The sequence below is a fragment of the Bombyx mandarina genome, chromosome 04, assembly GCF_030267445.1.
Source record: "Bombyx mandarina strain Sakado chromosome 04, ASM3026744v2".
In the NCBI taxonomy this organism is placed as follows: domain Eukaryota; kingdom Metazoa; phylum Arthropoda; class Insecta; order Lepidoptera; family Bombycidae; genus Bombyx; species Bombyx mandarina.
In genome coordinates, this window is record NC_143211.1 from 7,253,782 (window position 1) to 7,397,505 (window position 143,724).

The 143,724-nt window shown below is 34.5% G+C and overlaps 14 protein-coding genes and 1 long non-coding RNA gene across 21 annotated transcripts in view; 8 read left to right on the forward strand and 7 right to left on the reverse strand.

Moving 5' to 3' along the window:
- Window positions 1-2,832: 2,832 nt before the first annotated feature.
- DnaJ-1 (DnaJ (Hsp40) homolog 1) lies at window positions 2,833-4,832 on the forward strand. Its single transcript, XM_028180439.2, has 2 exons — window positions 2,833-3,011; window positions 3,122-4,832. The coding sequence occupies exons 1-2, from the start codon at window positions 2,943-2,945 to the stop codon at window positions 4,277-4,279; spliced, it is 1,227 nt and encodes a 408-aa protein (XP_028036240.1). The 5' UTR covers window positions 2,833-2,942; the 3' UTR covers window positions 4,280-4,832.
- A 4,636-nt stretch (window positions 4,833-9,468) lies between these two features.
- mTTF (mitochondrial transcription termination factor) lies at window positions 9,469-11,988 on the reverse strand. 2 transcript variants are annotated; one of them, XM_089740253.1, is made up of 6 exons: window positions 11,709-11,988; window positions 11,443-11,567; window positions 11,192-11,288; window positions 10,545-10,698; window positions 9,853-10,003; window positions 9,469-9,745 (listed from the first exon to the last, which is right to left on the reverse strand). In XM_089740253.1, exons 1-6 carry the CDS (start codon window positions 11,869-11,871, stop codon window positions 9,521-9,523), a joined length of 915 nt encoding a protein of 304 aa, XP_089596379.1. In that variant the 5' UTR covers window positions 11,872-11,988; the 3' UTR covers window positions 9,469-9,520. The 2 variants fall into 2 exon arrangements, with proteins under 2 accessions (XP_089596379.1, XP_028033479.2); XM_028177678.2 differs by having other exon boundaries at window positions 11,443-11,630; window positions 11,709-11,985.
- A 3,379-nt stretch (window positions 11,989-15,367) lies between these two features.
- On the forward strand, window positions 15,368-21,518 carry LOC114245448 (uncharacterized). Its single transcript, XM_028177613.2, has 8 exons — window positions 15,368-15,530; window positions 15,656-15,794; window positions 17,152-17,329; window positions 18,223-18,319; window positions 18,871-18,967; window positions 19,741-19,875; window positions 20,209-20,310; window positions 21,343-21,518. Exons 1-8 carry the CDS (start codon window positions 15,394-15,396, stop codon window positions 21,403-21,405), a joined length of 948 nt encoding a protein of 315 aa, XP_028033414.2. The 5' UTR covers window positions 15,368-15,393; the 3' UTR covers window positions 21,406-21,518.
- Window positions 21,519-21,746: 228 nt separating this feature from the next.
- On the reverse strand, window positions 21,747-24,967 carry LOC114245512 (uncharacterized). Its single transcript, XM_028177699.2, has 4 exons — window positions 24,625-24,967; window positions 24,087-24,284; window positions 23,427-23,740; window positions 21,747-22,575 (listed from the first exon to the last, which is right to left on the reverse strand). The coding sequence occupies exons 1-4, from the start codon at window positions 24,821-24,823 to the stop codon at window positions 22,423-22,425; spliced, it is 864 nt and encodes a 287-aa protein (XP_028033500.2). The 5' UTR covers window positions 24,824-24,967; the 3' UTR covers window positions 21,747-22,422.
- Window positions 24,968-26,609: 1,642 nt separating this feature from the next.
- On the forward strand, window positions 26,610-31,518 carry LOC114245489 (U2 small nuclear ribonucleoprotein auxiliary factor 35 kDa subunit-related protein 2-like). Of its 2 annotated transcripts, none has more exons than XM_028177669.2 (8): window positions 26,610-27,218; window positions 28,163-28,236; window positions 28,450-28,655; window positions 29,027-29,290; window positions 29,391-29,570; window positions 30,851-31,016; window positions 31,109-31,229; window positions 31,329-31,518. In XM_028177669.2, the coding sequence occupies exons 1-8, from the start codon at window positions 27,211-27,213 to the stop codon at window positions 31,474-31,476; spliced, it is 1,167 nt and encodes a 388-aa protein (XP_028033470.2). In that variant the 5' UTR covers window positions 26,610-27,210; the 3' UTR covers window positions 31,477-31,518. The 2 variants fall into 2 exon arrangements, with proteins under 2 accessions (XP_028033470.2, XP_028033471.2); XM_028177670.2 differs by having other exon boundaries at window positions 26,642-26,778.
- A 791-nt stretch (window positions 31,519-32,309) lies between these two features.
- cnn (phosphodiesterase 4D interacting protein centrosomin) lies at window positions 32,310-55,855 on the reverse strand. 3 transcript variants are annotated; one of them, XM_089740255.1, is made up of 13 exons: window positions 55,578-55,855; window positions 52,009-52,074; window positions 45,323-45,375; window positions 44,995-45,134; window positions 43,241-43,360; window positions 41,585-41,665; window positions 40,424-40,479; window positions 38,360-38,396; window positions 37,408-37,515; window positions 35,191-35,345; window positions 34,660-34,731; window positions 33,238-34,313; window positions 32,310-32,909 (listed from the first exon to the last, which is right to left on the reverse strand). In XM_089740255.1, the coding sequence occupies exons 2-13, from the start codon at window positions 52,035-52,037 to the stop codon at window positions 32,710-32,712; spliced, it is 2,127 nt and encodes a 708-aa protein (XP_089596381.1). In that variant the 5' UTR covers window positions 52,038-52,074; window positions 55,578-55,855; the 3' UTR covers window positions 32,310-32,709. The 3 variants fall into 3 exon arrangements, with proteins under 3 accessions (XP_089596381.1, XP_089596382.1, XP_089596380.1); XM_089740256.1 differs by lacking the exon at window positions 52,009-52,074 and having other exon boundaries at window positions 55,578-55,780; XM_089740254.1 differs by lacking the exons at window positions 52,009-52,074; window positions 55,578-55,855 and adding an exon at window positions 48,701-49,140.
- A 7,324-nt stretch (window positions 55,856-63,179) lies between these two features.
- Window positions 63,180-64,604, forward strand: mRpS18B (mitochondrial ribosomal protein S18B). The gene is made up of 2 exons (XM_028177671.2): window positions 63,180-63,746; window positions 64,386-64,604. The coding sequence occupies exons 1-2, from the start codon at window positions 63,339-63,341 to the stop codon at window positions 64,545-64,547; spliced, it is 570 nt and encodes a 189-aa protein (XP_028033472.1). The 5' UTR covers window positions 63,180-63,338; the 3' UTR covers window positions 64,548-64,604.
- A 30-nt stretch (window positions 64,605-64,634) lies between these two features.
- Window positions 64,635-68,947, reverse strand: LOC114245522 (suppressor APC domain-containing protein 2). Its single transcript, XM_028177709.2, has 3 exons — window positions 67,577-68,947; window positions 66,400-66,615; window positions 64,635-66,163 (listed from the first exon to the last, which is right to left on the reverse strand). The coding sequence occupies exons 1-3, from the start codon at window positions 68,546-68,548 to the stop codon at window positions 66,050-66,052; spliced, it is 1,302 nt and encodes a 433-aa protein (XP_028033510.2). The 5' UTR covers window positions 68,549-68,947; the 3' UTR covers window positions 64,635-66,049.
- A 2,229-nt stretch (window positions 68,948-71,176) lies between these two features.
- Window positions 71,177-78,250, forward strand: LOC114245523 (uncharacterized). 2 transcript variants are annotated; one of them, XM_089740258.1, is made up of 5 exons: window positions 71,177-72,302; window positions 72,390-72,505; window positions 72,579-73,091; window positions 73,730-73,992; window positions 74,228-78,250. In XM_089740258.1, the coding sequence occupies exons 1-4, from the start codon at window positions 71,978-71,980 to the stop codon at window positions 73,967-73,969; spliced, it is 1,194 nt and encodes a 397-aa protein (XP_089596384.1). In that variant the 5' UTR covers window positions 71,177-71,977; the 3' UTR covers window positions 73,970-73,992; window positions 74,228-78,250. The 2 variants fall into 2 exon arrangements, with proteins under 2 accessions (XP_089596384.1, XP_089596385.1); XM_089740259.1 differs by lacking the exon at window positions 73,730-73,992.
- Window positions 77,268-96,301, reverse strand: LOC114245519 (glycerophosphocholine phosphodiesterase GPCPD1). Of its 2 annotated transcripts, none has more exons than XM_089740257.1 (7): window positions 95,044-96,301; window positions 94,428-94,653; window positions 93,454-93,663; window positions 92,683-92,805; window positions 91,595-91,729; window positions 83,288-83,434; window positions 77,268-78,390 (listed from the first exon to the last, which is right to left on the reverse strand). In XM_089740257.1, exons 1-7 carry the CDS (start codon window positions 96,111-96,113, stop codon window positions 78,343-78,345), a joined length of 1,959 nt encoding a protein of 652 aa, XP_089596383.1. In that variant the 5' UTR covers window positions 96,114-96,301; the 3' UTR covers window positions 77,268-78,342. The 2 variants fall into 2 exon arrangements, with proteins under 2 accessions (XP_089596383.1, XP_028033507.2); XM_028177706.2 differs by lacking the exon at window positions 77,268-78,390 and adding an exon at window positions 80,807-82,155.
- Window positions 96,302-100,585: 4,284 nt separating this feature from the next.
- On the reverse strand, window positions 100,586-116,347 carry LOC114245518 (uncharacterized). The gene is made up of 5 exons (XM_028177705.2): window positions 115,845-116,347; window positions 111,703-111,800; window positions 111,352-111,626; window positions 108,967-110,130; window positions 100,586-102,267 (listed from the first exon to the last, which is right to left on the reverse strand). The coding sequence occupies exons 1-5, from the start codon at window positions 115,845-115,847 to the stop codon at window positions 100,769-100,771; spliced, it is 3,039 nt and encodes a 1,012-aa protein (XP_028033506.2). The 5' UTR covers window positions 115,848-116,347; the 3' UTR covers window positions 100,586-100,768.
- Window positions 116,348-117,406: 1,059 nt separating this feature from the next.
- On the forward strand, window positions 117,407-122,817 carry LOC114245524 (calcium load-activated calcium channel). Its single transcript, XM_028177712.2, has 5 exons — window positions 117,407-117,584; window positions 117,900-117,977; window positions 118,075-118,249; window positions 118,354-118,494; window positions 122,658-122,817. Exons 1-5 carry the CDS (start codon window positions 117,524-117,526, stop codon window positions 122,752-122,754), a joined length of 552 nt encoding a protein of 183 aa, XP_028033513.1. The 5' UTR covers window positions 117,407-117,523; the 3' UTR covers window positions 122,755-122,817.
- l(2)37Bb (FAD-dependent oxidoreductase domain containing lethal (2) 37Bb) lies at window positions 120,490-128,815 on the reverse strand. The gene is made up of 6 exons (XM_028177708.2): window positions 128,320-128,815; window positions 127,160-127,463; window positions 126,739-127,075; window positions 125,922-126,156; window positions 124,296-124,410; window positions 120,490-122,971 (listed from the first exon to the last, which is right to left on the reverse strand). The coding sequence occupies exons 1-6, from the start codon at window positions 128,575-128,577 to the stop codon at window positions 122,832-122,834; spliced, it is 1,389 nt and encodes a 462-aa protein (XP_028033509.2). The 5' UTR covers window positions 128,578-128,815; the 3' UTR covers window positions 120,490-122,831.
- A 919-nt stretch (window positions 128,816-129,734) lies between these two features.
- Window positions 129,735-132,699, forward strand: LOC149503095 (uncharacterized). Its single transcript, XR_016325766.1, has 4 exons — window positions 129,735-130,276; window positions 130,453-130,524; window positions 130,981-131,101; window positions 131,193-132,699. It is a non-coding gene; the product is annotated as an uncharacterized LOC149503095 (long non-coding RNA).
- An 8,129-nt stretch (window positions 132,700-140,828) lies between these two features.
- ath (ATP-dependent RNA helicase DHX33) overlaps window positions 140,829-143,724 on the forward strand; it is an 11,055-nt gene continuing 8,159 nt past the window's right edge. The window contains exons 1-3 of the mRNA XM_089727025.1: window positions 140,829-141,502; window positions 142,908-143,117; window positions 143,195-143,417. Coding sequence (XP_089583151.1) covers window positions 141,264-141,502; window positions 142,908-143,117; window positions 143,195-143,417 — 672 coding nt within the window. The 5' untranslated portion in view covers window positions 140,829-141,263. The remainder of the gene's footprint in view (window positions 141,503-142,907; window positions 143,118-143,194; window positions 143,418-143,724) is intronic.

The following is a 143,724-nucleotide window of genomic DNA, read 5'->3' on the forward strand; positions in this document are numbered from 1 at the left end:
CTGGTGTTAAAAGTAAATCCGATCTAATTGGCACCACCAGTTTCAATTATATTTCATAAATAAAATTCTAAATTTACAACTATAAAAAGGCAGTGAACAATCGGCGCTCGGCTCACACGTCATTACGGATCCTCCCGATCCATTAACGGTGTTTCCACGTACCTCAAGCACCGGTCACCGTCCTCGCCGAACCCTTGTGACGAAGGGCTCGGCGAGTAAATGAACCCATAGACATAGCCCAGTGAGTTTCTCGCCGGATCATCTCAGTGGGTCGCGTATCCGATCCGGTGGAAAATTCTGCGAAGCACTGCCTTTGCTAGGGCCAGTGTTAGCAACACTCCGGTTTGAACCCCATGAGCTCACCTACACGTCAAGGAGAAGCTGAAATAGGCTCTTAAGGCTATCAGCATAGGTAGGGAAAAAAAGGCGCTCGGCATTTATATTGTTAATATTAAACGACTTCAAAAAAGGAAGTTACAATTTTATTGTATTTTTCGTGTTACCTCAAAACTTTTCTTAGGCACACCGATTTTGATTATTCTTTGTGAGCTGGGGCTTGTCATGTGGTCCCATTTAAATTTTATAGAAATCTGGACAGTACCTAGTTTTTGAGTTATCCTTAGTAATGCATAAACATTTAATTGACTTTGACTTTGATTTCATTTTTGTTTGTTAAATTTTGTATTGTTTCATCATCATGACGCTCTTGCAGACCACAATATGATTGATATATTTTTAGATCATTTATAAATTACCTATAAATCTGCTTAGAAAATTACGATATACCAACTATCTAAAGCACATGATCGTCGCTGAAAACACAAAGTCTACGTAGGTAGGTACATTTTTTTACATTTCAAAAATTGCTAACATACACTGCCGGCATAAAGCTTAAGATCGCACTTAAACAACATAATAATCTAACAATTGCAATAAAATCCCATATTTAAATAAAAGTATTACCCATCTGCATATTCTATTTTTAATTTAATAAAATAATTAAAGAAGTAATTATTTTGTTTACTTTCAAGTTATTGGACAATAAACATCTATTTTTCATAAAATCGACAAACGCTGCGCTAGAGACATGTGTGTGTAGAGTCATAATAATATTATCATGATGTGGTCATTACTAATTAGTTTGCCTTTATTGGAATTGGTCAATAATTAAGATTATTTAGATTCTGAAAACACGTGTGTCCGACTAACTATAGCCTTTTTTAGCATGGACTGTTAATATTTCTTTACGCTTTTAAAGTATATTGTTTGTTACTCAGTGTTTTATTAGATGATTAAACAGGTTAATTATACATTTAATATTTTATTTGAGTTTTATTTTATTTTCCTAGCTTAATTAAATTGGTCTTAAACTTTAGGCCTGTAGTGTACCTATATATACATATATCACTATAGATTGTATAGATGAATGAATTATTTTGATGACTGTAAGGATCCAATCTAGTGAATGTTGTAGACCTTGTCTGTCATCAACGTATCCCAGTTACTTTGAGATTTCAAACATCGTATAGTAGGGATGGTTTGTACTACGTTCAATGTCCGACTTTCATCACTATCAAGAACAGAGTAAAATGTAGACACGATAACCAGTTTATTTAGGTAAACAATATTTAAAATAAATTAAGTTAGGTTTAGAAAGATTAGCCTCATAAAAATAAATATTAAATAAAATAAAAAAACGTGCGGTGAACAGTTAAGGAAAAGTCTTGCAAACAAGTTCTCGAGATAATTTCCATTAACCTCGAAAAGGCGTTCGACCGAGATCTGCGACACTTTATCTGTGAGCTTAGCTTAGCTTAGCTCCATAAATACATGTATTTTTATATTTCAACAACGTAAATGCCTTTACTAGTGGTAGGACCTCTTGTGAGTCCGCACGGGTAGGTACCACCACCCTGCCTATTTCTGCCGTGAAGCAGTAATGCGTTTCGGTTTGTGGACACTTAACACCATGTGGGCTGTAAGCTCGTCCATCCAGCTAAGCAATAAAAAAAAAAAAAAAGCCGCCACCCACCTAGAGTTCTAAGTCTAAATGTAAGTAGTATCAGTTAGTTATTCTCCCAGTGGGTAGTGGCATTGATTGAGATTATATTTATTAAAATAATTATTGCACTACGAATATTTTAATATAATTTCTATATTATTCTTTAATATTCTTAACTGCTTCCTATGCCAACTTTCTCAGATGTACAACATAAGAATTTGGATGGCTTATTTTATGATAATGTGTCTTGGATAACCTCAGAGGAAGTTAAGAGAATATCTGTTTTATTAATTTCATTTAATTATTCTTTTCGCATATCAGGCACGGCTATGCCTTTAGTTAGAAAATATTGGCTGTATAGGGTATATTTCTTGTGCTTTTCCAGATGGATGTGAAATCACGTTTACAGAATCCAACAACTAAGGTCTAAAGATATTTATTAGGCACAATAGCATTATATTTTCACAATTATTGAAACTTTTAAAATTTTTTGGTTGGTGCTTCGGTTTTTTCTCTAAGGTAAAATAAATTTTATGTATTCACTTATATGTTAGTGTATTCGTTAACATTACAAGTGAAAGTAAAAGAATGTAAACAATTTTATTTTATACCGACAAATTTTTTCATTGAATATTTCTCGATTTGTGTGTTCGTATTTTGATTTTGAAATTTTTTATTTTTATCATAAGGATTTTGTAGTGGCGACATGTTGGGTTTAGTGCTACTACAGGCAGTCATGAGCGATAAACCAAACATTTGACGAATTCGAAATACATATTAAAATTTATTCTGTTTGGACCATGGACAAAATATCGATTTTATGCTATGATTCGAATTGTCAAAACGGCACAGCGCGCCTCTCTAAAACAAACCACCTTTTTCTAGTTGTCATTTAGCTAGGATTTCAGAATTCTTTTAATCCTCTACATCACGGGAAAAAATGGCTGATAACAAATTATACGAGATTTTGGGCGTTTCTAAAAATGCCAGCGAATCCGAAATTAAACGAGTAAGTTTAAATTCGTATTATTTAAATATGTAAACCATCACACACCGATTTCGTTACAAATTAATGCATGGTTACGTTTATTCCATTGTCTCGTTTTAATATTTTTTCAGAATTACCACAAACTTGCTAAAGAGTTCCACCCGGACAAAAATCCTGCAGCTGGTGATAAATTTAAAGAAATAAGTTACGCATATGAAGTGTTATCCGATCCTAAGAAAAGACAAGTGTATGACTTATACGGGCTCAAAGGACTACAGGAAGGCGGCCAAGGAGGAGGGTTTCCGGCTGATGAAATTTTTGGTAATTTCTTTGGTAACCTCTTTGGAATGGGTGGGAGTAGAGGATGTGGTCAAGGTCGTGGTCCAGTCCGTGGCGAAGATACCATGCATCCCCTTGCAGTGACATTAGAAGATTTGTATGCTGGGAAAACTACAAAATTGCAGCTCAGCAAAAACGTAATTTGTGCCCACTGTAAAGGTGTGGGAGGAAAACCAGGTTCTCTTATATCTTGTAAAGATTGCCGTGGACAAGGAATTAAAGTGTCATATCAACAAATTGCACCACACATGACTCGGCAATTTCATTCACGCTGTCCATCCTGTCTTGGTCAAGGTGAAACATTTAATGAAAAAGACAAATGCTCTAAATGCAAAGGAAAGAAAGTTTTGAATGAAACAAAGATTTTAGAGGTGCACATTGAAAAAGGTATGAGAGACAATCAAAAAATCTACTTCAGAGGTGAAGGAGACCAGCAGCCTGATACTGAACCTGGTGATGTGATTATTGTGTTACAACAAAAACCTCATGAAAAGTTTAAGAGGAACGGAGATAACTTAATAATGAAGCATGAAATCACACTTACTGAAGCATTGTGTGGTTTTGAATTTGTTGCTAAACATTTAGATGGAAGAGATTTGCTCATCAGACATTTACCTGGTGAAGTTATTAAGCCCGGTGATGTTAAATGTGTACAAGGTGAAGGAATGCCTATCTATAAAAATCTTTTTGAAAAGGGAAATTTCTATGTCAAATTTGATGTTGTTTTTCCTGAAAATCATTTTGCTAATGAGGAACAGTTAAAACAAATAGAAACTATTCTGCCCCCACGTCCTGCTTTTGTTATGCCTACAGGTGAAGATGTAGAAGAGGTTAATCTAATGGATTATTTCACACCTAGTGAAAGTAGCAGAGGCAGAGAAGAAGCCTATGCTAGTGATGATGAAGAACACATGCACGCTGGCCCTGGCGTTCAATGTGCTCATCAATAGTAAAATTTGTTTTATGTGCAATTCAAATTTACAGCAATTTATTATAGGTAGTGTAATATAATTTTACAGCACTTACATTTCACAGATATTTAAAAAAAAATACTGTGCTAACAAGGGCTGAATTGTAATTCTTGCAACTTTATCCTTTTTATTTTTTGCAATTTTTCTGATTCTTGCTTTTGTCAGATGACCAACAAAATTTAGATAAATAGTTGGATTTATAAAAATATTTACCTTATGTAATAAATTTAATCATTTTTCGGTTTTGCATTTTCATCAAATCTAACTCTCATTTTTTTATTGACTAGAAATAAAATCTAAAAAAGGAATTGGTACTATTAATAAATGAAAAAGACAAAACAAGGATGTTATATATTGTGTACAAAATAATTGTTAAATATCAATAATTATGGACAGTGAAGAGCTCTCACATACATTATTTTAATTTTTCTGTTCTCAAAACATGACAGCGCTGAAATGCAAGTGTTTTATGTAATTCATTCCAGGGACATTGTATGGCTGAGGCTAATTATAATTAAAAAAGTAAATAATACTTGTGTAAATTTCTTTCGCACTCAAATTAAAAACATTTACAAGATCAACTGGTTTCACAGATACAATTCCATTACCTTAATACTACGAGACAGTTCAAATTTGTGGCATCTAGTAATCATTATTTCAATCAACCTCTTTTTTTATAATTGCCTTTGTAGGCAGATGAGCATATTGCCCACCTAATGCTAAGTGGTGACCGTCCCTCATGGACGTCAGCATTCCCTGCCAATCCAAGTCTGCCTACCATGGAGTACTCTCCGCAGGCCTCGTTTGTAGGACATGTCATAGCGCTCAGGAAAACTGGGAAACACGAATAATTCCTCAGAGCTCTCCCCATGGAAGATACGGTAAAAAGACAGAGAGAACCGAAGTCCCTCCGCAGAGTCCAGAAGTTCCAAGCGATCCCCGAGAACGGGACTATTGACAATCCGAATGGCCCGTCTCTGTATGGAGTCAAATGGAAATAGCTGGTATTTGGGAGCAGAGGTAGGATCCATCTGAAGCCGGACCTGTGCTTTGTTGTAAAGTGCAAGTCTGCCCAGGCGTGAAATACCGCTTCGCTGTGTTGAGCATTCCCAACATTTTAGAAGCCAATTTGGCATTACGTTCAATACGGCTTCGTTACTGAACACCGTTCGATCTTACGATACCCAGAATCGTTATACTCGCACGAGGAGGCAGAGGCTCGGGACCCTATACGGGAACTATACTGAGACCTTAGAACTTATATCACAAGATGGGTGGCGCATTTTCGTTGTAGTTGTTTATGGGCTCCAGTAACCACTTAACACCAGGTCGGCTGTAAGCTCGTCCACCCATCTAAGCAATAAAAAAAAAAAAGAAAAAAAATACAGTTCGGCCCACTAGACTAGACAACGAGAAGCCGAAGCTCCTGCCTGACCGCACGCTGTGTGATGCGAATCTCAGGCAAAATAGGTATTATTTTTAATTAAAAGAATACAGTGAATAATTATTATTTCTGTATTTGTTTTTGTGGGCAAATATTAGTAGCATATACATCCTCAGTACTACTACTACTACTACAGTTGAGACGAAGCTAATAACACCTCTAATATTCAAATCTGCTGAAAGGTTTATACTAGAGTATGACAAGGAATAATACATAAACGAACTCGAAAAACATTACCCTCCTTTGTTACTCATCCTTTTTTACTGGTGGTAGGACCTCATGTGAGTCCGCACGGGTAGGTACAGAAAAGTCGTCAGTTCGTCGTATTCGAAGAGCTCAGCGACGATGGTGACCAGTGCTTAAAGAGCCCAAAAGCACCGAGAGCGAATCTCGTGGATCCGACAAGACATGCTTAGGGCGACGGCGGCTTTGCATTGCCCCGTCGCGCAGTCTGGGTCGGTTAATTAGCCGGTATAATTAGCGGTGGCCACGATTAAGGGGTTATCGTGGCGCCGCTTTATCAAAGTAGCGTTCTGACGCTTTGTTAAGATACTTAAGTATCAGTTCTACATTTACATCGTCGTAAAGATTGACATTCTTCACGTACCACGGTGCTCCGACGGCTAACCTGCACAAACGGGATTGGATGACTTGTGGTCTTAGTGCGAGTTTTTAAAGCCTAATTCTGGACGATAGCAGTAGCGCCAGGAAGGCTACCCTTTTAGAGAACGGCCGTACTTTTCATAGGGTCGACGTCGATGCGCCACTTCCGAAACCACTCTCCTAAATTGGTGGCCGCAATTTTGAGTTTACTGTGGATGAGCTGACTTAGAGGGCTGACAACCGCGGTGTGTCGTTAATGTATAGGCTAAAAAGTAGCAGGGAGAGAACAGAGCCTTGCAGGACTGCGGTCAAGATTTGACGCAGAAAAGAGCGAGTTCCCCCAACTCAATACCAAAACGAACGGTTCGACAAGAAATATCGAACACGAGACTATTTGGCACTCCCATGCTGTACAGTTTGTAAATTAAACCGTTGTGACAGACTTTGTCGAACGCCTTCACGATATCGAAGAAGAGGGCTCCCGTGGGAACGGATCTGCGTCTATTTAACCCTACTAAGATGTGCTCTGTGAAATGATACATTTGTTGGATACACAAGACAAGTGTTTGGCAAGGACTCCAAGCTGTTCATCGACCAGGATGCCTTTCGAAGTGATAAAGTCCTAGAGGCGTTTAGGAATTAGTCATTTGTACAGTTTGCCTATCGTTGGGAGGTGCCTAATCATGCCGTAGCTCGCGCTCGTCTTTGGGTTTACCAAGTTTGTGTATGCCGCGGGAAAGATGCAGTCTGCAAAATTGAAGATAACATAATTAGGTATCACTTGGGCAGGTAACATTTTTAATACGCGGTTGTGGATGACATATCCTTAGTTTGCAACAAAGGTGTATTTTAAACAGGTGCCTGGACTAATTTTGTAAAGTTGTAATTTAAATGAATCTACATCATGGATACATTTTGCGTGTAGGTGGTTTACCTTTTTAAAGTTTTATTTTACATAATATTCTTAAGTTTTTTACAGTTATTTATTTTTAAGATTTTCATTAGTGTCATGAAGAATCTATAAAAATATTTCAAAACTAGCGACTCGCCGGCGCTTCGCTTCGGGAACTGTAATTTATTATTGGTCTTATTGAATTTTCTATCTTCATCTTTCATGACATCGAGCACTCGGTTGTTTATAGTCATAACTATTCAAATATTTGTCCAAAAGACAAAGTTTGTATACTTTAATTACCTACCAGATGCGATAAAAGTATTTATTTTCATATATGGATCAATTTGTGACTACCAAATGTGCGTTTATAAGTAATTTATCATTTTTTATTGCATTTTTTGTTCACTATTTTGGCGATAATGATTTACACATAAAAGAGATATATTATATGCTGTCGCGGGCTATTTGTAGCAATATTTAAGATAATCATTTCTATAATACATAAATTGTAACAGCTTTTGCAGCGTCCCTACGCTACGCTAGAATAATTCGCAGATGGTAGATTTTTTCCTACTTACTTGACACTTATCGTTACATTTTGGGTAAATCACACTATTTCCTTATAAATTATAGCCTATGTGTTATTCTGATGGGTAGCTAGCTATATTATTGTAAAATTTCATCAGAAAACTACTTAATGGAAGTAGTTTTTGCGTAAAAGAGTAACAAACATAAATCCATACATTCTTTAAAACTTTCACATTTATAATATTAGTAGGATAAGTTTTATTACAGATTTTTGAAATACTTACTTACTTAGGTTATTTATTCATTCATCTGTATGTATAAAACTAATTGTCCTTTAACTGACATTAATTCTCAAATCAAACCAACGAATCTATAAAGCTGTGTGCTTAGTGCGAGTTTTTTAACTTTCTCGATAGCTTAAAATTAAGCCAATTTTGTATGCAGTTGGAACAGCGCCCCTAGTGGCAAATGTAGGAAAACGATCCCATTCCATACAAATATGAGCTTTTTATGAACTTTTACGCTATCGAGAACGTTAAAAAACTCGCACTAAGCATACTAGAATGACTATGATATTATACATATACCGGTAGCAACTAAGAAATATTCTCGTTATTCCAGTAAAAGCGCTTGTATGGAAAATCCTATTCCTTGTTCATACAATAAGCCTCTGCAATAGGGATTTTTTTAATAAACGCTTTTGTAAATCTTTCTTTTTATATTGTCCATATTTTAGAAACCTTTATCTATAGTATACTTCGAAAAAAGACAAATAATAAAAAAATACAAACTTCACGTCTACTAGTGTTTGTTCATATGAACAGCGCGGGTGCCGTACTCTTGGGGAGTTTTTGATCACTTAAGCCCATGATACGTTTGCCTGATGCTCGCGTCTAATGATAACTTCAAACTGATTGAACTTAAACGGGCCGTGTGTAAATGGTACATTCTGCAGATAGTTCAAGGTAAACAAAAACGAACAATTTTATACCATTTTTAATGTCCAGAGTTGTCATCGTGACTGCTTCTAACACCGCCTTTGTAACATACCACCTTTGGAATTTCGCAAACCGCGCTCGTGAATAAATAAGAGAAATAGGTGACATCAGCGGTTCTATGTAATAATAATTACGTAAATATAATATCTCACGGCAACTATTTGATGAATTTCAAATTTATATAACACTAGCGGACCCGGCAGACGTTGTCCTGCAAAAATTCATTAGTCGATTTTTTTTATTGCCCTTGTAGGCAGACGACATACGGCCCACTTGATGGTGAGTGGTTACCGTCGCCCATGGACTTCAGCAATGCCAGGGTCAGAGCCAAGTCGCTGCCTACCGCTTAATACTCTCCACATGCCTCGTTTGAAGAAAGACATTTAGGATCCAGCCGTTTAGTTGTAGTATAGATAAATAACCTAGATACCGACTGCAGCGCCAACTGCCGGGCTGATTTGTGAATCTAAATTATCCAGAGCGCCACCCAAACGCATACAAAAAAAACATTCAAATCGGTCCTGCCGTTTAGGAGTTTAGTGACAAACACACGCGCAGAAGAAATATATTACGAAGATTGAAACCATGATGGAAATCTAAACGCAGAATATGTTCATATATATATATATTTAAATTTTATATTTTATTATTATTAGTAACTTCGAATCACACTCTCTATTTTATAATTAAAATTAAACTATTAAACACAATTTATTTAATTATTCTTTAATATGCAAGTATTAATAGAGCAACTATTTATCCTTTTTAGCAAGTAATTGTAAGGTATCACAATACTTTTTAAAATCTCTTCTACTTCTACAAAGAACATTCAAATTTATGTCATTGACACCCAAATCACGTAACATTTCGAGTCTATGCTGTACAGTTTTTTGAGAAGCTGATAACACTCTTGATTTATTAGCGATGTCTTCAACAGTAAATCCTTCATTAATAAGAAAATCTAGGAAATTTTTTGCCTGAAAACATTTATTAAAAATCAAATCAAGTATTACTTGGATGTTATATTCATCTAAGATGTAAAAAAATATAACGTCACTATAATTAATTAATCTACCATAATTACTTTGGTCACTCTGATTGTTTTTAATGCAGGTGTTTTTGAGTACAGCTCTTCCACAGAATCAAGTGATGTATTCAGACGATTAGCTAAATAAATCTGTGTCGACTTTGTTTCTCCTAGAATATTTTTAGTTTCTTGGCTTAATCTAATTGACCTGAAATTAAAGAGAATAAAATAATCTTAAATTTACTTAAAATATTAATTGTTGAGAAGTAAAAACACAATATAAATAAAATTTTGATTATTTACTGTGTAATAAAAATACCATAGACAACATAGCATAAATACAGCTACCGCCTTGACACATACGAAGTTACAAATTGAGTGGGTTTTGTGTATATACATTGCTGTACAAGTACTATTGCAGTAATTTGGGTCCTAATTTGTATGGGTATTTGGTCAGTATTCCTAATTTTAGAACTTAAAACATTCTTGCAGATAGGCATCCATAATAAGTGTCAGGTCAGCAATTATTTTTATTTCTACAGTTAAGTAGTTAATATTATAGTAGTAAAGTATAGTTAATTTGTGATAAAATCAAACCTATATATTGTAATTATTATTATTACTTAGCATAGCAAAATTAGTAACAGTTATTATTAGAGATTAGACTGAATGAACCACCATGCGTTTGTGCACTGTCCTACATGCATTGGTCTAGTTTTTTAGTATATTAGTATTTTCTGTTAACCCACCTATTTAGTACCTCCTCAGGGCATCTAACCATCCAAGGATATAAGTTGTCAATACCCTTATCTTTGACTTGTTGAAGTCTTAGGCGTATTGTGTCATGATGATATTTTAATATCCATAAATCCCGAATTATTCTGTCTTCAGACACACCCATTTCTAAAATTTCAAAAAAATTAATCATTCATTACTACTTCAAAAAAATTCAAAACTAAGCATAAAAGAACAGTAACATTCACATCAATTTTTGTTTCACATATTTTAGTATTATTTTTACTGTGACTCTCTACTTCAAGATAGTTGGATAAACAATAACAATTTATGTAAAAGGATTTAAAATGCCATAGAGGGGAGAAAGGCTATTTGGTTTAAGGGACATGTTTGCAACATAACAGGAGAGTCATTTGAAGTTTAAAATTTGGAAAAAATATCCTAACAAAAAATTATTCAGCTATTTCAATGGAGTAAGTTTAATTGAAGTTATATTAAAAACATCGAACTGTTGATGCTAACACCAAATAAAACAGACCTTTAATTACAAAGATAAATGTTGCCTATTAAACAAAATGTCGCATAAACCAAATATCCTTTCACCCCTCAACATAATTTAAAATTTTTGTACTGATTCATATTAAAACATTGATATACTAACCTAACAAAATATCTAAGGCATTTTTCAACCAATCAAATGATAGGGAGTAAACAAAGATTCTTTTAGTTAATTTTTCACATAAGCCAGTTGGTGAACACTGTAACAAAACGCATCAAGTTCCAATTTTATTTGTCTTAAATTTACTCTATCTAATTTAAAGTATTTTATAGTCCAATAAAAATATATGGTAACTCAATCAATAGTGCAGAAATTGAGATTTTTAATTAAATAACTGTACAGCCTGTACAAACCTTTAATCGAGATGCCAAATAATAAAGCCGGTTTTCACAGAAACCATTTTCAACATCATTCATAGTGACCTTGTATATGTGAAGCAATGTTTTCATTGGTAGCTTGTAGAATGGCACAGCATCCTCTGGAGATTTCAAGTTTAATAGTAAAACTATTTTTGCTTTTGGTTCATTGTAGCAATTTATCTCTAAAGAGAGAGCAAACAATTGAATTTATTCAGTAATACAACTAAAGGTCCTAATCTGTTAATGGTTATTATACTTACCATCTTTTGTATTCGATTTTAGAGTTTGTACAGGTATATAAATCTGGTTATAGATAATTTTGTTTTTGCAAACATTATTGACGTTTACCCACAAAATATTCCAAAAACTATTATAAGAATGAGGCCGTACGAGAAACGAAGAAATCATAAGCCGTCCAATCATTCTAATTTAAATATTTAAGCATAAATGGCAGAAGCAATTTACTTTTTTACTTTCTACTTATTTGAAGATTATTTTAGGCAATACGCTAGTAACAGTATAAATACGTTATTTAATTTCCAAGATATTGAATAATAGAATCCAGGAGTAAATTAACTAAATGAGGATTTATAGGTATTTCATTTTAAATCAATATTGCGTGCGTGAAATAATATGACTAGATTGTAAAATAAAAATTTTGAAAACTTCATTAATTCAACAAGAAATTATTACAGAATAATTCTACAAAACAATCTCAAAGTAAACAAACAAAAATTCACAATATGTATGTAGTAGTAGTTTTATTTTTCCAAATGGAAAGGCAAAGGTATCACACCATACAGCCTAATCTTTTACATATATTTTTTTTATGAAATATGATATGTATTGATATGATATGATATGATATGATATGAAATTAAATGAAATGAAATGATATGGAATGAAATATAATCTCAGTAAAATAGTGGTCATTTACTGAGATTTTTTCAGTGGACTTTGGAGGATCCCGAGAAGTTACGTCCAACGGCTTTGTTTCATTTTTCCACATTTGTGCACTTTTACAGATACTAAACAGTTAATAAACCACCGTTATTACACATTTCAATCTGAAGAAACACTAAATAGACAAAATAAAACAAATCGCTCAACTTCACACCTCACGTTCCCGCCAAAAAAATTAAATTCGAGTTCATCACCATAGATAATAAACTTATTTTTTTAAGGGATTTTATGACCTGGTAACTAAGACTTTTAGGTCATGTCTCATTTAATTTTATATTCCTTTTATGAAAAACGATAATATAGAGTGAAATGAAATGAAGATGATTAATTTGAATTAATAAAGATGAACCATATATACCTTAATCTGACGCGCTTGAGTATTTCAAAATGGAGAATTTTTTTTTCATAATAAAATAATAGCCATGAGTTTGCGTCACATCGAAATCGTCAGATTATTGCATGAGAGCTTTATTTAAGGTTCACGGACCCCCTAAGAAAATCTGACGCGCTCGATTACTTTTTTTTTTCATTTTAACCCTTACCTACCATCATCATGCATACGATCAGATTAACATACATACATTATTAAAAATACGTAGGACATTTATGTTATCAATATCTGACGCGCTCGCAATGGCGGATCCAGGGGGGGGTCATGGGGGTCATGACCACCCCCTGAGCTGATTTTATTTATATATTTTGTCAACATACAGATTTTATGTAACTACATACCTTCAATATTTAATTAATTTAATATAATATAATAACTTTGTATAATGGCAAACGTTTGGGAACGAACGCATCTAAATTTGACTATTTGACCCCCTCCTGGCGCCAAAGCTGGATCCGCCCTTGCGCGCTCGGCTGTGTCAATTCAACAGTTTTGTTTACAAATTTGAAAATCTATACCCGCTTCCCCCACCAATGAAAAGGTATATATTATATAACATTATGTAATGTAATGTAATGCGTTTCCGTTTTGCAAGGCGGGGCAGCCGTTGTACTGTTAAAAATGAGAATTTACAACTCATGTCTCAAGGTGGGTGCCGGCATTTATGTTGTAGATATCTATGGGCTCCGGTAACTACTTAACATCAGGTGGGCCGTGAGCTCGTACACCCCAGTAAGCAATAAAAAAAATCGCTTCTTTCAACAAATTTCAAACAATGAATACGACAAAAAATGCAATCTTATGAGAATTTATTACGGTTCATAAACTATTGCAAAGGACAATGCTCAAAAGTGGGCCAACTTTATGTCAAAACTATTTGTACTTGAAAAACTATGCCTTATTTTTTCATGTTGTTTAGTTTATGTATCAACATTTCTTTCATCCTGGCATTGTTTTACAAAAAAATTAATTATTTATTTGATAACATCCCAAAACGGAGTGCCATACTTTTTAAATTCGCCAATAGGCAAAGGGCTTAGCCCATACAACTTATAGTAAACCTATATGCTGCCAAACGAGAGAGTTGTCTGAGACTTGAACAACAAATAAAAAAAAATAGCCAATGGTTATAATTCACAGACTTTTTAGTTTATTTTTGTTCAATTCAATATTTATATATTGTAATAATAATTATTACTTAAAACCATGAATTATTTAATATTTTTAGATATTAATGATTCCATTAGTAAAAATCTCAATGGCCTACCATTATTCTATTCTTATTATATATGATCAGAGAGTTTTGGCAGCAACCCGAGTGAAGCATCACTTGAAGTTTTATTTTAATGTTTTTTTAATATTTTATTGTGTTGTATAATATATAAATTGGGTGTTGTTTTGTGTACTAAACATCAATAATCGTTGTTCACGATTATTGAGGCATTGGAATAAAACTGTGGCTAACATAGCAGTGACTCTTTTTTTTTCAAGATAAAAGGTCTGCGGAAATTCACGCTCATTCAATGTGCTATTCATCGAGTTGACGTCAAAACTCCCAAAAAGCAATAAAAAGAGATACACCGGCTTTTTATTGACATAAAAAAAAAATTTACTACGACAGACTAGGCTGTATAGGCTACGCTCTTTGTCTGCCTATTGGCGAATTTAAAAACAACAACAACAATATTGTTGCTGGCTTCCGGATTTTCATTTCATTTTATTATTATTATGAGGATATAATAATAATAAAATGTACGTAAGGGCTTATTTCTAGCAACATTAACCACAATTAACTTATTTAATTCTGTAAATAAAGATGAGAGCGATTATTGATTTTGAACAAAACAATTAACAACTTAATTTTAGCTGCAGAAAAAAACAGATTTCTCTTAAACCTGGTTGAGAATATAAAAATCGTTTTCTGAATATGAAACGATATTTCTTTGTCTATCAAATTAAGTTAAAACCATCATGACATGACAACTTTTTTTAGGGGCCCAAACGTCTATAGAAAATGGGCATTGTCCTTTATTACAGAAGTTGCTAAAATTCACTTTTATTGCAATAACAAAATAAACTATTTGATGATATCCTAATAGGCTTTTAATACACCCACGGGAAGAGAAGGGGTACTTACCCAACACATACAGTGCTGCCTCATCCACTCCAATTTTATTTTATATTTTAATTTTCATTTCATTTAAATTTTCACACAACAATTTTGGCTCAGTATATTATGTTTTCCTTGCTTATCAAATAGACGAAACAAATAGAAAATAAAGATTTAATTATTTTGGGGCTTTTTGGCGGGAACGCGAGGAGTGAAGTTGTGTGATTTGTTTTATTTTGTCTATTTAGTGTTTTTTCAGGTTTAAATGCGTAATAGCTCTGGTTTATTAACTGTTTAGTATCTGTGAAACTGCACAAGTGCACATTCATATTAATAAAAATATAAAAGATTAGGCTATATGGTATGACCCCTATGCCTTTCCAGTTGGAAAAATAAAACTACTACTACTTAATTATTTTGGCGCCAATTTCTAAATTTACAGAAATACACACGTAAAGGACAGAAAATATATTTACGAAACATGGACCATAATTACAAATATTCATTGAAAAACCCAAATTTTTTAAACATTGGTTATATTAATGCAGTTGCAAACTTAAACGATAAACGTGACAGATCAGCCCCATCATCATACCATTGGAAAATATTAAAATGCAGGTGAGATTACCTAAGCCAAATTAAATATGTATGAATTTTATTTTTTTGATTTATTCACAAATATGTGAATAAATCAAAAAAATAAAATTAATTTAATTAATAAATTAAGTTTTTTTTTCAAACAGAATGTTAATTTTTTCCAATTCGTCCATATTGGCATGTCCCGACAAAACTGATGTCAAACAAATTCATGTAATATTTAATAAAGTTGGTGATGACTATGATATGCTAAACTCAATGTTTTTACGATTTTCACTTATTCAAGTAAGTAATTATTATTTTAACTGTGGGTGTAATGAATGTATTAACACAATTAGACCAAGATTTTATCATTAGCAATAAAAACTAAGTTAAGATATCTCATAATTATTCTTCGAAAAATTAAGCTATCCAAAATTGAAATAATGTACGTTAGATTATTTTAAAATTTACGGCTGCTGAGTCAAACCTACACTCACACCATTATGGCTCAGTGTTTTCTCACAGACGTGAAAATGGGAGTGATAAACGGGCAGCCGTTGTTCTGTGTTAACATCATCCATTTGACAATTATTTAAGGGCCGTCTGGTGTAGTGGTAAGTGACATGGTCACTACACAAGGGGGTCGCGGGTTCGAATCCCGCCAAGGGAAGATAGTTGTATGATAAATATAAATGTCTTTTCTAGGGTTATGGATGTATATCAAATATATGTATGTGTATAATAAAAATCTTACATTTATTTCCGTTATCTGGTACCTGTAACACAAGTTCTTTACGAACTTATCACGGGACCAGTTAACGTGGCGTGATTGTTAGTAAATCTTTATTTATTTATTTAAATTGGTTTCTGGTTGGGTAGCGGCGTTGGTGAATGTAGCACCGGTGCGGCAGAACGGTGTGCTTACTTGCTTAGTGCGAGTTTTTTAACGTTCTCGATAGCGTAAAAGTTAACACTTTGTATAGAGTTGGAACATTTGCCTACGTTGCCGCTAAGGGCGCTGTTCCAATTGCATATAAATTTGAGTTAACTTTTACGATATCGAGAACGTTAAAAAACTCGCACTAAGTACTCAGAGGTGAAGACGAATGCTTTTTTAGCATACCTATTTTAAGTAACCTCGAAGGGTTGTGCTAGCTTCACCGAAAGTGTAGGCGAACTCGCCTATAGTTTAGTTTGGAAGGACTGGGCTTCTTTGTTCCTTTCTACGGTAGTAACACACTACGTGACTACACTACCGGTCGCTGCATTATGGTGTTTGTACCTCGCCGCACGCCGCCGCTACTGATGAGCAGTTCGATACCTAAGGCGTCCTAATAGTCCATCACTTTACGTCAGTTTCAATAATGTTTTCACAAATGATATTTTAAACGGTATTTACTTTTGCGTATCATCATCATAGTCGGTTGCTCTTGGAACAGCAGTCGTGGTCATGTGGAATTCTTGCTTATTAAAGCCTTTACAGATGTTTTCCATAGTTTGCGAACCGAGGCCTAGCGCACGCACTCGTTTAATTAGCGGGGTTTCAGTAAGGTCTGTATAATGTACAAAAAGCATACTTTTTAATATTTTTTTATAGTTAATTATATTTCCATTTCCATATCTCTTAAAAAATACAATATCAAAATAATTGTGATTTTAGCAAGGTCCAATAAAAAATGCCACCCCAGAGTTATTTGAACTGTGTTTTCATTATACAATGACCGCCAAACTGGCTCCAGTTTGGAATGTTCTTGGATATAATTTTATGATAAATAATAGAGATTTTTTGACAAGTACAAAGTCAGAAGACGGCATCAAATATTCCATTCGAAGTAGTGGTGAGACATTTGCAATTTCCATAAAATATGTAACTTTAGATTTAGTATTTAAACTATCAGACCTGTAGGGAGTACTTCCTGGCAGTACTGACTGGTGCTAGCACGTCTTGTTTTGAATAAAGCGTCATATTGTTACAAAGGATACCTGTCTGCGGGATCACAACGACGTGATAGTTCCATTACAATTGGACATTAAAAAAGTCACCATCATTTACTGGTTTTTCGAATTTTCTTTTTAAAATTAGATGTCAGAAATTATATACCAAATAATATTATAAAAACAAAAGTAACATGATTCTGATTAACGATTATACTATTAAATTACATTATACGATTATAACATTATATTAAATACAGAATTTTTACTGGTGGTAGGACCTCTTGTGAGTCCGCGCGGGTAGGTACCACCGCCCTGCCTATTTCTGCCGTGAAGCAGTAATGCGTTTCGGTTTGAAGGGTGGGGTGGCCGTTGTATTGTAAAAACTGAAAACTTACAATTCATGTCTCAAAATGAGTGGCAGCATTTACGTTGTTGATGTCTATGGGATCCGATTTCTTGGATATATGGGATCCATTTAACACTAGAAGTACAGTGAGCTCGTCCACCCATCTAAGCAATGAAAATAAAGTATAAACAAAGGTTGACAGAAGAATAATTGATTCGTTGTGCTCGAGTACTCTTGATTCCGAAAGTATATTTAATTTTCATTTGAGAACTTTTTTCCTCGAATCAATTATTCTATTAATTACACTTATATTTTCTACTTAATTACTTAATTTCTACTTAATTACACTATCTACTACACTACTTTTCAGCTTGGTATATCATAAACCCTTTGTGGGACAACCTAATACCTATAGATAAGTTTTTCTAAGTGCAAAAAATATTTCAGAGCTCGTTACTGCTATAGAACTGAAACCAGTAAAGATACATTTAATTAGATCGAAGGAAGAGTTTTTAGTTGGTGAAACAATAAGAGTTTTGCCAAGGTATTTATTTTTTCAATAGGTATACAGTCAAACCTGGATAAGCGAGAGTTCAAGGGAGCACAATCTTATTCTCGCTTATAAAGGTTTCTCACTAACCCGAGTTTCTCGCTAATGCTCCCTCTGAATTTCATTCCACGAAATAGAATAGGTTCAATATTGACGAGAAAACAATTCAAAAACAATAGAAGGAAGTTCCACTAAAGTTAAGAATGAGTCATAAAATAGCAGATGTTAAATTTGTAATTTGTTTTTTCATTTGTTCCTCCTAAATAATATAAATAAATAAAGCTCGACTGTCGCTTATAGAGGTATAGATAAGTAGCAGTCTCACTTACAGAGGTCGATGAGGGAAAAACGACTCTCTCTTACAGAGGTTTCTGTTTCTCTCTAATAGAGGTTTTGGGAGCTTAAAATGACGGGTCCTGGCTATTACTCTCACTTATAGAGTTTTCTCACTTATCCAGTTCTCGCTTACCCAGGTTTGACTGTATAATTGTTTTACATAGGCATTTCATTTTATGAAAACAAAATATTATTATCATTCTTAACAGTTTGAACAAAGCTTGCATCGATGACTTCTGTAATAGTTTATCTGAATCGAATAATTTTAAATGCTACAAGGATCTGCGTCGGCATTGGAAAAATATTGTAAGTAGCACTATGTCGCATGTTTTATTACGGCAATAAATCACTTGCAACATAAAAAAATTATACAAATACTAAAATTATTACAGTCATCTCAAAAATAAACGAACATCGGTCTAGTATTTTTACGAGCTGAGTTCTGAATAAGATTTCTATCAATAACAGCTTTTTTTTCCTATCTATGCTGATAGCCTTGAGAGACTATTTCAGCTTCTCCTTGAAGTGTAGGTGAGCTCATGGCGCTCTAACCGGTAGTGTTGCTAACATTGGCCCTAGCAAGAGCAGTGATTCGCAGAATCCATCACCGGATCGGAAACGCGACCCACTGAAAAGATCCAGTGGGAAACTCAGTGGGCTGTGTCTGTGGGTTAATTTACTCGTCGAGCCCTTCGTCGCAATCGACGGGTTCGGCGAGGACGGTGACTGGAAAAGAACCGCATTAATTGTTCTCACCTTCAGAATTGTGCACACACACACACAAGCGTTCTCACACACACGTACGCAAGACATTGTTTTACACTCACGCACTAATAACTTCACTATACACAACATTAAAGTCCTCAATAGAGTTTATGAATGTTTTTTATTTTATCACCTCGGATCGTTTTTTACCGCTTCGATTCCCGGAAGGTGATTTGCCGCGTTATGTTATTACACTCGTCTGCCTCTTCTACACGTAAAAACTTTGCAACATGTTTTCATCATGAGAATATAACATTTTATATCAAATTAGAACTAGTAAATTTTACTTAATTTGTGTAACTATTTGTTACCAGCATGGTTATAGGCTACCAAACGATGAATGCCCATATTACAAAGTACGTTTTTGGCGAGGGGAACCACTGACCTACCCGAAAATATGTATTCTTAAAGACTTTCCTATTGTGACTCCAGTACAAAGACCGAGAGAAGTATATCTTGTGTTATAAACTAATCTCTTAGTGGTAAATAATAAACAGTAGACAGATCGAATTAAAAGCGATTTAATAAGTTTGACTTAATTCTGCGCTGAGCCGTTAACAGAATTACTAATACTTAATGCTTCGTTAAAAGTTTTTTAATACGCTTTTATTAGCTTCAGACGTATGTATGTTTGTAACGGAATCTTTGAACATGATTTTGACCCCCTTCAAAACGTCGGATTAGCTCAAAATTTGGTACACTTATTAAGGACCGATGAAAATTAAATATTTTATTTATTTACAAAAAAAATATTTAATAAGTAATTGTTTTATTTTCAATAGAATATTATACTGGCAAATTTTTTGGACTGCCTCAAAAGTAAAATGTCTCATTTTCTCGGAATGACTTTAATAATTGAAGGTGTGGATAACGTAAGACACCAAGTAAGTGTAGTTGTTATTATTAATAGTGAATTATGTTTGTACTTGTATAATAATGCATTCTTTAGTAGGTACTTAATTTGCAAAATAATGCAAAATCGTCCTCATTACCGATTTTGCGGACCAAATGGTAAACAGTCGACGTCGCCCAAAACAGGTCATATCGGATCCTCCCGATCCACTAACGGTGCTATTAGGTACCTCAAGCACCGGTCATCGTTCTCGTCGAACCCGTCGATTGCGACGAAGGGCTCGGCGACTTAATTAACCCACAGACACAGCACACTAAGTTTCTCGCCGTATCTTCTCAGTGGGTCGCGTTTCCGAACCGGTGGTAGATTCTGCGAAGCACTGCTCTTGCTAGGGTCAGTATTAGCAACTTCGTCAGGTTTGAGCTCCGTGAGCTCACCTACTCGTCCGGTAACGCTGATATAATCTCTCAAGGCTATCAGCATAGGTAGGAGAAAAAAAAACGTCTTATGTGTAAATATGTAACACAAATATTTAGGTATCGTTTCAATCAAACGTTTTTCGTTACAATACAGTATTTCAAAATAATTTTCGTGCTCTTCTCGATTATGGGCATCAGTTTCTAGAATGTGACGATTAAACTGCGAAACGATGCGAAAGTAAATAAATCATTCGTGATGCCAAAATTAGTCCTTTTTACGCACGGTAGAGGCGGCTACTTTATAGAGCTTTAAAGAGATTATTTGAATCAAATAATATTTTCTCGATAGCGATACGAATATGTAGTTTTTCATTAGTCTTTCGTGCTCGCCCCTCTGATCTCTAAGTATGGCTGGATCGACATAGATTTTTTTTTATATGCTCCTAGTACTTAGTTCGTACGAGGTTTTTAGGACAAAAGAAATAGGAATGTTTGTCGGAATAATAATAATTGAATATTAAAAAAATGTATTATAATCAGTTTCATTTAAATATACAATCACTGTCGACTCAAAAAATAAAATCAGCGTCTTTATAACTATAAAATACCACATTCCAAAATATAACATTAACGATTTATTTCAGAGTATCGTAAACATGTCTGAAACGCAAGCAGTTAGTTTATGCACTCCGACACAGGAACTATAATCGGAAGTGGATGAAGCGTTGTAGGTACAGCTAATTCACTATGGTTTTTATAGGGACTAGTATTAACTACAACGTAATTAGCCTCTACTTAATTTTCTTTTTAAGCAATTGATACGCCGCTGTTGGATTCCTAAATTGTAAGAAATACGTTTCGAATAGCTCAGTGTATAGATAGATAAATTTAGAGAAACGCAACACAAATATCAAAAATACTTTCTGTATTTGTAATTAACGTGCGTACTTCAAAGAGCATTACATATTTTTTTAATACTTCTGGCGTTTTATTTCAACATGTATATTGTTATGCCCAACCGATATTAAAATTAAAATAAAACAAACAATTTTAAAATTGTGTAATGTCATTATTATTTTCAATTATATTTATAATTATATTTATTTATAGACGAATCAAGAATTAAAACTATTTTTATTGGTCTGTGGTAGCAAGATTTTCGGCCAAGTTGGTATTAAGCGGTTAATAGGCCCATAGACACCCAAAACATGAAAGATGGCGCCAATCTCAAGACAATGCAGTTTATTAATCCTCTCGACGATCCTATTCATTCAAACCTTAACGCTTGGCTGTTTGCGAAATAGAACAGGACCGCGGCGTCGACCTATGCGGGCTCACAAAACGGCCTACCAAACAAAGTACGAACAATTTTGGCGGTCTGTGTGCTTAGTGCGAGTTTTTTAACGTTCTCGATAACGTAAAAGTTAGCTCATTTTGTATGGACTGGGATCGTTTGCGTACGTTTGCCGTTAGGGACGCTGTTTTAACAGCATACAAAATTGGGCTAACTTTTACGCTATCGATAACGTTAAAAAACTCGCACTAAGCACGCGGATTTTCATTTTACGAAGGAAATATACCTTCACCGTATGTATCATAATTTCTAATTCTTGCGTTTTATCAGTTTATTTATTAATTAAAATAATAGCTATCATAACCATGTCATACTTTAGTTTTATAAAATACTCCTCTCCCAATTTCTTTATGTGAACTGAATTTTAAAATCAATGGCGCAGCGTTTCGTTGCACGTTGGTGAGGAAACCCTAACTATATTTTGTCTTGGAGTCAGCGACGACTGTCCTACGGACTGATTGAAGAATCTCACTACGGATGGTGATAAATTACGATCAGTGTAGTGAGATGATGATCTCATGCTCTGAAACAAAGTAAGTATTGATTATTACATTAATAAAAACTTGATAACATTAAGAATATGATACACGAGCAATGGCGGATCCAGGGGGTGGGTCATGGGGGTCATGACCACCCCCTGAGCTGGTTCCAGGACTTAGGTGGACCACTAATTGAATATAATGATTTTATTTATATATTTTGTCACCATACAGATTTTATGTAACTACATACCTTCAATATTTAATTAATTTAATATAATATAATAACTTTGTATAATGGCAAACGCTTGGGAACGAACGCATCTAAATTTGACTATGTGACCCCCTCCTGGCGCCAAAGCTGGATCCGCCCTTGTACACGAGTACATAACATGTACATACGTACATGTCAGAAATTAAGCTAAGGTGGGCTATATTATTGTTGGCATCTCCTTTGTGGTTATCCAAACAGACTCAAAAATCAAGTGGCTACATGAGTTTATTTCTCGAAATAATTTGGTAGGACATTATATTGTACGATTTGTTACAACGAAACAAAAATTCAGATTTTTATGAGTAGGTGCTAGCTTTAAGATCGTAACATGATTATTTACACTACCTAATCATACTATCGAAAATTTCAAAATTTTACATGAGTTTGAACGCGGGACACAGCTAGATCAGATCATTAATATACTAATTTCTCATAGATATAATTTCACAAAGTAATGAATGAATGTTAGTCATCCGTGAGCTTAGGTTTCGGCATTCGCGGTGCGGTGCGGTGTCTATTGATAGGTTGTCGTATAGGCTCCAATAATCACTACGCAAATGGCTGTGTAGATTCTTGTCTAAGCTAGATAATTGCTTGAGAACTCTAATGATTTTTGCGTACCGGTCTACTAGTTCTTGAAGTGGTACTAGGTGAAATTGTATTCAAGGTAGGTTCTTGCTGTAATATGTTTCTTGGAGAATTCGGAACTGCAATATTGGTATTTGTCGAGGATCTCTGCAAGCTAAGTGAAGCGTCACGACCCGCTGAATTGATACTGCACGTGTTATTTTGTTGTGAAGTGTTCCTCGAGGTTATTGGACGCGTAGTAATTATTAGTGGTCTATTAGCTTCATTTTCGGGAAAATGACTTGATCCCGGTGCCTCTAACCAATTCGATACTTTATAGCCTTTTGCCAATTGGTCAAGGGTTTTTCCTGTAATAGAGTTAATTTTTTTTATTTTTTTATTTTTTATTTTTTATTGCTTAGATGGGTGGACGAGCTCACAGCCCACCCGGTGTTAAGTGGTTACTGGAGCCCATAGACATCTACAATGTAAATGCGCCACCCACCTTGAGATATAAGTTCTAAGGTCTCAAGTATAGTTACAACGGTTGCCCCACCCTTCAAACCGAAACGCATTATTGCTTCACGGCAGAAATAAGCAGGGTGGTGGTACTTACCCGCGTGGACTCACAAGAGGTCCTACCACCAGTAGTTGCGTTGGTTGTGTAATGAATGTGAATGTTGAAAAATCAGGATAAAATTTAAACTTATTCACCTGTTAGAGACGTCGGTACATGTACGTTACATCGTCCCGTAGCCAATATTTTTTTTAATGCTACAACATTTTTAAACACAATTGCTACTGCAGCTCCGTCTGCTAGTTGTGAAGAATCACAATATGAAAGTAAAAATATCCAATTATCAGTATTCCAGTGCTTTCCAGAAAATACAGCAAGCTGTAACGTAGAAGCCCCTGAAAAAAAATTATATTAGGTTGTGAGGTAACCACAAATGTCATAGAAATAATACCCTTGAAATGTTGTCTTGAAAAACCGTGTATGTACGTATCAATCTATACGTATAATTGATACTTAAATCTGTTTTATACCTATCTGCTTTCATAATTCTTAAGTTTTGCATTTATTGAAAACCATATTAAATTCAACTATAAGAAATCAGTTATAGATTTTCAAAGCACAGCTATAAAAATATAACCCATATTATCTAGAATAACACCAACAAATTTAATTTAAAAATGCATTTCAAGTTTGTTTATAGTAAGTTATTTTATTTTGTTGATAAAAAAAACTGACCTGTTCCACTCAATAAATGAGGATCTGCACCAAATTGAATAAACAATTTTACCACAGCAAACAATCCATGTCGAGCAGCCAACCTTATTGGCCACCCACCTTCGTAGTTTGGATTTAAGCCAGATCGGAGAAATTCAATTATGCCGTCAATATTATCATGTATTATTAGGTCTCTTATTGTACTACTACACACGTCCATGTTTCAGGGGGCTTCTTAAAAAAGGGTTAAATTCAACTTTTAGACAAAATATAATTTCATTTTATTCGTTAAAATGGCCTACGAGAAAAACAATATATTTTATAAGTACCTACAAAATTTAAAAAATTCTTTAATCTACTTAATAACATATAAATATTACTATTAATATAGATAGGTATCCCAGAATGAAGTCGTCGTGGCCTAAAGGATAAGACGTCCGGTGCAGCGGTCTAGCGATGCAACGGTGTTCGAATCCCGCAGGCTGGTACCAACTTTTCTAAAGAAATACGTACTTAGCAAACGTTCACGATTGACTTCCACGGTGAAGAAATAATATCGTGTAATAAAAAACTAATCCGCAAAATTATAATTTGCGTAATTACTGGTGATAGGACGTTTTGTGAGTCCGCAGGGGTTGGTACTACCAACTTGCCTATTTCTGCCGTGAAGCAGTAATGCGTTTCGGTTTGAAGGTTAGGGCAGCCTTTGTACTGTAAAAACGGAGACCTTAGAATTCTTGTCTCAAGGTACCTATATTAAATATATTGGTTCCGGTAACCACTTAACACCAGGTGGGCCGTGAGCTCGTCTACCCACCTAAGCACTAAAAAAAATGCAGAAGAAAAATAAAAGTTTTTGAACTAGGTATGAGATGTTTAATTTTCCACAGTCTGTCTTAGAGATTTGTTCTAGAAGATGGAATAATGTTGCTGCAACAACAAGACCGTCGAGGCAGTTTTTTTGGTCTTCACGCCATCCCGCCATAGATAATTCACTTACTATTCATTGACGCCGCGTTGTTATTTGGCGTCCATACGTCATGCTTACTGGATGCCGTACTATCAGGTCACCTCACCTCTATTTTCTTGTACTGTCCAAAACGGGTTCTGCCATTTGGGTTTTATTTTTATGTTGCTAGGTATGTATAACAAGCTCACCTTGTGTTAAATGTTTTTTTTTATTGGCCTTGTAGACAGACGAGCATATGATCCACCTGACGGTGAGTGGTTACTGTCGTCCATGGACTTCAGTAATGCCAGGGGCAGAGCTAAGCCGCTGCCTACCATTAAGTACTCTCCACAAGCCTCGTTTGATCAAAGACATGTGACTCTAAGTATCCCAATACCTGTGGAACGTTGCATGGATACGTCTTGGAATTGCGGTACCATAACAAAGGTGTCCTTCTTCGCAGTAAACGCGCAAACTTGTGTCTTCAACGGGTTAAACTGAACCAAGTCCAATTCACTTCGAACACAAGTTTTGATCGTCTCTCTTATACCACAATCCGAGAGAAACTCTGATGACCCATATATCGCGCATCCTCCGTGCTGTCATCCGCATAGCAATGCATGCCATCAATATACAGCATGTCATTGATATACAGGATGAAAAGCGTGGGGAGAGCATCGAACCGTGTACCAGCCATGCCATGTACCATCGAACCAGCGTTAATGGTCATGGTATCGGAGTAGTCACCGCCTAGAACGACCATGATGCTCCGCCCATTCAGTGGAACCATCCATTGGATCCAAGTGGATGGATCTCTCAAATTGTGTGAATTGTTACATTTAATTTGTTTCTTCACGTTTAAGCTTGTAATAACAGTAGCCTATGGACAGTTGGCATCTGGGAAAGTGCATAAGTGTGAGAAAATTGAATAAAAGTGACGTGGTATGGTTTCTCAATGCTACCGAAAATACATTGAAAATACACTTCTCATTAAATGCTCACTATTTTACTAAAACGTTATTTCATTTCAGGCAACACCTCCGGTATTGTCTATTCTCAACAGTCGTTTATTTCTATTTCACTTCATTTCATTTTTTAAACAATTATTTCGTTTTATTTTCTTCCATTTCTGCGTTCATACATCCTATAAGACCTACGTAAAAAATATTAATAGTGTGAGCTACTTTCCCTTTGCCTAAATTGATCAAAGAATTAAATAAATAAAGGTAAACAAACAATAAATGTCAACACTTGTATACAATCATCTGTGTGTATTAAACAGTAATAAACTGTATTCGTATTAACTTGTATTATTGTTTCGCAATAATAAATTGTTAATATTCGTCTTAATCATACACCATTACCGCTACAATTAGGAAAAAAAATCACGAATAAAAATCACTACTGCGCCTTCGTCGGATTATTTGATTGGTGCTATTTGTAATTTGTTTTCTTCTCATCGCAAGCTAATGGAATTATAATTGACGATGATCACGATACTTAGAATGCTGAGCACTAGCAACTATAGTTATTGCCTAGTTGCTTGCTAGATGCTAGGGTTAACTGCACCAACGAAACAGCACAGTGAAACGCAGTGTTTGTTTTATTTCTCTCTAAGAGTTTCTTTGCACTAAAGCTGCCGACAACACGTCACAATAATGGGAAGGTAATTTCATAATTAATTTAATTATAACAAATAGTTTTATTAGATAGAAACGAATATTTAGAATTCTATATCCATATCATTTAGAATTATATTTTCCTTCTGAACAATGTCAATCGAAATTCATGATTGAATAATAAATTATAAAATTTCGAATTGAGAACAATTCTCGATCTCGTGCGAGGATTACAGAAATTCGTAATATTTCGGAAACACCTACTTAAATAAATCATGCATCTCAAGATAGTTGATGCTATATACTTTGGAAAGTAATACTTCAGTAAGAACAGGACATCCGATTAGATGAACTAATCTGCTTATCCAGAGCAATAAAAAGAAATGCACAAATAGAATCTATTAGAATATCTTATCTTAGAATACATATCTAAGAAGATCAAAATTTTTACTCATTGTAATATTTCATAGGTTGTTGTATTTGTATCAAGTAATCAGGCTATACTGGTGTTCAAATCTCACATTCAGGTACCAATTTTTCAAATGTCATACTTAACTTATGTTCATGAATGACTCATGAAAAAAGAATATTATCATAATTATAATAAAAATCAAAGCAGCCAAAAACTTCTTTGGAATGATTTTTCCATGATTACTGGAGATATAGACCTGCAGTCTCAAAATGGATGGCAGTAATTACGTTTTGGTGTCTATGGGCTCCAGTAACTATGTAACACCAGGTGGAGAACGAGTTCATTCAATCATCTATGTAATAAAAAATAAATTTAGACTGAAAAATTTAATAACGTTTGTTTAAAGAATGTTGTTAGATTGTAAATACCCATTCCTTTCACTCGTCTGGGCATCATCTAATGGCCTCATAGTCAAATATTAAGATAAGAATAAAGAAAGTCAATTGCTCAATGAATGCTTTTACATTCTTCAGCAATTTTACAGACAATGCAAATGTAGTAAATGAATTTTCTTTCTAGGCATTCAGAGTGGAGAAGAATTGCAAAGCGTCAAAGAAGACGTAAAATAAGAGTACAACAAGCACAATTAAGAGGTAATAAATTTAAAAAAAATATATGTTAGTCATAAAACAACAGTGCATAAATACATGTATACACCCCTACAAGGCTTACTTTAATACTCTAAAATATATATTTTTCATTTTTTACCACACTACAACAGGCTTCATTTTGCTAGACAAACATTAAATTTCATTGTTATTAAATAGTAATTGTATTAGTAATAAAAACAACATTTGTTTCTCCAGACTCAATTATGGAGGATTCTGATTTACAAGCACAGCAACAAATATTAGATAACCTAATAGAAGAACAAATAATTTTATCAAATAAGATTGAGAACGAGAAATGGTTACAAGCAGAAAAAAATTACATGGATAATTGGGAAAAACTTCAGCAATATAAAGAAAGATTGTTGCAGGAAAAAATGGAACAAAAAATCAAATTAACACTTGTAAGTATAAGAAAACCATGTTTCATGTTACTTCGAAGTAAGACTTTAGAAATTGTCGTGGCCTATAGAATAATGAACGATATTAGTATGTTGGTATTTGAATATCACAGATGGGTATCAATTTACTGGTAGGACGTCTTGTGAGCGCGCTGATAAGTAATTATACACAATATATTATATTATTACAACCAGGATGGTAAGCACAAGTTGACATCACAATCTGCCGATTTCTACCGCTAGCAGTCAGTAGTCACACGTTCCAATTGTAACATATTTGGTAACCTAGCTCTGTTTACAATTTAACATTAGATAGGCTATAATGTATATGAGCAAAAAAACTATAATAAACATTGCTATATTTGAAACAATAGGAATGGGAAGCAGAAAAAGAGAGACGGAAAATAGAAGAAGAAAAATTAAAACAAATTAAAGAAGAAAATATGAAGAAACATCAAGAATTTCTGGAGAATTTACAAAAGTTTATGGCGGGTGATTCGTGTGAACCTCCTAAAGAGTTGAATTATGTGTGTGATACGCGACCTGGTACCGAAATGTGCACATTTTTTTCTAAAACTGCGACATGTCGGTTTGGGGACCAGTGTTCAAGAAATCATCAATATCCAAGTATAAGCAACGTGCGTATAAGTACTAGTACTGCTAGTACTACTACTACTAGTAGCGATATTTTGCTAACTCAAATAATTCCATTTTATTACATTGAAAGTTATTTTTCAGGTTTTGTTGGCCAAAAATTTTTACGCTCATTTCGGTCTCGACAATATGTTTGAAAATAATGAATATGACGCTGATATTATGTTAGAATATGATGAAAATGAAACTTACAAGGAATTTGAAGAATTCTTCTGTGATGTTTTGACAGAATTCGAAAAATTTGGAAAAATAGTGCAATTTAAGGTAGGTACGGCAATGTGATCAGTGTATAACTTTACTCCCGCCGCTCTCCTATGGATAGTTGTTAGCGTAAAGCTATTCATCGAATTAATAGCATTATCAACGTTATAAAACATCTTAAGGAATCATTTTTTTTATTGCTTAGATTGGTGGACGAGCTCACAGCCCACCTGGTGTTAAGTGGTTACTGGAGCCCATAGACATCTACAACGTAAATGCGCCACCCACCTTGAGATATAAGGTTTGAGTTTTAAGGTCTTAGTATGGTTACAAGGGCTACCCCACCCTTCAAATCGAAACGCATTACTGCTTTACGGCAGAAATAGGCAGGGTGGCGATACCTACCCGTGCATACTCACAAGAGGTCCTACCAACCAAATTATAATTTGCGCAATTACTGGTGGTAGGTGGCGCGGGTTCACCGTGGAAGTCAGTCATGAACATTTGCTAAGTACATATTTTATTAGAAAAGTTGGTACCCGCCTGCGGGATTCGAGCACCGGTACATCGCTAGACCGCTGCACCGGACTTCTTATCCTTTAGGCCACGACGACTTCATAAACAAGTCGATCATAAAATTTTTCTCGATTGAAGATATCTGTTTACAAGCTAAAATCTCGTAATTTGCCGAGGTGTTGATGTATCTCTATAGTTAACTTAAATCTGAGCCTGAGGTTCCTCTTGTGCTCCCTGACACTTATGGTGAAACTGTTGGTAGTGAAAGAACTTGTTATTGGTTTAATAGCAAAAGATTTGAAAATACCGTTTATCCAAAGAAACATTTTAAAATGTAAAATAATTGTAATTTGTGTTCATTTAATTTTTAAAAAATAATTATTTTTTAATTATTATAATTCGAAAGAGTTGGGTCGTTCTAAGATACTGACCACTTAAAAGGTTTGAAAAAATATAGGTACTATACTGAAATATAAAAAATACAATTTATTTTCAATTAATTGGGCTTCGATTCCCATGCCTATTAAATGAGTCGTCTATTATCAAAGGCGGCAATCTGTACATTTGGACAAAAAAAATTTATTGATATGTCAATACAGATTTATTTGAATATAATCGTCTCCTTCAAAGAATACGGTTCAAAACCTGCATTAAATAAAGGTTAATAGTTAACCTGTTATTTATCTAAGATGTCGTTCCGAAGAGTTTTGTGACTGCCAAAGGAATACAAAGTCAATAATTCGTTTTTCTGATTTACCAATCATTGTCCAAAAGTCAGATTGCCGCCTTTGATAATAGTCGACTCATATATAGTTAATATTTTGCAGGTTTGTAAAAATTACGAAAAACATCTTCGTGGTAATACGTACATAGAATATGCAGATTTACGATGTGCGGTGGCTGCATATAGGTTTCTGAATTCACGATGGTACGGCGGTAGGCAACTCTCCTTACAGTTCTGCAATATTCGTTCATGGAGAAATGCTATATGCGGTAATAATCACATGTCTTTTCTAAAACACACTATTAAACTACCTACTTTGGTTTCGGAATCGTTAATTTAATTAATATTATTGCATTTTCAGGTCTCCAGGCGAAACAGCGATGTCATAAAGGCCGCTCATGTAACTTCTTACACATATTCAGAAATCCCAATAACTTATTTTCTTTACAAAAATTACCTGAAGAAAACTATATTCCTAGAAGGTATTTATTTTGACATCCTCGTTTGGGTTCTTTATTGCAATTTGATATGATAGCTTTAATATTTTCATACAATTTTATTGAATATTTGTTTTATTTTAGACGAACTCCTCCCCGTTCATGGAGGTGGTCAGAATCCCCAGAAACTGAAATACCGAAACACACCAAATCTTCAAGAGAATCAAACGATGAAGAAAAAAAGAATAGAGAAAGGCGTCGAAGTCATAAAAGAAAACTCAGAAAAGACTAAATTATGTTTATTTTTTTAATAAAAGAAAATTCAATTTAAAAATTGTGTTTCAGTATAATCGTGAATCAGAATGAAGTTACTTTCGTGTTGATAATATTATTTACTATTTAATTTCTGACATCTAATTTTAAAAAGAAAATCCAAAAATCTTTGAATAATGGTGACTTTTTTAATGTCAGATTGTAATGAACTATGCCGTCGTTGTAATACCGCAGACAGGTATCCTTCGTAACAATATGACGCCTTATTCAAAACTTGCATACGTTCCGCCATGACCTATGTAAGTGTAGTGTCGGCTAACGCGGACAGCATGCAGTGGAGGTCTCTCCAGGTCATCCAATCCCGTTTCTGCACGAGAACCGTCGGAGCACCGTGGTACGTAAGGAATATCGAGGAATGTTCACGACGATCTAAATTTAAATCCGATACGTATCCTAAAGTAGCGTCCGAACGCTACTTCGACAAAGCGGCGAGACACAATAACAATCCTATCGTGACAGCGGCTAATTCCATATCTGACCCAGGCCACAGGACAATGCAATGCCGCGCCGTCCGATACATGTCGAATCCCGGATTCACTCTCATCGATTACGACAAAGAGTTCGACGAGTGAACTAACTCATAGACACAGCCCACTGAGTAACTCTCCGAATCTTCTCAGTGGGTCGCGATTCCGATCCGGTGGTAGATTCTGCGAAGCACTGCTCTTGCTAGGGCTGGTGTTAGCAAATTTTCTCAGGTTGAGCCCGTCTGCGCGAAGTTGGAATAGCCCTTAGGGTACCAGCGAATAGGTAGATAAAAAAAGGAAATATTTTAAGAAATAAAAGTTCCAATCGAAATTATGTATTTTATTAAAATTATTTTTACAAAGTAAAACCTTGTGTAATAACTAGAGTCAGCTAGATAGCACAAATTATGTATTTGCAGACTTCGTAGATTGTTGAATCCTGTTAAAGATAAATTTGCCACCAGCTTGGCGTATTAAATCACAGATATTAGTACAAAATAAGGAATTTATATTATACACGCTTATTAAAGTAATTTATGACAGATCAAAGTCAACAACTACCATTTTGATTTAATTTACAAAAATGGACCACGTTTTTATTTTAAATTTAACATTAAAATGAGCAGACCAAAGTAATATTTAAAATTAGGTTTGTCCATAATTTAACGATGAATAACATGTTATTGATAGCAAAGTTACCATATTACGATAAACTGAAATAATCGTTACATATTACTATGAGTTTCGAACTGATCTCTAGCCTTCCGTAGAACACCTTGAGTTTTGTGTATCTCTCTACAAATTGCGCGCTGAACACTCCTCTTCCGTAAGTTTGCGGCGTTTAACTGTGTGAGAGTTTCAGCTAGTGTAGCCTTGGTTCTTGCTAGTTTTTGTTTGAGAGTAATATTTTCCTCATACAAGGAACCTGAAAAATTAATATTCATATATACTAGTTGTAAAATAAACATCCCTTAACATGCTTGGCCGTCTGGTGTGGGGGTAAGTGACATGGTCACTACACAAGGGGGTCGCGGGTTCGAATCCCGCCATAAACATAAAATGTCTTTTCCAGGACTATGGATGTATATTAAATATATGTATGTGTATAATAAAAATCTTAAATTTATTTGCATTATCTGGTAACTGTTCTTTACGAACTTAGCACAGGACCAGTTAACATGGCGTGATTGTTAGTAAATATTTATTAGTAAAAATATTTATTTATGCTTGATATATTACAATTAATTACTTACGTGGAGATAAAGCTATAGCGTCATTCTGTTCGAGACTGGATAATCTGTCGCTATCTATTCCTTGATCAGGAGACGTTGGTCTGTCTTCTAAATGAATTTCGTGAGGCATAATGGGGACCTCTTCTTCGACTTCTAAGGCTGCTTTGCGTGCAACTTCAATTTCCAACCGAGAATTAGTTTCCATGGCTGTTACCAATTTTTCTCTCGTTTCATCTAACTCTCTCTCGATACGTAATCTATCGTGTTGGGCTCTAGCACGTTCCAGTGCGGCTTGTGAGGCTTGGACCGCGGCCTCATCGGCAGCTCTTCTCAGAGATCGTTCTGTCTCCATAAACGTCTCCTCTAGTTCATGGCGTTCGCTTCGTAATCTCTCAGTCATTTGCAAGGCCTCGGCGAGTTTTTGTTCGACTTCCTTCGTCTGTAGCTCTAAGCCTACAAGTGTTTTTTTCAAAGCCTGTTCATTGTCGTTTGCCTCCAATAATTTAAAACGTTCAGATGATAAATTCGATTTTAATTCGTCGTTTTCTGAAGTTAGGTCTTCAATTTGCTTTTTAAGTGATTCAAGTTTTCCGCGCAGGTCAATGTTGTCTTCTTCCAATTTTTCGTTGTATTTAGTGAGCTGAGCGATTTCTTCGATGACGGCGACGTCATTGGTCTTCGTGTCCTCGGAGCGAGATCCGTGAGAGATTCTAGCTCTCCGGTAGCGAGCTCTGTTGAGTTCACAGGATGAGTGTACGAGAGCGACGCCGGTGTCGCAGAGACCGACTCTAGCGAGAGATACTTTTCTGTCAGGCTCTGACCAGCATTCCGACTCGGATACCATGTCTGCTGGGGGGAACCTTTTCAGCATCTTTGTCGACGTGAAGTTCTTGTTGTCTTCGCTGCACATTACGTGGTGTCCGAACATCATGGTCAAATCTTCAATTCTCATCGATTGCGACATGTCCAGGTTACTCTCGTCCATTGTTAGTTCATCTGGAGCCATAGACTCGTCTAGCTCTAGTCCCACAGGTAGAGCTAAACTTTGCTCAAGAATACTTTCGGCTAATTTCTTCTTGTCTTCACCTAACACGCATCTGCAAGAAACACGTTAATGTATATAAGTTTAAGTTTATTCACGAACTCATTAAAGCCAGACGCCTGCCGTTTTCCAGAACTTGTAAATATTTTTTTTCTTAATCTAACAAAATGTTAGGAAAATGAATCGTACGACAGATTTCACAAAATATGATATTCTGTCAGCTGTCAGATCGCAAACTAAAAGCAATGCTTGTATAAATTATTTTTAGAATAACAAAATAATATAAACAAGCTAAGGTATAGATGGATTACAAACGTTTGATAGATCAGCTCGGGAGCTCCCAAAAATACAATTTCAATCGCGAGCGTGTACCTCCTACATAAAAATATCTTACGACTTACTTGTGTGACAGTAATTTGTCCAAGAAATAAGCAAGTCCTTGTAGTCGTCGGGTCAATAATTGTTGAAGATTCCTGCAAAGTAAATTGTCTGGATTATAAATTACTGATTGTCGAAGGCAAAAAACCATGGGCTTACGATCGACTGGTTTGCCTTTTTGTGAAGGAAAGATTACTGGTTCCACTAGGTCGGGGGGGCTAGCAAAAGCTCATTCAGGAGGGGTGGGATTTGCTAACAACTGCCCGAGCGCTTCCTGAGGAGACCAAACAACACAAGGGCAGCTGCTTCGCGAATGAATCTATTCTTGGTTGCTGTAGCTCGTAGGCAATAACGTGATTTTCCATCTACACAAGTTAGGTCACAGCCTCTTGAAGAAAGATATCTATTTACTTCAGTACTTATTATAAGATTTCCAGCCAAAATAGCATTATTCGTTGAGTAAACTGGTCGTTTTACTTATTGTAACTATTGCATCAACTACACGAATTACACAACATCGCTTTCTGGCCATTTAATTCACAATGAATATTTACCCTGAATTTTCAAAGTGTTGCGTTGTGTCAAAGTTCTTCTGCAAATCTTTAATCTTGATTTCCAAATCTCTGATGTGTTCATCTTTACACTTTAATATCTCTTCATACTTCTCCAGCTGCGAGTCACTTATGTGGGCATATGCCAATTCCTTATCCTAAAATATGATTAGAATATAGTAAAAGTTAGTTTTTTAGCCTTCTCATCGACTACAACGATTATTATACGTCAGTAACATGAAATGAAAAAAAAAAGTATTTTAAAATATCCCTCATATATTGAATAAAACTGTTATTTCTATATCATTCAAAGACTAATTAATACAAGTCCTGTCTGAAGTGATGAGTGGTCACCATCGCTTATTAACATCAGCAATGCCAGCGAGACGGCCAAACTGCTGCATTACGCTAAAATATTCTATATTCTTTGTAGAAGTACATGACACAGGGCTCAGAAAAGTCGTCAGAGAAAGTTCTCAGCCAAGCCGGACGGTGCTTGGCAAAAATGACCTGTTACAGTAGGAATTAACTCTGCCCCGGTATCTTATAACAGCGAGCTTTAGGCTAAGCTAATTATCGTATTGTCATAGGTCCTTGATACGTCAATAAATTTACTAATGTAATCGGATATCTTGAAGTTGCGGAAAATTATATTGCCACTATGTTTTATTACTCGTGCTAGGACATCTTGTGAGTCCGCACGGGTAGTTACCACCACCCTGCCTATTTCTGCCGTGAAGCAGTAATACGTTTCGGTTCGAAGAGTGGGGCAGCCGTTGTAACTATACTGAGACATTTACGTGGTAGATGTCTATGGGCTCCAGTAACCACTTAACACAAGGTGGACTGTGAGCGCTGAAAACAAAAAAATGTATACAGTTCAAGCTAATAAAGTCATGCTAAAAATAAAATGACATAATCGTCTATTATTCTCAGACTCATATAGCATTTAGAACAAAATACAGCTCGCATGAAATTCGGCCGGCCTTCATCTATATATCGCACGTCATACGCACGGAGTCACAACAAGAGTGTGGGCAACGCCAGTGCTACTTCTTTTTTTGGATTGAAGGATAACTGTTGGCCCGGAGACCTTCCCAGTTTCACCAGGACTGGTAGGCGAGCAACTGCTAGTGCCGTGGCATCAATTCATTTCCCATCATAGACTTGGTGAATGTGTAAGTACTTTTAATAAGAAGTTTATGCATTTTGAGCAAGCAAAAAGGTTAGAATTTCGAAGAACTTTTTTTTTTTTATTGCTTAGATGTGTGGACGAGCTCACAGCCCACCTGGTGTTAAGTGGTTACTGGAGCCCATAGACATCTACAACGTAAATGCGCCACACACCTTGAGATTAAGTTATAAGGTCTCAGTATAGTCACAACGGCCGCCCCACCCTTCAAACCGAAACGCATTACTGCTTCACGGCAGAAATAGACGGGGCGGTGGTACCTACCCGTGCGGACTCACAAGAGGTCCTACCACCAGTAATTACGCAAATTATAATTTTGCGGGTTTGATTTTCATTACATGATGTTATTCCTTCACCGTGGAAGTCGATCGTGAACATTTGTTAAGTACGTATTTCATTAGAAAAATTAGTACCCGCCTGCGGGATTCGAACACTGGTGCATCGCTAGATACAAATGCACCGGACGTCTTATTCTTTAGGCCACGACGACCTTTAAATTATTTTATCCTTTTCGATTCATCTTCATAATTAGACAACTTTAGTACACATAACTGAAATACGCTATGTAGGTATGTTTCCCACAACGTGACCCTTTTTTTTCCTACCTAAGCTGATGATCTTCAGAGATCATTACAGCGTCATCGGACGAGTAGGTGAGCTCACGGGGCTCAAAGTTGACGTTGTTGCTAACACGAACCCTAGCAAGAGTCGTGCTTCGTAGAATCTACCACCGGATCGGAAACAGGACCCACTGAGAAGATCCGGCGAGAAACTCAGTGGGCTGTGTCTATGGGTTAATTTACTCGTCGAGCCCTTCGTCGCAACCGACGGGTTCGACGAGAACGATGACCGGTGCTTGGGGTACCTAAAAGCACCGTTAGGGGCCACGATGTGAGTGTTTTCGTGTCGTGCCACTTTATCGCAATGAATGTGATCCAATGACCTGTTGAAGGTCGCGGGAATCCGCTAGCGAACCTTGAGGCAAGTCTACGTCTAATAGTGGACTGATCATGAATATAGATACTAACCAATTTAATCTTCTTAATCTCTTTATCCTGCTGCTGTATTTTTTTCATACATCCTTTAATCATCTGTAAAGCTTTACGGTTTTCGCGTCTCAATTTCATGAGCTCGTCCTGTAAAAGGAAAATATTATATTATAATATATATTTTCTTTTTTTTTCTTAATTATAGTGCTTTTTTTATCGGTGCAAATATTTCGCTGGGTACCTTAAATGTATTGCAAAATTCAACCTATCGATGTTTCATCTTTCAACAGATTCAGAAACAAATTTTCAATGTCAATTTTTCAATTACGAACGAGAATCAAACCTAATCAACGATAGTTTTCGGCGAAAACTCATCGCATTTAATCTCATTTTACATAGTTTTTAGTACTAGTGATATTATTCGACATAGCTTAATGGAAATATTTTTTCGATATTTTGTTTTCATTTTTTTTATTTATAACTTATCAAACAATCAAACCAAATGCCAGGAACTGAGGATTTCCTAACTATTATAATTTAATGAAGACGTTAAAAAAATCCGTCCTTTAGGCTTGGTGTTAGAGTTTGTGTGACGCGGGAGAACTGTCTAAGCTCGAAATATAAAAATTGACAAAACTTTAAAGTATTCACATAATATATAACTTTACAAACGTTTATATTATGTATTCACATATTTGTTTTAAGTCCGTAATCAGAGGACACATCGTACATTCGGACGTTGACCTCGTCTGGAAACAATATCACGCGTTCTTAATGGATATTCGGCGTGAAAAAAATATTAGCTCCTCGGCTTCGGAAATAGCATGGGGACCAATTACCTCAAAACCGTATATATTAATTATCGTATCAAGTAATCGTGGCTAGATTTTATAACTAGGTACCTCAAGAAACAATTGTCATGACACGTCTTTTTTTTAAAAGTTTATTTAAATATGTCTCAAAACATACGACAATTGAATGCAACACTCACCAAATCCTCATTGTTCACTGTGACCGCTAAGTAATCACTGAAACAAAAAAAAATATATATATATGGGGGTTATATATATAATTTTCTAGCGAATGGTTTTATAGCACACTAAGTATAATTATTTGAAATAAAGTCATTCGACGCAATGAACAATAAACGACACGAGCACCATCTACAGGACTTTGATGGAATTTTGCCAGAAACTTCCACTGAAGTTCTTACAACTTGATATGTTTTATTCAAATCTACTTTTTTTTTCTACCTATTCGCTGGTAGCCTAAAGGGCTATTCAAGCTACGCGCAGACGGTCAAGTGAACTAACGGACTCACCCCGAGAGAATTAGCTAACATTAGCCCTAGCAAGAACGGTGCTTCGATGAATCTACCACCGGATTGGAATCGCGACCCACTGAGAAGATACAGCGAGAAAAAACAATGTGCTTGAATTATTAATTTACAAAAACAACATATAATATTATAATCCTATAAAACTCGATATGTTTTATTCAAATCTACTTTTTTTTCCTACCTATTCGCTGGTAGCCTAAGAGGCTATTCAAACTACGCGCAGACGGTCAAGTGAGCTAACGGACTCAACTTGGGAGAATTGGCTGACACTAGCTCAAGTAAGAACAGTGCTTCGATGAATCTACCACTGGATTGGAATCGGGATCCACTGAGAAGATCCGGCGAGAAAAAACAATGTGTTTGCATTATTAATTTACAAAAACAACATATCATAATATCCGAATGTCTCGCACCTATATAACGAACTGGCAAAATCGTCAGCTGATTTGGACATTTTTACTTGGATGCTAGTGACGTTAATAAAAATCTTCAAGGGAATCCTCCATGTTAGTGTTAATAGTAGATTAAGTATGTAGTCTAATTGTTTAATGTAGGTATATTGTGAGTGAAATTATTTCCTTATATTATCAGTTAGATTAGTTCTAGTTATCGTAATTGTAAGGAACTTTGTATTCACACTCAGCCACATTTGTCTTGTTTGGTCGTGCGCACGTGGATTATTTTTAAAGCCAGATTTTTTACTTATTCTTAATATGGTGTATTTTTTTAGCTTGTAATGTGTATTGTTCGCTTAATAAACAACTAAACTAAACAAAACTCAGTGGGCCAAATCTTCTAATATTTGCGTACACATATAATATACCTGGTTCCTTCGTGGCTGATGACTAAATAGTTTATCAATGCTCAGGACAAACCATTGGAGCTGTCGTGTTACGTTTTTGACAGTGCAATTCAATTTTGATCCCGTACTCTAAGGAGCCGAACGGGCTTTTTTTATTGCTTAGGTAGGTGGAAGAGCTCAAGGCCCACCTGGTGTTAAGTGGTTACTGGAGCCCATAGACATCTACAGCGTAAATGCCGCCACCTACCTTGAGATATGAGTTCTATAGTTAGATCCAGTATAGTTACAACGGCTGCCCTACCCTTCAAACCGAAACGTATTACTGCATCACGGCAGAAATAGGCAGGCGGTGGTACCTACCCGCACGGACTCACAAGAGGTCCTACCATCAGTAATTACGCAAATTATAATTTAGCGGGTTGATTTTTATTACACAATGTTATTCCTTCACCGTGGAAGTCAATCGTGAACATTTGATAAGTACGGATTTCATTAGAATAATTTGGTACCCGCCTGCGGGATTTGAACACCGGTGCATCGCTAGATACGAATTCACCGGACGTTTTATCCTTTAGGCCACGACGACTTAATATGTTAAAAATGTGATAAACGAGTGTATACACGAGCAGTGGCAGGAATATTCGCGGCATACCTTCATGGGTCTCAATAAGTACTTTCTCAACACTTTAATTCCATAATACCAAACACTTTATAAATACTAAGCATTTCACGTTACAAACTATACTTGAAGTAATGATTTCCTATTAAAATACACTCACACATGCTTTTTTATGTCCAACATGTAGACTCTGTACATTATAATCAAAAAAATAAAATTACATTCGAACTTCATAGGTTAAACTAATGCTCTATTTATCACACATTATAGAAAAAATAGTTCAAACTATATTTACCCTGCAGACTCCGATTCCGCGCACGTATCGTCCACAGCATCCCGCTTCTCTGTTGTCTAATAATTTAAAACAAATTCGTTAAAATATATAACAATTCGATTTTCCTAAATCAAAATAATTCTACTCCTAATAATCATAAAACTAAATAAAAAAATCAATATAATCAAATTTAACAGAACACCCCAGTAGATGTAGCATTAAAAACCATTGTACCCGATAAGAATCACAGCAGCTACATCGGCTTTACTTTGTTCGAACATGTCTAGGAGAACGATGTTTACGCGATAAATTAAATTAAATTCGAATATAATAGCAAAATAGCGATAAATTCCTCGCGGTCCAAGATAAAACGGTTGATGGGTGCGGATGGACTATGAAGGGTAGAGGTAAGGAGAACCGTCTCATACGGGTGAAGCTTGAAAAAGTGTCCCACTTTCAGTACTAAATAAAAGTTCAAAAATCCTCCAGAATGGCGCTAGCACAGACACAGGGTATGATATGAACTGAGCAGTTGTTTTTTTTTTTATTGCTAGATGGGTTGACAAGCTCACAGCCCACCTGGTGTTAAGTGGTTACTGGAGCCCATAGACATCTACGACATAAATGCGCCACCCACCTTGAGTTGTTAACTGATTGAAGTATGCTGAGTTAGGAAATTAAATATATTTAATGACTAGAGTAGTTAGTGACAGTGCAATATACAAGACCTCACATGTTTACATAGTCCAAACTAATTTCGTCAATATAACCTAAAATTCTTTCTGTGGTAAAACGTGGAGACATCGATTCAATTTTCTTATCAGCTTTAAATAAGATACTTTTTGAGATTTTATAGTGCTTACAGTTCTTTCATCCTCTTTTATTTCTTCTAATAACTTTCAGCGCCTTTTTTTTAAATATACCCGGTTGTTACTGTAGCGCCACCCTTATTTAGCAGATTTTAACGGACACTTTTTCACACACAGACGGTCCTCCTTACCTCTACTCTCCATAGGATGGACGGAGCCATTAAAGTCCTAATCGATTATTGCCGCTCCGAACTCTACGCTATCTATTAATGGCACATATTGCTATTATGAATGACGGATTTATGTTTAAATATATCGTTTTCAAAAGCTAAAAAGTAAACTTTGAGGCTAGAGTAAGTGTATTAAGGAATACCTCGTCATGTGGATCGGCGGCCTTTTTCATCGAAGCGCTATTGTTCATGGAGACCTCCATACTGTCGGTCGAGACTGAACCCTACAAAATTAAAAAAAATTACAGTAATAGTTACAACTTTTTTACAGTAAAAACACAGTGCTCGTTTTTTCCCTCCTACCTACTCGCTGATAGCCTAAAGGGCTATTCTTCGCGCGGACGGGTCAGTGCTCACGTGTAACCTGCTAACATTTTGTTACTATTGCCAAAGGTATTCAGACTTTAAGCTTCTATCTTTTAAACTTTATCAGGCGGCAAATTAACGATTGCAAATAATCGAAACATCTCATTCGTCTAATGGGTAAGACGTCCGGTGAGCTTATGTCGAACGATACGACTATACTGGGGCTCCACACGTAATTACCATGTTTTCACGGACAACTTCCATTATGTAGGAATAACGCTAAATTTATAATATTGTTACGCCGGTAAGAGTAACGCCATCTATCGCTGAACAGCCGAAACGAATATCAAAGGAACTCGTAACTTCGATAAAGCTCGATAAGTACAACGCCATCTATTGACAGACATCGGAAACACACATCGAAGCTACTCGACTTGCCCAGAATGTTCCCGATAAATCTAGGGATGTCGTCGCGGCTATAAAAGCGTTGCAGAGATGGCACGAAGTTAGTTAGTAATCGGAACTACTCGAAGCGAAACAGCGAACGGATCACCTGAAGCGAAGCGGAAGAAGCGAATTGAGAATTTTAAAGTGTTTGTGAAGTGTTTTAAGTGTTCTAAGCTTTAAATAACGTTTTAATTTATACTTCGGTAGAATTTGTATTTATTCCGAACCCCAGCGCCTAACAATATTGCTTAGTTACTAACGCCGTGTGTTGTGAGCCCGCAGTACAAATACGTTCCATTCTTCAAGCGCCACCAAAATTTTGAATGGTTCCAAAAATTGACAAGATTATTGTCGATGCCACCCATACGAGATAACAACACGAAGACTGATATTTTAAAGCGATAAGATGAAATATTTAGATGAGTCTTGTATAGATGAAACAACAGATTTGTATGGAGTTGGAAATGCTTCCCTTCGTTTGCCGCTAGGGGCGCTGTTTCAACTTCATACAAATTTGAGTTAAATTTTACGCAATCGAGAAGTTAAAAAACTTGCACTAAGCAAATATTTTATATCATCATCATCATCATCATCATCATCATCATCAACAGCCCACAGTCGTCCACTGCTGGACATAGGCCTCTCCCAATCTACACCACTGATATATGATATATATATAATATTTTATATGTAAATTGCTTATTCTTATTTATGTGTAAAGAAGCAAAATTTTTAATAATTATTATTATATTACATTGTGCATAGATTGTATGTATATTTAGGGATATATGTATGTACCTATATTTATGTGTATGTATGTATGTTTCACTGGATTGGTACACCGCGCGTAATTCGTTTCCAAATGATTCTTATCCACCTGATGGTTGTCTGGAAGAGATCGCTCTTAGCGATAAGATCGCCAATTGTATTTTTTTTTGTATTTAATGTATCACACTGTTTATTTGTTTTTTGGTGTACAGTAAACAATACTCTCTCTCTCTCTCTCTCTCTCTTTCTCTCTCAAACAGGACAGAGAACAAACTCACCTGCTGCTCTAGAACGTCGATGGCTTCAGCTGCGGCCGCGAGCAGCTCCTGCTTGTCAGTTAATTGCCGTCGTAACTCTTCCACTTCTACTTGTAATCGAACGTTGTGCTCTAAGAGACCCTGTAACATAGATGTAAGTGTTTTCAAGCTTTTCCAAGGCTTTTCCAATTGGTTTGTTCTGGTACGACGGATAACACTTACACACAATTAATTTCGAAAAATTTCTAAATGCACTCACCGTAGAGCGTGCGGTGCAAAATATAAATAATTGAAGTGCCTTCGTTGATCTAGTTCTAGAGGATACAATCGATCTATGAGACCACGACTATCGACACTAAGGAAGGCCATTCACTTTCACGATTTAACCATTACAATAATATAACTAGTCAGGTCATAAGTATTGTCACACAGTAAAAACTTTTCTTTTAGAATGCTGGCCACAAAAAAGTTTATTGAATTCGAATTTCGAATTGTTCATGAAAATAAAAATGTATACTTTTAGAATTTTACTCATTTTTAAATATGGAGTGGACGCTTAAAGAAGACCGTGTTGCAGTTATTGCGTTGCATCGTTGCGGTTACGCGCCAATTCAAATTTTTAACATACTGAAAAATTTGAATATAACCAAAAGATTCGTTTATCGTACCATCAAACGATACAATGAAGACTCTAGTGTAGATGACAGGTCAAGAAGTGGTCGCCCTCGGTCTGTTAGGACTCCAGCAGTGATAAAAGCTGTGAAGGCGCGAATTCAAAGAAATCCCAAACGTAAGCAGAAACTGTTGGTCCTTCGGATGGGGTTAAGCAGAACCACGGTGAAAAGGGTGTTAAATGAAGACTTACGGCTTCGGGCATATCGAAGAAAAACAGGACATCGTTTGAATGCTCGTCTAATGGACCTGAGACTGAAGAGATGCCGCGCTTTGTTGAAGCGGTACGCGGGAAAAAAATATCGGGAAATTCTTTTTTCGGATGAAAAAAATTTTACCGTAGAAGAGAGCTACAACAAACAAAATGATAAGGTGTATGCACACAGTAGTGAAGAAGCGAGCAACCGTATTCCGCGTGTCCAACGAGGTCATTTTCCATCCTCGCTCATGGTATGGTTGGGAGTTTCTTATTGGGGCTTAACAGAGGTACATTTTTGTGAGAAAGGTGTAAAAACGAATGCAGTTGTGTATCAAAATACAGTCCTGACGAACCTTGTGGAACCTGTTTCTCATACCATGTTCAATAACAGGCACTGGGTATTCCAACATGATTCGGCGCCAGCTCATAGAGCGAAGAGCACACAAGACTGGCTGGCGGCGCGTGAAATCGACTTCATCCGGCACGAAGACTGGCCCTCCTCCAGTCCAGATTTGAATCCGTTAGATTACAAGATATGGCAACACTTGGAGGAAAAGGCGTGCTCAAAGCCTCATCCCAATTTGGAGTCACTCAGGACATCCTTGATTAAGGCAGCCGCCGATATTGACATGGACCTCGTTCGTGCTGCGATAGACGACTGGCCGCGCAGATTGAAGGCCTGTATTCAAAATCACGGAGGTCATTTTGAATAAACTTTAGTGTCATAAGAATCTATGTTTTGTTGAGTTCATTTTGGTATATGAATGGTTACATAATGAATAAACTTGTTTCAATTATTTTACATTAAACATGTGACAGAATTTATGACCTGACTAGGTATATATTTTTTTAAGAAACGAATTGTTGTGTAGGATCTTATATTTTAAAACAACTGATTACTCACTTGTACCGCGGGCGGGGATCCGTTGCCGAGTTTTTCTTCTAAAAAATAAATCCTCAATTTCAAGTGAAAATTCTCCTTCCGCAATCCGTTTAACTGTTCTTCATACTGCTTCATGCTGATTCCACTGATATTTGTAACATCTAAAATTTAAAAGAATTGATTTAAACTAAAAAAAGAGAACCAAGTCAGTTTGATAGGCTTTTGTTTTCCCTAATGAATTGACTAGGGTAAGGCATGTGATGATATAAAATATAACTTAGTAGATATCCAGAAAGCCCATATAAAGGGTAATTTTATTAAAGATTTGTGTACGTGAAGAGAAACTCACCGTGACCTTCAGTTGACGGCATCGCCATTTCTTGCAACTTCCGAGGACTTGTACTGCAAAGAAAAACAATATTGCAAATGTGTTTCTAAGTACTAACACCAGTAATTACGCAAGTTATAATTTTGCGGGTTTGATTTTTATTACACGATGTCATTCCTTCACCGTGGAAGTCAATCGTGAACATTTGTTAAGTACGCATTTCATTAGAAAAATTTATACCCGCCTACGGGATTCGAACACCGTTGCATCGCTAGATATGAATGCACCGGACGTCTTATTCTTTAGGCCACGACTTCTGATCTGATTATTTATGTAATTACTACGAACGACTTCCACGATAATGGAACAATATCCTGAAATAATATATCAAATTGCGGTGATTATAGTATCAGTCCTGTTGTCAGCCTATACAGTATAAATGTCCTATCTATTTTTGCCACGATCAGTCTTATTACTTACTGGTTTGCTGTGTTTCCTGACAGGATATATAACAAACACAGATTTCGTACTATTCGTGACAATTAATTTACATGTCGAGTTCAGTCCCGTATAGCCAGCTCCGTATACTATACATCTGTCTCACGATAACTTACGCGAAATTTGCTTAGATTATGGTTAATAGCATTGCTTTCTGTGTACTTAATGCGAGTTTTTTTAACGTTCTCGATGGCGTAAAAGTTAACTAAAATTTGTATGGAGTTGGAACGTTTGTCTACGCTTGCCGGTAGGGGGTGCTTTTTTTTTGGGCCGGGGCCAAACCTCCTACGAGGTCCCCGCGCCAAGGGGGCGCGCGAGGTATGTGGTACTTGACGATCTGCAAGGTCTTTGGAGCAGACCGCGAGCCCAAGGAAGTTTAGGACCAGACCGACGTCGGTCTCCGCGGTACGGCGGCCCTACCAGGCCGCCCGGGCGATGCCGCTGGTGTTCCGGGATACCACGCTGGGCCAGAACTCCAGACCAGCCTGCCGGGTCGGAACGCGATACACCGTCGTCCGAAATGTTATTTCACAGTATGTTCGGCGACGACAGCGACGACGACAATGCAAACCGCATCGCGGGCCGCAGCCAACGCGACGCGTCGTCCCGTCCTCTTTGTGCCAGCGCGCTAGAGCGACGGTAGCGTGTGGCGCAGCCTCAACCCCGGTTGGGGTCGAGCAGTAGTGCCAAATTTCCGACGTAGTCATGTGGCTTCCTTTTTACGTGACTATACCATGTCAGCCTACTCTCCTGCATCTTGTCGGCGATGTCCCGTACACCGACCATCAAGTTAAATTTCAAGAACGTTGCCCACAAAATGTCATTAAAAGTGAAAAACAAAATATTTTATATAAAAATCGAATTAGCATGATATCCAATGCCATTGGCTGTGTGCCCTAAAAACGCACAATCCCATCGCGTTCCGTCGGTGTCCTAAAAGGCGACTATGGGATTCATCATTCTTTGAGTACTATACGAGCGTAGTGCGATCGCCAACCGACATTTATTGGTGGTAAGGCGTGTTATAACAAGTAACGCACGGGTAAGTACAATTATCCCGCCTATTTATGTCGCGAAGTTGTTATGTTTTCCGATTTAGAGGGTAAGCTGAGGGACAGCTGAGATTGACCTTGTGCCTTAGCGCGGTGGCGGCATTCACTCTGTGAGATTTATGGGCCCCGGCAACAACTTTACACCAGCTAAGCCGTGGTGGTGGCTTGTTCACTCTTCAAATTTTTTATTTATTGCTTAGATGTGTGGACGAGCTCACCGCCCACCTGGTGATGAGTGGTTACCGGAGCCCATAGACATCTACAACGTAAATGCCGCCACCCACCTTGAGAAATGAGTTCTAAGGTCTCAGTTAACGGCTGCCCCACCCTTCAAACCGACACGCCTTACTGCTTAACGGCAGAAATAGGCAGGGTGGTGGTACCTACTCATGCGGACTCACAAGAGGTCCTACCAACAGTAAAGTATACGCAATAAATAAAAACTAAAAAGAAAATTTTGTTGTTTAATTCAGTATTTGTAGGATTTGCCTTGGTGGCGTGACTTGTAATATACTGTAGATAGACACCCAGTGTGAGGTTTTAGCCAATTGTCTTCGCCTTAGATATATCTACCCAGCTGGAAAAAGATCACTGCCCTCCTTATATCCAGGTAATATTACTACAGCCAACAGACATTGGACCATTTTATTATACCTCTCTTTGTTTATTTGTATAGTTTATTCATTCTGGTATCACACACAAACTATAAAACACTTTTTGTCGAAGCCTTTTGTTTAATTCTTTATAATTATCTACGAGCTTCCTAGTTTTTTGGTCAATTATATTATCGGGGCAATACTGACGGAATATCTGCTATGATATAAAATGTATTTTGGCTGTTTCGTGATTTTAGATAAGTAAAAATTTACTAGTAGGTGTCCAGACAGTGCTACATGACACTTTATCCCGGGAAAATCCAACGGTTTTCGTCAATTCTAGATTACTGTAATAATTTAACCGCGTGGTACGTTTTATCTATGTATTAATATATAAATAGGTAAAGACTAAACAATTCAATACATTTTACTCTTCTGTTTCTCATCCGATATTCTTTTTTATATATTTTGACTATTGACGAGATTTTGACGAGAAAAAAAAATGACAATGACAAAACGAAGAAAAAATGTAAATAAATGTAAGCATAGAACCGTGGTCAATAAAATTACTAAAAATAGAACAGTACTTAGTTGATTTTAAATCGAATTCGGACTTTGTTCATCCATCAACTAAATCATCTATCAACTCAGCAAATAATTACAATATTACTTTCAAATGGTTCATTTAACAGTCCATATCAACAATTTATCGCGATTAATTTCAATATATTCATTGGCATCTATTTGTAACGACTTAAAATCAAAAGAGCACGGTATCAATTCGGAGCCTATTTCTATTTTACCTATTTCATAGCCGTAGGCCCTTTTGAGTATGAATAAAATAAATAAGATACGGTGAGAATGATGAGCTATAAGCAATGTATTATTTTTTTCATTCCTTAGTTGGCTGAACTAGCTCAAAGCTCACCTGGTGGAAAGTGGTTACCGGAGCTCATATACATCAACGTGGATACCCACACTCGCTTTGAGACATGAGGTCGAAGTGTTGTAAAATGACTACATCTCGACAGAAATAGACGGAATGGTTGAATACCTACATAAAAATTGAAAATAACAAAGGTTATTTAAAATTATTAATATACATAGATTAATGTCATTGGTACTGATTAGCAAAATAACAAAGGTTATGTTTTTCTTTTTTACTGTGGACTAAACTTGATATTAATTTAGCGGTTGGCTACTAAAGAAAAGTGATTTAATCCTTAATTACGTCTTGTTGGATCTGAACTTACCTAAACGGTGATGGTATACTCGAAGCATGTTTAGAACTGTGCGTTCTAGGTAATGTGGCCATTTTTCCTCAAATGATTGTCATAAATCAACAGTTTTTAATTTTATTGCACTCTGAACTTTAAAGCGATAGCAATTATTGCTAATGATAGTTCCACTGCACACATCACAGAAAACATTTATAATAATTCGAAATTACAGTCCATGTCCGTAACTCGCTGCTCTTAAATCCATTTTATAAACAAATAACGCACGAAAAACAACATAATGTGTTATAGTACGCGACGACTGGGGATGAAATTAGGACGGGCCGCAGACGACGCGATTTGGGACATTCAATATTATCGTCATCGTGTCGTGTCCCTCTAGCTCTACCGACTACAAACGCATGCAAAACGAAACATATTGACGGGAGAATAGGGAGCCGACAGATAAACAGCGCGTTGCAGGAGAGGGATAGAAATACAGACGGATGCTGTTAGCTCCAGTCCACAATGCATAAAAATAGACGAGATGGCGCCATTAAGCTCTACGCCGCTCAACATTTTCGATAAACTACTTCCTGAATTTAATTTACCAAATCATATTATCGAGTATTGTTTCGTAGTACAACACTATGGATAAAGCAATAAATCACCCATAAGAGACGCCCTGCATTTATCTGTCGACGCAGAACGAAATAGATAATGAAAAAAATAATAGGCCTATGTCCAGCAGTGGACGACTGTGGGCTGTTGATGATGATGATGATGATGAAAACACTAAAAATGAATGAAAAAACGTTTTTAGGCTCTAGGAACTTTGCATCTACAATTGCATGTACTTCAATTGTGTTTATAGGGTTTAATTTCGTGATTTTGTTTCATTAGTATAGGTATACATACAAGCTCTTTTACTGTAGTATCTTTGCTGCTCTTGTTCTGATTTCGAGAAAATGGCGCTAAAATTATTTTTTACAAAATATGCTTTTGTTTATATCATATTGATACAAAACTAATAAAGTCATTGTAATACATAGCTAAAATAATTTACAGAAAATTTCCGACGCATATTGATATCTCTTTTTTCACATTTAAGCAAAACCTTGCTAAACATTTATGTGAACGATCATTTTACAGCAGGTTGCAGAATTAAAAAAAAAACAAAAACAAAACATAATAATACAAGAATGACCTCTCTTTTATGACCATAGAATACGTAGGTATCGTTTACATATTATTATGAATATAAATTTTACTGATGCATGCAAGCTAGCTGCGAGCTATTTCTGAACTTATCCACAAATCAAGGAGATTGTAATAGGGGTTAAAGTATGAAATTGCTGTTCTATTGTAATAGGTACTTCGAATTGACATAGAACCTTCATGGTTTGAGATTTTTGAGTAAAACTTTCTTCAAATGGTATGAGGTTCTTCTTTTAAAAAATGTGCAACATGCGATTATCGACTTTCAGTTGTTTTTTTTTTGTTAGCCTAGACAAGAAAGATAGATAGATAGATACTTCGAAAATCCGAGTGATTTTTAAATACGAGTTCCGACGGGAAACGAACGTTGCAGAAACAGCTCGCAATATCAATGTTGCGTTTGCAAAGGGGACTGCTAATGAACGCACCGTGTCATTTTGGTTTAGACGCTTTCGTGATGAATATTTTAATTTGAAGAACGAACCACATGGAAGACCTCCCACACATATGCATAACAATGAATTGAAAGAGATGGTGGAAGCCGATTCGACCTAAACTACCCAGGAATTAGCGGCATGGTGTAACGTAACGTTACACCATGCCGCTAATTCCATTACCAAAAATATTGACTCATTTACGTCAAAGCAATAAAATAAAAGAATATGAAAAATAGGTGCTTCATGATTTGACTGATCTGCAGAAAGAAATGCGTGTTGAAACTTGTGTTGCCTTCTTGAATCGATACAAAAATGAAGGAATACTGGATCGAATTGTGACATGTGATGAAAAGTGGATTCTTTACGATAGCCGTAAGCGAAAAATGCATTTTTTTTTTTTTTTTGCTTAGTTTGGTGGACTGGCTCACAACCCACCTGCTGTTAAGTGGTTACTGGAGCACATCTACAACGTCTAAGGTCTCAGTATAGTTACAACGGCTACCCCACCCTTCAAACCGAAACGCATTACTGCTTTACGGCAGAAATAGGCAGGGCGGTGGTACCTACCCGTGCGGACTCACAGGAGGTCCTACCACCAGTGAAAGTCAAACGCCGCAACAGTGTCCTAAAGCAAAGCTTACCAATAAAAAGATAACGGAAACTGTTTGGTGGTCTTGGCATGGTGTTATTCACTAAAGCTTTCTCCGATCTTGTCAAGCAATAACGGCAGATGTCTACTGCGCCGAACTCCGAACAATGATAGCAAAACTTGCAGTGAAACAGCCCCGACTCATGAATCGATCTTCACCATTACTGCTCCACGATAACGCGAGACCTCATACAGCTCGAGAAACCGTTTTAACTTACTAACTTTAATACTCAAGTCAAATAAGTTCTCGCAAATAGCTACAAAATCGGTTTAACCGTTATCCTGTATGGAACACGGTTAAACTTATTATTAACCTCTCCATAGTGTCATGTCAAATCATTAACCTTAAGGTTTTTTATTGTTATTTATTTATTGCATAGAGGTTAAATGAGCTCAAGGCCTACCTAGTGGTGGTTACTCAATTTTATAGTATAAAGACTGTTCCATCCTTCAAACCACAACATATTACTAATTCGCTGCGGATTTTTTTTCCTCCCTGAGCTGATGGTCTAGAGAGACCATATCAGCGCAACCTTAACTAGTAGGTGAGCTCACGGGGCTCAAACCTGACGATAATGCTAACACGCAAGCCTAGCACGCCCTAGCAAGAGCCGTGCTTCGCAGGATCTACCACCGGATCGGAAACGTGACCCACTGAGAAGATCCGGCGAGAAACTCAGTGGGCTGTGTCTGTGGGTTAATTTATTCGCCGAGCCCTTCGTCTCAAGCGACGGGACGCTGCTGCGAAAATAAGCATGAGATGTACTAGAAGTAACTTTTCACGTGTGATATTATTCAAACAAAAAATGTCATCGGTTATTAATTAATAGTGAAAATAAACAGATTGATTTAATGGAAAATAATCATTAAGTTTTAAATTTTCTTTAAATGATCATATTTAAATCAACACACACTCTTTTTATACATTTAAATAAAATTTTTGCTGATACAATAAATACGAGTATTTTACGACAAGTTTTTGCTTATATGAGTGAGTGCCGTAGGTTCCATAAAATAGAAATATGTAGTTACAAACTTACATTAACATTTCAGCTGTTATCTCCGCCATAGTGAGGACGTATTCTTTATTTCTATTCTATATTTGCCTGAAAACATTAAGAAACGTATTTTTTTATTAGCTTTGACAAATTATACGAGCATAAAATCTATGCTCAATACTATTAGGCGGCGTGCGTGACTTCGAGCGCCTGCCTTGAAATATGACTTCAAACCCTCATTTCCATAAAGGCCGTTGAATAATTTCAAATCCGAACGCATTAATTAATCATTTCGCGGTAGAAATAGTCAGGACGGTTATTTATTACGACAAACCTCCAGAAATTTAAGCCTTCGTGGCTTGAGAACGCTCCATATAATTGTATCGTAGTAGCAGTGGTAATAGCAGCAATAGATTGTGCTATTTAGTTCACCGACCTGAACGTAAAATTTGAAAATAGCATTACGATGGTACATCATTTGTTTTTTTTTTTTACTAAAACAATCATAATTTACAAAAAAATTGAATGGTTTAAATCTTGATTATTTAATTTTACGTTAATTAAATCCGCAGAAAAATGTTCCCTTGGTAGACGTAAGTATAAAGCGTCGCGTTTAAATTTTTTGTGTAAGCTTTGAGGGTGACGTCTCGAAATCGAGAAAACCCTCTTTATAAAAAAAAAAGAAAAAAAAAAAAATGTTCTCAGTATCTATTTTGAGAATATTTTGAATTCTATTAGGTTCATAGTACTATTCTTCTTCTTTTCTACCTTTCTATTTTTCTGTATTTAATTATGCTATTTCATCACATAGATCTACGCAGTCTGTAATTCATTCAAGAATTCGACGAAAACGGTAACCGGTACATGGAATGCCTAAATGCACCCACCATAAGTGGGTTGGAAGTGTTCGAGAAGGCAAGCTTAGAGCGACGGTGCCTATGCGTTGCTCCGACGTCAAGGTCGGGTAATTTGGGGCGGTCACGATACATAGGGTTATCGTGTCGCATCGTTTTTTCGAAAAATATTTATCAAACAATTACTTTAGCCACAACGAGTGGCTGAATTTCACTAGTATTTAATAAATAGTTTATGTATTTCATAAAATTACACATGTTATGTTTGTGTGGAAATTATTAATATTTTATTTCACGATAAACTTCTGTATTTATCTATTTTAATGTACTAGATATAAAAATGGAGGTAGTTCTCAATTTGGGGCGTTTGTTAACAAATCACATAATATGGCTGGCTCCAAACTAAGATTTACATACACATGTTTAAATCTATACAAATTTACATTTGCAATTACATTTATTAAGGGCCCAACATTAACGGCACGGTTTTACGGTAGGTAGCAGCTTGATTCTGCCCCGGCATTGCTGAAGTCCATAGGCGGCGGTACCCATTCACCATCAGGTGCGCTCGTCTGTCTACTAGGGCAATAAAAAAATAAAAAATCAAACAAACATGTTTATGAAACAAATATTTCCTGAAGTGAAATCGAACTTACAACCATTTTCAGTCAAGCAATTAAATTTTCTAACCACTGTGCCACTAGGTCAGTTTAACTTTTTGTTGTATTTTCTAAACTTTTGGCAAAGTCATAAACTTAACTATAATAATAATAATAAATATTTTATTCATAGATATTGCTGCAATAACTTTAAAGCATTTGAAATGTCCGAAATATAACATAAAATGATAAACATGAAAAATATTTTGAATGAAATTTTATATTTTAATTGGGAGTGTATTTTAATTGGGAGTATATTTGAAAAAATACAATCTTTTGGACTACAGAGGCCCTATAATTGCAAATTAATAAAGGGCACAGTTTAGAACAAAGACAAAACAAAAAGATAAAAGAAGTTTTATTACTTTTACATGTGAAGATTTTATAAAAAAAAAATTGTGAAAGTGGGCATACTTAGTGGTATCTCTGGTATTGCTAATATCCATAAATAATAATGCCCACAAACAGCTATAGACATACACAAAAACTTAGAATAAGGTATACTGAATAAGGTAACTTGATAGTATCTAGCCTATCTAGCCTATCACTAAGTTAGTGCATACTGATGGGGATTCTTTTTTAATACATTTAAGAAGGAAAGGTTATAAAGATCAGAGCACACTATAAAGGTAAACTCAATATAGAGCTAGGTGGTCTATAGCAATGCACTGTGATGATTAACACAAAGATTTGAGGTAGTAGAGTTTACAAAATAAAAAATGTGTAAATTTTTTAAATGGTCATGTATGCGAAAATGATATGTTTAATATTTAATGAAAATCCTTGCTTGAGTTTGTGCCAAAACTGAGCAAATGTGCTCATTTTTATCATTTTTTATAAAGCATATTTGCTCAGTTTATAGAAATAATAAGGGGTGACTACTATGAAACTTAATAAAAAATTTGAAAGAACTTTTCAAGGTTTTATTGTATTGTAAGCTGTATGAAAATCTTCAATTTGGTCAAATAATTTCATTGCAATGCATTAAAACAGAGCTTATCGACATTGACAGCTTGTATTATTAGAAATGGTCTGTTGGCACTAAGCGAGCGCAAATTTATTATGACTTCTTCTTCTTCTTTTAGATAATTTGGCTCCAACGCCTTTGGCATTGATTTTGCCAATGTCAAAGTATTTACAAAAATGACAGGTGCTTAGAGAGGGAAAAAATTACTAAATCTAAATACAAATAAATTTGGTTGGTTTTTCCATAGGCGAATCTGTGGTTTTAAGAACAGCACAAACAAATATATGTTAGACTAACTACTTTAGTATTATGACTTAAAGAAACGTCAAGGGTCGGCGCAAGCCTCTGGTTTAATGCATCAATTGTTATTTTATGTACCTATGTATAAAAAAATTTTTATTTTTATTTCCTAAGTGGGTGGGATGGGTTTCCACAGCCCACTTGGTGTTAAGTGGTTACTGGAGCCCATAGACATCCACAACGTAAATGCGCCACCCACCTTGAGATATAAGTTCTAAAGTCTCAAGTAAGTTACAACGGCTGCCCCAAGATATGTTCTAAGGTCTCAAGTAAGTTACAACAACTGCCCCACCCTTCAAACCGAAACGCATTATTGCTTCACGGCAGAAACAGGTGGGGTGGTAGTACCCACCCGCGCGGACTCACAAGAGATCCTACCACCAGTAATTACGCAAATTATAATTTTGCGGGTTTCCATTTTTATTACACGATGTTATTCCTTCACCGTGGAAATCAATCGTGAACATTTGTTGAGTACGTATTTCATTAGAAAAATTGGTACCCGCCTGAGATTCGAACACCGGTGCATCGCTCAACCGGACGTCTTATCTGTTTGGCCACGACGACTTCATTTCATTCATTTCATATTTCATTACATTGTTCAGAGAATTAAAAACCATACATACTACGGGTATTTAAACGGTTATAAATAAACAAGTTAAGCGCGATTTTAACAATGAAAAGCTTTATTTAAACGAAACTGCCTCCTTTAAATAAACTGCAAACTCTAAATTCGAGTATAAAATATATTTTTTGTTTCAAGTTTAATTCATTCAAAACTAACACAGCTTTTACTTATGAAACTATAAACATAACACTTTCTCAACATACCCTAGTTTTGAAGGATGCTGACGAAAATAATTAATAACAATTGTTTTTAATATTGTCTTTTATTGATGTCACCGTGCTTATTTGGGATTAATTGTATTTATTCTGTATACTAGAAAATTATTTCTCTTTAATAATGTGTCAAGAAACAAGTCACTATATATAATTCACTATTTAATTACAACCAACAAATCACCATCATTTTCAAATTTTAAACTGAAGTTTGAAAATAAACGTTTGTGTTTGAAACATAGACTTTTCTTGTATTTTCTTTCCAAACAGATAGGCATAGGAGATGTATGTAGAGAGACTAACGACAAATGAGTAAATAAAGGCCGTGTCACTAGACCTATTTTCTTACTTCATTGTCGTAGCCATATAATTAATTATAAATAAATAGTTCTGTCCCCTGAAGCACAACCTCGTGTTTGGTTTAATCTGAAAACTTTGCTTGTTTTATTTTGTTAATTTACTGCTTTTTGAAGCTTTTTTTTTTATTGCTTGGATGTTTGGACGAGCTCACAGCTCACCTGGTCCCCCTTCTGGCTGAGCCTTTGCTCGCCCACCTGTCCTGGTGAAACTGGAAAGGCCTCCGGGCCACCAGTAATGATTCAATCATAAAAAAAAGCTCACCTGGTGTTAAGTGGTTACTGGAGCCCATAGACATCTACAAAGTAAATGTGCTACACACCATGAGATATAAGTTGTAAGGTCTTAAGTATAGTTACAACGGCTGCCCCACCCTTCAAACCGAAACGCATTACTGCTTCACGGCAGAAATAGGCAGGGTGGTGGTACCTACCCGTGCGGACTCACAAGAGGTCCTACCACAAGTAATTACGCAAGTTATAATTTTGCGAGTTTGATTTTTATTACACGATGTTATTCCTTCACCGTGGAAGTCAATCGTGAACATTTGTTAAGTACGTATTTCATTAGAAAAATTGGTACCCGCCTGCGGGATTCGAACACCGTTGCATCGCTAGTTACGAATGCACCGAACGTCTTATCCTTTAGGCCACGACGACTTCAAAATTTAATTATACTGTTTTTAGTTTCTGCAAAAATGTACAAATTTTGATTAATGGAACAAAAATGAAAGACCTTTGGGCTTAAAAATAGTGGAATTATCAGTAATTCACTACCATTTCACTAACATACCTACTGTGTAGAGAAAACGGACCTTCGACCTTGTATTACAGAAGACTCAATTGGAAAAGCCACATTAATTTGCATTTCTGACAGGAAAAAACGGTACTGTAAACAGTAAATACCAATTAATCTCTAAAATAATGGTTATTTAGAACGTTATTACTGGAACGTGAGGTGACATGTATTTCTATCAATTTATTGCCATTTGCGTGGTTTCTCTACGCGTAGTAATAGTAGGGAATTAATTGTTATGTAATTTTCAAAAAGCATAAGGGTCGAAAAAGTAATCTAAATTATTATGCTATTAATTAGACACGATATCTCGGGTTTTTCCCAAAAGTCCATTAAATATTTTATCTCATTTAAAACGTCACTTTTTTTTTTTCATTTCATTTAATTCTTTAATCAATAGTATTTTATTCCGGCTTTAATGTTGGGTGCCCGACTGGCATGAGACTCTCGGGTTGTCAGTCCCGGTATCCGCCGGGGACGCGTATTTGTCGCTTCAAAGTCTGGCGCGCGCACTAATTGGGGGTGCGATAGATGATGACAGATGCGCGGGTGCGGGTAGCGTGGGTGGGTCGTCGCGGCACGGACCCGAGTCACAATCCCTTTGGCTACTGTTGCCCCGCGAAACGGAACGCTGCGTTACACGGCCTATTTTACTTTTCATACAACTGGACTTATAGGATTCTTTTCTTTTGCTTCTTCTCTACGTGTATTTACGACGACATTAATACATTTATTGTCTATGAAATCTAATTTAAAAAATAGAACCCTATACCTGAGAAAAAGCGCGGGAACCTCGGATAAGGCGGGAGTTTTTTGGCTTTTAAATTTTTTAATTTAATTAATAGGGAAAGATTAGTGAAGTATTGTATTAATTAATATAATTATTGTATATATTTTATTTATTAGTATACGTTTTCATCTTTGGCGACTCCCTGGTAAGTTGTTTAACATCTTCCTATGAACGAGCCGCCTGATCCTGGGGGCACTGGCCCTCAGGACGTAGCATTTAATATGATTTTGAGTACTGAAAGTGACATGGACACAGATGGTTCAGTAATATCCAGTAATAGTCGCAAACGACGAGTAATAAAACAATCGAAAATCTGTAAGCACTGTAATAAAAAAAGAAAGAAGAAAAGTCATAACAATTTAGATGATGCAAATGGAGATAAGAACTCAGACTGTCTCTGCAACGGTATTAAGTCTTTAATCGCTCATAATAAGATTCCTGAACAAATATCAGAAAAAAGTGCTGATATTAATAATGTTTCAATTCCTCCTCGCCCGCCTCAAGTAAGCAGATTATTTTATGAGTCTTCGGATATTTCACCTTATCTTATCCATGTTCAGAAAAATCAAACCGCTCTCAATGATGGCACCACTCTTCATCCAGTCTCTTTTGGGAAATTTCTAAAAAAATATAATTTTTTCAATATTATCAACGGAAGTGTTAAAAAAATAGGAAGAAACCGGATCACACTGTCTTTCTCTAATTATTTAGATGCTAATGCGTTTATAAAAAATGATTTATTAGGAAAAAATAATTATAAAGCGTTTATTCCATCTTTTCATTTAACGAGAATAGGACTAGTTCGTGGGGTTCCCATTGAGTGGTCACCAGATGAGATTAAAGAAAATATAAGTGTACCAGTAGGATGTGGGGAGGTTATTAAAGCTAGAAGATTAAATTATAAAAGTACAATAGAGGGCAAGACTGTCTGGAAGCCATCACAGTCTTTAGTTATTACATTCGATGGACAGGTATTACCAAAAAGAATATTTGTTTGTTACAACGCTCTAACTGTAGACTTATATACATTCCCGACTATTCAGTGCTACAATTGCTGTCGCTTTGGACATACCAAAGTACAGTGTAGGTCCAAACCACAGTGCTACAGGTGTGGCCATAATCATAGCGGAGAGTCTTGTAATGTAGAAGAAGAGCATATATCATGTTGTTTATGCAAGGGGAGTCATATGGCCACAAGTAAATCTTGTCCAGAGTTTTTAAGACAAAAACAAATAAAGTTATCAATGGCCCAAAAATGCATTTCATACGCAGAAGCATCTAAACTGCACCCGACCAGTTCAAGGTCATATGCAGATATATTAATTTCAGATCCCATCCCTACACAGTCTCATACTTTCAATAATAATATAGACATACAAAGATCTCCTACTCATCATACTCAAAATTCTTATAAGAAAACATTTTTTCTTAAACCACGCAACATACCTCAAAAGCCATTAACAAAAACATATGATAAAGCAGCACACGATGCTATCATAAAAGATCCCCACATTCAATCCGCAAATGGTTGTGCATTCACCTCGAAAGAGGACGAAACTCTGTCAATTTCAGATTTAATTATTAAGTTATTATCTTACCTATTCTCATATAAAAATTCACCATCCTTACCGAACAACGCTGCTATTCTATTGAATTTACTAAATCAAATTAATAATAATAATCAAAATAACTATGGACAAGGTACACAAAATACTACAGTGGAACTGTAGAAGTGTGAATAGTAAAAAAAGTGATTTAATATATCTTATAAATAAATATGATCCATATATTATAGCTCTTTCAGAAACATGGCTTAAGCCAAATTCTTTTTTTAGGATTTCTGGCTATACTTGTATTAGAGATGATCAATGCACTGGTTACAAAGGAACTGCAATTCTCATTAAAAATCCCCTCCCATATGTTACTTACTCTCTCCCATCTCATTCAAATGATTTTTCTACTACTGCTATCATTTCTAATAATATTTGCTTAATTTCTATATATATACCCTATCCTACTTCAGATATTATGTCTAGCATTGATAGTATTATAGATAATATTCCAAAACCATTCATAATTTTGGGCGACTTAAATTCTCATCATCCCTCTTGGGGCTGTTCTTTAAATAAAAATTATGGAGAAACTCTTTTAGATATAATCGATAAACACAATCTTTGTATTTTGAATACTGGTGTCCCAACAAGACGAACAAAACCTGAACAAAATATAAGTGCAATAGATCTTTCTATTTGCACTTCCAGTCTAGCACTTAAGTTATCCTGGGAAACTCTTCCTTCAACATATGGAAGTGATCATTTCCCTATATTAATTTCATCACCCTCTATACTTCCTATACCTAATAGGCCAAAATCAACATTGAAATACAGAACTAATAATGGTGATTGGAAAGGTTTTAAATATTTAGCTGAACAAAAAATAAATTTATTGAAAGATATACAACGGGGTAATGAACAGGTTGCTTCAATAGCTCTGACAGAAGCATTAACAGAAGCAGCAGATCAGGTGTTTCCTTTTAAACACAACAACCTAAAAGGAATACCATCACCACCGTGGTGGGATAATGAGTGCAGTATTGCTATTAAAAAAAGAAAAGATGCAGAAAAACAGTATAGTACCTCAATGACCAATGAAAATTATTTAAATCTCATTAATATTTCTAAAGAAACAAAAAAATTGTTAAGAAAAAAAAAATTGGATGGATGGAAAAACTTCTGTCTATCCATAGACCCTAATACTAAAAGTCATACAGTTTGGAACAATATAAAACGGTTTAGATCAGCTATAGCAAATCCCACAAATAAATATATTCCCCTTTCTTTATCAGAACAGTTCCTTGACAATCTCGCACCTCCTTATGTACCAGAACAAATGAATTTATCTAGCTGCATTGATATTCATGATAACATGCATGAAAACCTAAATGAACCATTTTCTCTCTTGGAATTAAAAGCTGTGCTATCTAGGCTTAAAGACTCTACACCTGGACAAGATAGCATACCATACTCTTTTCTAGTCAATTTGTCAGATATATCACTGGTATATTATTTAAATCTGATCAACTCCATTGTACTTTCTGGTAATATTCCCATAGAATGGAAAACTCAGTTAATCTTACCAATACTGAAACCTGGTAAGCCTTCATCAGACGCATCATCATATCGGGCTATTATTTTATCTTCAGTCTTTGGAAAGATTGCTGAGAATTTAATTAAGAATAGATTAGAGTGGTTTGTTGAAAGTAATAATTTATTATCCCCCAATCAGTATGGTTTTCGAAAAGGAAAGGGCACTTTAGATAACTTATCAATCTTTATTACTGATATTCGTCTATCTTTTTCAGATAATAAAGTTATTACAGCAGCTTTTCTAGATATATCATCAGCATACGATAAAGTCATTATACTTCACAGAAAAATGGTCCAATTAAAAGTTCCAAAATTATTAACAAATTTCATAATTAAATTATTTTCTGAAAGAAATATTAAATTAAACATAGATGTAGTGGAATCTAACAAAATACAAAGAACAACCTGGAGAGGATTACCTCAAGGTTCTGTACTCAGCCCACTTTTGTATAACATTTATACTGCAGATCTGGAAACAGCTCTTGGTAGTACAGTCAAAGTGCTTCAGTACGCCGATGACCTATTAATATATTCTGCAAGCACTGCAGCTAAAGATGCAGCTTCCCATTTAAATATGGCACTAAAGTCACTTAAAAATTGGCTAGATAAAAATGGATTTGAAATATCTATCTCCAAAAGCTCTGTAGTTCTGTTCTCGCGCATGCGAATTCCTCCTAATTTCGATGTTAATTTTGAGGGATTACCTATACCTATAAAAAACCAAGTTAAATTTTTAGGACTCATATTGGATGAGAAGTTGACAGGTTTGCCACACTGTGAGTTCATAATAAATAAGTGTGAGAAACTTTTAAATATTATCAGGTGTTTGACAGGCGTCTGGTGGGGTGCCCATCCCTATAATTTAAAAATATTATATAATGCTATAATAAGAATTGTCATAGATTACGCATCATTTCTTTTAGAACCCGGTTATAAGGCGGGCTTTAAAAAATTAGATAATATTCAATCTAAAGCACTCAGAATTATTACTGGTGCAATGAAATCAAGTCCCATAAATGCTCTGCAAGTAGAATGCACAGATCCTCCCTTAAATCTTAGACGTCAGTATCTAGCAGATAAATTTTTCTTTCGTTGTTTACAATTTTCGCAACATCCACTTATAAATAAAATTCAATTGCTTAATGAAAAGGTTAAAAAATCAAAATATTGGTCCAATAAACGTAGTCCGTGCATAGTACTAAGTTACCAAAAGTACCTTTTGATAAATGCACCAACACATAGAACCAAGGTATTTCCTCTTTTCGACAGTGTATTCAATGCTCTAATCCAACCACCAGAAGTAGTAACAACCCTTAACATTACAAAAAATCACCCATATGCAAAATCGATATTTAAATTTAATACAGACACCAACTGGAGAAATTGGAATTATATATATAGTGATGCATCTAAACTGACACGTTTAGGATGCGTTGGGATAGGCGTATATCATGAACAATATGAAATAGTTCAGAAAATCAAACTTCCCCCAGATACATCAGTATTTACTGGAGAATGCTTTGGCCTCTTAAGAGCGGTGGAGTACATACTCCTGATGAGATTAAAAGAAACAGTAATATTTGCTGATTCTCTAAGTGCTTTACAAGCTATTGAAAAATGCCCATTTAATTCAAAACAACAATATCCAGTTATCATTAAAATAAGAAATTTATTATTAAAATGCCGAGGTTTAAATTTATCTGTTGTATTTGCCTGGATTCCTAGTCATTCAGGTATTAAAGGAAATGAAAAAGCTGATCTTCTTGCTAAAGAGGCGGTGAATTGTGGAGATATAGTACCTTACACCAATTTTTGCCATGATCTAGCTAATATACCTAAGAGAAGCCTATATGAGGATTGGAATAAACTATGGTCGGAAAGCCAAAAGACAAAAGGCAAATATTATTCAGAGCTAGTACCTAATATTAGGCGTAAACCATGGTTCTTTAAAATAAAAATAAGTAAATTGTGTTGTAGTATAATAATTAGGATGAGACTGGGGCATCATTGTACACCTGTCCACCTTGCTAAGCTTAAAATTATAGACTCTGACGCCTGTTCTTGTGATACTGGTGTGGGGGATTTGAATCATATATTTTTTACCTGCCCTCTATATGACAGATCTTCTTTTTTGAGCAGTTTAATTTTCCTCAAAATACCATTTCCTACCTCTGTTAAATGTTTACTTTATGATGAAAAGCAAAATGTTTATAAATTATTATCCAAATTTATAATTGAAAATAATATTAAAATTTAATAAAAATATATTCTATTCATACATGATTTAGTTTAATAATTTCATTATATATTCCATAATAAAAATATATTCTATTTATACATGATTTAGTTTAATAATTTATATATATATATATATATTCCATATTTTCCTTTACTTCCTAATCCTCTTTCCAAATTTCCTTTACCTAATTCTTACAATTTTATCATGCTTTGGTTCCCGAGTTTTATTACTGTCAGTGGCTAAATACATCAATATGTAAAAGCCAAAAAGAAGGAAAAAAAAAAAACCCTATACCTACCTACCTACAATATTTAATCCCTTATTTATAATTCACTGTTCAAAAAAAATTTACAGATGAAGTAATAAAGAAGGAAATGAGTTTAAAATAAGTCAACATTAAGACATAGTTTCTGAAATTGAAGAAAATGGCACTGTTCAGTGTGCTTCGTTTGAGGTTAAATAAAACTCTACCTGATTTAAGATCATCTGTTCGATTCTATTGTTCATCAACAGATAATGGACCCAATGAATCCGATGAGCAACCAGCGGTTGATCCTACTAAGGACAGGACCAAAGTTATTCCAGTCGAACAAAGTCTAAGATATTTGGCAAGTAAAGCGTATATGCATACCTACGGTGAAAATCCAGTGTGGCTATTATATCGGCGTAATCATAAAGGTGGTATACCTCCTAGAAAAACAAGGAAATCTTGTGTTAGAAACGGGATGATTTCAACAGGAAATCCTTGTCCTATTTGTAGAGATGAATATCTGGTACTAGATCACAGAAACACTAAGTTACTTCAACAATTCATTTCAAATTATACTGGACAGGTAAATACCTAATAAAATTAATAACATGTCCTAAATGTATAGTATTATCTAGTTAAATTTGTGGATCATAATGAAGACTATGAGAATAAAAACATAAGTATTAAATGGCTGACCTGAATTTGATAACTAGATATAGATTTACAATGCTACAAGTGTTTTTTTTATTGCTTAGATGGATGGACAAGCTCACAGCCCACCTGGTGTTAAGTGGTTATTGGAGCCCATAGACATCTACAATGTAAATGCTGCCGCCCACTGAAATACAAGTTCTAAGCTCTCAGTATACTTACAACGGCTGCCCCACCCTTCAAACCAAAATGCATTACTGCTGTTAGAGCTTTTTGTGCGCTCACATAGACAGCCATCACCCATATAATTAAATAATAGTCTGAAGTGTGCCATTCTATATAATTGATACTTAGACCTTGTGTCTCAAGGTGGATTACCATATTCAAATTGTGTTCTAGTAACCACCTAAAAACAGGAGGGCCTTGAGTGGGTTTACTTATCTAAGCAATATATAGAAAAATTGATAAAGTAAGCAATCAAATTCTAAATTTTAAATTTTTTGGTTGGGTTGTTTTGTCAGAATGAAATAAGTGGCTGTTGCAAAATAAACATTTGTTTTTATGATTACAGATTTTACAACCTTCAAAGACAGGCTTATGCCAGAAAAAACACAAAGAACTCTTGGTTGCTATTGAAAGAGCTTGGGACCAAGGTTTGCTTACATATGATGTACCATTCAGAGTATATGATTATTCAGTTTATAACAAAAGTACTGCATCCCACCAGAATTGATGTAATTAGAATAGTACTGTTTGAGTTTTGAGTAGTAATAAACGGACAGCATCCTAACACATGTGTATTTTTGTAAAACAAATATGATTCACAAATCAATAAATATTTTATTAAGAATTTAATACATTAGAAGTATGTTATTATGGCTATTATCACACAATTGCATCATAAATACAATATTAAAGTATTGAAATAACATTTAAAAAAAACCTTAAATGGCACATATATTTTATCTTTCTATAACTTTTTTTTTTTTGCTCTAGATAAGCTCGCTATTTTGGGTTCATCTGGTATTGAGGATTTATTGGAATCCATAGATATCACCAGTGAATGCTATTGCACCATGAGATCTGAAATGAATCTCAATTATGTAATAAATCTCATTTTTCAAGTGTGTTTAGAAAATTCTACAATGGAGGTAGAAAATCATTAGGTCTATTAATTCTTAGATATTTCTTTATTTCCATAGTAGACTAAAAGATAAATATTAATAAATGTTTGATTTGTGTATTAAAATACCTAACACCATAAAAAAAGTTTGCGTAAGAGAATATTATGTAAATACTAATTACCATCCTATAAAATGGAAGATCTAGAAGCAATTACCATTGAAAATATTTAAACAGTAATTTTAATCAAACTATTATCCATTATGTATTAAGAATTGTTTCAGAACAAACATAATTTTTTTTTAGAAATTGGTAGATATTTTTAAATTAAAATTTATCAATTTAATACCACCTTACTGTCCACAATGGGCACACAATTGTGTATTTAACGTAAGACTGTCACCCTCCATAAAATAAAAGGGTGTGCAAATGTATTACAAATATAAACAAACTGGTTTCTACCTACAATATATGGCTACGACAGATCTTTTACTGTGGATCTTTTAAGTAAACATTGATTAGTACATTATTTTACATAAGAGATTTGAATGTATTATCTATGGTCTTTTTGTGTTGTATTAAGGTCTGATTCGTTTGAATTTTCATCATTGTGTGGAGTGTGAACTTACTTAAACATTACTAAATGTCAGTAACACAAAAACGACTAATTGTACGAAATACTATAAATAATAATAATCACAATCGGCTAGGGCTACTAGCTTCGGGTTGTCAATATGAACTTTGCGACTTACGGTATACGCATATAGTTTAAAGCTCATAGCACAACAATATCGCACACCATACATTGTTATGGACACGTTTCCACTGTACTGTACTATATATTATTGACTAAGTATAGGCTGCTATGCTGTGTGGCACTATAGTGTAGCGTAGTCTGAAAGCAGCATTATGTGCTCGCATAATATTGATTTTGAAATGACTTTAATTGTAATGATTTTTGAAAATGCTATAAAGAGAATTCAAGAATTATTAAAAGTCAAGACTTATTAATTGATTAATGATTAACAAAATAAATTTTAAGTTGAAAATAATCGTATTGTATGTAATAACAACAGAGCTGAACTGTGTTATATGATTCCATCCTATTGTGTTTTACGTAAAATTGTCAATAATTTTACTTCTATTTCTTTGTAGCAAAAGTTCTCGAATGAGTGCAGACTTTTCTCGTTCCAAAACTGATATTCTTTCATTCTTCTTATTCACTTCCTAGAAAAAAACACGATTTTAATTTGATAAATAAGTTAAATTTACTATTGAATATGAAGAAAACATGGGGGGGGGGGGTTGGATAATGATGAATGAACCATTGCATGCAATTATTATTTTCTCAACTAAAATTATTTTATTTTTATCTTATGGTGTATTACAACGAAATTAATTACTATCCATATTTTAATTTCGTGGGATGTGAGTAGATATGTCTTTATCAAATTTCTTCTAACCTCTGCTAACATACGATTTTGGGATCTGAGTACTGCAGCATTATTCGACGTGACGTGAGTCCCGGAGAGGGACGAAGCTGGCAAAGCCAAATTCATATGCAGAGAGAGAGGACCGTGTCTCCAGCCTGCCGCTAACGCTCCTAATTGTCGATTTAATTCCAAAACCCTTGCGCGCAGTAGTTCCAGCCGCTCTTGGTGTGCTTCACTCCAAGGCTCCTGTGTGTATGTTGAACTTAATGAAAATAAACATAATACAAATGAAATTAATTTCGTAGACCTAAAATTTGTATTATTTTGCAGGTCACAAGATTTAATAATAATTTATTGACTTTTGGGGTTTGTACAGCATGATTCCAACTAAACAAACCAATGTGAATTGAAATCATTAAAGAAATAAAAAATATCTGCAATAGTTGAAAAATATATACTTTCAGAGACGGACGACGTCAGTGTTTTTCACACGAACAGATTGACTTTTCTTAAGGAAAACTGTTTTTTTTTTCCTACCTAAGCTAAGAGCCTTGAGAGGCTATATCAGCGTAGCCTTACCTAGTAGGTGAGCTCACGGGGCTCAACCCTGACGACGTTGCTAACACGAACCCTAGCAAGAGCCGTGCTTCGCAGAATCTACCACCGGATCGGAAACGCGACCCACTGAGAAGATCCGGCGAGAAACTCAGTGGGCTGTATCTGAAGGTTAATTTACTCGTCGAGCCCTTCGTCGCAAGCGACGGGTTCGACGAGAACGATGACCGGTGAAAACTGAAATAATCATGAGCGTCATCCTTGGCTATTTTCCTAATCACTTAGCTCCCTTAAATAAGTACCAAAAGTACATGTTTCAGTTCCGCATGGATTAGTACCCCGATCCTGGTTTCTTGTGATGCGAATTCATACATTCCAGATTACCACCACCCTACCTATTCCTGCCGTGAAACAATAATGCGTTTCGGTTTGAAGGGTGGGGCAGCCGTTGTAACTATACTTGAGACCTTAGAACTTAAATCTCAAGATGAGTGGCGCATTTACATTGTGGATGTCTATGGGCTCCAGTAACCACTTAACACCAGGTGGGTTGTGAGCTAGTCCACCCATCTAAGCAATAAAAAATAATTTATTAATTTAATAAACGAGTTGTCACAATATTACTGCAAGTAAAGATTTTACTATCACCCACCACATAAGCACCCATTCTGCCAGCGTAACGCATTTTCTCTTGAACTTCTGTCAATTGTTTTAAATACCATTCCCGTGCTTCTTCGATCGCAGATAGCCCTTGTAATAAAATATCCTTTTCTTGTTCAATTTGTTTCATTCGTTTAAGAAGATTGTAATCAACACCATTGTGTAGGGTGTGCCGACGCGGTTCTCTACGTCGCGTTGGCCTTCGCAATTGAATTTGTGTTTCATTAGATGATCGTCCATCTCCCAGTTCCCGACTTTGATCCTCAACTGCGCGAGATATTTCATCAAAATCTAATTTATTTGTTGTTGTTTGTTCAGTTTCAAATTCATTTTCTATCTCGGTCTTATATGATCTAATTGTATCTTTTCTGTCTGCAATTTGGTTTTGAATTCTTGGAGGTTTTGGGGGGCCAAAAGGTCTTAAGCCATGATCGTGTTTCCCATTGGGTGCATGATGTCTAGAGTCTTGTATTATTGTTTCTTTTCGTGTCAATAATTGAACCATGCTGTTAGCATCTTTATACTGTGACATAGTCTCTGCATTTTTCATAACATTCCAACTTCTATGTAAGTTAACCTCATCGTCTTCTAATAAATTTGTCGAAGAAGGCTGTGATTGAGTATTTATTGCCATTACTAAATCAGAGTTTTTTATGTCTGCTTCATGCTGATCCACTTTACTAGTTGTATTGTCGACTTGATTACGTAGAAGGCAAATTTTTAAACCCGTACAAAACCTGTCGAATGTTAATAGTCCATCATGAGAAGCAACTTTTTGTAAACTTTCAATTACACCTCGAGGAAGTCCTTTCGTGCGATCATCACGCCAGCGGTTTTCAATGTCTGTTAGTTTAACATAACCCGTGTGTTTATCATCCATTATATCAAACAATGTTCTCATAGCTGCTACAAACTGCTTTGGTAAAGACTCCATATTATCTATAATAAATGTATTATAAAGCATTCCATATAGGGTACGACCTCTAATTATTACTCACAACACTAAAGAACACAGAAAATTCTAAAACAGGCGTATTATTCTCAAACCACAAGCAACATCTTGATTAAAAGAAATATAGATTTTATAAAGATTTTTTTTTTATCCTGAGTACGAATTAAATGTGGCCCGTTTTGTAAACGGTTATTATGTGACCGGTACAGCGATAGACTGGTTTGTGATAGTGGGAGGGAATTCGCAAGACACTACGAGTGTGAGCAAGAAAACTGGTCAAACCGCATTCGGACATCGTCGAGCAGGTAGGTAAATTCCTGTTGCGCAGACTAAATTAACGAAGCGGATTTTTTTAAATAATAGTTGCCAAAAGTTTTGTAAGTAATAAAAAACTAACATAGGTAATATTCAATTGCCATAAAACCCATATCACCATTTACTGTAATACATTTTGTATGTCTATAAATTGTTTTCTATTCTATCAGTTGGGTATTAATTAATATTATGCACATGTCCACAAAGCGCAGCGTTACGTGTCGCTGTTACCGTTTACGCATAATTGACATTCCCAATTTCTATGTAAATTTAACATCATTAAAAATTATTTTTTTAGTTGCGTGGGTGTATAGAACATAGAAAATACAGTTATGTATATGTACATAGGTATATAACTATAGTAGTTGAAAAAGCTCACTTTATGTTAACAATAATGCCATCTAGTGAATGTCTAAGGTAAATTGAAAAATTGTTTTTGAATGTGTGAGCATACTGACACTTCAAAAGCTGTATGATAGATGTCACCTATTTAATAAATTTTGAAAAGTTAATTATTACAAACCGATGGAGCCAAGCCATAGATAATAGTGAACACTTAATAATTAAGAAGCAAAGCTCGGTAACACAAGTGTGTCATCGTTCTCGTCGAACCCGTCGCTTGCGACGAAGGGCTCGACGAGTAAATTAACCCTCAGACACAGCCCACTGAGCTTCTCGCCGCGCCGGATCTTCTCAGTGGGTCGCGTTTCCGATCCGGTGGTAGATTCTGCGAAGCACGGCTCTTGCTAGATAAAACTTTGAATAAGAAGAATTACCAAAGGAATCAGAAGTAAATTTATTAAATTTTCAGCAGTAGAACTTCTCTCGCACCAGTTACAAAACATTAGATTTTAATCTTTGATAAATTTTGATTCAGGCATCTGTCAAATAAATTGATTTATCTACACGCATACGCCACAAACCTAAAGGCACTTCCCGTTAATATGTCATGTATGATCTGATGAATCATGAAAGTTAGCAAGACTAAAAGGTCAGGAGCTAAAAAGGAGAAATAAATGTAAAGATTTTTCATCTGAAAACAAATTATTTTAATTTAACATTTAACACTGCCATCAAATAAGACAAATTTGAAAGGAATATCAATTTTTTTTAAATTACAGTTCACAAAATTTCCGAACAATCAGTAAATATACGAAAGTGTGGCCGTCTATCTAATGTCATTTTCAAATTACTAGGTATAAGGTTTTAGTCAATGAAGTAGGAAACCTATGGAAATGAAACGTCAACCAAAATTTCGTGCCACTGTGACGTCATCTGGCCACAAAACATGGCGGCTTTAGTGCTGTACAAAAGATTTCAATGATTTCAATTTTATCGATAAACGTTCTTGGCTCATTTTATTTTAAATATTGTTGAGTATTATTTATTTATAGAATTTATACTTTAATGGGAAGTAAGTAGGTATATTGTTATGTGCAAATATGATATGATTTAGATGGGTGAAATCTAAGACAAGTTCGTCCTTCGAATTTGCCAAGTAAACGATATGATGATTTTTAAAAGTTGCTACACTGATTTTATAAAGTTGTCGTTTGTCGCAAAACATAAAGATATGGCGTAGTTCAAAGCCATCAGCCCATTTCTAGCATGCTAAATGTTATCGTATTTTGAGTACGTGTTTTTCTTAGACTATAACAATCTATTTTAATTGTTTTGCTGACTCTAAAGTCCATAACATACTACCGCAGCGCACCCCAAGGAAGGTGCGCCGCACCATTTGAATCACTTTCGCTTGAGAGTGATTCAAATTTTAAACTTATCAAGGGACCGCGTGAATAAAAAACACCTACAGAACATTTATTCATTAATTACAAACGTCATTCCTTGTGACATCCTCTCTAAAATCACTTAATTATTAAATATTTAACAAATTTACAATAGTGTTTTACTCACTGCGGAATAAAACTATTTTATTTAAATAGTTCCGAAGAGATTTTGTCGGTAGCTTTTTTCCCGAAATATCTAAACAGAATGTCTAAATATGTTTTGATGACATATTTTAAAGTGGTATTTATGATTAGTGTCATGATCAATAGATTCCGACCGAAAAATGGATTTTTCGGATGAGGGCTCCATAATGAATTTAAATACATATAGATAATAGTTTTAGGGCATCGACTTTCTTGAGATCCTATAAAATACGTTTTAATTATTATTTTTGTATGTTTTAAGCATGATAAATTATGAAATTTTATATAATCAATCATATTAAATCGATATCAAAGTCAATAAATAATGTACAACCCAAAACAGACGGCCGAACTGACGTGACAATGACATTTGGCGCGCTAAACATGGCGGATTTTCGGCCTCATTAGACGGAGACGGAGATATTTACGTATATTCATGTTTCATTTTATGTACGCACTGAAATACTGTTATATTGTTTTCCTGCGAGTTAAAGTGCTGAGTAAGAACGAGATAGATATATGTTTATGTATGTGCCTTCAAAATGGGTGCTATTTATATAAGCAATTGTACGTATAGAACAATATGTCGTGTCCCTACTATATAGGTCTATGGTTTTAGTTTTGATTCTTGTCAATCTTTTTTTGTGGTACCTACATACTTTAATAATATATATTCTATTGCATTTAATTATATTGGATATGATCTTATTGTATAGAGGAGGCAGCCACGTTAAGAGATTTTTAGTGACGCGCCGCTCTTCTGAAGTAACTGATAATGAAATCATCTCTGTTTAACAACGTACCAATGTACCAACGATGTAGCTGGAATAGCCCCCTTATCAGCAAAAAGCTATGGAAAAAAATATATCATTAAGGTGGCCCCATTCTACAACAGGCATAGATTAGTCTCCAAATTAGTCGATTTATAGAGTCGAACAGATTTAGATAGTGTAAATATCATCTATCGCAAACTGCTTTGTCTTGTGATTTATTCATTAAACTGGACTAAAAAGACTAGTATCCAGGCCACTATGTAAATAAAAAGAAAAATATAATTTAATCATGTTAATCAGTAAAGTGTAAACACTACAAAACCAGTTAAGTCAGTGTTTTATGGTAGGTACAGTATTCTATTCTGTAATTAATCGTTACGTAGGTAGAAACTTAATGTTAGGCGTATAAATATTCAAGAAAAATGAATAATGCGGATAACAGCATTGAGTTTTCTGAAGTCAATGAAAGAAATGGAAACGTACACGAAGAAAAAATACGCAAAGGTTGGGTACAATTTGATGACGAACAACAAACACCAACTGTTTCCCATTCTGAAAATGAAATAGCAGTAACAAAAACACCACCTGTTGCTTCAACGCAAACCCCGGCACGTCCTACTGTTCCCGCTGTTTTGAATACAGAAACAGTTCACGTGAATCTTGAAAGAGGAGATAAAAATTTGGAATCCAGTACTCAATCAACTTTAACGAAAAATGTTGAATTCGTCAACGTACGCCATGGATTCTGTAAGTTTGACAATTGTATCAACTTTAATGAACAGAATTTTTACCTTTACTAAAAGTAATATTAATAAACGGACGTTAATTTTTCAGCTAATGGTGACATAATAGTGACATTGTTACCTGTTAACACTAAGTGGCCGTGGATTACAGCAGCTCAGTTTAGGCCAGAATTAGTACCTGAAGAATTAATGGCACAAGGCTTAACTGTTAGTAATATCTGTTTAAATATAATCTTATGTGTTTTATTGCATTATCATAATTTAAATGAATTTATTTCAGTTGACTGTCGAGGAATATGTTCATGCCATGGAATTACTAGTGAATGATGCTCGCTTTACCCTTTACAACATATGTTATAAGAGAGTTCTTGTTTGTTGGATTAGCCTTGCATTTCTCGTGCTTTTGGCACTGCTGTTTTCAGGGTTAACAGGTTTGACCTTGTTTTCCCTAGGAGTACTGTGGCTCATTTTCAATGCTGCTGCTATATTTCTCTGTATGTGGATAAAATTAAAATTATCCAAAGGATTGGACCAATGCCTGGCAAGAGTAAACAAACTATTAAACAAACATAAATTGATTTTGGCCTTAGATGATAGGGGTAAAATTTCATGTCATAAAGTGAACTTGTGTTTCATATATTTTGACTCTGGTCCTTGTATTATGCACATACAACAATTCATTGACACTGAAGAAGGAAAAACTATAATGCAAGGTTGGGAGCAACGACTAGATATTACTACTAATGACGTAGTTATTCAAGGGAGCCAAACTACTAGGTTATCACGTAAACAGGTACTATCTTTGAGAAATTATGCTTAATGAGTACATATAGGAATTTGAAGAACATAGTTTTTATAAATAAATTATTCACAGTTCTTAACATTGTTACAAAAACACAGCATTATTTTTAACTCATTCAAAAACCTGTATGTACCTTCATAATATATCTGAAAAAATAATTTATAAGTAGCTAGTATAATCAATCATAACACAATAATTTGGTAATAAGAATTTGCGACTGACATCAATTGAATTAAATAACTTTTGATAAGATTCAACATTTCTCAAATTTATAATATTTACATGCAACTAATAATATTAAATACAATTTGCATCATAATCAATAAAAGTTGTTTAATTTAAAAATATGCTTTACACTTATATTCATTTTCATCACTAAAATAAGCTATATAATCTGAACCCTTAAATCTAAATTTCAATACTCGAATACTCACGCATAATATTGTAAAATTAACATTAAAATTTAACACAATTTAGTTTAGTTCATTATCATTATACCTAATGCATAAGTTTAACAATTCAATTAAAATGCAGAAAAACATGATCTAAAAAGAGTGTAATACTAATACATACTTAGAGAGTAAAGTGGTATGTAGCTGTAGAGGGTAAGCACGGTAACGAATGTGCAGGGTTTAGAAGAGCAAGTTTTCTACCGATACCTGCAGCGATGGGGCAAGGACTATTTGCGTCGTCGGCTCGATTGGACATTAGATGAAGAGGGTGGCAACCCCGCGGCGCCCCGCCATTTACCTTTAGCACTGTGCCCCTGCCAGTATGTTGAAGAGATATTGCGGAACAAAGAACCTAAAGATACGAGAGCTTGTTGTCCCCTTTGCAACGATTGGCTCAGGCGCCGCGGTCTTGATTGACCAAACACCTACTTACACGTTTGGCAAGTCTAGTTTCATTTACTCATTGTATACTTACTTACATTGGTGGTGGAATTATATTAATGACTGTACCTAAACTATGTCAAGTTATAAACTAATTAGAATATAATTGCATTTTAATGATTATAACTGTGTTGTGCATGGAATATTAAGTGATAGTTGGCATGGTTTAAAAGATATTTTACTTCATCCACCACCACAATTGCATAAATGTTTAACACTTTTTTTTTATTTCAGGAACGGGGCGCGCTTCTATTCTTACGTTACGCTGCAAGATGGGGCGCGTATGTTCTCAAAAACAGATTGAATCTCGGTACGAATGTACCTGGCCGACACGGACATAAGTATGTCTGTCCATGTCAATACATAGAAGATCACCTCAAAGCAAAGCCACCCACAGGTATAACCAAGTATTTCTCACTGTCCAATCAAAATAATGAAATGTATTAAAAAAAAACATTTTTTTTCTTGAAATTTACACTAAATGTTAATAAGTACTAATGTTAATTATTTAAAAAAAAAATAGTACAGTTACATATCATTAAATCAGTACTTACTTATAGTTTTAAGTTTCAATATTTTACAAAAAATATTTGTTTAGGTATTATCTACATTTTATTTTATTTATTATGTTATTTAATTTAAAACATTTTTAAAAGCCTTTCGTGAAATGTATGTGAAATGTAATTTTAACAGAATCTTCTTGTATATTTTTACTATCATCGTATTACGTAAGCTGAAGTATATTATTATATTTTTTTTGAAATCCGTCCATAGGCCTACTATTTCTTAATTTCCATTAATGACTATTTTTGATGTGGCATTTTATATTTAATCAAACAGTAGGGATTATGTACATAATTAACTAATTTCTAATGAAGAAAAGGAAAAGTTATCAGTTGATTGCAGTATTAAAACCAACAGGAACTAAACCTCAACGAGAAGTATTAAAATTGTGAAATTTAAAAATGTTTAAGACTTACAATTTAATTTAATACTAGTGGTCGCCCTGTGGTTGAAATTCGACCATAATTAATTTAAAATAGAACATTGAACATTATAATTCTTCTTTAATCACAGATTTCTCCAGGGCTACACTATAGACAAATAATATATAAAGACAAACAATAATAATCTATTCTCAATTCGACCAAGACTTTAAAAATAAACAAAAGAGTATATATGCGTGTGTGTGTCAAATACATGGTAGTGTGTTTCGTGTCTTTTTTATTGATTTAATTTATTTTTTATGCATAATTAAAAAAAAACATTAACATTCTGCACTCCTTCTCTTTAATCTTTATAAGTGTGGGAAATTTCATAGTCCTCCATCCGCTCAATTTTCGTAAAAAGGGGTACAAAGTTTTTGCTTCACGTATTAATATATAGGTATACATAAGAACAATTCTTTATACAATCCTAGAACATGCTTATTTGAAAAATTTTACGCTTGGTATATCAAATAAAACTATATACATACAGTATAGGTATCTACATACGTAAAAATCTATGTTTTTTTTATCGTAGTTACAATTTTTTGATTATTTACTTCGGATATAGTTTATTCTTAATAAAAAAATAGCTGTTGAGTTAGAAGCCTTGTTGCATAACCAAAACGGTTTTAAAAGTGAGAGAGCAAAAGAGCGTAAAATTTAACGTAAATAATGAATCATTTAACCCTGATTTTTTACAATTTTTGTCTGTCTGTCTGTCTTTTTGTTCCGGCTAATCTCTGGAACGGTTCGAGCGATTTTGATGGGACTTTCACTGATAGGTAGCTGATGATATAAGGAGTAACTTAGGCTACTTTGTTTAGACTAGCTTTAATGTTCCGAAGCGAAGCGAGGGCGGGTCGCTAGTTTCGAAATAAAATTATAAATAGACCTTCGGATGTGATTTTTAGTGTTATCGAGCAAGGAGTCATTTCGTTGATTTTTATGAAAAATACATATAATTCTCTGTCCCGATTCACAGGACACATATAACTTTTCCACACTCAATTATTAAATAATTTCAAATTTAAACTACTTCGGCGTCGCCCGCAACAGAATTTCTGCAACTAATTTAGTTTACTCCAGTAGAACTTTTACGAACTCTTCCATACAACTTAACACCCTTTGCCTAAACGCTCTCACTATTGATTTTTCTACTATCTTTTAAACGACACTTGTCTTAATTTCTCTATTCGACGCCCGATTGCCCTCTCAGCAGCTGTGCAGAACTCTGAACCCCAGTTCGTAACAATATTTAAAATATCTCAAGCCCAAAATATTTAACTTATTACATATAATTTTTATTAACTTAATGTATTGTTACATACATGGAAAAATCAAATGTCATTGAAAGTATTAATTTTCGTTACTTTTATTTATTTACACTGCTACTGATTCGTTCAAAATCATATTATATACTTTTCTAATCGTCTAATGATGACGTTCGCGTCTATTTCTGACGAAAAACGTGACTGTCACAATTTATCATATAAAATTGACTTTGTAAATGTGAAACAAATTCGTTTAATATTGTCTTTCAAATGATATAAAGCCGATATTCCATTTTACAGAAACGTGTAGGTACGTCACGTACAGTATTTAGAATGATATTATTATGAAATGTTTTTAGTTTGTTTTATCTTGTATGGAATAATTTTATTTTATAGTTTTACTGTTATTCTTAAGTTTGTTAAAATAACAGCTTCATACTTACTATTCTTTAAATATTTATCAATAATAAGCCTTTGATATTAGATAGTGCTTTAGAGGGTTGCCAAAACAGTTCTTTAGAAAGAGTGCAGAAAATTTTTCGTTTTTTTTTTTTAAATTATAAATACAAATAAATTAATAAATCGGTTGTGGACACTATAATTTACATGTCTCACGTAGCCTCACTTAACGTAGCCTTGTTTTCTTATTTTTTGAAGTTATACTTCTTTAGGCGCGTTATGAAAAATTTATGAGAGTGAAATTTTACGATGCGCGCGCATCGTGACACAAAATTAACAGAATGAAGTTGTCCACTAAATCGCTCATTACAATATGACCGACGTAACTTGGCGAGTCTGAATATAGCCGCAGGAGAACTTTCCGAACCGTACCGAGAATTACCGAATTTATACGATGTCAAGAAAAGGGATGCCAATATGCGTGTTTGAGGATGTTGTGTAATCGATTTTATTTCAAATTGATTAAAATTTAAATAAAAAAAAGAAATAAATTTAATAAAAATAAAGTATAACTTCTTACGCGCGTACATAAGTACACGCACCCTTTTTTTAAATATATATATGGTGTTGTGCAGAAGCGGCCAATTTATAGCGTTACATTCCAAAATGAATTTTCCTGTTGTACTTGTATGTTCTTGTATTCAACAACTTCACATATTAATTCATAATCATTCCACGTTAAATACTAATATTAAGATAAAAAATCAAATTAATGTTTCTAATTAGTGGTAATAGAGCGTATCATAAACCGTAAAATGGGTACCACATCACTATCCTGCCTACTTCTGTCACGAAACAGTCGTGGCTTTCCGGTTTTAAGGGTGATGAGGCAGCTATAATACAATATAACTGAAATTTTCAATTTTTCACTTTATTTCTCAAGATGGGTGGCGGGATTCACCATCTATGGGATCTTTGATCCAGGTAGACATCACCCATAAAAAAGCAATCATATTTTAAAATTGTTTAAAATCAAATTTTGAATCACAAGTCTTACTAGTCATAATATTTTTCTGAATAAAACACTTAGGCACTGTAAAACACTATACAATAAGGGACGATTTCAAAAATTTCATGCAAATTACACAAGAAGACTATAAATAATAGTAGGTACATGTTCATAATGTACAATTAACGTAATAATTTAGATTTTGATAACAAGCAGCAGTATTCAATAAGGTTACCTTAAGTTCAGCTTAATATATGTATTAGATTAGAAACAAATTGTTTTACATAAACTTGTAACATTTTGCCACGTTTTTTTTTCCAATAACATTTGTTACCAATGGAGTACATTCAAATTTAAATACACAATTTACTTGTTTAGACAATAACAAAAGTTCTTTTGAGCGAAAATCATGTGTAGTATTTAAGTAAAATGTTGATGATGTACATCAAATTATAATTACATAGTGATGTGTTGTGAATAATAAACATTCCGTCCTCATTAAACTGTACTTACTAAGTAGATAAGAACTATTATATTACCTTCGTATTATACATATTAAATTTGTTGAAATATAATATAATCCCTTTAATATTTTTGTTTCATTTCACTTTTGCTACTTTGGTTTACTTCCACAAAAGCGTTCGTAACTAAGCCGCGTTAATAAATTGAATTAAACTAGATCTAAAACTGATGAGCACCTTTGTCATTTCCCGATGAATCTGCTAAATCCTTTTAGTACAGACATGCAGCAAAATGAACGTAAAAACAATTATTATTATTTTCGTATACAGGATATTAGAAGTAAAATCTACGCGATTTCTTCTATTTAAGTAAATAGTCACCATCGCTCACGTACACCATCAATGCCAGGGCATATTCCACAGCAAATTTTCTAAAAAAAATCTTACAAAATAGTAATTGCCATACCTTATCATAAATATTTGCATAGCATAGCACAGTATTAGCATTAAATAAATAAATACAAAAAAAGAGTTTAAATGTGGAACGTTTACTTATGGCTTCTGTATGCGCATATTTCCACAAAGTGAAGTTATACATCTTTCCACGTTTATTATCAAACCAGCAACTTGACTACACAATTTTGTATTGCTTTTTTTATAAGTAGTACGTTGGCAGAAGTCCAATGCACTGGGCGGACCAGATACGCTCTACCCTCAACACCTCAATCCTAGATGCCTACCACGCAAGCCGAAAATACAATTGAGTTGGTGCAAGATAGTCCAAGAGAAAGTTAAGAGTCTACCACCCTCAGCATTGAGGATAATTGAAGCAAGGAGGAGGAGTAAAATGACACGGTTAAAACTAATATAAATCATGGACGTGCTTGCTCGCCTGCAGTGTAACCAATTAATTATAAATTCACGACGGTCACGTAACTTTGGTCACGCAATGGACAGTAAAAGAAATCACTCACATATTAACGACTAGGTAAATACATAATAAGAGAAAAATACGTTTAATTCACACTCTGTTAAAGTAAAACCTTCAGAAATAATGTATTTATTTCATTCTCCCTCATACTAAATTCTATGATGATAATTTTATGCGTCGCCTTTTCGTTTCACTGAATTTCAAAACCAAATAATGGGGCCAAATACCTAAGTTTTTACTTCATAAATAAACGCCTAATAATATTGAAAAAGAAATATCAAGTCTAAATTGACTCATATTTCGAAAATTTGATTTTTCCGGAGGCGATAAGTAAAATATTAAAAATTGTTGCATTTAAGCTTTCAGTGTTAAATAACTCTTATTTGCCCAAAATTAGAAACATGTTTGACTCCGTAACGTAGTAGTTAGCGTCCGACTTAGTGGTCGAGGATCTTGGGTACGATTCTTACATCGGGCAACTGATACTGCTAATAGTTAAACAAATTGGAATTGCATTATTTTTTTCTCCGTTGCTTAAACCAGCTGGGCCATCTGGTGTTAATTGGTTACCGAAGCCTAGAGATATGAGGTCGAAGTTTTAATGGTTTTATATAACGACATTCCCAAACCGGAACTCAATACTGCTTCGTAACAGATATAGGAAGGATATTCCACCTATCCTTCCGCTTCGAGAAGGCGACACCACGACATGAAAACCCTCTTTTCGTAACCACCGGTAATTACATACCCGGTCCTGTGGACCGAATGGTAAACAGTCGACGTCGCCCTAAACACGTCATTACAGATCCTCCCGATCCATTAACGGTGCTTTTAGGTAGCAGAAGCATCGGTCACCGTCCTCATCGAACCCGTCGCTTGAAAAAGGGCTCGACGAGTGAATTAACCCATAGACACAGCCCACTGAGTTTCTCGCCGGATCTTCTCAGTGGGTCGCGTTTTCGAGCCGGTGGTAAATTCTGCGAAGCACTGCTCTTGCTAGGGCCAGTGCTAGCAACACTCCAGTTTTGAGCCCCGTGACCTACACGTCAAGGAGAAGCTGAAACAGCCTCTCAAGGCTATCAACATAGGTAGGAAAAAAAAAAAAAAAAAACCTATCCTTTCCGGGGTACAATACATAGGGCTTTGATTTTTATACACAATACAAAAATAACGATGTTTTTTCTTTGTGTTTACTAGTCATTCGAAAACACGTGTTAGGAACGTATTTCTTTACAAAATTTGATAACATGTCTGCTAGATTTGAACACAAAAATGGTGGCATTGCTTGACCCGAGTACACTGAGCGTCTTATCCTTTAGGCCACGATGACCACAATGTTTTCACGACAGTTAACAAAACTTTCACACGAAAAAAATCAAGTTCCATAAATTAAAATCCAAAAGACTTATTTCAGTGCTTGATCTATAAAAAAATAATTAACTTAAGACGATCCCCACATGTGAAATCGCGGGTAAAAATGAGTATTATAAACGTTATCAAAACATAAAAGAAATAGTTATTTTAGTGAGCTTAAATAGACCGACGTCATGATTGTTTCGTATCCATTTGCATGCTAATTAGTGATTTAATTTGAGTAAATACTTTTCGCAAGAGAACCAAAATAGGCAATCAGTATATTTTATTAATTAGGTATTGGTGTGAAGTATTTTGTGAGTGTTACGGTATTATGATAAGAATATAATTACATATTTATTATTATTACAAAATTATGGGAACCGAAATAAAATAAAAATCACGAAAAAAATTTTTTATGTATTATACTAAAAATATGAATTATACTAAAAAAACTACTTTTGTATTCAACTGGAGACATTTTCGGGAATTGCATTCTAATAAAATTATAAATTATCACAGACTAAAAATTTACTTCAACGTAAAATTAATTAAGGAAGAATTTTTCTATTTAAATTATTTTTATGAGCTAAACAGAAAAGTGGGAAGTAAGTATAAAATTTAAGTCCAACAATGTGAACTAAAGCTAAGTATGGTTTTAGAAACAATACAGTATTTTATTCGTTTTCCGAGAGTCGTAGTCAAAACTAGTCTTACGGTTTAATTTGTCGACATTGAAATATTGTGCTTACTACCGGTAATTATCAATTTATTAAAAAATATTTAATTTTTTCAAAATTTGTATCTTTTATTAGAGTATTTTGATGTAATAATTGTATATTATTAACATAACATTAACTTAAAAAATTTACATATATAATTTAAAAATATAAATGAATAACCAATTGAAGAATAAAAGAAATTGACAATAGTTAGCCAAATATTTGAATATTGACGAACTACACGTCATTCGTACCTTACACGTAAACTGTAAAGTATTCCAAAAGTCGGAAATAATAAAACGATAATTCTGAACGCGAAATTAAACTGTAAAAATAGTTTTATTACATTTATTTGGTAAATAAGTAATATTTGTTTAAAATCAATCATTGGTTTAAATTGTAAAATTACTAGCCTAATTCAAAACAAAATTAAAATATTGGATTCATTGGGTTCTACATATTATCGTTAATCAAACGTAAAAATAATATTTGTTTAATAAGATTAAATTGTAATAATATTGTATAGATATTATTATTGATATAACATAAAATGGAGTTACTGCAACTATTTTTATCTCACTATGCAGCGTTTTTTTTTCTTTACAAATTGAGCAATTAATTTACATGAGATGAAACTTCACATGTCTTTACGATCGTTTTCGATCGTGCGGGATTTTTTTGACAACCCTAAAGAATTATCTCCAGCCGGGAACAGTCCCTGAAAAGACATCCGCTGTTCTTTGACTTGACTTTCCTTGTCGATTACGGATATAATTTCACGGTTTCTTTTTAAATTTTTATCGGGAGCCTCATCTCTTAGGTCCATCGAGGAAGCGAGAGACTCCAGGGAGGTAGCTGTGGAGTTTTGTTGTATTCTTTCGCGGACAGAGAGATCAAAGTAAGGTCGGTTTTCTGATTCAATGGTCTGGAGTGATGAAGAGCTTCCAGGTGGATGTAAATCTTCAAACGCCGCCAGTCGCATTATTTCTCGTTGGGACTCTCGGGCCTCGACGAGGAATATGCTCTCCTGTACATTGTCATAATGATAGTAGATTTACATGTTGCTTGATAAATAACTAGTTTGTTTGCTATTATGTTGGAACAATTATATCATGAAAATGTATTACTACTAGGGGTCGTTTTCAAATTTGGGGCCAAAAGCGAGTTATTTGATTTAATTCTCATAACCTTAATGTTACCGTAATTGAGTCGTCTATTATCAAAGGTGGCAATCTGTGCATTTGGACAAAACAAAAATTATTGATATGTCAATACAGATTGATTTGAATATAACCGTCTCCTTCAAAGAATACGGTTCAAAACCTGCATTAAATAAAGGTTAATACTTAACCTGTTATTTATCTAAGATGTCGTTCAGAAGAGTTTTGTGACTGCCAATGGAATACAAAGTCAATAATTCGTTTTTCTGATTTACCAATAATTGTCCAAAAGTCACATTGCCGGCTTTGATAATAGTCGACTCAATTATAAGTACAGTAAATTTGTTGTCATGACAACAGGCACGTGTTCCTATAACTATATATTCGTAAACACTGTTAAATTAGAAGTTATACATTAAAACTACCTCAAACCTCATTCGCATCACTGGTTCGAAATTCAAATTCTAACTTGTTTGCTATTTTTCCAGTAATGCGTGTTGAAATTCGGCAATTTTATTTAATCAGTAGATATACAATAAAAAAGGAAAACTAACTGGATACTAGAACATTATTAAAAACAAAAGAAGTACGATGTCTAAGCTTTTAAAAAAAAGGTCCTATTTAAATTGTCCTCCGTGTTGGCGTTATCAAATGTGTAAAATGAAAAATATAAATGAACATATATAATATTATCTATAAATGAGTGATACACTTGATTGTGATGAAGCATTTTTTATGCTGAACATGCCTAAATACAAAAAAATGGAAAATTAAAGAAAGTTTAAATTAATTAAATCGTTACTTTTTTGGCCGCAAAATTGAAAACGATCCCTAGAAGCGTGAAGCGATTGAACTATATAAGATTTAAAAAGCTTGCTAATAGCACCAAGTAGTAATAAAAATAAAGCTTTTGTAGCGTGATAAAATGGCTGTGCTTTTAAGATAATTTGTAATCAAGTGTAATTGGCATTTACGAGATCTAAATAAGATATAAATTACCTTGACTTCTTTGGTTATGTATTGATCTAATTTATCATAGATCACAGCATGCAGCCCCATTTCTTTTAATTTCTTGATCGTATCTTTGTCGTTGTTGTCGTCACCCCAACAGAATATGACTAAACCTGCATCTGTCGCTAATTTCACCTGGAAACAATAATGTTTGTCTTCTGAGATTCATTTTTATAAAATGGCATGTGACTAGGAGATGTATGGAAATGGTAGTGCAAGGTAGAGGGGGAAGAGGTCGACCGAAGAAGACATGGATGGAGTATGTGAATGACGATATGAGAGAGAGAGGAGTGAGTGTTGAGATGACGGCTGATAGAAGAGAATGGAAGAGAAAAATTAGATGTGCCGACCCCACCTAGTGAGATAAGGTGGAGAAAAAGAAGAAAATAAAATCTTCGAAAATAGTCGACCGATGTATTATATATGGTCACAGTAGTATAGAAATGTAATGATTTATGTGGATGGAAATCCGTATAGAAATGTGATGATTTATGTGGATGGAAATATAAACAGATTTAGGATGACAGGGTTTACGTGAGGATATTACTACTATTAATACGGAAGAACAGTAGGTGAGTAGTAGTGGTAGTTCGAGGAAACAACTAACTTCTGTTTAATTGCCAGACTGTGTATAAGCCGCGCCAATAAAGAAACGAATCGAAAATGGCGTCTATGTACCTGCACTGACAGATGGTAGGGTTAACAAATAAAAAGAAACATAGAAAGAAAAATTTGTTTATTGTAAAACAAATGAGAATGTACTTTACTTTGCTTTGTGCCCTGGCAGAGGGGGAGGTGTCTCGTCTGGGATGCAACTTGCGTAAACACTTTTCCTGCCAGTCATCTAAGTAGCACAACTCGAAAGTGAAAAAAACTCGAACTCAACAACAAGATCAGTAGGCTTAGTGCGAGTTTCAAAAATCGAATCGAATGACTCGCATCGAATGACTCGCATCGAGTGTACGCTCTTCACGGTGAAACGTGCGGAGCTCTGAGTGCGAGTTAGTCGATTTGCAGGACGTTTATTCATCTTGAAAAGCGATATTTTTTTCTTTTATATTGGTAGCACGCAAGGTTTGTTTTTAAGGCGTTTAATTGAAATGCCAAGCTTTCTAACGATATTTATAATTAGTCGGGTAATGGGTAATGTACCTGTACTTAGTGAGAGTTTTTTTAATTACTCAATCGATGTTAATGTTATGTTTAATTTGTGTGAGTTTGTATCAGTGCCACCTAGTGGTAAACTTATGAATCCCATTTTGTGGGAGAGAGAAAGTTTGTTTATGTTGCTGTCTCATGTATCGAATAGCTTTACCAAAGTGAGCCTCTCGATTATTGTATGTGCGAGTGCGAGTTACAAATTAATGGATTTTGAGAGTATTTCTTCACTTTCAAGCAAGTTAAGTAGTCACTAAAAATTTTGCCGTGAAACCAATACAATATCAAGATTTTTTCTTTCGTTTTTCATAATAATATTGTTTTTTAAGGTTTTATCTATTCTAATGGTTTATACACATATATTTTTTCGGTTAGAAAATTTTATAGACGTCTAGCTAGTTGTAAATATATATTAATTCTTTGCTTTTTCATTTAATTCTTATTAAATCATTGCTTTTTTTTAAAGAGTTGTTTGATGAGAGAGAGAGAGAGTGAGATAGTTTTTTTTTTTATTACTTAGATGGATGGACGAGCTCACAGCCCACCTGATGTTAAGTGGTTACTGGAGCCCATAGACATCTACAACGTAAATGCGCCACCCACCTCGAGATATAAGTTCTAAGGTCTCAGTATAGTTACAACGGCTACCCCACCCTTCGAACCGAAACGCATTACTGCTTCACGGCGGAAATAGGCGGGGTGGTGGTACCTACCCGTGTGGACTCCCAAGAGGTCCTACCACCAGTGAAAGAGTATTCTTTATTGTACACAAAATGAATAAATATTGTGAAACATTCTTTCTTGGTCTTATCGCTAAGAGTGATCTCTTCCAGACAACCATTAGATGGGCAAGAATAATTTCGAAATGAATTGCACACTGTGTACCTATCTATTATAGAAATATATACACACACGCACATACACACGCGCACACACACACACACACGCGCGCGCAATATACATATTTACAGGTACATACGTACAGATTTATATTTATAAATTATATAGAAATTTGAACAATGTAATAATAATTTTGCTTCTTTACACATTTATAAATAAGGATGGATGCTCGTAATAATTTTAGTATATTTAGGCCACCTAATGAATATCATCAACACTATTACCGTAAATACAATCATTTTATAAACGTTCAACGGGTAAATGATTAAACCTATGTAAAACATAATTTCTTAATTAAAAAAAGCTGAAATAATTGCCTATTCCAAGATTAATTATGTTAAGTATGTCTAAATATGTAATTACAATTAAATAAATTCTATAATAAACTTCTAATTCTAATACTTCTATTAAAGTTACTAAAAAAATATGTTTATGCTGGGCAGTTTTCGTGTATTTTAAAGGTTACGCCATTACGGCAAAGTTTGTTTACGAAATTGCACCCTTAGAATGGAAGTGGTATAACTAAAAAAATTAAGATTAGTTTTATATTTCAAAACACTTATGTATTATTATTAAGAACCTACATTTTAAGTAGGTAATACGTGAAGCAAAAATGTTGTACTCCTTTTTACGAAAATTGCGCGGACGGAGAAGTATGAAATTTCCTACACTTATAGAAAATATAGAGTAGTGCAGATTGCTAATATTTTTTTTTTAATTGTGCATAAACAATAAAAAAATAAACTAAATGAATAAAAAAACCTTACACACATTACCATGTATTTGACACACACACACACACATGCATTTATACTTTTTTTGTTTATTGATTTATCAATCTGTGGTCAAATTGAGAATAGATTTTTTGTCTTTAATATTATTTTTCTATAATGTAGCCTTGGCGACATAGAGCAATGATTATTATAGAAATGATGATAATAGAAAGGTGACAATAGAACTATAATAATGTTCAAACTTAAAATTTAAATAAATTATGGTCAAATTTCGACCACTGGACTACCATTAGTAGATAATAATAAAATCATTTATTGCCTTTCACACAGATTTAGATTATTACAGGCAGCCTACAAGGAAACAACAAAAATACAAAACACTATTATATCATTTCTAGCAAGCAGCTCAACATTTGCACTTGTATATTATTAATAGGAATTTTATTAAGAATATTGACAATTTATGAGGAATTTGACAAGTACGGATTAGTTATAGATATATGTAGTTACATATTGTAAATTAAATTAGTTTTATAAGTGCAATAAAAAATAATTTAAATGATAAAATGATAAAGCCATACCATTTTCCAAAGTGACGATTAGAGGGTATCCTATTATTCTTTTCTATATTATTCTATCAGCTTATAAAATTAAACAGTCTCTTTTAGTCTAGAAAAGGACAAAGTACTCTTTCTGTCTTTTTCAAATAAAATGGCATGCCTTAAAGTGTTTAAACCGAAAAACTAAAAAAATACAATTATTGTATTACAATATTGAAGTTTAGCAGAAACTAAGAATTTTGGGTTGAGCCACTTTAATTCTAAAGGTACAAAATAGTATTGAACACGTGACATTACCCGAATAATTTTGAAAGTAGGTGGTTCCCATTAAAATGCTGTTAAAATGCGTTGTATTTCATTTAGACGGTCTAATGCCAAAACATCACGTGCTACCAATATACGAGAAATAATATTATTGCTGCTCTCGGTGAATAAACGCACTGCGAAGCGAGTAGCATATCTCAACTCACACTCACAATTCTTCATTTTTCACCGTATAGAACGTAAACTCGATTTGATTTTGATTTATTCATTTACAATTGAACAACTAGGAAAAAAAGATGAAAAGACATTTTGGAGGGACCGCGAGGAGCTAAATTGTGTGAATTGTTTTATTTTGTCTATTTAATGTTTCTTAGTTTATGCGTATTTAATATTTCTTCGTGTATAAGTGTAATTTTGAGACCGTCCTGGCCTAAAGGTTAAGGCGTCCGGTGTATTCGTATCTTGCAATGCACCGGTGTTCTAATCCCGCCGGCGGGTATCAATTTTTCTAATGAAATACGTACTTATCAAATGTTTACGATTGACTTTCACTGTAAAGGAATAGCATCATGTAATAAAAATCAAACCCGCAAAATTAATTTGCGTAATTACTGGTGGTAGGACGTCTTGTGAGTCCGCACGGGTAAGTATCACCACCCTGCCTATTTTTGCCGTGAAGCAGTAATGCGTTTCGGTTTGAAGGGTGGGACAACCGTTGTAACTATACTGAGACCTTAGAACTAATATCTCAAGGTGGGAGGCGGCATTTGCGTTGTAGATGTCTATGGGCTCCGGTAACCACTTAAGATTAGGTGGGCCTGGAGCTCGTCCACCCATCTATGCAATAACAAAGTAACGTGGGTTTATTAACTGTATAGTATCTGTGAAAGTGCAAAAATTAAAAAAAAATTAACAAAACCGCTGGACGTAGCTTCTCGAAGTCTTCGAAAAGGTCCACTGAAAAAAATCTCAGTATATAATCAGCATTTTGCAGAGATTATATTTTATCCCATATTATCTGATCTCATTTCATTTCATTCCATGCCAATTGATTAATGCTTCAAATTAATCAAATCCATTTCACTCCATATTATCATTTTTCATAAAAAAAGATTAGGCTTTATGGCATGATACTTTTGCCTCTCTAGTTGGAAAAATAGAACTACTAAAGAAATACTCGATCGAAACGTTAAAACCCACTAATTTGTAACACGCACTCGCACAAATGTCATTCGTGGTATTCATTTCGATAAAATTACTCGGTTACGAGATCACAACGTTAATATGAACTCGTTTGTACGTCGTACGTTTGCCGCTAGGGGCGCTGTTCCAATTGCATACAAATTTGAGCAAACTGGCTCGCTATCGAGAGCGTTACAAAACTCGCACTAAGCACACTGAACTGTTTTTTTTTTTGCATACTGTACTGTGTGCGACTAAAGACAGCAATAGTTTAGAGTGAGAGCGCATGATCGCCGCCGCCATTTTAGATTCGTTTCTTTATTGGCGCGGCTTAAACTAACATAACAGATCCCACTAACATTTAAATATTGTGTAATTTTGCTAGAACAGCACAGTAAAATCATCTAGATATATTCGTACGTATCTTCGTATTTTTAACACATTATCATTAAAAATAGTGTATTAAAAATAAAATCTGAAGAAAATTATTATTTACTGTACACAAACAAAGCCGGAAATTGTCGTGATGTAAAGGACAAGACACCTGATGCATTCGTATTGAGCGATGCGACTGTGCCGGTGTTCGAATCATGTAGGCATATACCAATTTTTCTAATGAAATACTCAGAAATACGTATCTACTTAACAAATGTTCAAGACACGATGAAGAAATAACATCATGTAATACAAATGAAACCCGCAAAAATTACAATATGCGTAATTACTGGTGTTTTTTTTTCTACCTAAGCTGATAGTCTTGAGAGCCATTTCAGCGTAACCGTAACTAATAGGTGAGCTCACGGGGCTCAAACCTGCCGATGCTGCTAACACTAACCCTAGCAAGAGCAGTGCTTCGCAGAATCTACCACCGGATCGGAAACGCGACCGACTGAGAACATCCGGCGAGAAACTCAGTGTGCTGTCTGTGGGTTAATTTACTCGCCCAGCCCTTTGTCGCAAGCGACGGGTTCGACGAGAACGATGACCGGTGCATCCTAACATTCCTAACACCGGTACATTCGAAAACCTAAAAGTACCGTTAGTGGATCGGGAGGTTCCGAAATGACGTGTTTTGGGCGTTAATGGTGGTAGGGCGCGTTGTGAACCCGCACAAGTAGGAATCACCACTTATTGCTTATTTCCGCAGTGAAGCAGTAATGGGTTTTGTTTTGTAGGGTGGGGCACCCATTGTACGATTTAGAACTCAAGGTGGATGGCGGCATTTACGCTGATGATGTCTATGGGCCACATGTAACGTCTTCCGGCAAACGATTTGCTAATTATATCTTTGTACGTCTAATTTTAGGCGGTCAGCGTAGAGACATTAAGACCTGTGAAGACACCAGATCAAAGCTTCAATTGAATTAGAGTGATGGTTATCGTTTCAAAAGTAATGATTGCTTCATGGCATGATGGTGCTACCATACGGATTCACAATACGTCTTGCCACAGAGGTGAGAATTATTCAGGAGGACCAGACGAAGGTTGTTAGGTTAATGAGTTGAGAATATTGATATGACGTATTGATTGTGGCAAATTACTTTTAGTAGGCCATGTTCGGAGCTAATATCACACAACATTCTCTAGTCTGAAGGGATAACACGTTCACAGTTACTAGAAACCATGTTTAGCTCGACGGAGACTGGTACCTGCCATTTAATATCTCAGAATATTAGTACATCACTATTTTAATAAGTGAGATTTTCTGAAAATATTCCCAAAAGAACATCCCAAAGATTTTTGGACGATTCTCGACATATTGGTGCGACTATGGGGAGAAAGTATAATTTCAACGTGTTAAGCGAGATAATATTGATTATTATTGACTAATTCGTTTATAACATTGATATCTTCAATTGTAAATTGTGTTGGTGTTGGTGTTGAAGTTGTTGACCGGATAAACAAAATAAACAAGTTATTTACGCAACAAATTACAAAAGTATAACATCCGAGAGGAGTTGCGTGAGCGAAGCTTGGCAACGTGATCTATCACGTGACGTCCCATAGTACGATCTAATCTGTTGCCGGATTCGACTCAAGGCCACGTTATTGTAAATTTCGTGCCGATCGATTTTATTAGGGACTTATCTTGTTCGTTTGACTAGATAAATCAAACATATCAGCAATTTTTTTTTGTTATAAATATTATAGTTCCCTCAAATAAAAGCAATAGAAACCGATTTTTATATTATTTTTTTTTGGAACGAAGTTCCTTATTTTATAAATAAAAATATTTACTAACAATCACGCCACGTTAACTGGTCCCGTGCTAAGTTCGTAAAGAACTTGTGTTACAAGTACCAGATAACGGAAATAAATATAATATTTTTATTATACACATACATATAATTAATATACACCCATAACCCTGGAAAGACATTTATTTATATTTATCATACAAATATCTTCCCTTGGCGGGATTCGAACCCGCGACCCCTTGTGTAGTGACCATGTCACTTACCACTACACCAGACGGCCGTTGAATATATATGTTTATTTTAATATATATTTAATATAAATATGTTTATTTTAATAAGTATCCGTTCAGTTTAAAATTCAGTGAAATGAATTGAGCGGTAACTTATTTTATAAAGAGCGATGTTGCCATTAGCAATTCATAAAATTATATTGAAGTAGTAAATCGCATAAAACCGGTCACAAATTACATTCGCCACTACATTTTGTGATCCATATAAAATACAAAAGAGTAGAATATTCTTAAATTATATTTTCTGGTGTTTGTCATTTAACTTTTTTTCCTACCTAACTGTCAGCAGCTTTTAGAGACTTGAGGCTTTAGAAGCTCAGTCTAGAAAAAATTGCTAACATCTGCCCTATAAAGAGCAGTGCTTCGCAGAATCTACCACCAGATCGGAATCGCGACCCATTGAGAAGATCCGACGAGAAACTCAGTGGGTTCTTTCTGTAGTTTATGTTATACGTCGAATTCGACGAGAGACCTATTTTTTTTTAACTTAGAATAGTGGACTAGCTGGTGTTAAGTGGTAACTGGAGCCCATAGACATCTACAACGTAAATGCGCCACCCACCTTGAGATATAAGTTCTAAGGTCTCAAGTATATTTACAACGGCTGCCCCACCCTTCAAACCGAAACGCATTACTGGTTCACGGCAGAAATAGGCAGGGTGGTGGTACCTACCCGCGCGGACTCACAAGAGGTCCTACCACCAGTAGACCAGAACAGAGAACGGCCCAAATGCCTAAAAGCAGCGAGTGGATCGGGAGGCTCCGAAATAACATGTCTAGGGCGACGGCGGCTATTCGTTGTCCCGTCAGTTGGGTGGGAGGTGTAACTTGCACACTTTAAAAAAAACAATGTCGAAAACAAAAAAAAAGGGTTAAGATAATGAAATAATTAATGAAATATATAAAATGAATGTTAGTGTTGAGTTTTCAATTAGGGTCGGTTTTGGTTATTGAACGAATACTATATAGTTGTATTTAACCGTACAACAAAATTTTTTAATTAACTTACCTGTGTAGGATCACGGAGCAGATCCTCGGTGTGCACGACGATGCCCAGCAGATCCGAGCTCACGGCGCTCTGTACGGCCGCCGGGATAGACAGACATCTTGGGTCCCGGTACGGCTGGTACTTATTAGTGATACCCTAGAATAAGTTTTCGGACTGTAAATTACCGTTTTGAATGTTCTAAATAGACGTGTTTATCATTCATAGATAACATGAATAAATAATTAATATAAAAACAACAGATGTTTCTTTTATAACATTTTAATTTAGGAAGCTATGTATTTAAATAAACATGACTATTCTTGATTACCATTTTCGTTGAAATGTTAACGTAACGAATTAAGTGACTTCTAATTTATTAATAAAAATTAAATCTAATAAATATAATGAAAATTTGATATAAATTCAAACTAATTTATTAATATTAAATATGATCATAATTGTAATATTTTCAATTTTAAAATATATGCCATAATACTGTAAATTCTAAATGAAAGAAACACTTAAATTTCGTGATGAACTATTTATGCATTGGTCGAGCCTATCTTGAACTCGCCTTGTCTTTACTAATATATTTTCCGGAGGAAAACATTTAATTTGAAGTCGTCGTGGCCTAAAGGTTAAGACGTCCGGTGTATTCGTATTTAGCGATGCACCGGTGTTCGAATCCCGCAGGCGGGTACCAATTTTTCTAATAAAATATGTACTTAGCAAATGTTCATGACTGACTTCCACGGTGAAAGAATAGCATCGTGTAATAAAAATCAAACTCGCAAAATTATAATTTGCGTAATTACTGGTGGCAGGACCTCTTTCTTGTGAGTCCGCACGCGTAGGTAGCACCGTCCCGCCTATTTCTGCCGTGAAGCAGTAATACGTTTCGGTTTGAAGGGTGGGGTAGCCGTTGTGACAATACTGAGACCTTAGAACTATATCTCAAGGTGTGTGGCATTTACGTTGTACATGTCAATGGGCTCCAGTAACCGCTTAACACCAGGTGGGCTTCACAGCTCACGCTCGTCTACACATATAAGCAATAAATAAAAAATCTATTTCTACAAATACAAAGTTAATACGCCATTTATACTCACCACAGTCAAAAACATTACAGGATATTTGTTTTGCTTATTCCTAACCATAGTACATATGTCTGGATTGAAGCAAGAAAACACAATGCGGCGTTCACCAGCATGTTTCAGTACCACTTCCAACACCTGAAACAAGAATACTACACTAGTAGCTTCCCACTAGCAGCTGTGCCAGGGTGGATTACTCTTTACAGCACATAGTCGGAGAGCTGTGTTCAGTAGTGGGAAGAAAGGCAGCCTATTCTATTTTCCAAGGTTCAAACTATTTCCATGCGGAATTTCGTCAAAACCGGTTCAGTAATTTGGCCGTGAATTCGATACAGACAGTTACTTTCATTTTAATAATTTTATTTGCTGTGTAACTAACTCTTAATAACATAAAAATCATTTAAAAAATATTTAATGTCAGCTTTTTGTGACATCTGATTTTAATGGAACGAAGCTTAATTACTGTAAATAAATCTAGGTCTACATGTTAGAACTACATAAAAATCTGTTCAGTAGTGAAGATGTACACCGACAAATAAGCAGACATAATGAAAAGAATTTAAAAAAATGTTTATTTATCTATATATAATTTAATTTGAATTTTATAATAAATTAATATAGATATGTATAAAAAAAGGTGCTTGGTATTACAGATACGAAAAATAGCCATCATGCAATTAAGAACAACTAACAAGTTTTAAAGTTTAGTCATCTTTAAAATGCAAGGCAATTAATTATTATAATGATCTTCTCTGTTATTTAAATTAAATATAATTATCACCTTACCTTATCAACATAAGTGTTCATATCAAATGGATTGTTTAATTCAAATGTGCCATCATTCATTTCCATTGTCCATTTTAATTCTACATTGAATCCAACATGGATATCTATTGCTTTAAGAGCATCTTCTAAAGTCGGAAATGGTTGGTGCTCGTCCAAGTCATCATCAAAAAATAAAGTTTCTTTACTTCGTCCTTCTACAAGATGGTATACCTGTAAACAATATATCAAGATCTTGTTACAGGCTGTAAGCAAACTCTAAAGTTTGCTCACAGCAAACAACAAAGCTAAAACATAAATACATATTCAGAACAATAATTCTGAATAAATACGTCTTTTTACAATTTTATTTTATTGCTCTTTTTTTGAGTAATTTTTATGCCTAATGGTATAAATATTTTATAGGGCGTATTGGAACAGATTCTCAAAAATACAATGGTGGTGAAGGTTAGTGATGAATTTTTTAAGATAACTTCAACTTTACAACTGCGATGGATTCTAAAAAAAAATTATGTTTTTTGCAGTACGTGAAATTTTTATTACAGCTCAATCAAATAACATCTGAGGACCATTGGAAGTGAGCATTCGCCAGTTGTACATATCAAAAATACGATACAATATATTGTATGCTTAGCTTCATAAAATAAAATAATTTATTGTTTACTTTAAAGCAGTTTAAAATTGTTTTGTGAACTTTGAAAGTCTCCTTAAAATACAATAAACAAAAAAGGTGATCCCAGTACTTATACTTTTAATTACAGAGTAGCATCCTTTTAATTATTTTTTTACTACTGCATCTTTTACACTTTTGTTTTCAATAAATGCTTAAAAATACAGTTTTACACTTTTTAATGTAATATATTTTAAACTTGTGACTCCAGCTATAGCAAACATTGGAACTGATATGTAAAGAGAATTAGTTTCTGGTGAGATCTTCACTGTGATGAACTGTAAACAGCTAGGCCTCATGAATGTACCTTCAGTTTTTGTAGGTGTTCCAAAGTCAAGTCCTTCACTGGTAATTCAAGCATTTCTGTAAATTCAATTTCCTTCTTTCTTTTCATTGATATGCACACATAAAAGTCATGATAAATAACTGGTATCATATCTTTACTCAGTTGAACATCAAACTCTAGCAGATCTGCACCACTTGCAGCTGCTTTTTTAAGGGAAGCTATTGTATTCTCACGAATAGCATTTCCTCTGAAAAGGATTATTTGTTATCCAATGGACTTTTTAAGAATATATCCATATATAAGAATTGTGTTCTTTTTTTTTATAATAAATATTAAATAACATACTTCTGAATAAACATACATATAACTGTAAAATATATATCCACAATAAACAGTGTGGCCCAATGATATTTATGAGTGAGTGACTATTTATGAGTCAATTTTTTGATTAAAAACTAAGCAGGTATAGAATATTTTACAATTTGTAAAGGTCATAATAATTTGTGTGCAAAGTTTTTTGAAGAATAACCTCATTTAGCAGTCTATGTGCATTGAAATTTTAGTATTGATAATGGAATGAAAGAAATTTGTATTTATTTAAACTGCTTGCTGATGATGTGAGCTGAGAAACACTTACTCTTTTGTTTTAAAACTTGCACCCAAGCCTCTGTGTCCCACTTCTAACCCTGTCCAACTTGAGTCCCAATACTTGGCATATGAAACCTGCAAGTTACAAAGCTTTTCCTGCATAGGACAAACGATTAAGTATCCAAAATTCACAGTTCCGAGAGGTCGATGTTTTACATTACATGTTACTGGCAATTCTAAATTACCTTCTGAGGGCTTGAACATGTTTGGTAACACATAAGTGTATCCAACATGACAAGGAGGATCTTCAGATGCTGCACGACTACTATATGAATAAAAGTCTATTAGATAAGCCAGCTGCTTGGGATTTGGTGTGGTAACATTTACTAGCAGAACATCATTTAATTTGTACTCTCTTCCAAATTGTTCCTGTGGTTTTAAATGACAGATATTAGGATCATTAGCCAGTGTTGCAACTTCCACTAGCACTCCAGCTGGTAACTCAGTATCTGTGGTATCAGTACTTAGCGAAGATTCTTCAATATGCGGTTCTGTTCCAAAGAATAATTTCACTGGAGTGACTTTAATATTTATGAGTCTTTCAGCTAAACGGCTTTTTAATTGTAAGGGATTGTTTGAAAATTTAAATTGAATTAGAGTTTGATTGGTAAGCCATCCAGTACTGATCCCTTGTTTTTTATCATATTCCCCAAATACATCTTGGGTAGGGTGAAGCATGGTTTGTTTTATCATTCTTGGATGTATATTTGTTTCCCATTTACGAATAAACACGTCATTTGAGTTCTCATTTAAGAAACATATGGCGTAACGATATAAAACTTCACAAGTATTTGGTATTGTTAAAGTTTTAAGCCAAAGATTGGAAGCCTCGTCATAATCCATCATAATTATTTTTGTGTAGTCCCATTCACCAAGTTCTGGAGTGTTACCTGTTACGAACACTTTCTCCTTGATGGGATTTATATCCGGAACGGTTACTGAGAATTGCCATTGTTGGGAAATTAGTTCAGCCTTTTGTTCTGGTTCAGGTTCGGACATTTTTCTTTCTGGTTTGGTTTTTTGTATTTTTCTTTCTTCTAAGAAAAACCAACGTTGCATTATATTAATTTTACCATTGTTTGCAATTTGCCATTGTTTATTTAACACCAAAGTTTTATTTACAGATACTGCGTTTTAATATTTTATCATTCTAAATTTACACATAATTTGCCAACATTATTTTTTATGACAAAATTAAATGATAACTTGTTGTTTTTGGGTTGTCAATATGATAGATACCATAGATTATACACTTATGATAGATACCGTACCTACATAAAGGTACGTAGGTAGGTACCTACAGCTACAAAATACTCTATTCTATGTATCTATTGATTTAACAGTGATCTCGAACGTCATAGAGCGAGATCGGTAGACTTGCCAGCTAAAATCGGTATGCTTGTACTATTTTGTACCCAAAATCTATATTTGTCTCAAAATATATACAGTATTCAATCGAATTCGTTTATTTATTGAAAAAAAAAACGTACAGACTAATTTATAACAATTATATTTAAGAATAATAATTTTTTTATACCAATATTGTTTGGCTATAGCTGTAGTCATCGTCGAATTAATTTCAAAATCAAAACAATTAGCTGTATTAAAGAGTCGTTTTGCATGTTGCTGTTTTGTTTTCAAAAGATTAATATGTGAAAATATGCGTTCAACGTTAGCGGATGAATAGGGAAGTGATAAAATATTAAAGATGAAATTAGACAACAAAGGAAACATTTGAGTTTCATCGCCACGTTTTAGTAAAGTTACTTCATCCCAAAATAGTTCTACATCATTAGGAAATGTTTTGATTTGTTCACAATTTCTTAAAATGCGCCACTCAATATCAATTTCCTGGAAATCATTGCTCTGAACAATATTGGGAAAGAGCCTACTCTTAAGAAGTATCGAAGTAGTTTTGCCAATTTTAACATTTTTTGGATCAATAATGTCTAAAAGTGTCAAATCGGTAGAAAAATCGGGAGGATTTATATGTATACTTTGAAATCGTAGAAAAATCGTTATATTTCGGAAGAACAGAGCCCATATCGGTATAAATACCGAAAAATCGGTAGGTTCGAGACCACTGTGATCTATGTAGGTATATACCTACATATTTGATTTGTCCATTAGACAGACAAATAGCACATAGCCCATACTGCCAAATCGTAACAAAGGTCAAAGCCATGTCTGTTGCCTGACAAGTAAATAATAATGATAATAAATTTTTATTTCAGAATTAAACTCCATATGAAGTGCTAGTAACAACACCAATAATATATACTAACGCAACATTACTATTTAGTTAAGTAACTGTTTCCTTAATGTTACGCATATAAGCATAATACGGTATTCAAGAGAAATAATGATTAAGTTACCCCACTTTTCTACTATAAATACGAGTGACTATTGTCGCACAATACTCGCCCGATTACACTCGCATAACCCCTAGATTACCAGGTTAGGTAGGAAACTAAAACTAAAAAGATACAATCTGTAGTTAATACACTTATTCCACCTCGAGCAGCCGAACGAGGTGAAGCTTTCTCTTGTTATTGTTGTACACTTGAAATAAGACAAATGGAATTCATCGGAAAAGTGAGCCTTAATTACTGTTGGAGGACAAGGAACTCTGGAATGTTGTTGACATGGAAGACAATGACATTAATGAATCTATTGACGTTAGCGATTCTGACGTCATAATTTGTAAAAGTGACGTGGCGCCAGTCGCTGACATCACCAGGTACTCCATTAAACCTACGAAGCCCTTCGAGAGCTTATGAGAACCTACCAATCTTCACATATTTAATAAACACCGCAGATCCTACATCTCCGTTAATCCTTAATCCTCCGTTATATAAATACCTAAAAACAACAATGTAATTTATTTCACAAGATATGAAAAATTGAACAAAAGTTATTGATTCTTTTAAAAATGCAAACGCATTCCTGTCTTCCTCTGAAATAACTTTATCGGCACAACTTGTTTTAAGCTTTTTAGTATCTATGAATCCTTACATTATATTTATATATTTTTTTATAAAAACCGGCTGCCACCCTTCAAACAAAAAAATCGGTTGTCTGTAAAGTTGGTTTACTGACGATAGTTGAACGTGACAACGTCATAAGAAAATACTGATGGAATGGTTTCATTTTTCGTCGTTGCTATAAACAATTGACACCACATTCACTGAACTTCATACTTGACGAAAACATGTAAATGTATTATTGTATAGTAGCTGTCCACGCGGATGCATCGCTCACTCAAGTAGGAGAGAGACAGATGTCGAACGCTGCCGAACGCGGAGGCCGATTGTGCCTCTTTGTCGCTCGTTGCGCGCTCTCGCTTGCACTTCAAGCCTTAAACAGAACGCCTCAGAGCGAGGTAACGCCACATGAGTCATGTTTTTTCGTGTGTGCAGCCGGCTCCATCGAATTATAAGACGTTGTCACGTCAAAAACGTAATATTACCGTTTCACTGGAGAAGTCGGTGACGTGGTGATACCTACCTATGTGGACTCACAAGAAGTCCTACCATCAGTACGCCTAACATACCTTTGCAGGATCCAAAGAAAAACAAATTAATCCAGCGAATGGTCCGCGAGGCCATTGACATAAATAAATAAACACCCTAAGTTTAATAGGGATAATCGTTGGTGTTTATCAGCTGGTATCTTCTTTTTTAAGTATGGCAATTGGCTTCTTGTGATCCTGGAATTGCCAGTAACAAACTTACAAAAATCGTCAACTTTAAATTAGATACGATACCTACTCGGTGTGCAAGTACATACATAGTGCGAGTTTTTTAGCTATCTCAATGGTGTAAAAGTATGGAGGGTAGAGGTAAGGAGAACCGTCTCATATGGGAGAAGCTTGAAAAAGTGTGCCACTTTCAGTACTAAATAATAGTTCAAAAATCCTCCAGAATGGCGCTAGCATAGGCACAGGGTATGATATGAATTGAGCAGCTGTTATCTAACTGATTGAAGTATGCTGAGTTAGGAAATTTAATATATTTAATGAATAGAGTAGTTAGTGACAGTGTAATATACAAGACCTCACATGTTTACTTGGCCCAAACTAATTTCGTCAATATAACATAAAAAATGTACTGTGGTAAAACGTGGAGACGTCGATTGCATTTTCATATTAGCTTTAAATAAAATACTTTTTGTGATTTTGTAGTGCTTACAGTTCGTTCGTCCTTTTTTATTTCTCTATCTCAATCTAATAACTTTCAGCGCCTTTTTTGGCCGTTTTCCAACTAACCATTACTTAATGGTAGTTTTCCAATTACAGAGCATAGTGCGACTCAGTGACGCACAATGCCGAATTATGCTGAAACTTAGTTGAGCATTATGCCGCATAATGCGCTCTTGAGCTGTAATTGGAAAACGGCCTTTAAAATTTACCCGGTTGCTACTGTAGCACCACCCTTATTTAGCAGATTTTAATGGACACTTTTTCATACAGAGACGGTTCTCCTTACCTCTACCCTCCATATGTAAAAGTTAACTCAAATTTGTATGGAGTTGGAACGTTTGCCGCTAGGGGCGCTGTTGTATGAAAAATATTTTGGAGCCAAATTAGGTAATGTTGTTGTATTTCAGACTGTAATCGATTGGGATGCAACTAAACGAAACGAGATGAGCTGAGATGAAATAAAGACTCAGTAAATTGGTGGTTATTTACTGAGACTTCAGTGGACTCTTCGAAGGAATCCGGGAAGCCATCTCCAGTGACTTTGTTTCATTTTCCCACATTTATGCACTGTCACAGATGGAGTTAAGGAATAATATCGTGTAATAAAAATTAAAACTGCAAAAATTATAGTATTTTTTTTATTACTTACGGTTGGACGATCTTACAGCCCACCTGGCCTTAAGTGGTTACTGGAGCCTATAGACATCTACAACGTAAATGCGCCACCCATCGTAAGTTCTACGGTTTCAGTATAGTTACAACGGCTGCCCCATCCTTCAAACCGAAACGCATTAGGTACTGCTTCACGGCAGAAATAGGCAGGGTGGTGGTACCTACCCGTGCGGACTCAAGAGGTCCTACCACCAGTAAGTTTGGTAATTACTATACAGTTTAGAGATATAATTCAAATCTCACAGTGGATGGCGCTATACACATTGTGATGTCTTTGAACTTCGGTATCCACTCAACATTGCCAGGTTTATACTAAGGCTTAAATCTGACGTGCTACGCTTAGAAATCTTTAATTATATTAATCATTTTCAAATTTTCACAGTTAAGGCATCAGCAAGTCACCGACAAAAGTGGCTACGATTGTTTTTGATGTGCATGTCACCTGCCGCCTTATAATTAAATTACCATTGTTAAACTATTGATTTCAGTCACAGTGTCTCAACAATGTTGTCTATATTGTTTAGGTCAATATTGTTATGTGTCTACTTTTTGTTTCATTATTGATTCATTATTTTATCAATATAAAAGATTAGGTTTATTTAAAACTAAATCGTCACGCTTACTACATAAATTGTATAATAAGAAAAAAAAGCAATTGTTTCAATTACATATCTATTTTACTCAGTACAAACTTTTATATACATAACATTATAATATATTTATATCTTTTGCTATTTTACCAGTCTTTGTTGAGTATCAAACTCTTTTACAGCTAATTTACTTTTAATCTTACTTTATTTATTTACAATATGGCTAATTTAGGTATTTACATTTATTCTCTTTAAAAAGGACAGTTCACACCTGGATGCAAGAATGTACAATTATCGCCCTGCCGACAAGATCCCTTCCTTTGAAAATACATACAAATTGTCTTTCGGTTCCCGCGAGGGCCTCCTCCTCTACCACCCCTGGACGGATTTTCCCAGTTCCCCGCACCCTTTCCGCGCCAATGACCATTGACACCGCGACCACGCATGGCTCCTCTAAAATTACCAGGTCCGGGACCAGAACCAGGGCCAGGGCCATTAAAGCCTTCGGGGCCCGGTCCCGGAGGACCTACCATGTTGAAATCCATCGGATACATATTCTGTTGCATATTGAAACTTTCCGGTGGTACAGGAAACATTGGAGTTGGGTTTCCGAACATCTCCGGAGCCATCATCATAGTCTCAGGTGAAATCAACATACCTTGTGGATGGCTTCCGGGAGGCATCACACCTGGTGCTAAATTGTGGGTTCCTATTGGACCAGGCATTCCATTTGGTATCATCTGTTGGGGTATTCCATTTTGCCACTCACCAGGAACGATGTTAGGGCCTTGGAAGGCAGGTGGTACTCCAGGAAATTGCGTATTAGGAAAAGTGTTTGAAAATTGTGTGAGATTGTTAGGGAATAATGGACTAGCACCAACAGTCATATTACTCGGTGTTTGGGGTGGAGCATTACCTCTCGGTTCAGGCCAAGGCATATTTCTAAAATCACTTATATTATCTTGATTTCCAGTGACATCTTCCAAGGGAATTATTGAGGGTTCAGAATAGGTGTGAGTTTCTAATTCTGGTTCAATTGGGGAATCAGGAATCATTGCCTTGTTGAAATATAAAGGTTGTAAGGTTACTTTTTGTCGTAGTGCCTGTATATCTTTCTCTTTACTGTTTTTGCCATAATCTACTTGTAATTGTCCTTCTAAATCTACTAAAATCAAAGGCTTCCAATTTGTACGTTCTTCCATAACGTCGTCATTACTAAGGTTTCTTGCTTTTTCGAAAGCTTCCCTTTCGTGTATTCTTTCTAAATATTTCATATCCGTGAATGTTTTGGTGACATTTATTCTTTCAGTCTCATCCAGGTCAAATACATGAATTGTTTCTAGTTCACTGTCAGGTTTCCATTTAATGTTCTTTTTGGGACCTTTTTTTCTATGATAACATAAAACCCCTTTTAATCCATTAACTGTTAATGTATGCGGCCCAGAAACGTCCATCTTGTCGTCTTCGACTTCATTTTCTGTGGTCACGGGACTAACTGGTTCTTTACTTTCATGACTTTTGTCTTTACGTTCTTCTGCATCCAAAGTATCTTGGTAAAACCTTGGCGGTACAGATTTACTTTCGCTTGTGGGACTACTGAGTGATGTCGGTGTAGGTGGAGGTGATCCGTCATTAGGATTGCCATCCTTCGATCCGCTCGTACGCCTTTTTCTTTTCTTTGGTTCCTTCTTATTTGTCGCTGAAGCATTTAGTGCATCCATAAACATATCGCTCTCCAAAAGTGTCATGGCTGTAACAAATAAAAAGTATTAAATTAACAAAAAATTATAGAATTTTTACTGGGGCTTTTAATTTCTTGCATCAAGTTTGAATTGATTGAGTTAGTATAACACAATCGGACTCGGATTGGCTTCATTGGTTTAAATCAATTTTAATAAACTAATTATAAAATAAAACCAAACCAAAATGAAACCATATTCATACCATACAGTTTCAATTTTGATGCAAATAGTTACAAGTTATTAAACATTTCCTGCAAATAAAATTGTTATTAAACAAAACATTAAATGGTATGGTAAGTCTAAGATGTACAAGTAGATTCTGAATTGTTTGTTGAATATACGGTAATACAGCCTACTTTCATTTCTAACTTGAGAAACTATTGCTACAATTCGAGAAATGGCACTCGATGGCTTTGTTTGGTTTTACCCTTAACAGTGACAGTATAATACAGTGCGGTAATGCTTAACGGTAGGCAGCGGCTTAGCTCTGCCTACCGTTAATTGCTGAAGTCCATGAGTGACGGTAACCACTCACCATCAGGTGGGCCGTATGCTTGTCTGCCTACACCGGCAATAAAAAAATAAAATAAAAATGCGTAAAAGGAATGCGAGTATTCAGGAAAACATTAATATTTATGCGTGTAGCAAACACGCTACTTATTTTGTGCTTCTAGTGCGAGATGTAAGTAAGTTCGAGACTGGTCACGAGCAACCATTTTTAATTTCTCATTTATAACTTAGATTGGTCAGGGTTGGTAGCACAGACAAATGATAATCGGCACGGCCGAAGATTGCATTTGTTGCTTTCCTACCAAATTAAACCAATAAAAAATATCTTATGAGTAAAGCCCTTTAATACTTTTTTGTAGAAAATTATTTCAATTTTTACGCGTGGATAACAGTTTCGTGCGATCCTTTCATGATGATATTGAAGAGCAGACAGCTCATATATGAAGGTAAGCGGCCTACTACCCTGTTCGACGTCAACAGTACCTATGCGTGTAATTAAATTGTGCCTGTGCAACGATTTGTTCTGATCATCACGTCAGAGCGAACTGTTGTCGTAGTCTCGTCATCTCAAAGATGTTCAGGCAAACACTATCACATCAAGATAACCACATTAAAGACAACTACGATTCGAACACGCGACCATTACGCAAACATTCCACACGTACGAAACAAATAAATGATGTTTTATTGTTTTCAGTATCATCATTTGCCGGCAACTTATTTAGTCTAAACCCGTAAGTACCTACATTCGTATTATTGAAATTCCCGATGAAACAGATTGAGTATGCAGGACACCAGCTGGTAAGTGATTACTTACCGTGGACATCGACAAGAGACCTAATGGCTACTGCTTTATATTTAGGTGAAATTCATTTGTAACCCAATCCTATCGGGATTTCAATTTTGTAGTTTTCCTCTCAAAAGTTGGCACCTATGTTGAATAAGTGAGCGCGAGCCGATTAATTTAAATAATTATATTCAATTTATAATCAAGATATACCAATAATTACGGAGGAGCGACAGATTTTATCAAGTTGGTAAGGGTACCAAAAATATTATGGACTGATGGCTTGGTAATAATCGTGCATGCCTCTCGTTCAAATTAATGCAAGTTTGAAACCGCGCAGAGCTGTTGCCTTTCTGATTGTACGCAAATGTGAAATGTGTTCAAGGGTCTTCACAGCGACACCCCTGTTGGTAACTTATTGATACTCTACATGGCTACATAGGCAATAATTTCGGTTACGCCACCTGCTTCTAAAATAGCAATAAGAGATAAAAAAAATCTTTATCCTTATAAACATCGCCGATAGCTAAACTAAATGTGATTTGAAGCCTTCGAGGAAATTGTTTTGTAATGAAATGTCAATCGAATAATCTTAATGATATCGTAACTGACGATACAAACAAACGTTCGTTGAAATAAAATCTAGAAGCTTGCAGTGGTAAATATGTGAAATAGAGCTTGCTTTACGGCTTCTTCTGATATTATTTACCTACGTAATTTTGAATACTAAATTTGGAATCTCAATGTTATTTATAAATTTGATGGAAAATTAATATTATTGAACCTAAAACATACATCTACATACGAAATAGATTTTGTATGTACGTACCTATATGTTGATAGGTTCAATTTCGGTTGATGCAGTTGAACGCAGTATGAAAGACGGTTTTCATGAATTAAATAATCCATCTATGTGTAATTTTTCAGATAATCTCACTAACGCGCAAATGATATTTACTTCTCAATCAGACACAAATTTAATTTATTGTTACTCTCATTAATTAGACTTCACAAGAGCAAAGTGCATATCCCCACTAATATTTTAATGTTATCGTCAATTTTGTTAATTATTTTTTTAAATCGAATACTATAGAAATAATACAATTGGAATCCTTACTATCGTTGTATTGACTACGAAGGATCGAAATAATTCTAGAGGTGATAGTCAGCAGAAGCAGCAGCTCAGTAGGCAATCAAACAGTACTACCAAAAGTTTCAATCACAGATTGGCTTGAAATGCTATTCACCTTCAGTTTCATAGGTTGATTGTCCACTCACGCGAAATCTAGTAAAAAGGCGCTAGAGATCTTAAAAAGGCATTATTAAAAAATATGGTGCAATTTTCGTTTAATTAACTCAACCGTCCAACGGTTTTTTTTAGTTTATCTATTTTCACGTGTAAATTAAACCAAGTCCATTTCTTACCACTTTTTGTTGATCTTATCACAATTTATGCGTCTCAGTTTTTAAAGTTAGAAATGAACATTCCTAAATAGGTGGTGACGTGTATGTTCGTGTGTAACGTATAAGATTCATGTATTCGCAATGCAAAAGGTAATTTAGGTATTATTAATGACTATAAACAGCTAAGTTTATTACTAAGATTCGGTTTGTTAGATTGCTACGATCTAACTTATATGGGACTGATCGCCACTGGATCACTCGAGTGTAACCGTGCGTTGCCCTTGTATGACCGTTCACCAGCTTTAAGTCGATAATTAGGTACTACTCTTTTTGCAATGAGGTTTATTACAGAAACGTTACAGAAGATTCAGAAAATTTCGGTAATTCGTCAAAAATACGTCGGCAGGCAAACTAACTTATATAAATGTGTATTTTTGTTTTCACTTGTCAGATATCTTTAAAACCGCTTTCATATTATTGGTCGAAAAATATAAAATAAAATAATAAACACGAGAAAAAACAGTAAAAGCAGTTTTAACTACTGACAATGTTTTTTTTTGTGATATGCAATTTACGTGTTATTTCTTGTTTTAAATGCGCAGCAAAGTAAATTTCAGTTTTAAAATTTTACTGACAAATTTAGTACACTCTTTATTTATCAATCGGGTTCCAATATTACGTTACTGCAAGCCCATCTCGAATAAATGACTTTTAGCTCCGCCATTATGGAGATTACAGAGCTTAAACGAACAAACAAACAGACTGTTATAATATTGTGTATAGAAAGAATATCTATGAAAAATATTTGGCACTAATCAACGTTGTAAGCCATTTCTCGAATGAACAGACCAGAATATTTTATTAAACTACCGTAATGTAATGAAACTTTCAAATTCGATTAGGACTATTTTAAATTTTCAGCTTACCGTAATTCGAAACAGAATTTCAATTTAGTTAGTTTAAGAATATTGTACGAGTTTCTTTTTATTAATACCCATACGATTCACGCTTACAGATATATGTGCCAAAAAATAGCGATTTTTTTAATTCATAATTTTGTACAAAATCTCTGAGCGTATCACTACTAACTTATAGAAAACTTGGATTTTTCCGGAAAAAGTAATTTGACCGGGATTCGCGTGTTATTTCTATAACCAGAATATTTTCACGATATACTGTGTATAAATAAATGGTAGAGTAGTCAGCCTTATATGAGGCGACAAACTGTAAACGAACGACATTAAGGTAGGGACATTACCTATAGAAGAAATAGCTAATACACAAGAAGAACTTTTCACCACCAATTTACAAATCTGAATCAACAGGGTCTGCAATTCATTATACCTAATAGTTTTTAGAATTTTATTAGGTAACATGAAGTATAATCGCGATTTCAAGAGTTTTAAATTCCCTCGTCACCCTTAACATATTGGTATTTTAATAAAATTTAGGGATTTCAATTATGTAGATCAGTGATTCTCAGACTTTTTTTTGTTGCGGCACATATTTAACGATTTCAAGATTTGGCGGCACACAAAAAAAAAAGATAAAATTATTTACTTACAACACACTGCATAAATAGTTTATCAAAAAATTAAAATTTTTTACGAAATAAACTAAAATATACTATTTTTTTTTGTGGATTTCAATATATATTCATGTTTAAAATATTTTTCTTTTAAAATGATATAATTTAATAATATTAACATTATTATATATTCGCAAAATTTGGCGGCACACTTTTGAAATTTGACGGCACACAAAAATGCCGCGGAACAATGAGAATCACTGATGTAGATGTATGTAAAATTATAAAACCTATCACTATTATTTTTAATTTCAGATTTATATTTATATATAAAAAGTGATTTGAGATTAAATTAATCTACTTATTTCAACTGGTATTTTTCTTTTTATTTATTTCAATTAATTCTTTTATTTATCAAGGACTTTAATAGTCTCAGCTATAACTTGTTATACTAAGCCTAAAGTTAAATGCACCAAATCTGCTTTACAGCCATTGAAGGCTTTTGTATTGTTCAGTCACTTATTTTTTCTCAAGGTGATATGAAAACTTAAACAGTTATACAATTATAATACTAAACGGCTTCATTGAATGACGTCTTCCAATTTAACTTCATTGATATTCTTATTAATGGTATTATTAATAAAAATATTAATGGTATTAATACGGCCAGTAATTATGCTGTTAAACTTTACTCTTATGCATCACACTTATTTCAACAAAATAACTACCTAGGTACGTAACTGTACTTACCCCTATCAATATTGCAGCAACGCAACGTAATGTTTTACTACGGCCTATTAGCGGGTTTACCGAATTAGAGAAAATTATTTACTTTTTTTATACCTTCGCGGTTACCTAAATTAGATTATTATTAATTTCCTAAGAATTCTTACCACTCTTTTGGTTTTTATTAAGTTCCCGGTATTTCATCGCTGTTTCAAGCACCATAATCACGGGTAGACTGAAGAGTGCTGGTAGGATATTATAAAGCACATATTTCGAAATTCTTTAAAGTTCGTTTTTTATTACCGCCACTGGAATTCGATGAAAACTGGTAAGACACTTACGGTATCAACCGGAGTGAACATTTCAATAACTTGATCAGTCTTAATATGTAGTATCAGTAGTTGTCAGCTTTCAGTAGATACGTGTTAGCTTATGATATATCAAAATAACTGTCTATTATCATCGGAGCGAATCGTTTTTCCAGTGGCACCAAAAAACGAACTTAATGGAGAGGATAAACCTATGTGTTCTCTCTAACACCCTACCCAGTCTTCAGCTTACCCGCCATCATAGAGCTTACATTAGCGTCTTAATATCAATAGATCAGTAAATTAATGGACCGACAATTCATATTACCAAAACTTCGGCTTGAACGCAGTTCGGTTGTTCAAGAGCGGCAGTGAGTCCGATGGACAGTTGCACGGACAAACCGAGCGTCAGTAGACAAAAAAGCGGTCTACTTGGGTCTGGGCTGCATACCTAGATATTCAATGTGCACTGTCACAGCGTACACACGTTAGACTATCTATATTATTACAAGCGCTTTTCTCACCAGGGAAATTAAATTCTATTGAAGAATTCAATGATTACGAGGCACGGGTGAGACTAAATATGATAGCCACTGGATAATTGGTTTATCTTTATTTATATCAGGCTATTTCCTCGACCTTGTAAAGTTACCTCGCCCCTGTGTGAAAGTTGTGCATTTGTCTTCTTTATTATTATTTTACGACTAAGTGATTGGTTAATTCAGATTGTAATTCCATGAAATGTCATTGGTGGTATAAATTTTCTTGAGATTGACGGAAAATAATTATCAGTATTCTAAAGTTGTAATTCAATTTTGCTTTCTTGTTACGGGAGATTTTGAGATTTTTACCTTTGAAACTTATATTGTCAATACTACGGAAATGAATACAGTACTAATAACAACAAATCTGGTCTGTTTCGAGAGTTTGAAAACGTTACTTAGTGCGTTTTGCGTTCTTATGTCAACAGGTTACAATGAATTTGCTCAAGAATTATATTTGCATGCGAATATAATTTTTTTCTTTTTCAATCCTTAAAATTATAGTTTTACTTCTTTTCTCCATCTACGAAGATCAGGAGCAGAGAGAGACACCAGTCATTTCCAAGAGGTCTGTTACCATTCTTCAATCCGTAGTAGTTGAATCAAACAAGCAGCCCGTTGAATTACACATTGCCAGCCTTTCGGTCTAAACAAAGCTAGGTAGTTTTTAACGGAAAGATTCATTGTGAAGTTAGCATTTATTTTTAAATATTTTACAGGAAGAAGATACACTTCCAAGCCCGTTAATTTGTACATCTTAGACTTACCACATATGAAAGGGAAACAAAAAAAAAATGTAACACTTTGTGATTTGCAAAAGTGATGCAAACCCCGATGAACACCTGAAAAAATAATCAGCATCATTATAAAATTCAACAGTTCAAAATTCAAATTATACTTACGTTTTGGTTTGGGAGGTATTAATTTAATAGAACCAGGTTTTTCTACTATTTCCATAGTTTTAAGTTTCTTTTCAGGTGGTGTTTCATTATGTACTGGAGAATGTCTTTTCGGTATAGAGACTATGGGAGGTATGGGTGGTGGTGGTACTTTTTTATTTAATAGTACAGAGCGCGATGGCGGCGGTTTTATCTCCTCCTCCAATCCATGTTTCCTAAATTTTGAATTGTAAGCTTTTACAGTTTTCGGTTTTGGATCGTCAGGCTTTCTCACTTCTATTGATATAGAAGGCTTTTCCTTTTTTAAATCACTAAGCTTTGGAATTTTTCCTAGCTTCGATATTGAAGGTGTCTTATGTTCATTACTTTCATCCGATTTTTCTTTTGTGTCTTTATCTTTTTTCTTACCAAGTTTCTCATCTTTCTCTCTTTTCTCTTTTTCAGAATTTTTAGTGCTACGATCATCTTTTGTTTTACTACTACTACTACTATTACTACTACTACTAGATGATTTCTTACTACTATCACTTTTAGATTTAGAACTATGAGAACTTCTATCCTTATCCTTATCTTTTTTCTTGTCCTTGCTACTACTGTGTCGACTAGAGCTGCTGCTACTCTTATGTTTATCACTCGAAGAACGTGCTTTACTCGAATGTTTTGAACTATTTGATTTCGTGTGACTACTTTTGGTTTTCTCACTCGATTTATCTTTATCTTTATTTTTGGAGTTTTCTTTCAACTTTTCACTGGTTGGGGATTCTTTCAAATCTTTGTTTTCAGTATCATCAACTTTCAACACTGTTTGAACACCATCTTTTAAACTAATTTTAAGGACAGGCAAAGTCTCAAGTTGTTGATCTGTTTCTATTTTGATTTCAGTTTTTGAAGGTTCTTGGTTTTCTTCCTTAACTGTGGGCGTTATTTCTATATTTTCACTCTTGCAGCATTCCTCAGTTTTAACAGTTTTAACAGTACTCTCTTCATTTTCTGCAGTATCTTTTGCTTGTTCTACCTCAGATTTTAGTTTAACTATCTCCGGTTTTATTTCACCGTTGCCATCACTAATTATCTGAGGAATATCAGACAGTAAAACAGGAACTACTTTTTCTCCTTGTACAGTTTTTAACCATTGCTCAACCAGTTTTGAAGCCAGTGCTCTAATAGCTAGAAAGAGAATTTTTTTTTTATTATAACTATAAGACACTAGATAATATAAACTACTTAGAATTAACTATTAGTAGTTAGTTTAAATTATAATATATTGGTGTCAATGTTCGTCAATGTCAACTTACATGAAGATTATATAGTAATAGTCCAGGAATTTATGATAGGCGTAATATGAAGCATTTCGAACTAATTTTGTCCCATCACTGCGCTTAGTGCGAGTTTTTTAACGTTCTCGAAAGCTTAAAAGTATAGTCAACTTTCTATGCAGTTGGAATAGCGCCCCTAGCCGCAAACGTAGGTAAACGTTCCCCGAACGAACCCTATATAAATTTGAGTTAACTGTTACGCTATCGAGAACGTTAAACAACTCGCACTAAGCACACAAATCCCATCTTTGCGAACAGTTATTCTCGGTCTTATTTTCTATCTTAACCGTCTCAATATTTCCTAAACAGATAAATTATTTACGTCTTTAAGCTATCTATCAGACACGAAGTCGTGTTTTGTTTGCCTTGTTGGTTAGTTAGTTAATGACTTCAACTACTACATTACAGAATCCGGGTTTGATTCTCCAATTCCCGAATAGTCAACATCTTTATTCAAGAAATAGTAGCCTGTGTAATTGCTAGCTTGGGACATTTTTTTTGTAGATCGGATCACTGATGAATATTTGACAAACAATTTTTAACGTGAACATTTTGCCAAAATGCAAGTGTAACACATTTAAAATATGAACATATAACAATTATTACATATATAGTTAACAATTATTAATATGTAATAAACACGCGAACTATTGTAAAACTTGTCAATCTTACTCGCGTGAAATGATTTCGTCATGAATATTTAGTTTTAAGGAAAATACACGTTTAGAGATGTTATTTTTACAAATGACACACCTAGATAAACTTATAAGGAGATTTATTGTCATTCCAAATTACACATTGACTATTCAAAAACAAAACCAATTTCTCAGTTTTATCTAGTTATTTACTTTGAATTCAAAATGACAATTAGAAATTACGAGTCATTGGCTCTATCTGCTTTGTTATATTATTTTGGATAAATCCACAAAGAGACATTATGTCATAAATTTTAGTTATTATTAAATTTAGTTTTCTTTTGCTTTATAAAAAAGGTACCATGACAATGAACCAAATTAAAATATGTATAATGAAAGTAGTTGTCTAGTGGATTTAATCAAATATTAACACTTACCAAAGTGATCTCCATCCTTAGATAATTCTTTAACGAGTTTTGGACAATTATTAGTTTTAAGTCGATTTAAGTCGACAGGACACAACAACAATAACTCCAGTAATTCTTTCACAAGAGGCCAGTTTTTTGCTACTATGCTTTCTGTTAACCATAAGTGAATTAAAAGCCATCCATTATACCTCATGAACAAATCCAATAGTTCAGTTTCTGTACACTTCAGAATTTGTATGTAGATACATTTAGATACTAATTTCTTAGAATATTTAGACATAAGACTGAAATGAAAAGAGTTTGTGATTAAAAATAAACTTCCCAAATTTTATTATATTATTATTCGTTTCTTCTACATACCGTGCAATCCTTTGGACTTCGTTTCTGCGTTTAATGCCACCATTATTAGAAAGAAGTCCACTTAGGCACCCAAGAAGTTGTTTTGGTTCTATGCTGGACTGTAACAAAAAAGGTAAAACTTATGATATATTTAACAGCAGTCAACCCAATTATATTGGGAGATTAGAATTATGTTAAAAACCCCCAAATTACGACATAAATGTTTAACATTATTAACTGATTTTACAGTGGTTACTTTTTTCTAAAATTACTTTACATAGTAAATGATCATAGATAATACAAAAAAGGCACGTTTTATAAATTGTTTATATTATGTTCCGTTTAATTCTAAATTGCCAGCATTGGCGCCTTCATGCTGCCCAAAACCTCACTAACATCAGAATTTACTCTCAATGCTTTCGATAGACGCCTCAGAGCTTCTAAGGCGTCTATTGAAAGCTAGAAAGATCACTGACAAAGCGCAACAGGAAAACTGCATACTACAGCTTAATTAATTTGATCACTGGTACAGTCAAGAAAGCCATGGTCATATGTTAAGAATTTTAATAAGATTCCCTATACAATATACAGTAAAGAGGCTCCATAAACTATTGTAGTCTTGTTTTTGTGTTAGTTTATGGATTCTTACGAACACTACTACTCTGTGAGTTTGCATTGCCCACGCATATGTACTAACTAGGCTTTAGTTCACACACACTGTGTATGTTGCAGGTTGTACCGCCATATAGTGGCAAAATGTACTCACTGTCAAAAAGTACATATAGCTTCAAGGACATCTAGAATATTTCTGCCTAACGAAAATATTGCAGTTTTTAGTTAACATAGTCACAGACATTTTCAAAAACATTTTACAAAAAAAAAAAACTTTTGAGTATTCACAATAGATAAATGTAGGTCCCAGTGACACGTTTAGTCCCATCAACCCTTTGAAATCACCAATAAATACAGTTATAAAGTTTACAAAAAACAGTTAAGTTAAAACAGGAAGTTAGGTTCTTTTTTCATTGACTCTTGATATTTTAGAGATTTCTGGATTTATTCTCACCACATTAAATTGGTCCAAACTAATGATGATTGTAACTATCAGAAGAAATATTGTTTCCACATTGGTGTTAATATTTATGGCAACAATAGTGTTGAATTGTAATTAAATATCATAGGTATATATATATGCTAAATTGGCATACATAATTAATTAATGATTTGAAATTTAATATATTGTTAACTGTGGAAAGTAGGGTGTGTTTATAAATTTTCCAAATTTATGAATTAAGTAATTTGACTTTCACCCAACACAATTTTAAATGTTATTATTTTTTAAGAACCTTGCAGACGGGAAACCACACGGCCCCTGTTCTGTTGGTGAGTGGTTACCGTCGTTCATGGGTGTCAGAAATGCCGGAGGCAAAGCCAAGCTGCTACTTATCGTAGATTATTAGGTATATTAATAAATACGTAACTACATTAACCATCTGTTACCGTAGTACTTAAAATAGCGCATATTAAAACATCTTCGCATTAAATCATAAAAACATCTAGATAGTAAATTACAGGACCTCTAGGTATAATTGAATTGAATATTAACACGTTGACTGCCATGTAGGTCACCGGTGCCCTGCGTGGCGCACTTAAGTAATTATGTCGATTTCTGTTACTAAGCGCCTTGATTGCCTAAATTTGCTTCTTTTGTTTGTTAATGTACATGTTTTATTCTTTTAAGTGTTTTAGAAATATATTCATTCTCGATATTTTCGGATTCCTCTTTCTCATAGTTTACTAGATATTTTGGCGCTTTAGTAAGATCGAAGAGAGAAATCGACATAATTACTTCAGAGCGCCACGTAGGGCACCGGTGACCTACATGGCAGTCAACGTGGTATGGGTTCGGCAGCCGCTGTAACTATACTGAGACCTTAGAACTCATATCTAAAGGTGGGTGGCAGCATTTACGGTATAGATGTCTATGGGCTCCAGTAACTACTTAACTCCAGATGGGCTGTGAGCTCATCCACCCATCTAAGCAATTAAAAAAAAATTGTAACTATCTCAAATTGGAAGCATATATATATGGTTCAATTGGACATAAAATTCAGAACCAGAAGTTTTAAATATTATACTACTGGTACATAAGTAAAGCCTCTTTTGGAATATGCTTAAATAATAAGGGGCCATTTGAAAATAAAAAAAACTTGGATAGTTCAACAGCGTAAAACTAAAATGGTTCATGCCATGCAACAGCAGCTCAGATGTCTTGTCCTGAATACACTTGGACAGCATAGACTGAAATAGTTTGCAAGATTCTCTCTGAAACTATTTTGATCACTCTGAATAAGAATTTGATATCAGTAATAAAACAATAGCTGAAAGGTATTTCAATTAAATGAAAATAATCCTTTAAAAGTTTTTATTCAAATTAATGATTTGTATTTTTAATCCATAAACAAAAGTTAGTTAGTAGAAGGTCAACGGTCAGGTCATTGTATATTTGGACTCAAACAAGGTTTAGAGGTAATGAGGATTCCTTCCACTGAAGTTTTGTTGTAATGCAATTTTTATAGATAAAACATTATCGATCCCTCTGTTTTAAGGACTGAATCTGAGGAGTTTCGAAATAAGTTTCTGTAGGATTGAAAATGCTTCCAGAAATAGAGTTTTAACCATCTTGAAATCTCATAAGTTAAAAAGCATTTCAGTAAAAGCTGTTAAAGTGTTACTAGTGCCATTAGACATGGGAACACTAATTCCGCAAAACATATGAGAATGTCCTAGAATATAACATAGCTAGGTTTTTAACACCTGTAAATTTTTGACAACCGGTATACTGTGGACACTTGGGAGGCAATTACGAAATTATTAACCTTATATTGGACATTTTTACACTATGCTACTTTTAATGGCAAAAGCTATAATCATTTAGTGTAGCTGTTATGTTATGTATATACAAGTTTATACACATTTATGATCTACTACAATTTCCACTCATTGACGAAGACAAAACAATAAAATGTCTGACCTTGTTTATTACATTACACAGTGGTGTATTTAAACATTAAATTATAAAACACACTGAGTAATGCTTCATGACATTTGTTTTGGCTTGTTAAAGCTTAAAAATGATATAACAAATATTTAAATTGAAGACATCTAATACTGTTTTTTTTTTGTTCTTATACTACAACAGATAAATCAAACGAGCTCAAAAACTGTCTGGTAAATTTCTTCATCCTCACTCAAGACAATGAGGTCTCGATTGACATATTGAATTGATAACTTTTTTTAACTTCTTATTCCAGAAACCTCGAGAGGTCACCCTAGATTCACTAGACGTTTAGGCAAGCTCTCTGGTCTCCAGCTTGGCGTCTTGCTAACACTAACCCTAGCAAGGACAGTGCTTCGCTGAGTCTACCATTGTATCGGAATCGCGACCTACTGAGAAGATCCGGCAACTCAGTGGGCTGTTATTGTTATTTAATTTTCATGACGAAGCCTTGGTCGCATTCGAAAGGTTCGATGAAAATGGTGACTGGTGCTTGGAATGCCTAGAAACACCGATTGTGGATAGGGGGGATTCGAAGTGACGTGTTTTGGGCCACGGCCACTATTTACAGTTTGTTGAATAACGCGTTGCCCATAAAGATGAACAATGACCGTTTGGAAAAGAAAACGAGCAAATTAGCAATGTCTGTCTAAAAAGGGCGTGTATTTTAATTTTTTTATTTTTGTACAGATGGAAAATAGACGATTACAACACTAAGGAATTTTCAAATTAATGATAATTGTCTTGCATCATATTAAATCAATAAAATATCCGCGGCCCGATTCAATGATCAAAGTCCACTCTTTGTTCTTACAAAAGTAGGCGACAGCCAATCACGTTGGAGCATTTACCGACGGATGTCACGCCATTACTTACCTTCTTTCTAGAAACCACGTCATGCCAACCAAATTACACCACGTTTCATATCTATTTTTAAACCATTATAAATAAAATCGACTTATTGCTAAGAACTTATGAATTCTTTGTATTCAAAGTCTTTAAATGATTTGACATGAAATCGATACCTATGTATGTGAATTCAGTTTGCTACTTATGTAAAGTGGGTTGAGAAATTCATAACAATTTTAATAATTATCGCACTTACCATTTCTTCTAATTTTACAGTAGATAACTTCAAATTAATTTAACTCCGAGAACAGCAATCAAAATTCATGTGCCACGCCCTAAATTTTTCCATTCTAATATGGCGTCTTGTGTATGAAACAGTACTCTCACAAACGAAACACTGATTTCCTATTTATACAGTTCAGAAATATAGACTCAGTCCACAAAATTACTATTTCAACAAAATCATTACAATATATTACATTCTATCCACATAAATTTACAATCCTCTATATTAACATTCTTAATTATTGCGTAATTTGAGTGATTGTTTCAAGTGTCTGAATGTGGTATTTATTGATAATTAAATACCTAAATAAGCTATGGATAATAATGAAAATTAAAATATACACAATCTACGTGGCAGAATCCTAAAGGGCAGCCAATTTTATTTAGCTCTTGTAGAAATACGAGCGCAGATACGCACGCAGCGCAAAGAATAGCTGAAGAATGACAAAGGAGGAAAAGGAAACTGCGCACTTTGTAGCATAGTCACTAGCCGGTGTTGCTATATTTTTTTGAAAATTTGCAGAAATGAGTAATTTCGAACGTACAGTAGTGGTATGTTGGTTCTCTAACTCTGTAATATTTATTTGTAACAATCGGAAGAGTCTATAACCTTAGCTTTGCCTAAATTCACGCTCGTCGGTAGCTTCCTCTTAGTAGTAGTATATAGTTACTATACTAGTTCAGCCGTAAGCTTGTCAACCTTTGAGGGAAATAAAAGTTTCAAGTACCTATCATTCATGCGTATGAAGCAGTCCCATTTTCGGATGTGGATTTTACGTTTATGACTTTCGGTTTATTGAAAAGTTATTTCAATTTTAGTATGATCGTGAACATTTAAATGTAAAAAGCAGATGAACCAAGTTAAAGTCACTCTGGCTACCCACCCAAGACAACGGGAACTAAGTAGACTGTTAGGTCAACAGAAACAACATCGTCGATACAGTAAATAAAGTTGAAGCTGGGTTGGAGCCCTGAGAGTTATGCAGTCTTTTATTTTTACCAAAAATCCAGAAATACCACTGCAACGGCAACAATTGTTTCTTCTTTTCTTTTTCTTAATAATTTTACCCTTTTTATATAGAAATAATGTAGAAATAGATATAGACAATTATTGATTTTTAAAAGCAAGACAATAATTTTCAAATATTACACAAAAGCCTTTAAAATCAAATGAGAGGCTAACAAAATCACTAATACTTTTTGTCGCGAGAGAAGAGGTATCAAGTTATGTTACTTTGTGGTGATATTAAAGTATTTTTTAGGATTAAATGTGTAATAATGGCGACTTACCAGCCGTTTAGCCTCTATGAAAGTGCATAATTTTGGGTTTTTTTTTAACATAAATGCTGGACGTGACTACTCGTATTGAACCTCAGTAAATTCCCCACTATCATTTGTTTTATTTTACTTTCCATAAAATAGACGTAGATTCAGCCTTTGAAATAAAAAAATGGTTACTAGTATGGCCTACGATCCCTTTGCCTTTTGCAATGAATTAATTAAAAAAAAAAATAATTTCAGAAAAGAAAAGTTAAATGAGAAAATATTACGTGCTTATCTACATTATGTAGATTTATTCTTAAAACATTCGAAATAATAAATTTAAATTCATTTTAAGTGTATCTTTCATTAGAGTAAGGATTTTGCAAAATGTGGAGCGATTCTCTCTTAATAGTTTTCATCTCTATCTGCACTGCGTTCTTAGGAGAAGGTTAGAAATTTCATATAATTTTCGCTAATTAAAAAATGGACTAGTTTCATTAAATGTTATACGGTACAACTTAAAATTAATGACTAAAATAAAACTAAAGAATTCCGTTTAACACAAATAGGTAATTAAGATTTGTGTTTTGGCTAATTAAGCAAAGGAGCTTATCAAGTGTGCATTTTTAAATTGGATTCATTTTAAATTTGACGTATAATGAGACCCAAAGTGCTAAATTTCATAAACCAGCAATACTCCTACACGATGTACTTTACAGGTAAAACTCTTATTAACTAATGTTTTTTAATCTTTAACTTTTAGGCTTAACATGGGTCTTAGTCTACAGAACGGAGAAATATCAAAAACTGAAAGTGGAAGTCGAACGACAGAGTAAAAAATGTGAATAATTACTTTAATTTTATCTTTATTTTTGTAGTTTTGAAATTATTTTTTTGTTTATTTACTTGTATCTTTAAACTGTCATGCTTAATTTTAGTGGAGAAACGTAAGGAAGCTCATGGAGACTCACTAGACAGACAACAAAAGAAAAAAATTGAAAGAGAAGAAGAGAGACTCAAAAACAATAACAGAGACTTGTCTTTGGTGAAAATGAAATCAATGTTTGCAATTGGTTTTGCTTTTACTGCCTTGCTCAGCATGTTTAATAGTATGTGAGTAATAATAGATACTTAAATGCTACTAAAATATATTTTATTCCATAAGCCTAACAAGGGCTACTCTATTTTTATTTACTTAATGTTAAAAACATTTCCAGATTTGATGGCAGAGTAGTGGCTAAACTTCCATTTTATCCTATTTCATGGATTCAAGGTCTGAGCCATAGGAATTTACCTGGTGATGATTACACAGATTGTTCTTTCATATTTTTGTACATTCTGTGTACAATGAGCATCAGGTAACGATCATTAGATAATTACCAACCATAGACTATAAATATATTAGGGGTTAAAGTATGAAAGTGCCGATTTGTACTGAAAAATTGAAATTCGTTTTTTTTCATTTAATATATTTATTTCATCAAAATATCTATACATTGCTGCCATCAAATAGGAAGGTCATTTATGCCTTTGCGATAGAACTATGTCCAGCAGTTGGCAGACAAAAGCGTTTTAACCAAAATCGCACTTTTTAGCAGTCTCCTCTCCACACGCAACATTGATATTGCGAGCTCTTTCTGCAGCGTTAGTTCCACGTCGTCGAACTCGTATTCAAAAATCACTCAAATTTTCGAAATATCTATCGTTCTTGTCTATGCTGAATAAAAAAACAACTGAAAGTCGAGAATCGAATGTTGCACATTTTTTAAAAGAAGAACCCCATAGGTACCACTTAAAAAAGTTTCACTCAAAAATCTCAAAATATGAATACTTATTACAATAAAACGGCAATTTCATACTTTAACCCCTATTATATATTATTATTTTAAATTAACTAATATCTCTCTTTAAACTCTCGGCTAGAATATTTTATGAAATCGCATGAGTTTTCTGGTCTGGTTTCTCTTACATCTTTTATGTATTTTGGTTCAATATGTATGCATTTAAATTTTTTAAATATAATTTAAATATGTTTTTTAGAAATCTAAATAATAAGACAATAGAAGTGCTTTATAGTGAAATATTTTCTTAGTCCAAATATTTTATACTAATATTTTAAATGCGAAAGTAACTCTGTCTAAGTAATTTTCATGCCAAAACTACTGAACCAATATAAATGAAATTTGTTACACATATAGTCTAGAGGAGCCTGATAAAGAAAATAGGCTTCTTTCTAATACAAAAAACGGTTGTAAAGCGTGTAAAGTGTTGAATGGAAGGGATGAAAAGTTGTATGGAAATATCATCATTTGTAGAGTTAAAACTAATTTTTTGGGCTGTGGATTCAATATAAAAAAATATGACATTAAGCTTACACTTCAGAATAACACATATATATGTACTTTATAAAAATATAGTGTAAAGTCAAGTAAAAAGCAATAAGTGACAAGTAAAAAGGAAAAAAATTGCCACCTGCAAGATATTTTTGCGTGCCTCGCAAAAACTGTTGGAGTTACACATATAAGTGGAAATGCTTATCTCAAATAGTCCTACAAAACAAAATCAGGACAGCAATTATCGCCAAAATAGTGAACCATTAATATAAGTAGAAGAAAGATTATATTTGTTTGTTTGTTACGTTCTTTTTTTGTTGTGTTTCTTACTGTCAGGACCAGATTTTTATAAAATAATATTCAATAAGATCAATAATAAATTACAGTTCCCAAGCAAAGCAAGGGCGGTCTCTAGTAATGTATAAATTGGTCGTGGCCTAAAGGATAAGACGTCAGGTGCAGTCGTATCTAGCGATGCAACGGTGTTCGAATCCTGCAGGGGGGTACCAATTTTTCTAATGAAATACGTACTAGCAAATGTTCACGATTGACTTCCACGGTGAAGGAATAACATCGTGTAATAAAAATCTAACCCGCAAAATTATAATTTGCGTAATTACTGGTGGTAGGACCACTTGTGAGTCCGCACGGGTAGGTACCACCACCCTGCCTATTTCTGCCGTGAAGCCGTAATTCGTTCCGGTTTGAAGGGTGGGGCAGCCGTTGTAACTATACGGAGGCCTTACAACTTATACCTCAAGGTGGTGGCACATTTACGTTGTAGATGTCTATGGGCTCCAGTAACCACTTAACACCAGGTGGGCTGTGAGCTCGTCCACCCATATTTGCTATAAAAAAATCGGTTGTCTGTAAAGTCGGTTTACTGACGACAGTTGAACGTGACAACGTCATAAAAAAATACTGATGGAATGGTTTCATTTTTCAAAAGAAAATTTTAATTTTATTTGTTTGATAGATATTTTGTATGGATATAGAGAAAGAGGTAAATGGAAATCACTATTGAATTGATCAAGTTACATTTATTTGTACGCATATATACAGTTATGTCAATTTTTTTTTTACAATGTACATAGTTTTTTTTTTACACATTAAATGTATTATTGTATAGCGGATGCATCGCTCACTCAAGTAGGAGAGAGACAGATGTCGAACGCTGCCGAACGCGGAGGCCGATTGTGCCTCTTTGCCGCTCGTTGTGCGCTCTCGCTTGCACTTCAAGCCTTAAATGGAACGCCTCAGAGCGAGGTAACGCCGCATGAGTCATGTTTTTTCGTGCGTGCAGCCGGCTCCATCGAATTATAAGACGTTGTCACGTAAAAAATGGGCTCAAAAGTATTTGTAGGTACTTAAGCTAACAAATATTAACTAACAAATTGCATTGGAAAATATTTGCTCATATTAGAATAAAAAAGTTGATGAAACACGACACCAAATGAGCTGGCACCAACTGATACAAGAAAGTTTTTGCAACCACGTCAGACGATAGTCATGAGCTGCACCATATCCTCTCTATTACAGATGGCCCTACACAACAATTAGTATTGTTCGGTGGATGGATATGATGTATGACTGTTGTAATTTAAGAAAATATTGCTATAACTACTCAAAACAAAATAGGGCCCACCACAACTTTGTCTCTAATTGTGCTTATAAATAAATCGTATAGTAATCATTGACCAAATAAAGCACCAGCGCTTCTAGCACACAAGTTTACGAGTCCATAATGATGTTTTGAAAGTTATGAAGTGGGTACACAAAAAAAGCGAAGTGCTTGAGATTACCCATTTTTCGTATTCTTAGTCGTTTGTGTTCTCAGTCTTGCTTTATCTTGCACAATACTTTGAACACACTTTGTCTGTGTTATCTTGTTTCGACATTATTCCCGATTACAATGTCACGCTCTCGCCGTCAAGTGGATGTGGAAACTGCAACAAAGGCGGTTGTTTTGCTTCAAAAGGGAGAATCGGAAAGACCGGTTGCTATTCGCCTTGGTGTGTCACGGCGCGCTATTCGAAACGTATGGGAACGATTCCAAAAGACAGGCAGTGTAGCTAGAAGACCTGGATCAGGAGAGTTCGAGCCACAACCGCACTAGAATACTGCTACATCCGATTGACAACGCGCCGGGACCGCTCAATAACCACCCGGACCTTACAATCCCGGCTGAGGCAGTCCACTGGCACATCCCTTACTGATTGCACCATTCGGAATCGACTCCACGACGGACGGGAAACGAACCAGGATGCGTTATCCGTTTAAAATTGACAAGGGCTCACCGGGAAGCACGTTTGAGGTTTGCACGTGAGGATTTGGGCTGGGCTATGGACAATTGAAGAACAGCCTACTTTTTACGGACGAGTGCAAGATCAAATTTTTTTCAAGAAAAGAGAAGGAGAACGTTTTACTGAACCATGCATGCACGGAACTGACTGTTTTGGGGCCCAAGTGTAATGATATGGGACGGGCCATAAGCTTGTTAGGCAAAACAGAGCTGGTAATGTTTAACGAAGGGACTATCACTTAAGCCAGTTACGTCGAGCACGTAATCCGATCTCACGTCATGCCATATTCACAAAGGGTGGGTGATATTTGTGTAAGACAACGCTTGTGGCGCATACAGCTCGTGTCACTCAGAGGGCATTCTCTGATGCCAATATTTCAGTTTTACCTTGGCCAGCGATGAGTTCTGATCTCAACCCGATTGTGCATCTATGGGATTAATTGAAACGAAGTCTCAAAGAAATCCATAGCCAAGTCAATAGTCAGCACGACCTCATAAACGCCCTTAAACTCTGTTGGCAACAAATACCCGACCAAAAATCACTCATCTGATCGAGAATTTTTCGATAGGCTCAGATAGTGCATACGAAGCAAAGGAGGTCCTACTCGATGCTAAAGGATAATTCCCGGCAAAAAAACAAGTGGATAATTTTTTTTATTGACAGTTACCTAGTACTCATTTCTCGAAAGGGTATTTGTGTTTAATATGATCAAATTAAACAATTTAAATTTTATTTTGCGTTTACATAATATGTAAAACCCTAATTTAAGGTTGACGAATCGTAAAACATATTAAATGCATGCATATAAATTATGGGACAAAAAAATGTGGGGCCTATTTTGATGTGAGTAGTTTAATAATTGTATAATAATTATTCTTGTTTCAGACAAAACATACAAAAGTTGCTTGGTTTTGCACCTTCTCGAGCTGCTTCAAAACAAGGTGGTGCTCTATTTGCTGCACCTCAGACACAATTCAAATGAGGTTTTAAATAAAATATAGAATTTTTGTAGTTTTAAGTTATAATAAATAGATATTATCATTGATTATTTATTTGAGTTCAATAAGCATTGCATTCTATCATAGGTTGATCAGTTAATAATCTGTCAAATCCAAGCCTTGTCAAGTCGATAGTATTGAACTGACTGTCTATGATTAGTTCCGTTAGAGCTCTTCCCAAACCCGGAGCATGTTGACAACCTGAGAAAAACATTGTTTTCATTAAAAATACAAATCAATATCAAATGAAACCACATTTCTAAGTGATGAGTGAATGAGCTTATCCAGATGAATATGGCCTCCCGTAGAATTGTAACAAGTAACAACGGATACTAAGTAAAATTGATTTCCGCCATATTTTTTATTGCCCTTGTAGGCAGACGAGCAAACGGTTCATTTGATGGTGAGTGGTTACCGTCACTCATGGACGTCAGCAATGCCTGGGGAGGGCCAAGTCACTGCCTACCGTTTACGACACGGAAAATACTGTAAATTAATCACGAAGGTAAGATTGTTTTAAATAATATAGTTTTTTTATTACTAGATAGGCAGATAAATACATGGTTCATGGCCCATGGTGTTAAGTGGTTACATATCCTATAGACGACAGAATAAAAAGTGTCTTTCCAAACTTTGAGATACGAGGTCGCAGTCTTAATTGTATTATATATATATGCCACTCTTCAAGCCGTAATACAGTACTGCTTCGCGACAAAAATAGGCAGGATGTGTGATCCGTTATGTTAAATTAATACTGTCCTATTTATACTATAAATTAAGAATTAGTGTAAATGGAAACTGTGCTTAGTTCGAGTTTTTTAACGTTCTCGATAGCGTAAAAGTTACCTCATATTTGTATGGAATGGGATCGTTTGCGTACGTTTGCCGCTAGGGGCGCTGTACCAACTGCATACAAAATTCGGTTAACTTTTACACTATCGAGAACGTTAAGAAACTCGCACTAAGCACACTATAAACATGTTTACTGCCCCTAGTTAGGAGTAAACTTTTAAATACGAAAATATTTTTTTAAATAATACAAAAAAGTTATTAGGTTGGTATAGGTTTAGTACATTTAAAATGGTAAGGGTTACTAACAAACCTAAATTAATTTTGTGGTTGATGAAATTTGTAAGAGTTTGTGTAGACCTGTATCAATCATCATTGATTGATCGTGGCTCAAGCAACATGTAAATGGTATGTCAGAATCGCACTTCTCTTTTTATATATATGTTTTTATATTTTTCTATTTCTATATCTGTCATGTCGTAGTTCGCCGTTGGGTCTTGGCACCTGAAAGTAACGCAGCAACTAACGGGTGACGATCGACTAATAGATCAGAAAAATATAACGACCCAGACTTAGATCATGACATTCGACACCACATAGTCTTTAGAAATTATCTACAGTAGGTAGGTAAATATGCGAATGAGAACGACTATCGACTTACAAATCAAACCTTTTATAGTTCAACAATCGATCAACACAGGTCTACACAATTTATAAATATGAAATGTGTATTTACCTAGCTGACCAAATCCTGCAGCAATATACAAATTATTATGATAAGGATGTGGTCCCAATATTCCTGAATTGTCATATGTGGTGCAATCATAATACAAACTGCTATGGCTTTGTACCTAGAAACCATTGATATAATGTCATATTTTATTATGTTAGATAAAGGAGCAATTACAGTAACGTTTTTTTTTAATGGCGTATAGAAAAGATAGGAAGGATAGAAGCCTAGAAAACTAAGAGCTCATGGTGCCCTTAGTTTTAATTATTTATTCAAGTCCAAAGTCATCCTAACATTAATGCTGCAGCTGTTAATGAGACAAATAAATATTGCAGGTTCAATTATTGTATTACACAATTTCATTCTTTGATTGCCGTAGACAGTATACACGTTAGCTATGTAACTTCATGATACGAACCCCGAGATAGTCATGACTTACGGGTACACTATAATTTTTCTTTTAATTTTTTTACTGCATAGATGTGTGGACGAGCGCACAGCCCACCTGGTTTTAAATAGTTACCGGAGCCCATAGACATCTATAACGTAAATGCCGTCACCCACCTTGAGTTTTAAGGTCTTAGTATAGTTACAACGGCTGCCCCACCCTTCAAACCGAAACGCATTACATTTTTATTTATTTTTATGAATGAGGGATTACTGGTGGCCCAGAGGCCTTTCCAGTTCCACCAGGTCAGGTGGGCGAGCAAAGGCTCAGCCAGGAGGGGTGGGATTTGCCTCTAAAGGATACCTAACAACTCAAGAGCATTTGCTTCGCGAATGAATCTACTACCGAATCGGAATCGCGACTCGCTGAGAAGATCCGGCGAGAAACTCAGTGGCCAGATGCATGGGTTAGGTTGCACGTCGAACTTCGGTGGTTAGGGTTACCGGGCTCCGTAAGTCTGCTCCTAACGTTAGAGCTGAAGGTGTCTAATGTAAGGGTTATTGGATCTGATTGATCCGTAAGGACGTGTCTAGGGCGTCGACGGTGACTGGCTCCTGCGTGATCAGGATTCCGGGAGTAGTCAGCGGCGGCAACGATAAGGCGATTATCATAATGAATGCATTCCTGCTTCACGGATGAAATAAGCAGGGTGGTAGCACCTACCCGCGCGGACTCACAAGAGGTCCTACCACCAGTAATTACGCAAATTGTAATTTTGCTTGTTTGATTTTTATTAAACGATGTTATTCCTTCACCATGGAAGTGAATCGTGCACATTTGCTAAGTACGTATTTCATGAGAAAAATTGGTACCCGCCAGCGGGATTCGAACACCATTGCATTGCTAGATACTGATGCACTGGACATCTTATCCTTTAGGCCACGAAGACTTCAAATTCTTCAGTCTTAAAAAACTTTAAATAAGTATGTTCCCATTCTTCTTGTCAATTTATTAATTTTCAAGTTTTTCTGATATTTGGAAATGCTGTTTGAAATATTTTAAAAACCCATAGTCGTATTATTTTTTAAGTTTCAAAAATGTATTTTTTATATCTATAATGATCAAGAGTACGTAGGTATCTTTGCTGCCTACATATCACTACAGGTAAGTTGAAACTGTTCTTGTGACACAGTTCATACTGATTACTATATAGCCAATAGGAAAATATTCAAATTGTTATTTACCTGAGCATTATTACAGCTAGGGATTCTATGCATTAATGATGGTAGAAAAGTTGTTTTCAAATACTGTTCTGTATCAACAAGATTATCATTTTGATCTAGTGAAGGTAAATATCCACCTAAGAAGTCCTTTCCTAAACCTTTTCTTTGTAACCATAACCCAGTTGTATCCATTATCATGGGAGTATTAAGACCAATTTGTGTATTATTTCCTTCAAGAGAATAAACTTCATGTTTTCTAAAACAGAAAAATAATAATTATTGATAGTATTTTTATAATAGACAAGTAATACTACACATATTTATATAACTTATAATCAAAATAATAAGTATGTATATTCTCAAAGACAAAACAATTAATTAATTCCATGAATATTATAACACTGTATTTTTTATTGAATCAGGTGGGCAAAAGGTAAACGAAAGACTACATGCCCACATTACACAAACAATGAAACTACAATGTAAGTACTATTGACCAACGTGAGATTGAAATCTCATTTGCTTAGGATTATTTTTTCCTTGTTTATTCGCTGGTAGCCTAAGGGGCTATTGCAGCTATGAGTGGACGGGTGAGCTCACGGAGTCAAACTGAGAGAATTTGCCAACACTAGCTCTAGCAAGGGCAGTGTTTCGCAGAACCTACACCAGATCGAAATCGCGACCCACTAATATCCAACGAGAAGTGGGGTTTTAAGTATAACTTCTATGTTACCCTTCAAATTGGAACACTTGATTGATTAACCGCAGGACAAACATAGTAGATGAAGGAACCCCTAAAATGCCTCACAACACTTACTGTACAGTATTGCCAATTTACCTTTTCTCAACAGGTAATGGTATCATGAGCATTCCATCACCATTACCTACTTTTGCAAATTTAGCTATTTCACTAGAATCAGAACCAGCTGTTAATATGCATCCAGCAAATTTTATTCCATATTCTTCATTGTCTTCTGTCATGTATCTAACTCGCATTATCCTTTCAAATGCACCTGGGGTGACACCTTCCATTAGAACATCTCGCTGTTGCTCCAAATCAAAACCAACTACTTCAGCATTAATATATAATGCTCCAAGTTCTTTTGACTTTTTTACAAAACCTTTATGTAGTTCCCATCCATTAAATGTTCCCTCAGATTCTACACCCATGCATCCTAAAATTATATTAAAAAATGTAATACAATAAAATAATAAACCTAATATATCACATTTTTTTATTAGGTTACTATTCAGACTACCTAACTTGATATCTGCAGTATTTATCCATGGAAACTTTTTATTTATTTCCTTAGGAGACAAAAGTTCATTTGGTGACCCATGTTCCTTCAATAATGAAGAAGTTTCTTCTAATTTTTGTGCATAGTCGTTACTCGCCAGTACTAATGACCCAGTTGGACAATATTCAACATTTATATCTTCATCAAGATGTTCTCTAATGTTTCTAAGGAAGAATGCACTGAATTGCGATAGGAACAAATTTTCTGGTAGTGTGAAATGTTGTGAAAGTGTTCCATGCTGAAGGTGCCTTTGAGCTTGTTTATACTGTAGTAAAAACAAAGTTTCTAATTATGGTAAGTTATTAAGACAATTTAAGTACAATTTTGAAGATTTTTTCTGTTACAACACTTGAAACCTTTTATAAAATTACTGTTTTGCATAATTGGACATTTTTTTATTACTTTGATGGTGGGCGAGTATAGTCCACTTGGTATTACTGTGGTTACTGGAGCCTATAGACGTCAACAACTTAAATACAGTTACCTACCATAAGGCATGAATTCTAAGTCTCAGTTTTATAGTACAATAATTCTGCCCCACCTTTCATACCAAAATAGATTACTGCTTCACAGCAGAAATAGGCAGAGTGGGGGTACCTACCGATGTGGACTCACAAAGCTATACCACCAGTAATGACTGACATGACCAGACACGACTGATGAACTTTCATATTTACAATAATTTATAACACTTATAAATGACATCCCTATATCCAGTAGTCTCAAGGGGCTATTTTGGTATCAGCCTGGCTGGTAGCGAGCTCATGGGGCTCAACTTGATAGAATTAGGTAACATCTACCCTGACAACAGCAGTGCTTCAATGAATCTACTACTAGATTGTGGCTCACTGGGAAGATCCGGGAAACCCAATGGGTTGTATATATGGGAATTTTTATTTATTATTTATTAGACATTAAAGCTCTTTAGTGAACTTGAACTTTATTACTTAATATTTATTATTCAAACAAGCTATGAGTCTTTAAGGTATAGCTAACAGAGCAGGGTGGCTATACCCTTGGTATTGCTAATGTCCATGAGCGATCAACATCTGGTGAGTTAAAAGCTTAAATACACTATACTATTAATAAAGTTAAATATAAAAACAACAGAAGTAACTTACGGAAAAATCTTTTTCTATGACCACTACTGAGAGACCATCACCAGCTCTGCGCTTTAACCAATAAGCTGTTGCTGCTCCTATTATACCACCACCTATTATAACAATATCAGTATTTTCTGGGTACGAAAATCTTGTATTAGATTTCGTCATTACATTCCAAGTTTTTATCATGGGGTTTTTCTGTTCATGATTATAGCGAGCAAATGTTGAAATTGCTGTATATTGACGACTTGCACGAAATAAACTTGAAACAATCATTTTGATGTAGTATGTTTACAATAGTACATATATGTTCTAATAAAGAGTGTATTTTAGGCTAAACTTTCCTTTATGTTCTGTCGATTTGGAAGTTAACAATTTTTTTGTAGATAGTACTCATAAATAAAAAGCTTTTAGCAAGATTTTAAGTTGCGGAAACTCACGGTGTACGAGATATAATTTTTTAAAGTTTTCTTTTATATTAGAAAAATCGTCAAGATAGACGTCACCAGGGGGGTGCAACTCCCATACAAAGGAAAATAACATACAACTAGCGTCATCTTACTCCTGTGGCGACGTCATTTTTGTAACTTTTAGGCATTAATGATCTAATAAACTCACTAGATGGCAGATATGAGTTCTGACTCAATAAAAAATGTAGCGTACTTTGAAGCAGTGCTTCCACTTTTAGGGAATTCTCCCTTTTTTAGGGAAAAATAGCTGATATTTTGGATGATAAAGACAATTTAAAAAATACCAGGATTTAGGATATTTCGGGGTAAAAAGCAAAGCCTATACTAGTAACTGTTGTGAATTTTAAAATAAACGATAATTAAAGTAAAACAATGAACATTTTATTTTATGGAGAGAGAATGACATTAAGTCGAGTTGACAAGTAAAAGAATAAAACAGAGTTGTGTATAAAAACTATAAAGGTTTGATTCAACAGTAACCCTCTAGTAAAGTAAATCATAGATTAAGCCACTGCTTTTTCTTAGGGATTCCCCAGAATCCCAATAAGTATAATCCGCCAAATTTTTATTTACCTATTTTCGTTGATGTCACCAGAACTTACTTGTATTGTAATATACAGGTACTTCATGTACCATGAAAGATTATCATGGTAATTTCATTTACGAAAACCTTGTAATTGTCATTTCACTTTTGCTAGCAGTTCCTTCTTCAAAGACTGAGGTGGAAAGATTATTCAGTGTTCTCAAATTTAAAAACTGACAAAAGAAACAGGCTTTCTAATGAAACCCTGAACGGCTTGCTTCATAGAAAGTTCCCAACTTTGCCAGCAAACAATTGCTCAATTTTAGAACCGAACAGTGTTAGGTTGTGCAGCAAAAGAATATAAAAGCAATGCGTCGACTTCCTTGAAAATTCTAATCCTATAGATCTATGATCTTCTGGGGGCGTTTATATTATATATACCTACATTAAATAATATGCTGTGGTTTATTTTCTGTATTTTATTTACGCTTTCTATATGAGTCGTCTATTATCAAAGGTGGCAATCTGTGCATTTGGACAAAAAAATTTTATTGATATGTCAATACAGATTTATTTGAATATAATCGTCTCCTTCAAAGAATACGGTTCAAAACCTGCATTAAATAAAGGTTAATAGTTAACCTGTTATTTATCTAAGATGTCGTTCCGAAGAGTTTTATGACTGCCAATGGAATATAAAGTCAATAATTCGTTTTTCTGATTTACCAATCATTGTCCAAAAGTCAGATTGCCGGCTTTGATAATAGTCGACTCATATAAAGGATTTATGAAAGTTGTCTAGGAAATTTTAGGGTAAATTCAAAAGAAACTAGGGTAAAATGTGTTAAAAAAAACGTAAGTGGAAACACTGCTTTGAAGTTTTCAAAATTCCAGGGCCGTAAAACAATCTCAAAAAAAAAAAAAAAGTTTTCAAAATGTCGTAACGATTTAATTTTTTAAATCGTTTTTTTTTGGTCTTGGTGTGAGTTATTTTACGTTGTAGTATTAATTTAGAGCAACTTTTAGCTTTATGAGAATATTAGACGATTAGACATTGAGAAACTCTGTTTTGAATTCTCTTTAGACATAACTTGGCTCCAATACTTTTTTCTTCGTTAGCGTTTCGTAAGCCTGTGTAACTATTTTCATTTCTTACAGAATGTTTATTATTAAAAATCAGCATGCCTCGAAGATCGAAAATGAAATGCTATTTCGGATGCCTTGATAACGGTGAGTTGACACTATTTTCCCGGTATATTATTTGCTAACATAATTATTATTCATAATATAATTAAATGAATTAGCACCAACTAATGGTCCTTCCTATTTCTGCTGCCTAGCTATCATATATGTTAAGTTTTGATCAAAACAGTCGGTATTAAGTCTCGTACTATCACACACACACCTCAGATAATAAAATTGTCTCGAGTGGGTGGAAGTATTTATGTTTTGCAACTCAGCGTATTATATGCTTATTGTCAAGTGGGCCCGAACTAGTTTTTTGGAATGATCAATCAGTCATGCTTTCCTGTTTAAATAAAATACAGCACAATTGATCTCACATCCAAAGTTAGATGATGGCATTCACGTTTTGTTTCCTGGTGTTTGATAACTAAGTTACACCAAGTGGCCTGTGACCACGTTCATCCTTCTACCCAATATAAAATAATGTTTTTATTTTTGTAGACAAAGGTTTGATAATGACAAAATTTTATGGAAAAATTATAAGGAGCACTAAAATGTCTGAAACATGAAAATATTGATGCACTATATTTGAACCAGAACGTGTTATGTAATATATTAATTTGTAAGTAAGATTACATTAACACTAAATTTTTCATGGTCGTATTTTTTCAATATTTGTTACATACTTAAGATACTTTGTTTCTCCGTTTCAGAAGAGAAACTGATTCAGCAAGGAACGTGAACTCTCAAGGGATCTTAATTTTTTTTAAATATGTTTATAATTGATAAATTAATAATTGAAATAGTTCATAAGAACTAAATTGATGCCAATTTTGTTTTAAAATAGGTTGTTTAGTTCTTATAGTTATAGTATTACGTTTGAATAGTTGTAATTAGTAAGTTAGTAATATATGAAAATACTGATATAAATTTTTGTAAATAACCTTTTGTAAATTCTACGAGAAGATGATTTTAATTAATGATCAAAAGTCAACGGTCTTTAAAAGCATTATTTGCAATTATTTAGATTTACTGTGGAATATATTTGCTAAGTTGTGTTTTCTGTATGAGCAGATATAAATGAAAATGCCCAAACATGATTATGTTTCTTACATTTTCATTATGTGAAATCAATATGCTTGTGACTGAGTATATTAATAATTTATTAAAACTTAAGTGATAGACAGCAACCCCTATGGCACTGCTGAAGTTTATAAGCACTGGTGACCACTTATCACGGGCCGGGTTGCGTGCTCGTCTGCTGTTGAGTGCAATAAAAATTTTCGAAACCCTTTCTATTATTTAGATGTAATATTAGTGTACATTTAATTTGGATTAAAAGATAAATTTACATTTTATGTTTGCATGTGTATGTTTATAATTCATTTGCATGTAACGAACACCAGTTTCTTTTTTAACAAAATGTAAACTAATGGTTTGTAATGAATGTAATTAACTTTAAGATGATTTTCTTTCAATCTGCTGTTTGTTTCATCTAGTATTACCAAAGCTAAAGCATCAGAAACGTCAGAATAGAAATAATTTAGATAGGGAATAAAAGTATAACTAATGTAATCATGTCTAAGATTACTATAAGCGTCATTAAGTACAAACTATCAATATTTAAGAGTACTTTAAATCATCATTACATTTTTTAAACATTTTTTGTTTTTCAAATCATGTAATAAAACGTTTGTGCAGAACAAAATGTCACATGTTATGAACATGATTGTGGGTTAATCGTTTCTTAAATTTCTAAATGTTTATAAGAATGCTAAGAATAATTTAGTATTCACTTTAGTGTGTGTATTATCTCTACAATGCTAGTATAAATGACAATTATTGTATGACGAAGCATAGGTAGTGTTTATAGATGTAATATTTTCATACAAGGTCATGATCTGTCACGATCAACTTTAAGCAAGAACTGCTATAGTTAAGAAACAAATTTATTAAATTTAATTCAAATTGTCTACTATGTTTGTAATGGAAAGCTGACATGTTTATATTTCGCACAAATGACTTAAGTGACATTGAATGATTTGATTATCTAGACTTAATTAACTTTTAGATAACTTTCGATTTAATGTTATTAAGTACTCTAGTAGGATTAATCTAGAGGAGTTATTGTTATTCGAAATTTTATACAATTGTACGTTCATACTATCTTTTAACAGTAAATTGTTTGTAATATAGGGAAATTAAATAGCTTACAGAGAATTACAGCTTTTTATTTAAAAAAACTGTTTTCTCTCTGTATGAAAAGGTCTTATCGATTAGAATGCTGAACACAATCAAACGTTCTTTAATATTTCATAAGTACTACCGGGAATTTCAGCGATTCTAAACGATAAGATTTTTTCATAAAGAGAGTTAATTATAAAAAATATTAAAATTACTAAAAAAGCCACCTGGTGGGGGGTAGGGAGACTAATAATCGACAGCAGCGACGCCTGCTGTCCTGGGCTCTAACTAAAGCAAAAATAAAAATGAGAGTTGCGCATCTATCTCAAATATATTAAGTGTATAATCTATGGACGTCACAGTTGACGTTTCACGTTCCATTCACGGTAAGCGTATATTTTATGAAATTTTATGTCATGTTTTTACCGAAATATATTTTATTATTATAATATATTCTGTTGGAGTTTGTATATAAATGTAATGGCAGGCAACACTTGACACTTGATCAGATTTCGAATATTAGAATTATTTTAAATGTTTAAAAAAAACAGATCATTGTATTCTCGTAAGAAAATGTCAGAACTTCTCATCTAGACACGGCAAGAGAAACATGAAATAGTTTTAAAAAAAATATAAAGATAATAATTGTATAATGGTGTAAAAGTGTTCAAGCAATCTGCAATATAATTATAATGAAGCAGTTGTGTTTTTAAATAGCCCCTCATCACCTAAAGAACCCAATCCTTCAAATTTAACCATCCAACAGGTTATGGGCCCAGAACAAATTTATAAGGTAATATTTATTAAAATCTGCTAATTAACAAAGCCAACAACATCACCATGGAAACGAAACTGTTTGTAAAAAAATTTTCATAGCAACCAATTTGGAACGAATTTAATAAAATAAAATCAGTCAAAAACATAAATGTTGTTAAATTTGGCTGGAAGACAAGAGATATAAGGCAATGAAAGGGAAAACACTAACATAAGTACCATGACATGGGGTAAATTGGGATCCTGGGGTAAATTGGGACAAACCTGCGGAAGATTCTCAAAGTACTTGTAGCACGGAATCTACCTAATTTTCTTTAAGGTAATATTTATCAATGTATAGAAGAAAAACCAAGTTAATTATGGAAGTACTAAACATGAGTTAAGTTGGTCCCAAAAATTCGTCAAATTAAATTTAAAATAGTGGTTGAAAAGTGCGTTTTAAAACAGCTTAAAGAACTTTTAAAAAAAGTGATATTATCGTTGTTTTTTCAATAAGATCACAGTTTATATAAGTTTTTAATACACCTGGAAATACCACAACAAACGGTAAGTTGCAATATTCTTATTTTAAATACAATATTTCGACAAAATAAAAAATGTATATTTTTTCCTTTCTTTTTGGGGAAAATTGGGACGTATGTAGGGTAATTTGGAACGAGACTGGAAAAATTAGGGACGAGAAAATACAAAATTGGAACGCCAAAAGACAAAATAGGGATGGCTTGTTAGGGTTGTCACTGATATCTTATAATAGATTTTTTAGCCTATACTATCACTTAATTGCGTGATGTAAAGAAGGTTAATGTGTTTATCAGTTAGTTTATGTAAGTATTATAGGTAAAAGAAAAGTATATATATAATTACTTTTTTTCGCGACATTTACCTTGTAATATCTGCCCGGTCGTATGTTCTTTATAGCAATAAAAAAAATTTAAAGTTAAAAGAACTCAAACGAATCAAAACTTTTATTTCAGAATCTATTCACGCGTCGAATCATGATTTTGTTAACATTCACAATGAACACACACAAATAAAAACAGGCCTCAGATTTTAAATGTAACATTAATTAAAAATCCGAGATATCCAATTATGAGTGAGTGAATTAATTGAGTTTAGTTATTTAGCTTAGAAAGAATTTCTTTTATTTTTGTTATTATTGGCAGTAATCAGATAAAGCCGTTTTTTTATCTTATTCACCTGATATCTTACTCTTGCTCAAAGATTATTTTGAAAATGTTGATTAAATAAAATTGTATTATTGCATTTCCAGTCCTTTTGTTTTCTATTTTTTATTCTATTTTATGATTTTGTTTCAGAGTTGTGATTTTTAAGGAAATTTAATAATAATTTTCTAAAATATAACATGCACATACTTTTTTTGATCATTGTATTGTTGATTAACATTCACGTCACATCGCTTCGGAATAGAAACCAGCTTAATTTACACTATGTTGTGTATTGTGCTTAAATTATGGATTGTATTCATCATTTCGGTCCATATAAATAATTATATGGCACCTACCTATATATCACAGTACTGCGAGTTGACAACCCTTACAAATATCCCAATTTAACCCTTAACCGTGTCAATTTACCCCGGACGCTGGGTAAATTGGGACGGCCATTATTTTACCGATTATTTCTTTAAAATGAATAATTAAAATAATGTAACGGTTTTTATCACCTAGGTACGTTCAAGACTCAACTTATTTTTTTGGTTGAGCAGTGACTATTTAATTGGAACTATTTTAAAATTCAATCTGAAGGTCGATTTTGTCCCTATTTACCCCATTGTACGGTAACAAATAAATATAATCGCGAAGATGAAGTCGAAGTTCGAGAAGGTGAAATAGGATGAAATGGAGGTAATGGAGTTCGAGAAGGTGAATTTAGAGGAAATAATAGTAATGGAGGTAATGAAGTTCGAGAAGGTGTAAGAGAAAGAAATGGAGTTAATGGAGTTCGAGAAGGTGATTTTAGAGGAAATAATAGTAATGGAGTGTAATGAAGTTTGAGAAGGTGAAATAGGAAGAAATGGAGAATTAGTGGAGTTCGAGAAGGTGATATTAGAGGAAATAATACTAATGGAGTGTAATGAAGTAGAAATGCCGTAATGTTCGAGAAGATGTTGTTAAGAGGCGAAATAATAGAGAAACAAATGAAAATGGAACAAATGATAGCACATTAACAAATGAAAATCTGGTCATGGAAAACTTTGAGACTTTAAGTGTATTCATTTTAAAAAAAGTGGACTTGTGTTTCGGGATAAATGGGTTAGTTTAATAAGCTCTTTGGGAATTTAAATGTTGTATTATACAACAATAGATATATGTAACTGAAAAGAGACAAGGATAATTCAAAAAATTAAGAGGGTGCTCTTTTTCAACAGACACAAACAATTAAGGGGGTGACCATAAAAATATTAAAAAAAAAAAATAGTTATCCTAAGACGTGGAAGAAGTACTCATTTTTGAAACTTACAGTCGTTTTCTAAAATCCTTTTGAATCTCTTTTATAGTTTTGTTTTATTGTTGTTTTTGTTATAATAGATGTTAGGAATTTTACTTTATTAATTTGGTTTTAGTTTTTATTTTAAAATGATTGAATGGTTAATAGGTAAAAGAAAGTGAGAAAATTTAATAAGTGAAAGATATTAAGTTAATGAAAGGTTATGGTAATGAAAAGTTATATTTGAGTTCGAGTGTTGCATATAAAGCTATCTGAGGTTATTTATGTTGTCGTTTGTGAATGGAGTTGAAGGTGATTAAGGTTAAAGAAGTTGAGAGGGAGATTAACGTTAAATAAGTCGAGAAGGAGATAAAGGAGTTTAAAGGTTAAAGAGTCGAGAAGGAGTTTAAGGTTATTAAAGAGGTTGAGAAGGAGTTTAAGGTTATTAAAGAGGTTGAGAAGGAGTTTAAGGTTATTAAAGAGGTTGAGAAGGCGTTTAAGGTTATTAAAGAGGTTGAGAAGGAGTTTAAGGTTAAAGAGGTCGAGAAGGAGTTTAAGGTTAAAGAGGTCGAGAAGGAGTTTAAGGTTAAAGAGGTCGAGAAGGAGTTTAAGGTTAAAGAGGTCGAGAAGGAGTTTAAGGTTAAAGAGGTCGAGAAGGAGTTTAAGGTTAAAGAGGTCGAGAAGGAGTTTAAGGTTAAAGAGGTCGAGAAGGAGTTTAAGGTTATAGAGGTCGAGAAGGAGGTTATTAAAGTTAGAGGTTGAGAAGGAGTTTAAGGTTATTAAAGTTAAAGAAATAAACTTGAAGAGTTTATGTAGGGAGTTGAGAAGGAGTTAGACTATTATAGTCAATGTTTTATATAATGAGTCAAAAGGGAAGTTAAGGTTGAATGGTTGTATGGTTGAATGAGAGTACATGTATGATCGAATTGGAGTTGGACAAGTAAGAAAGGATTAAAAGTAGTGACATTAAAGATGGTATTACGTTTGAAAGGTTGAATGAATAGTTGTTGATTGAATTGAGGGATTAAGTGGAAGTAACGGAATGTAAGTGGTTGTGAGGTTTTAAGGTATGTATGGAAAGTAATTAATTTATGAAGGTCAGGTTAGCGTTATTCTTTTTTGGTATTAAATTATAGACGGAGAAAAATGTGTGCAAGTGTTGAGGGGGTGTGTTGGAGTTTGTATATAAATGTAATGGCAGGCAACACTTGACACTTGATCAGATTTCGAATATTAGAATTATTTTAAATGTTTAAAAAAAACAGATCATTGTATTCTCGTAAGAAAATGTCAGAACTTCTCATCTAGACACGGCAAGAGAAACATGAAATAGTTTTATAAAAAATATAAAGATAATAATTGTATAATGGTGTAAAAGTGTTCAAGCAATCTGCAATATAATTATAATGAAGCAGTTGTGTTTTTAAATAGCCCCTCATCACCTAAAGAACCCAATTCCTCAAATATAACCATCCAACATATTCACATAGTAAATTTGTTGTTATTAATGTGCACAGTCATTGTTGCTGTAATAAGTAATTATATTGACTTTTTTACACAAAAAGTAATAAAATTTTGTTTACACTGTGGAACGGAATGTGAAATGGCGCATTTTTATAAAGCGTATTTTTATCTGTCTGTAGTAAAATATATTTTATTTATGATTAATTTTATAATAGTAAAATTGCTCGTGTTTTGGTAATCTATGTACCGTAAAATGGGGCGATTAGGGATTGAGAGGCGAATCGGGAAAAAACCGGGAAAATCTTTCGACACTCAATATTAGTTTTATGTTCGTTGCAAAATCTTCCATTTTTTGTAGTTTAATAGTAGAATGTTGAAAGTTTACAAAACAACTCTGAATATGCATGATAATAGCTGCTAACTTATAAAAAATCGCGTTTCAAATTAACTTTCTGTGGTGCTCATTATTTTAGTGCTAGAAACTTTGCTCTCTTTTATTTATTTGATAATAATAGAAGACGACTGTGATTTATAAACGTTATTTAGTGTTTGAACCATCATGTATATTATAGGTAAGTCTCAGTTGTTATTGGTTTTAATGTATTTGATAAAATAAAAATACATGTAAAAATCTGTTGTTTTTGGGGATATTGGGGACGTCTTAGGTACAAATAACAACGAAAAAGCGGTCAATTGGGATGAAAATACGTGAAATGGAAACGACCTAAGTATAAATAGGTACAGGTTTCTAGGGTTGTCTATGTAGTTATAAAAATATTTTTTAAATTTGTTGGTAAAAATCAGGTTTATTCATGATGTTTTTGTCTAGAACTTTTATTCAAAATTATCAATGTGTTATTTTATTGTTTGGTAAATATTTATATTATCAGTTACGTATTGTTTTCTATTTTTAGATATGCCTCGCGTGTACGTATCAAAGAGTGCAAAGCCTTATAAGAGATATTATCCCTTAATATTAAAAACAGCAATTGGGCAATTGCCTAATTGGGAATAAGTCTTTAGTTGAAATAGCTAAGCAATTTAATATAAGTAAGTCGATTTTGCACAGACATGTAATAAGAACAATGAAATCTCAAGGTGGACAAAAATGTCTAAGTAATACATAATAAAATATTTAATATTTTTTCAGAGTGTCAGTTTTTCAATGTCTTTTATTGATGATCACTTTGTTGGTGCAACTAAATAAATAAATAAATTAAAACCAAGTAGCAAATTTCTCAACCCTAGCAAATTTCTCATTTCGTCCCAATTAACCGCAATTGCCGGTAAATAGGGATTACACCTATTTCTTGCTTTTTTTGCTTAAACTGGAATGCTAGTTGCATAGTTTTAAATTGGACAACAAAGATGCCCCCAAGACTCAATCATTTTGATCCTGATATAGCATTATATACATCAACAACTACCTTAAAATTGGTCATAAAGTTGGAATTTGCCCCTAATCGCCCCATTTTACCGGTATATAAAGTTACTATTGTTGATCGAAGATATAAAAATGAATTGCTGTTCGTTAGTCTCGCTAAAACTCGAGAAGGAACGGCTTTACCGATTTGGCTAATTTTGGTCTTGAATTATTTGTGGAAGTCCAGGAAAGGTTAAAAAGGTAGATAAATATGAAAATTCTCGGAATAAAATAAAAATAACAATTTTGTTTTTCCTTTGATGTGTGCCCCGTCGCGTCGGACGGATTCCTTTTGTTTGTTTGAAGTTTATTTTATACAAAAGTTCAGGTCTTTTATTTATCGATTGAGACACTACGAAGTCTGCCGGCTCAGCTAGTAGAATTGTATAAATATCCGAAAAATATCGAAAACCGAATCAGAGCACCCCACTTTCCACCTGGTCTTGTTTGCCCTACCCCTAGAGTGTATATAAAAAACGGGAGGCGTGGAGGCAAAGCAGTCTTCGACCGCTGTGACGGAGCACGTGCGAGGCGTGCGAGGCGGAGCGGCTGAAGTTGGTCGCCGTAGGCAACCATCAAGCCGAAGCTGCGGAGCGGAGCACGAGTGACCGTGCTTCAGCACGCAAGGGTGGTCTTCCCGCAGCGCTGGAGATAAGGCGGATTCAAACATAAGCTCCCTTCGAGTTTGACTAAATAATGCAATTTCAATCTAAAAAATTTACCATGAATATCTTCATAACTATGGGGATCTATGGCTTGGTGATGGTGCAGTGGTAAGCCCTTACACCCCTCCCTCTTCGACTCAAAAATAATGGACCACAATTGAAATTTTAATCCTATGTTGACTAAATAGTGCTATTCTAACCTCAAACCCTTGACCGTGGATATCTTCGTAACCATGGAGTTCCGCAGAGTGGGGATGGTACAGGGGGCTAGCACTTACTCCCCTCCCCCCCGTCCCAAAAATTGACGGACCATAAAGGAAAGTTTCACCATCGTTATCAGCCTGCGGCAGTCCACTGCTGGACATAGGCCTCCCCCAAAGCTCGCCACTGAACCCGATCTTCGGTTCTACGCATCCAGTCATTGCCAGCTGCCTTGCGCAGTTCGTCGCTCCATCTAGCAGGATAGCCCGCAATGCAAATCGGAATATACCAGAAGTGTAGTAGTTTATGGCGCTGTTTTTAAAATCTTTTCACTTGCTACTATAGCACCACCTTAATTGGCTCCCTTTCAGCGGACACTTTTTAGTACACTAGATGGTACCTACTCCTTAGTTCTACCCTCCATAATAGCAACGCCATAATACATATTTTTTTATCTATGCTGAATTTCTGATGGTTGTTCCCCGATGGACTTTTTGGCGGGAACGCGAGGAGTGAAGTTGTGTGATTTGTTTTAATTTGTCTATTTAGTATTTCTTCAGGTTTAAATGTGTAATAACGGCGGTATATTAACTGTTTAGTACCTGTTTAGTTTTTCGGCCACGTTGCGAGGAAAAAGGGTGACAATCTCAAACGACTTCTCGTCACCGGCAAAGTGGAAGGAAAGAGGCCTACGGGGCGTAGTCCCATGCGCTAGTCCGATTAGATTAAGATGACTTTGGAATCCAGCATCAATGTTGCTATCCACTGCGCGGAGAACAGGAGCGAATGGAGGAACGTAGTCCTAACAAAAGTGCTCCTTAAAGGTCACGACCCTCAGCACTGAGGAATACGACGCACGGAGGAGGAGTACCTGTGAAAGTGCACAAATGTGGGAAAATGAAACAAAACCGCTGGATGTAACTTCTTGGGATCCTCCAAAGAGTCCACTGAAAAAATCTCAGTAAATGACCACCATTTTACTGAGATTATATTTCATCCCATTTCATCTCATTTCATTTAATTTCATCCCAGTTGATTAATGTCTCAAATTAATAGTCTTAATTTCATTTCAGTCCATATTATTTTTCTTGAAAATAAGAATATAACATTAAAATAAGACATGACCTAAAAGTCTTAGGTACCAGGTCATAAAATCCCTTTAAAAAAGTTGTTCCCCGTCCCTCCCCTGTCCATACGGTACGGTACTTTATGCTAGCCCTAGCATGGCCCTAGCCATGTGTTTGATTTGAAGTTTAATTGACATCATTTGACACTTTCGTTTCAGTAACTGAAGAAAATAGACTTTAAAGCTTTAAATTACTTTTGAGTAAATTAAGAACGAAATATGTATTGAATTACACAATAATATGGTTTGAAAATACCCAACAATTAGTATGTAAATAATAATAAAGTGGAAATCAAACACTTAATGATACGTGTATGATTCATGAGTTAATTACAGAAATTTACACAGTTTAATTTAAAACGTGTGCGAGTTGAACATACCAAAACGATGGCAATTTTGATCTGTTCTGGAAAAATATTTAAGTTATAATAATGTCTAGGGATTCATGACATACACTTTGCCATAGTAATTTAGCATTAGTTTATCTAAGAACAATAAAATGGATTCAAAGTACTGCTCAATAGGTTTGACCAATGAGACTAAAAATGGTTTCAAGAGGAAGAAACCGACAGGTGGTATTTGTGTGAAAAAGGTCAAATTATTAAGTGATAGTATTAGTAATTGTTTACAAAATGGCCATGAAGTTTCTCAAAACATAGAAACGCATGTTGTTAAAAAAAATTCAGATGATTTGCAAGAAGCTAGAAGGAAACTGCCTGTATTTATGGTTAGAGGCAGGTGAGTCTCAGACATAAGTTCTTTCATGAAATAGTTTTTTAATTACATTTAAATAAGAAACTAAGGTTGTGCTGGGATTAAAATTGAAAGTATGGGACATATAAGATACAGTCATCGACATTCTGATGCTAATTGAACAAGTGAAACAGAGGTGTGCAGTAAGGAATAATGGAGCCAGTCTGATACTTTAGTATCTGAGAGATGGCATCAAAAGTGAGGGTGATTAAAGTTAACACTAACTTTTCAGATTAGAGTAGCTGTTTCAGAAAGCCATCAAAAATGTCTAATTCTTCATTAACACTAAATGAAACTTTTTGGAAACTGATACTTTTGGTTTTGTGTAGTTATTGGGAGCATTATAAGTATTATAGATAACAGTCAGAAGGTGTTGAGTGAAATAAAAACTTGACAAGTGCAAGTAAAACTCCACCTGAGGTTACCAGGTTCAAGTCCAGGATTGTCATACATATGAGTATACAACAGTGGTGGGCAATCATTTTTAATGGCGGGCTACAAAGCTTAAGAAATTCTAGAGTAGGGCCAGGAATATAGAAAAAATTAAAGCTTTTTAATAAACAAAATACCTTATATTTTTACGCCTTGTTAAGTGTGTGAGACGTGAGGCGTGTGATAGATAGGTGAAAAGAATGGTTTTTTCCAATAAATAAACTAATACCTGTGACAGACTGCCGAGATAATTATAATGATGGCAAGTTAATTATGAGATAGTGAAAGCTCAAAACACCCCTGACGAATTGGAGCTTTCATTAAAGATTCGAAGATTTTCAATTATAGACGTCAGATGTTATACTAGAATATTTAGGATGGATAGAATCTCGGCAGGCCGTATTAAATACTTCTGTGAACCGCAGTTGGCCCGCAGGCCGTACTTTGCCTAATTACTAATTATTAGAATTTACTGAAATGACTGAACTTTTGGAAGATAGGACTTTCCCAAATTTATCCACTTTTACAATTAATATACATTAATAAACAATTACTATTGCCAGTTTGCCTTAAAACACAAAATTAGCCAAATAATACAATTATCAATTTATTACTTTTCACATGTCACAAAACTAATTTCTTTCTTTCCAAATTTCAATCTAGGGAAGTACATGCTGGATTTGATCCACTTTCTCAGAGTAAATATCAAGTATTTTAGTGATAGTCTGAATTTTCGCCAGACAAAGACAATAGATAAAAGTTATCCTACAAAGATACTGCTATTTAGTTAGGCGACAGAAACCCTAAGAATTACTAAGATCGTATGGATTAAACTTTTTGATAATCTTTTTATAAAGCTCCAATGAGACATCAGTAAGACCAGTAATTTATATAACTCAGGACTGGTAATTCAGAAATAAATAATTTTAATTAACCTACTTACTATGTTGGCTTTCAGGTTATTAGAAGAAATAAGAAAAAACAACACAATGATAATAATAGGTGAGACAGGAAGTGGTAAGACCACTCAGATTCCTCAAATGATTCATGAACAGAGATTAGAAGGCACTGGCTTGATAGCAGTTACTCAGCCTCGTAGAGTAGCTGCTATTACAATTGCATTGCGAGTTGCTGCTGAAATGAATACTGAAGTTGGTAACATTGTTGGGTAATGTGATGTTTAACAAATTGTCTCAAAGAATCACTTTTATTTGGTGCATTGATTAATTATAATTATAATTTCAGGTACTCAGTTAGATTTGAAGATGTGACAAGCCCTAGAACTAAAGTGAAATATTTAACTGATGGTATGTTGCTTAGAGAAGCTATCTTAGATCCTTTGCTCAGTAAATATTCAGTTATTATTCTGGATGAAGCACATGAACGCACTGTGAGCACTGATATATTGTTTGGAATTGTGAAATTAGCACAAAAGGAGAGAAATGAAAAAACTATTAATCCTTTAAAGGTAAACAGAACCTTACAATGACAAACAAAATATTTGTATATTTTTTTTTTTTTTTTTTTTTATTTATAACTTCTTATACTAGAAAGTATAAAGGCGGACTTAATGCCATAGGCATTCTCTAACAGTCTACCTTAGGGGAGTGCAGAGATGAAGCTTGGTAGGTGTAGTGTGAAGGGGATATTACTTAAACATATATTATGTGTATATATAACATACATAATACATAGTACTTAAATAAATACATATACATAAATATATAGATATATATAAATATATACATATAAAAACATATATAAACAAATATTAT

Excerpts from the sequence above, each read along its gene's own strand:
- mTTF (XM_028177678.2), bottom strand. The coding sequence starts at position 11,871 with ATGATTGGACGGCTTATGATTTCTTCGTTTCTCGTACGGCCTCATTCT. Across the intron at positions 11,631-11,708 it reads AAAATCGAATACAAAAGATG|AGATAAATTGCTACAATGAA; the intron begins GTAAGTATAATA and ends CTCTCTCTTTAG. Across the intron at positions 10,699-11,191 it reads TGCCTTAGATATTTTGTTAG|AAATGGGTGTGTCTGAAGAC; the intron begins GTTAGTATATCA and ends TTGAAATTTTAG.
- LOC114245518 (XM_028177705.2), bottom strand. Across the intron at positions 110,131-111,351 it reads TAAGGATGGAGATCACTTTG|CTATTAGAGCACTGGCTTCA; the intron begins GTAAGTGTTAAT and ends TTCTCTTTCTAG. Across the intron at positions 102,268-108,966 it reads AATACCTCCCAAACCAAAAC|CCATGACACTTTTGGAGAGC; the intron begins GTAAGTATAATT and ends TATTTGTTACAG.
- LOC114245519 (XM_028177706.2), bottom strand. The coding sequence starts at position 96,113 with ATGCAACGTTGGTTTTTCTTAGAAGAAAGAAAAATACAAAAAACCAAA. Across the intron at positions 83,435-91,594 it reads TGCTCCGTGATCCTACACAG|GTGAAATTAGCGACAGATGC; the intron begins GTAAGTTAATTA and ends TATTGTTTCCAG. Across the intron at positions 82,156-83,287 it reads ACATAACCAAAGAAGTCAAG|GAGAGCATATTCCTCGTCGA; the intron begins GTAATTTATATC and ends GACAATGTACAG.
- LOC114245512 (XM_028177699.2), bottom strand. The coding sequence starts at position 24,823 with ATGGACGTGTGTAGTAGTACAATAAGAGACCTAATAATACATGATAAT. Across the intron at positions 24,285-24,624 it reads TCATTTATTGAGTGGAACAG|GGGCTTCTACGTTACAGCTT; the intron begins GTCAGTTTTTTT and ends ATTTTTTTTCAG. Across the intron at positions 22,576-23,426 it reads CTTCAAGAACTAGTAGACCG|AGCATGAGATCATCATCTCA; the intron begins GTACGCAAAAAT and ends ACTTTGTTTCAG.
- LOC114245448 (XM_028177613.2), top strand. The coding sequence starts at position 15,394 with ATGGACCATAATTACAAATATTCATTGAAAAACCCAAATTTTTTAAAC. Across the intron at positions 15,531-15,655 it reads TGGAAAATATTAAAATGCAG|AATGTTAATTTTTTCCAATT; the intron begins GTGAGATTACCT and ends TTTTTCAAACAG. Across the intron at positions 19,876-20,208 it reads CAGTACAAAGACCGAGAGAA|AATATTATACTGGCAAATTT; the intron begins GTATATCTTGTG and ends TATTTTCAATAG.
- DnaJ-1 (XM_028180439.2), top strand. The coding sequence starts at position 2,943 with ATGGCTGATAACAAATTATACGAGATTTTGGGCGTTTCTAAAAATGCC. Across the intron at positions 3,012-3,121 it reads GCGAATCCGAAATTAAACGA|AATTACCACAAACTTGCTAA; the intron begins GTAAGTTTAAAT and ends ATATTTTTTCAG.
- LOC114245523 (XM_089740258.1), top strand. The coding sequence starts at position 71,978 with ATGAATAATGCGGATAACAGCATTGAGTTTTCTGAAGTCAATGAAAGA. Across the intron at positions 72,303-72,389 it reads CAACGTACGCCATGGATTCT|CTAATGGTGACATAATAGTG; the intron begins GTAAGTTTGACA and ends TTAATTTTTCAG. Across the intron at positions 73,092-73,729 it reads CTAGGTTATCACGTAAACAG|GGTTTAGAAGAGCAAGTTTT; the intron begins GTACTATCTTTG and ends ACGAATGTGCAG.
- LOC114245524 (XM_028177712.2), top strand. The coding sequence starts at position 117,524 with ATGTGGAGCGATTCTCTCTTAATAGTTTTCATCTCTATCTGCACTGCG. Across the intron at positions 117,585-117,899 it reads CACTGCGTTCTTAGGAGAAG|GCTTAACATGGGTCTTAGTC; the intron begins GTTAGAAATTTC and ends TTTAACTTTTAG. Across the intron at positions 118,495-122,657 it reads CTGTGTACAATGAGCATCAG|ACAAAACATACAAAAGTTGC; the intron begins GTAACGATCATT and ends TTCTTGTTTCAG.
- LOC114245489 (XM_028177669.2), top strand. Across the intron at positions 28,237-28,449 it reads ACAACAAGCACAATTAAGAG|ACTCAATTATGGAGGATTCT; the intron begins GTAATAAATTTA and ends TTGTTTCTCCAG. Across the intron at positions 29,291-29,390 it reads AATATCCAAGTATAAGCAAC|GTTTTGTTGGCCAAAAATTT; the intron begins GTGCGTATAAGT and ends GTTATTTTTCAG.
- cnn (XM_089740254.1), bottom strand. The coding sequence starts at position 48,762 with ATGGCCACATTACCTAGAACGCACAGTTCTAAACATGCTTCGAGTATA. Across the intron at positions 41,666-43,240 it reads TCGACGTTCTAGAGCAGCAG|GGTTCAGTCTCGACCGACAG; the intron begins GTGAGTTTGTTC and ends TTAATTTTGTAG. Across the intron at positions 37,516-38,359 it reads CAGTGAACAATGAGGATTTG|GACGAGCTCATGAAATTGAG; the intron begins GTGAGTGTTGCA and ends TTCCTTTTACAG.
- LOC114245522 (XM_028177709.2), bottom strand. The coding sequence starts at position 68,548 with ATGCTTTATAATACATTTATTATAGATAATATGGAGTCTTTACCAAAG. Across the intron at positions 66,616-67,576 it reads GCAGAATGGGTGCTTATGTG|GAGCCTTGGAGTGAAGCACA; the intron begins GTGGGTGATAGT and ends ACATACACACAG. Across the intron at positions 66,164-66,399 it reads AAAATCGTATGTTAGCAGAG|GAAGTGAATAAGAAGAATGA; the intron begins GTTAGAAGAAAT and ends GTTTTTTTCTAG.
- mRpS18B (XM_028177671.2), top strand. The coding sequence starts at position 63,339 with ATGGCACTGTTCAGTGTGCTTCGTTTGAGGTTAAATAAAACTCTACCT. Across the intron at positions 63,747-64,385 it reads TTTCAAATTATACTGGACAG|ATTTTACAACCTTCAAAGAC; the intron begins GTAAATACCTAA and ends TTATGATTACAG.